This window comes from Coenobita brevimanus, chromosome 18, assembly GCF_032717465.1.
Source record: "Coenobita brevimanus isolate Jiangsu-jjx chromosome 18, ASM3271746v2, whole genome shotgun sequence".
NCBI classification, from domain to species: domain Eukaryota; kingdom Metazoa; phylum Arthropoda; class Malacostraca; order Decapoda; family Coenobitidae; genus Coenobita; species Coenobita brevimanus.
The window spans coordinates 1,012,919-1,157,097 of NC_136971.1; the positions used below are offsets into that span (position 1 = coordinate 1,012,919).

General features: G+C 40.7%; 1 protein-coding gene across 1 annotated transcript; it reads right to left on the reverse strand.

Annotated features, from left to right (window-relative positions):
• Positions 1–4,935: 4,935 nt before the first annotated feature.
• On the reverse strand, positions 4,936–112,427 carry LOC145391345 (uncharacterized). Its single transcript, XM_080265944.1, has 46 exons — positions 112,238–112,427; positions 110,926–111,164; positions 110,447–110,662; positions 105,963–106,104; positions 105,246–105,493; positions 102,918–103,148; positions 101,843–101,984; positions 101,285–101,433; positions 100,060–100,287; positions 96,320–96,869; positions 92,249–92,395; positions 91,007–91,188; positions 88,315–88,545; positions 87,947–88,120; positions 86,726–86,846; positions 83,598–83,711; positions 78,762–78,980; positions 74,057–74,249; positions 70,958–71,070; positions 69,411–69,419; positions 68,725–68,828; positions 64,376–64,543; positions 63,988–64,170; positions 63,449–63,563; positions 61,381–61,517; positions 57,969–58,158; positions 55,590–55,793; positions 52,911–53,011; positions 50,221–50,376; positions 47,816–48,019; positions 43,533–43,655; positions 40,219–40,340; positions 39,205–39,370; positions 36,355–36,570; positions 32,429–32,624; positions 27,349–27,491; positions 26,946–27,140; positions 24,853–24,985; positions 23,653–23,815; positions 22,061–22,163; positions 19,212–19,386; positions 17,564–17,717; positions 14,103–14,244; positions 12,300–13,279; positions 9,775–9,832; positions 4,936–5,007 (listed from the first exon to the last, which is right to left on the reverse strand). Exons 1-46 carry the CDS (start codon positions 112,419–112,421, stop codon positions 4,936–4,938), a joined length of 8,535 nt encoding a protein of 2,844 aa, XP_080122070.1. The 5' UTR covers positions 112,422–112,427.
• Between the last annotated feature and the right edge of the window lie 31,752 nt (positions 112,428–144,179).

The following is a 144,179-nucleotide window of genomic DNA, read 5'->3' on the forward strand; positions in this document are numbered from 1 at the left end:
TACTATTTTCTTACATCGTTTTACTTCGTATCCAATGCATTAGGGGCAGAACATGGTTCATGACTTACACACACTAGGTGGCGCTGCATGTCTCCTAAAACCACTGTTAGCTCAGCATTTTGTTGGGGATTTGAACAGGATCTCATAAGACCCCAATGCTGAATTGTGGAGCATAGTTCATGACTTTAATAATAGATGGCGCTGATGGCTCTGTGTTGGCGGGAACCAGCCTGGCTCAGGGAAGGGGTCTTATGTTTTCCTATTGACGAAAAACTCACCTCGGTCGAAAATCTTTCATGCCCTCCCCCCTTCCCCCGGCAGACACCCACTTTTAATTATTTTTGGCGTTTTTATTATAATTTTATGACACTAGAGGATTATTAATAAAATACTAGTTGCTACATTAATTTTATTTCATATACCAAAATACTTGTTACACCCCACCCACACCCATGTACACTTCTTCCTTCCCATACCTAATGACACTCACACCCACCTACACCCATATACACTTATGTACACCCCCTGCTACACACAAACGTACGTACACCCCACCTACACCAATATACACTTATGTACCCCTCGTACACACAAACTCACGCACACCCTTTACACCCACATCCACTCACATACACCCATCTACATTTCCTACGTGATCAGATTCAAGGAGGTTTCAGAAACAAATTACGATTTGATACACAGCTTAAGTGTAAGGGAATTTATGAATACTTCTGTTACACCTACCCACCACACCCACTTCCTCCCGCACCCACTTACATCCACATACACCCACCTACTCCTACCCACACATACCTGCATCTACTTACATCCACCCACACCCACTTCTGCCCAAACACCTGCATCCACCCATACATCCACCCACATCCACCTACACGTCAGGTAATTAACATATCCAGTTATTTTTTCATGTGATAAATAACACCTGTCTTGTTGATGAGCCAGAGATGTATGGGTTAGCACAGTCAGCTAAAAAATAAAAGACTCAAGTTCGATTCTTTGGCAGGTCAGACTGTTGGACATGATTGGTTCCTTTCTTGTCCTTGTTCACCCATCGGTATAATTGGGGACCTGGTTGGAACATCACCTATTATGAGTTTAGTCTAAGGGAAAACACCTGGTGAAAAATGATTGGCTTAACCCTTTCACTCCCAAGACGTAACTCTATTTCAGTCTTGCCACTTCAGCATGATTTTATTCAATTAGGGAAATATATTTTTTTGTCAGATATTGTATAAGTGTGCGAGGGTGTGGGAGTGTTCGAGTGGGTGTGGGAGTGTTTGAGTGTGCTTGAGTAGGTGTAGTTGTGCTTGAGTTGGTATGGTGTGTCTGAGTGTGTGTAGGAGTGTTTGAGTGTGTGTAGGAGTGTTTGAGTGTGTGTGGATGTGTCTGAGTGCGTGTGGATGTGTTTGAGAGGCTGTTGGAGTGTTTGAATGGGTGTGGGAATGTTTGAGTGCGTGTGGGACTGTTTGAGTAGGTGTGGGAGTCTCTGTGTGCGTGTGGGTGTGTTTGAATGTGTGTCAGTGTGTATGAGTGCGTGTGGATGTGTCTGAGTGTGTGTGGGTGTATCTGAGTGGGTGTGGGTGTATCTGAGTGGGTGTGGGTGTACTTGTGTGTGTCAGTATGTTTGACTAGGTGTGGGTGTCTGGGGGAGTGTGGGAGTGAGTGCATGTGGGAGAGTTTGAGTGTGAGTGGTTTTGGGTGTGTGTCTGAGTAGATGTCAGTGTACATAGCTGTGTGTGTGTGTGTATGTGTGTGTGTGTGTGTGTGGATGTAGGTAGATGTGGGTAGGTGTAGGTGAATGTGAAAGGGTGTGGGTGAGTGTACAGTACATGGGTGTGAGTAGGTTTAGTGGGTGTGGGTATGTGTGAGTGGGTGGAGGTCGGTGTAGCTTGGTGTGGGCAGGTATACATAAATATGGGTAGGTATAAGTGGGTGCAGAAGGGTTTGGGTACGTGTAGGTGGGTGTAGGCAGGTGTGGGTTGGTGTGGATGGGTGCTGGAGGATGTGGTGGGTGTGGGTGGGTATAGGAGGGTGTAGGTGAGTGTGGGAGGGTATTAGTGGGTGTGGGTGAATGTAGGAGGGTATGGGTGGATGTAAGTGGGTGTGTGGATGGGTGTAGGTGCTTATAAATGGGTGTGGTTGGGTGCAAGTGCTTATAAATGGTTGTGGGTGGGTGCAGGTGCTTATAAATGGGTGTGGGTGGGTGCAGGTGCTTGTAAGTGGGTGTTGGTGATTGTAAATGGGTGAAGGTGGGTGCATTTGAGTGCAGGTGACTGTAGGTAGCTGTCAATATGTCTGGGTGGGTGTGGAAGGGTGTAGGTGGATCTCAGTGGGTGTGGGTAGGAGCAGTTGGGCATAAGTAGGTGTAGGCCCACCGATCCAGCTCAAAAAGGGTGAGTTGAATAAAATCATTGTGGCAGCAAAAAAATTAATAAATAAAAATAATGTCAGTCTGAAGGTGTTAATGTTATCAGATCCTTTACTAGAGCAAATGACCGGATACTTATTACCTCTGTCTCCTATAACTCACTTTCTGCTGAAAAAAATCATCTGCTGTTGGCCAGAACAAAAATACTGGATGTGCTATTCAGTAATTACATGATCTCATGGTACTATAGAGATGTAGTTGGTGTGTTTTCATCTGATGATATTACAACACTCCAACAAGTCAAATACTAAGTCATGGATGTGTGGAACCTGATGAGCAATAGTCATGGGACAGAAATTTGCCTCTTTGGTTACTGCCGTAAATGATGTTCCCTCTAATTTGACTACATCTGTTCATTAACTACGCTGAAACAGAGCTAGGAATATTCATCAGTTGCAAATAACTATTCTACAGTATTAACAGTCTCATGTTCCCAAGACACACAGCTGAATATAATCATCTGGTGTTAGCTGGAATGAAATACTAGTTGTGTCCATTATGAAAGGATTAAAGCTGACAGAGAGAACACTTTCAGGTTCCAATACATACTCTCAGCTGCATACAATCACCTGGCTTTTCATCCATCCATCCATCCATTATCCAATCCTACTTTGCCCCATGAGGAGCGTAGGAGCCCGGGGCTAGGCATGTTCGTCCTGACATTTAAGATGAGAGTGAACCTGGCTTTTGCAGGATATAAATTACACGAGTTGTCCCAGTCATAAACTAACCCCCTCAATCATGGGATGTCTTATGCTCAATTCATGCTACTTTCTGTCAATAACAGAATTCATTAACCCATTCACTACAAAGACAGATACTGGAGCGTGACACCCTCATGTGGTGCCACTGATACAGCCTGGCATCAAAGTCCATTCCTTCTCCTACAACAATACAGAGTAATGAAGCCAAGTAATTCTTCCTACTAAAACCTTTATGAAATTCAAGATCTTCTTAGTAACGTTACTGCAAACTTCATTTAGGAAAATACATACAAGCTGAGAAATAATGAGTATGAAAAGAATGAGAATCTTTAAAAATTTTGGGAACCTACAGTATGTTCTAACCTCTACGGTATTGGTAGTAGGTAGTGGCTACCATCATCCACTCACCTAATGGAGTGCTGCCTCTTTCTTCATTAGGTGGCTACACTGATTGACAAGACAAATTTCTCCTAACCAGGTAATTCAATTACATTGCTGGATTGTAATCATACTCATACAGCCAAATAATGGTGATGTGGAGCCTACTGTAGTTCCCATGTTAATTAAGTGGTGAGATGCAAATGTGGCATCCATCTAGGAACCAAACTTGCACACAATGCCCCACAACTCACTATGGAGAGGTGCCGTCCTGCACAAGAGAACACTAGGTCACAGCATGAGACTGCTCTACAGAGTTGACTGCTGTCCTGTGTTTGACGGGTCTGCTTGACAAGACACACCAGGGTTGTTCTGCTACTACTTCGCCTAGACTATGGTGACACCTTTTATATCTTATTTGTGATACCTTCTGATAAATATTCAGCTCAAAGGACATTTTTCAAACTGGATGGGTTACATAGCCTTCATTAACCACTTCATTACTAGAGATTACACCTAAGCTGAATGACCTGTCTGGAGATACCATGAGCAAATAATATAAATCATACTCAAGAGGTTAAATACCTGGCTATGATGACCTTTTTATTTTATCCTTGCTAACTTAAGATAATTATATCCAGTTTACTGGTGACTTTTCAATATGGTAAAGTTAGAGACTGCCTTCATCAAGGTTGTGTTGTTTGAGATGGCCTTCATCTATGCTGTGTTATCCCCAGATTTTTGTCAAGTGAGTGGAGATTATTCCAAATGAAGGGATAAAATTAAGCCTTCATTAACCATTTCACTACTAAAGTATGTTTTTTTCTAATCTGACAGTAATCTCTCATCCCCTTCAGCTCAGTTAACAGCCAAGTGTAGTCACAGTGGAGGTTGATTTGACAAGTACCGGTAACCAAAGAGGCTCATTCCTTTGTGATGCTTCACTCACCTGCGAATAATCAAAGCTGGCAAAATCTGAACTGCAAAAAACAAGTGATGACATCTGCCTAGCTACAACAAGAGGATCATTATGGCAGACAGTCAGTTTTTCCTGTATCTCAGTCTTCCCCTGGACTATGACATACTACCATAAAATTTACATCCAGGTCACCAATTTTACTGCCATGAGGATCAATAAGGCAGACAATCAGATTTTGTCACATCTCAAATATCTCCTACCATAAAGTATACAACAATCAAATTTACATCCAGGGCCATTTAGGTTAAACCAATTTTTCCTAAGTCTCACTCTTCCCTAAGTATACCATATGAACTATCAGAATGACAACCAGGTCCCCAACTGTACTGCCGGGGGTAGCAAAATGTCAATGATGTCCTTCTGATGTCTAAGATCACAACTTTAGTCATCACTCTACTTGATCTTCTTATCATTCTTCATGTTGATCAAAGTCTTAACTTCTGTTCATTTTCTTTCATCTTGTCTTTTCCTAGTTCATCTGTCACCATCTGCAGCTCCTGTGTGGGAAACAAATAATTAATGTAAATACACAAGGATCCTCATCATACCATCACCATCATCTGGAATACATCCCTGATTTACCAACAGAACTGCCTGTGCAACTGGCCTGGCTTCACAAACACTTACCCTACAATAAATTGTCTGTTCTATCTATCTATCTATTGTCAGACGCCATAATCCCTTACGGGGTGGCCATTTGACTCCGAGTTATTTGTTTTACAGGGAGGGGCACTAACCCTCCACCAACCCACTTGACACATAGGAAGCACGTGTGGTTTGGTTATATGGTTACCACCCAGCGTTGTAAATGGTTTCTTGGCTTACAGGAAACCATTTGGCTTGTCACTCAATGTAAAGCCACCTGTAATGGAAAGAAAAGCAATAAGAAGTGACAGGAAAGATAATTGTCTGTTGTAACTTATTATTTTTTTTTGTAGAGGAAAAAGGAAAGAAGCAAACAGAATCTTCTCAAATTTCTCTTTCCTCCTGCAAAAACCAATATGGGTTACAAAACAATGGAACTTACTACAGTAAAACCAAGGGATGTGAACTATCGGTACCTAAGAAGTCTTTCCTCACACCCTCTTATGGTAAGGGAAGTTGTGATGAAAATGATGATGATGATAATGACTGCAGTACAGAACAATGTTTTAACAAAGCCCGACTGCAAAATAGAGAAAAGTTTCAGCTTGCAGTCCACTAAGTTCACATTTCAGACGAACCTGGGGCCACAACACCACCACCAAACTTTGCTCCCTCCTTACTATCAACAATCAATACATCAGCATATACAGTACTGTATTTTGTTTTGTTACTTGTAATTTTCCCTTTAATATTTTGCAGTACAGTATCCTAGTCTCAGGCCTCTACAAGTAATACTGGAATAGAATTTAGCATTACCATTTAACTGTTTAATTACATACTGGGCCATAATTTATGAGGCAATGGAGATTTCATAACACCTCATCCTTAGCCTGCTTTTTAAATTACACAGTAACATTTTGCTGTATGTATTTATATCTCTTGAATACTGAAACAGTATACGTCAAAAACATTCAAGAGGATACTGGGGTGTAATGAGCGTAAGACCCACTATGGAAGAAGCATTAAAAAATCTCCAAATCATCTATAAATATGACCCGAAGACTGTAACTCAAACTCACCCAGAGCATGCAGTAGAAAGTAAGTGGCAAACCTCTTTATAAGCAGTGAAAGGCAGCTTGCTGAGATCACCCAGGCCCTGCAGACTGCTATTTCCACCCAGATTTATCACAACAATCTTGCAAAATGTTTGGAGTAGTAAACAAAGACAGTTCAGTCATGGAAGAGAATGAAGAGTGAAAAAGTGAATAGGAAAGTGTATGTGAGTGAGGTGAGGCTCTGGACTGATGGACTGGGAATCTGACGATGAGAACATGGAGAGGTACTGGAATGCGGGATATGAAAGATGGCTATAGATATACAGACAAATTGATCGACAGACGGACATATAGATAGATATGTAGACAGGTGGACCAACATAGGCTATACACAGAGGAGGTGCCATAAGGCTTCCTTAACTAACAAGAAAATGGGTTATTTTCTACAATATGGTAGTCATTTTCTCTCACTACATCATTCAACAGTCTGTATGTTAAATCTGAATAAAAAATTCTCATAATCATTCAGTATTATGATTACTGTAAGCTAACTGTGAATCATAAAGTCCTGTTATAAACATTCAATATTATAATCACTGCATGGTTAACTATAAATGAAAAGGTGCCCTGTTACTGATCACACTAAGGGCAAAGTATGGCACTGGCAACTATAAAGTACACACACACTCAAATCCTGTACCACCCCCTTTGAGAGGTACCCATCCAAGGCTAGACTACCATGGTCCAGTACATTTAAGGGTGCATGACAAGCCTACTTCCCCTGATGGTATTATATGATCAAAAAACCTCCAGTCACCTCTTGGGGACTCAACCTATGCAAGGTCATCACTTTGACAAGGGAATTCTCACCACCAGACAACTAGGCAATGAGAGAGAGAAAGAAGTGTGGATGCTTATGCTCGTGAGGTGTGGTCAGGATTTGTGGGCTTACGAAACACTGTAGGTTTGGGAATCCAGACCTTGTACTCCTAATGCTAGCTGTATTAAGAGAGAGAGAGAGAGAGAGAGAGAGAGAGAGAGAGAGAGAGAGATCAAGCATGTTGGAACCTTTGTAAATGATACGATTATCATCATCCCAACCCTTAACGCTCCTAAATAATCGGGTGAGGTAGGAGCCATAAACTAAGAAAAAGACAGCAACATGGAAGAACAATTAATATCACACTCAGTGATATGGGTCACATAATTTAATCATTCACACATCAGCCAAACCTTCTGAAACCTGACTCCACCTCATGCATAATTATCTGCCATATTTTTTGTTTCTTTACTAATGCACCAGTCAGACAGTCATTCTGTTAATGAACACAAGACAAAACCTTTGCAATAATTACATGATGTGCTCAATCATAAACACAGCCACTCCAACACAAATTTCCACATGCAGTCTCTCATGCTATACTCCGTAGCCATATATGGGATACAGTATTGGTTCTCCAAAGCTGAATATAACAAGTCTGGTGGTAAAGGTAAAGAAAAAGATGGGGGATGAGGCTATGAGTTGCTTCCCAAAGTGCTAATCTCTGTAACTTTGGTCTCTGAACCTGTGGCTAGTACTGTTATCCATCCATTTTCCTGGGATACAAGGCCACTGTACTGTATCATTCATGTTACCACAGTCACCTCCCTTGGGGTTACCAGATATATTCATTTTACCTACCAAGCAACACAGCACAGACGAACAACTGTGTCAAGTGGTACAGTATCAGCTGCACACACCAGTACTCAAGCCCTGGCACCAATTGGCTGGCAATTTCATGACAGTAACACTAACCCCACTTGACGTAGGGATGCCAACAGCATCTGGTGTTCCCAGGCGGTCACCCATCCAAGTACTAACCAGACCCAAGCAACGTTGGGTCTGGTTAGTACTTGGATGGGTGACCGCCTGGGAACACCAGATGCTGTTGGCATCCCTACGTCAAGTGGGGTTGGTGGAGGATTGGTGCCCCTCCCTGTAAAACAATTAACTCCGGGCCCTTGGCCGCCCCGTCTGGGATGCGTGGCGTCTAGCAGTGAATGAATGAATGAACACTAACCACTCAGTTTCTGTGGCATCTGCTGACAGCTGGAATAAAATATAATAGTGTTATCCCAAAGAAGGAAAATATAATGTTGCTTTCAAAGTTAGGTCTAATCATGATTATTTTTTGTAATATCTAGAAATAAAGGTGTACAACTAAATTTAAATCACCATGCTATTTTTCCCTGCCTCTATTTCAATTATAATATATGATGAACACAGAGGTTCGTAAACTCCATAAGACTGTATGCTATAGCAGCTCCAATAAATGTTATGTTTACCTATACCACTCAATGCTGTACGGTTTGTCTTATTACAAACATACTTTCACTTGATGTTTAGACTCTGAATTATTACAACTGAATGAAAGTTTTGACAGAGTGAACCTTAACCTAAACCATAAAATTATTTTATGACACTTTTGCTGAACACAGTTCTACCCTAATTATTACTGTATCATTCAATATCAAAACATGAAATGTAATTACAGTACATTGCAGTACAAGATAAACAGTATAAACAATGGACAAAATAAAGAAAATAGTACATGTATGACAACCTAACCAAAAATTCACAACACAGTTTCATTTGCACAGTATGTTTCTACCAATCCAACAGCAAATAATCATTTTCTCAAGTGCAAAACATATAAACACCAAACCTAACAAATACCCCAAAACTGTAGCCTTACCCAAACATAACGATGTCTAATTCAGTTTTCTGGCTAAGAAAATATAGATAGATAGATAGTATTCACGTTCTTTTCGATGCTGACACACAAATGATCATTTAAACCCCTCTCATGCATGCTCATAATACTGTCAATCTTCATTACCTGCTAAAATATATTCTGAAGGACCTGATTTAAAAATTTTTTCCGTATAAAGGTGCCCTGTGAGTGTGTCTTGCCCCATTACCCTACACCATTTCTTTACAGTCTATTTTCCTCCCTGCAGGGTCACTGTCCCTTCCCTTAGCCATGAAATTAATACCAGTTTTCCTTACCTGGTGTGTAAAGGTGCTGTTTGGCCGTCATGATGCTAGAAACAGGAAGCTTGATGCCTCATCCAAGCGGCTTGTTGTGCATCTATTTTACACCTGTATTTCCTTCCTCCTCGTTCATAGTTCCTTCACTTGACCTTGAAAACACTACCCTAGCATAGAAATACCAGAATTTCATACCTGGTGTGCGTTAGGTACTATCTTACGGTTACGGCTATATTTATAAGAACTCGTGCTTCCCGCCGCTGCGTCCCTACCCAATATCCTCACTCCCCGACCCACCGTCCTAAACTGCACTCTTATGATACACTAAAATTCACCCGCACAGGCTCAGTAAAGCACCAAGAAGCTCATTCACTTATCACATTTGCGCTAAATACATCCAGCGCCCTGAGGCAATACAAATAGTCCAGGTATTTCCCGGTGAATATATGAGAAGGCGGCCTCTGGTGATTTCCTGAGCCTCAGATCAAAGGAGCCGCCAGCCTCCCAACTTCCCAAGTCAATTGCACCCTCATATTACGCTTATTTTCACTACCACAGCCACATTAGTACATTAGAAGGGTCAAACCACGTACCTTATCGGCGTCAGGCACCTCAAACAGCATCATAAAACAGCCACAGTTCATAAATCTGCTGTTGAAATTGTGAGAATGTCATCTTATCATCAATATCTCACACACATTGCCCCCCTTGGCAAGTCCCTAATGATATGGTCATGTGAGAACTGTCTCCAGGCCACCTGTCCACACACATATGTTTGTAAGATCTTCCACTGACTGAGTCAGTAGCTTGTACACATACCAGTCCTCTTGACCTGGATGCAATCTCACTGGGGGTAGACATTTAAGAGGATGCAGTAGTATTTACTTGTGTTCTCACGTCAAATCACGTCCCAGTGACTGAGTCAGTAGCTTGTACACATACCAGTCCTCTTGACCTGGATGCAATCTCACTGGGGGTAGACATTTAAGAGGATGCAGTAGTATTTACTTGTGTTCTCACGTCAAATCACGTCCCAGTACACCCAGCAGCATAATTAGGGACCTGGTTGTAACATCAGCAATTACAAGTTGTATTATTCAAAGGTGGATATGATGCTTGGTGAAAACTGACTGTCCTGAAACCTATTATTTTATTCTTGCTGCCTCAGGACGATTTTATTGTGCTCTACGAATACTTTAGCAACTAGGAGGGATGAGATGTATTGTGTAGGTGTGTTTGCCTGGGTGTGGGAGGGTGTGTGTGTGTTTGAGTAGGTGTGGGGGTGGATACAGGTGTGTGTGGGAGGGTGTACATGTGTTTGAGTGGGTGTGGGTGTATGTATGTGGATGTGAGAGGGTGTAGATGTCTATGAGTAGGTGTGGGTGGATATAGATGGATATGGGAGGGTGTAGATGTGTTTGAGTAGGTGTGGGTGCATGTAGGTGGGTGTGGGAGGGTGTAGATGTGTTTGAGTAGGTGTGGGTGGATATAGGTGGGTGTGGGAGGATATTGATGTGTTTGAGTAGGTGTAGGTGCATGTAGGTGGGTGTGGGAGCGGGGAGCATGTACTATTCATATGTTTGAGTAGGTGTGGGTGCATGTAGGTGGGTGTGGGAGGGTGTGGATGTGTTTGAGCAGGTGTGGGTGGATATAGGTGGGTGTGGGAGGGTATAGATGTGTTTGAATAGGTGTAGGTGCATGTAGGTGGGTGTGGGAGGGTGTAGATGTGCTTGAGTAGGTGTGGGTGGATATAGGTGGGTGTGGGAGGGTGTAGATGTGTTTGAGTAGGTGCACGTGCATGTAGGTGAGTGTGGGAGCGTGTACTATAGATGTGTTTGAGTAGGTGTGGGTGCATGTCGGTAGGTGTGGGAAAAGTTTCTAGAGAAGGAAAAGAAGTTGTATGCGGCCTTCATGGATTTGGAGAAAGCATATGACAGTGTGGATAGACAAGGATTGTGGAAAGTATTAAGAATATATGGAGTAAATGGGAAGTTGTTGAATACCATGAAGAGTATGTATGAGGGTGCTAAGGCTGCAGTGCGTGTGGATAGTGAACTGAGTGAATTTTTCTATTTGAGGATTGGATTGAAACAGGGATGTGTCATGTCTCCATGGTCCTTCCCTTCTATTTCTTCATTTCATTTGAACCTTGACTTTCTCCACCATCAAGTGGCAGTCAGAAAGTCCATTCCCCCAAGCTCTATATGCTCTTACATCCATTACACACCTTCTCATCCTATCATCCACACACTCATACTCAAGCATTGCTTTCCATTCATTCAGTTCACTACTCATCCTTCTCATCACTCGCTACATACAGTACACATGTAGAGGGTATTGGCTATCACCAACCCCCTCCCACCACAAATGTCCACTTACATGTGTAATTACAGAAGTACATATTTTTAGAGGTACAGTACTTCCCAAAGATTCTGCATATTCAATGGTTCAGCATGACCTCAGCCCCTAGAATACTGGACTACAAGATTTCTACTGATTCTAACATTAGTATAGGTATCAGTTCATAATGTATGCATCATAATGTGATGCATACTGACGTATACTTTGTCAAAACTACTGTAACAAGACTTAAGATGCAGAATTTACTAGCAAAACACTGAGCATTACCAATACTGTACATTCAGACATTCATAACAAGTACAATTTTGAACATAATAAGTCAAAGCATTCCAAAGAGATAACCTAAACTGGCCTGTTCAGTTGGACACATCACAGAAAAAAAATGCCTTGACAGAAGCATGTTAGGTTTAAAAGAAATAGATGGGTTGGAAGTATTAAAGAGCTTTATATGAGTTGCCTTCATTACAATTCAAGTAATGCTCACTACAAGGTGCGGTGAGGGGTGATGTACTCTGACTCAGGCACAAGTGGGAGAGGTTGTGTTAAATGTGAAATATTTTTACATTTTTCACAATTACAATCCACATTATGAAGAGTTCATCATACTTTCAGTTAAAATCAGGATAATATGGTTCCTCTGCACTAAAGAAAATCTGCCCTTTGTATGGCCAAATAGAATACCCACTTCCTTCTAAACAGGTAGCTTATCCTGTCTACCCTCCTTCATCCACACACACAAAAATATTCCTACCTCTACTTTTTATGAGGGACATACTTATCTAGGGCTTTCAAGATATGAGACAAAGCAATATTAATACTTCTGATCTGAGCATCAATATCTGGCTGCTTAGGTGGTGGGATACTAACTTGTTGTACAGCATTGGGCCGCAGACCTGATAAGTATGTGGAAAGTTTATTTATCATGTACTCCACAACCTCATAGTCATTTGGTTGCTTGGAAATGTCCCTGTTCACCTTTTCAAAGGCATGACAAATTATGGCAATAAGAAGCTGAAAAACAATCCAGTTGAGAATAAAAGAAAAAATGAAATAGAACAGAGGGCCAAGAATGGGTGATCCACTTGAGATTTCTTCAAATTTTTTACTAATTAGAAAGAAACTTGACTCACAGGCTTTAATGAAAGTGGAAAATTCCTCAACATAGGTAAAAGTGTTGAGGTAAAACACTGAAACAAAGCTGATCAATGTAACAATAAATATAAGACCAAAGCCCACAATGTCTCTAGAAGCATATTTCAGTGTCGCTGAAAGCATTCCAATTCGTTTATTGAATTTCAGTAGTTTAAGTAATTTGAGAGTTCCGATGAACACTTGGAATGCAATAACATATGCCAAAACACTATCCAAAAATGCTAATGGTTGGATCCTGATGTACTTTTTTCCCTTGGTAGCAATAAAACTGTCTAAAAGATAATATGTCAATGAAGTCTTCAAAAGATAAAAAACAATTGCTGTGTATGATAAAGCGATAACCCAAAGCTCTAAAACATTCCACACTGACTTGAAGTACAAACACTTTAACCTTTTCAATGTCTTGTACTCCCTTCTGGTGTAAAATAAGGTAAATAATATATACAATATTTCTGAGGCCAAGACATAACCTCCCCCTGGGGTGTGGTAGCGGAGGAGTTTTAGTGCCTGGAAATCAAATTTTGGAAGTAATCCACCTCCAGGGAAGAACTCAAAGATCAAGAGAGTGACAGCAAACAGGTTTACCTGAGGGAGAAAACATGAGTATTACATGTTGTGAATCAGGCTTGATAATATAAGTCATTTATAATCTGCAATAACAACACATCCCTAAAGTGGCAGCAAATGCACAACTGTAACCCATCTTTACTTTTCCTTTCTTTCTTTCATGCAAAGGGTACTGTAAATGAAACTGATCAAAACACTCAGAAACTATAATTCTTTCATCTGGAAGGAGATACTAATACCTTGGTATTATTGGGCAGTCAGTTTTGCAGTCAGCAGCACTAACCACTAGGTCAATATGGCAGTGCTGGATGGACTTAAATTATAAAATGAATCACCAGCATGAAAATTTTACCTCCAGTGCTTATGATTTGATGTCAATGCTGGCTTTAGTGCACAAAAGGTGGGCAGATGCAGAGATCCCCTTGTATTGTAATTCTCTCAGTATTGTAGGCTCTATGGACAGATCAAGCATTTAGTAAAAGAGAGCTTTAGTATTTTTTACTCAGTGATGACAGAGCTTTATCAACAGGGTTACACTTCTACATTATGAGAGTGCTGGAAAACATGTTACTTATTATTCTTTCAATAATTCTAAGTACTAACTGGGTTATGTATTACCTGTCTGTTCTAACAAAAGGAAATATATATTTTTTTCTTCAGGTGGCCTGGAAAAGTGAAAGAATACATCACACCCCTCCTCCCCCCAAAAGAAGAGTGGGGGGGGGCAGTGAGTCAGGACCTTAAAATCCCCTCTGGATCCACCACCGTCAGGTATAAAATCACTCATATTTCCTCACATACAGTAATCATCACACTCAGTACAATCATGTAAGGATCTCACCTGTGGGTTGTACACAGCAAATTCAATAAAGAGTGCTTGTGTGTGTTCATCCACCCATTTTTCCTCCTCGAGGGACCTTAGGGTATGCACTACCTTTGGTTGTGTCCCTCTTAGTTCTACTACATACCCACCACCGCCATATCTGAGAAGGAAAAATATTAACAAGTTGTCTTTTATAAAAATGCACATTTTCCTCTACATTTGATCATTTTCTGAATTATCTGGCACTACATTTAAGAACATGTGAAATAATCTTGTCAAGAGACAACAAATCATCACAGGTTGTTACTGCTTACAGCATTTACAGTGCAGGTATACCCCGGTTTAATGATGCAATTGGTTAGGTAAAAACCCATTGTTAGGAGGGGTATTGTAGACTGGGGTAGATTTAACATGTAAAATACTGTAATGGGATGTGTTTTTCAGCCTTGGGTTTCCCCACCAACCAAATCCAAAACCCAACCAAATGAGCCCCAAAGCAAGTTTAAAGCCAATTGAAATGGCCTAACAGCTGTAAAAGAAGCTAACCTAAACCTAACACCTGTAAATAACTCACCAAAACCAATAAAGAAAATCTGAAAATTGTCATAGATAAGTCTGGATATAGGGGTGAGGTTAGTCACTGACTTGATAAATATGATTATTTGTGAGTGTGTTGCCCCAGATGATTGGCTGAAGAGTGTAATTGCAAATGTGTAAAACGGGAAGGGTGATGCCCTGGAAAGAGGATATTATGGAGGTATAAAGCTTTTAGATCAGATAATGAAGGTAATGGAGAGAGTTTTAGAAGGCATGATTAGAGAAAGTGTGAATATTGATGAGATGCAGTTTGGGTTTATGCCAGGTAGGGGGATCACTGATGCCATATTCATTGTTCGACAGCTTCAGGAAAAATATATTGGTAAAAAAAGGGATCTGTATTTTGTTTTTGTTGATCTAGATAAGGCCTTTGACAGAGTCCCTAGAGAGGTGGTGAAGTGGGCAATGAGAGAGCTTGGCTTGGAGGAGTGGTTATGGCTACGTATGTGGGTGCTCGCACCAAGATAAGAGTGAAAGGAGATTTGAATGATGAGTTTTCCGTGAAAGTTGGTGTGCAACAGGGGTCAGTTTTGAGTCCCATGTTATCATGGTACTTGAAGCCCTCTCACGTGACTTCAGAAACAGACTCCCGTGGGAGATGCTGTATGCTGATGATTTGGTGTTGATTGCAGAGAACGAAAGGGAGACAGAGGAAAGGTTCAGGAAGTCGAGAGATGGTATGGGGCACAAGGGCTTAAGGGTAAAAACATCTTGAATCCAACAACTTAATTAGTGATAGAAAATATGGTTTTTGCCACGAGAGATCCACTATTGACATGCTCAATCTCATAACTCATATCATCCATCAGTCAACTGATCTACATGGAGAAACTCATGCAGTAGCCCTTGATATTTCTAAAGCTTTCATTTGAGTATGGCATCATTCCCTGTTGTCCAAACTCCCTTGCTATGGACTAACGTCTTTTGTTCCTTTGATCACATATCTCAGTGACAGGAAAATAAGAGTAAATGTAAATGATGTATATTTCAATTTCCACTCAGTTAACACCGGCGTGCCGCAGGGATCAATTCTGGCCCCAACCCTGTTCCTGGTTCATATTAATGATCTCTTATATCACCCACAATCCCATTCACTCATATGTAGATGACTCAACACTACATAGTTCATTCACACTCAGATACCCATTTACAAAGTCTAATATCTCTACCTCTCAATTCAGTACAGCCATCTCCATAAATCAAGACCTATCTATGATCAGTGAATGGGGACAAAACAACCTTGTCTCATTTAATGCTAGTAAAACTAAATATATACAATTTACTAATTGACAGATATTGCCAGATTCGTATATTACCTTCAGTACTACTAATACTGTATACATATCCAGGGATACCTGATAAAGCTATTATCCCAGATAACAATGCATATATTCAAGGGTATCTGTGTAAAAACAATGGCTTATCTGTAGTTAATAATTAAAAAACCCAATCATGGCAATTTAAAAGCAGCTTGACTGATAAAACAAGAAGTGTATGGGTGTCAGAGACAGATTCCTGTGTAGCATCTGTCTGTCTTCTTGATCATCAAGATAATTTTACTGTTCACCAGGCCCCCCATCTACCTCAGATCATGCTCCTATAAACTGTATGCTGAACCTTATATTCCCCCTGATGTAAACCTGCTTGTCTCGAGGGCCATGATGCTGGAAGAATGTTTTGATTGTATTTGTACCAGGAAGTGTTTTAGCATTGTATTTGTACCAAGAAGTGTTTTAGCATTGTATTTGTACCAGGCAGTGTTTTTTGCAAGTCCCCAGCAATGACAGAGTTAGGTGTCTGTGTTACGAGGAGGAACTGATGGTTGTATTACACTGGCAAAGTGTGGAAATTGTCAGATGGAATACAAAAGTAAAAAACGTTGATTTCTCGTCTGTAACCAATTTTGACACTCACTGACATTATTTCTAGTGTCATGTTATTCTGGAAAAGTGACTATATTGTTTGTGTTGTGTCTCCGTAGAGGAATGATGGGTGAATGTATGTAATGAGGCATCTCCATTGCCCTCGGTTCATCTGAGTGAATGTGTGAGTAGTGTCTGAATTTTGGTATCTGTTGCGTGTGGGTGTCAATTTTGTTTCTTGTTGGAGTTCTATTGTATGTTGTGATCAGAAAGGAATTGTTCTATTGCTGATGTTTTTTTATGAAGGCCATCAATATTTAGCAGTCGTATGTTTATGTGTGTGTGTGTGTGTGTATTTACCTATTTGTAGTATACAGGAATTGAGCAATGTTCGTATTGTCCTGTCTCCATATCCACATTTATCAAGTCTACCTTTACACACATGAATGTTTTTCTCATGCACCACCTCTTTGTCTAAGTCGTTCCAAATATTTAAGAATATACCTAATTGTGATATACACGGAATGTACTATGCTCGTGGGTTTCCGTCGCTGTTTCTCAATAAGTCGAATTTAACTTTAAACTCGTTTAAGTTTTTAGACTGGACGATCTCTTTGTCCAGGCTATTCCATAAGTCTATACATACTTCTGTAAGGAAAGCTATATTTCTTGATATCCTTCAAGCAGCTTGACTTTTTCAATTTCATTCCATGTCCTCTTGTTGCTCTCTTATCCCATACAAACAGATCTTCTTTGTCAATTTTATCTACTTCCACCATGGTCCTGAACACCGCAATCATGTCTCCCCTCTTTCTCCTTTCCTCTAACGAAGGCAAATCCAGTTTTTCCAGCCTCTCTCTGTATGACAGATCTGTCAGACTGGGGACCATCTTGGTTGCTGTTCTTTGTATTCTCTCAATCTTGTTTATATCTTTCTTTTTGTTTTTGTGTGTGTGTGTGTGTGACATGGTTTGCCTTCAGGGAAGCCATTGAGGTCAAGAATATACAAACTACACTCACGTATCAATGGTGCCTTCATGAGGGAAGCCATGAAGGTCTAGGGCTGAGGAGTAACTGTAGTAAGGATGAACTGGCAGGGAAATGTTCCAAGACAGACCAAAGTCACGGTCATCTTCTGTGTTCCCTTGAGTGGCTGGATGATTATTAGGGGCACCTGAGATAGGAAGTTAGAGAAAGAAAAAAGAAAGTTACTAATACTGCTGCTGAGTGAGAAGGAATGTTGATCATAGTTATATCTACCAGAAATTGAACTAGGAATCTTTTGGTGTCCAACTAAGGTTTATCCAACTTTACCAACTTGGCTTAAAGTTCCAGGACTTTTGCAACTAACTTACACAAGGGTTATCCAAAGTCCCACTGCTGACTTCAGAAGAATAGTGCTAATTTTTATTTAAAATAGTTGAGTACACCGCTTCCCGTCCGATCAGCTAAGTTAAGCAATGTTGGGTCTGGTTAGTACTTGGATGGGTGACCGCCTGGGAACACCAGATGCTGTTGGCATAACGTTCTCCCTACGTGTCAAGTGGGGTTGGTGGAGGATTAGTGCCCCTCCCTGTAAAACAATTAACTCTAAGCCCTTGGCCACCCCGTTTGGGATACATGGCGTCTGGCAATGAATGAATGATGAATGAATCTATATACCAAAAGTCAGCATCCAAGCAACCCTACTGCAACTGAAGTTGCAGATTCTTGGATCTATTATACCCTTCAGTCAACTGATATGTTTGTAACGGATTTCTGCTAATACTAGATGTATTTTTTTTAGCTTAATGACAGACTCATTTTTGTAAAAAGTTTGCAAACTATCTCAAATAGCAGCCTTAGTATGATGATGTCTTCTATACACAGTATTTTCTTTTTGCTGTCTCCTGACAGTTTTACTGACCTTAGGAAAGACCCCTCAAAGTGAAGGTGTTGACAATGTCAGGTTTGTCACAGCATAGCTAAATCAGCTTGCTCAGGTTTTGCAACCACTGGTTTCTCAGCCAAACACTCCCAAAATATTTATGTAGCACACTACTTTCAGCTACTGAACCCACAGTAACTGTGAAACAGTATCACGATACTTCTTCCTTTTCATGATCAGGAATGGAATCTTCCTAATATAAAGGATGTCCATATGAAACCTTTTTCTTTTCTTTTTTTTTAAACCGGTTCCTGGGTTAATGCCACACGTATTTCTTTTCACTCAGTTAACAGGAGCACCACAGTAGGCTCCAATACACCTCATGATCTGGTTATATGGATACCAACCCATGATGTAACTGGTTTCCTGGACTATAGGAGACAATTTGACTTGTCACTCAATCATGAGCTGCAATAAAGGACATAATTATGATTTACAAGTGAAAAAGTGGATGCTTCTATCTTGTTCCCTGGCCTGTCACATAAGAGTTTCCTAGAATCTTGGACACAATGTGGGTTACAATAAAACTTAACTTTAAATTAGCTGTTACAAGCACATTTTTTCTGCACTGACAAGAGCGGTTTTGTATATTTAAAAAAAAAATCAAGCTGCTTAAATTTTTTGAAAGAATGAGATTGCAGTTCAGTATTTTTATACAGGGTACAGTATTTTGTAAGGACGTGGGGATAAAGAGCTCAGTCCTGGACAGACAACTGTTATGCAGTAGCCTACAGCTCCCACCTGTTTTGAGTCTGATCTGCCGAAGGACTGAGTGGCCCAGAAGGAAACTGACACGGTCTACGGTAGTGCCACACATGTTGTGAGGCCGAGGGTCACCATTGTAAAGGGTGGTATCCAACAGGTTGCCTGCCAGCGTCTCACGCATCCAACACCACATCTCACTGGTATCCTTCACCTGTTGTTTAAGGCCCATATTGCTGTAATCTTAGGAAGCATTCTAGAACACTTTCTTTAGCAATATACTGTATGTTGCAGATTATGCCCTAGTATTCTCTTTCTTGGTACTGTATTGAAATTTCTCTAATACTCTCTCAATGAATTTAATATCTTCACTGACCACCACAACCTTTCCTTCATCATTCTTCACACACTTTTCACTTATTCTCTCCCTGTTTTTCCTCTTCATCTGATTTACCAACTTAAATACCAAATTCTTCCTTTCAGTGATATTTAATTTATTCCATAAAAGACTCTGAGACTCAAACTTTGCCCTGTATATCACCTTTCCAGCCCTATATTTGGCAGTTAAGTATTCCTTTTTGTTATCACCCCTGTTCCATTCCCAGAGAAGACTTTTTTTCTCCTTAATTGCAGTTCCATACTCTCAACCCACTACCATGTTACCTGATGTCTTGGTGGGCCCCTTGTCCATCCACACACTGAATCAGTAACTCTCAAGAGATTGTTCTTGAGAGCCCTGTACTGTTTGTTAACATTTCTGTCAACAGTTTCATGCTGAGTCATGCCTCTACTCACCTTGTAACAGAAGGCATCCCTTGGTGCTTGGTTTTCAACTTCCTTCTACGTGCAAAGGACCTCTTCTTCACCACCTGCTCCATAAGCACCATGTTACATATCAGTAATTGTGTTGGTGTACACACTCTTTGCTCCCTATATCTTTAACATCCCTCAACAACCTCGTATCAGCCCTGCTGACCAGGAAAAAGTCGATGTAACTACTACCCCCCCCCCACTCATATGTGATCAGCTTACTCTCTCTTTTCCTAAAATATATGTTGCACACAATCATGTTCACAGCCTCCCCAAATTCAAGTATCCTTTAACCTTCCACATTCCCCATACTCTATGTGCATCCCCCATGTACCCCTTCATATCCTTGTGCTGCTTCATCCACATAACCATTCAAGTCCTCTCCCAAAACTACAATCTCACCATCCCCAGTACCATTTACCACATGTATCAAGCCATCCAAGATCTAGCTTTCTGAATATCACCTAAGCCAGTCTGGAGCATATGCCAGCATAAATGAAACCATGAAGTTTACCAAACATTTTCACAGCTATAATCCTGTCATTCACTCTCATTACATTCATGATGCATTCCATCCATTTTCCTTCAACCAGCACACCCACACCATCATATCCACCTACATTTCCTTGTCAAAATAGCTTTTACCTACAGTCCCTGCTGGCAATCATGCTGGCTGATCCTCTTCTGTATGTATGCAACCAACATTCACCTGCCTCCAACTCAGTGTCTCTGCCACTTCCCCCATTCTACCCTTCAAACTACCCACATTCCATGATGCCAGTCTGAACCCCTTGGGTGATTTAACTTTCTCAGGCTTGTTTGTATTGTTTTTTCTTCCTTTTTTCATAAATTGGTAAAATAAAACAAGAGACAGACCACTGTCCCCATCCGCCTGCACAGTTTCAAGTCCAGGGATGGGACCTGAGACCCATAGCCTACCAGCCATGGCCAGTGGCTGTTCATATCTCTGACTGGAGTAAAAATAATCTTGTTGTTTTTAATGAATCTAAGACTCAGTTCTTACACCTATGAACCCATCAAAATCTTCCACAGGTATACCCACTAATGTTTAATAATATTCAGCTTAATCCTGCATCATCCTTGAACATGCTTGGGGTTTCATTTACTTGGGACTTATCTTGGAAAGATCATATTACATCTCTTGTAAAATCTGCTTCCAAGAGATTGGGGGTGCTAAGCCGACTCCGTTCTTTCTTTACCCCTGCACAATTGTTGACTCTATACAGGGGTTTTATCTGCCCCTGACTGGAGTACAACTCTCATCTATGGGGAGGCTCCCCACATACAGCTCTTCTCAATAGGGTGGAGTCAAAGGCTTTTCGTCTCATTAACTCTCCTCCTCTTACTGGCTCCCTTTAACCTCTGTCTCTTCGCCGCACTGTTGCATCTTTATCTCTTTTCTATCGCTAATTCAGTGGCCACTGCTCCTCTGAACTGTCTGCTTGCATCCCTCCACCTCTACGATGGGTGCATGGCATCCGTCTAGCAACGAACTCTCATCCCTTTTCTATCCAACTCTATAATGCAAGAGATAAATGTTACTCCCAGTCCTTCATTTATGCAACAGGTCAACTCTGGAACTGTCTCCCTCTGTCTGTATTTTCTACTTCCTATGATCCAGTCTTTCAACCGCAGTGTGTCCAGGCATCTTGAAATGAACGGATCTTGAGTTTGGGTCTCTTTCATATTGTTTTTGTTTTTTCTTGGAAGGAACGGTTTGCAGGCTCCTGGCCTTTGGTTCCTTCTTCCTTGCCTTAAAAAAAAAAAAAAAAGCTCAGGCACATTGAGTATCTTTCATTCTTGCTCACGTCATATGATTTTATTCAGCTCAGCAAAATGTCTCTGGACTTTAAGGGTTAAAGTGGCCAGAAATTTTTTCTACAGTTACGTCATACCAAGTGTTTTGAGGTGGGGGGAAAGTATCAGTAATGATAAGGTGCAAAACTTAAGACAGATCATGCAAACAAAAACTCTTCAGCAGTATTTAGCAATACAGGTACATTACAAAGTACAATATTATAAATCTTCTATAATGTCTCATAATAAAACAGTCATACCTTAGCAAATGATTGACAGCTTGACTTTGAATGTGCATTTAGCACAAAAGTATTCTTCATGTTCTCTCTCATGAGGAAGACATTTGGGTCCCTGGTCCCATGGCTGACAAAGAAAATGAGAAGTAAACAAATTAAAATTACTTAACAAAAAGCAGCAGCCACAGAGTGCAACATCTGTGCCCACCAACTAGTCTGAGGGCCAAATATTTGACTTTATCCTGTGACCTTGACTTTCATCAGATTATTGGTACTCAAAAATAAACTTATTTCATTCCTGCCTAACCCTTAACCTTTCCACTGACTTTGTTTCAAACAAGATAAAAACTATATGAGCTAACTTAGCCCTTTGACCTTGCCTTTGAACCTTCCCTGTGACCTTGACCTTTGACTGTCCTCAAAATCAAATCTCTCTATACTTGTATTAACCTGAACCTTTCCACAAAGTTTAGTATACAATGAATAAAAACTGTGTATGCTGAACTTGGTATATGTGATCTAGAGCTTTGACCTATTGTTCTAAAAAAAAAACAGATCAACCTCTTGGATGATCTTCAACTCATTCATCAAGTTTGATTCATATCAGATAAAAACTGTTTGTTATTTTGTTAACACAGACACATGGGTCAAACTCTGACGTTGCTCTGTGACCCTGACTGATTGTTATGAAAATTAAATCCCTTTGTTCTTGCCTGATCCTTAATACCTTCTCCATGTTTGGTTCAAATTATATCAAAACTGTTTGACGTGAATTTTCCCTTTGACTTCAACCTTTGACTGCGTGTTCTCAAAATCATGTCCTTTAATTCCTGAATTATACTTAACCCTTCCACAAAGCTTAGTCTAAATTGGAAAAACTTATTTAAGCTGACCTTGTTCTATGACTGTGACCTTTAACTTAATGCTCTAAAAAACAGTACTAGTATGTTTACTCCCTGCCTGACCAGAAACACCTCCACCAATATGAGAAAAACAAGTCAAGGCCTCAAGAAGTAACTTTCCAAAGTGTGAACACTATTGAAAAGATATTAAAAAATGCTAACAAACTTAAGGAATCAGAAAAATACAAAGAAGTATGGATAAAAAGGTGCCTAACTCAAAGAGGAATGAAGATTTCTAAAGGAAAAGAGGGAAGATGCAAAAAAGATAAAATGATGCAAGGTCAGATGAAGAGAGAATTTTTTTTTTTTTAATAAAGTAGTAGGATTGCAAATAAGAAAATGGCACATAAACAGCAGGTCTACTGACATACGGAACTGCCTATCAGACAAGACTGTGTGCTGAAAATATTCATAAGTTCAATGAAATATGTAATAACATAAGGAAAGAAGGTAGGACATTACAAACTTGACTCAATCTGTTGAAACACAAATAGGCAAGAAGAGTACAAACAGGTGCAAATAGATGAGTACATTCCCCTCAAAACATAACCCACTCTTGCTCTGCAAGCACAGGTGCAATTATTTATTCCATGGCTGTCAAAGAGAATGACAAATAAGCAAAGTAAAACTAGTTCCAGTAGAACACCTGTAATCACGCAAAAATGTTAAATGTACTATAATATAATATTTTAATGTCATGATGAGATAACAAACCTGACTGACAGTATTATTGTGAGGAAGATGAAGTACACCAGAATTTCCACCAGAAGATCCTGCATAGCTATCTCATTTAGCCGTTTGTCTTTGGCCACAGCAATCTCTTCCTCTGAAAGAGTTGTGCCTATCTGCAAGGTGCTCCGTCGGCTAATTCCACTGCCTGTTCAAAAAATATATGTATATATATATATGACCTCGTCCCATGTCTTTCTTGGTCTACCCCTCATAACCCCACCCCTAATATTAACACTTCTCAGCATCACAGGAAATGAGAAAATAGACGTAAATGAGTATTTAACTTATTGGGAAGCAACATTAAGAGGACATGGCAGAAAATTGTACAAAAAGAGAGGTGATAAAGATGTAAGGAAATTCAGTTTTCCAAACAGAGCAGGTGAAATGCACTACCAAATGAAATAATGTTGCCAAAACAATTCATAAATATACGGTACAGCACGAGCTTGACTCATTCCTGTGAAGATACAATTAGTTACTAACAATTAGGTAAAAACACACACACACACACACACTCACACACACACACACACACACACACACACACACACACACAGAAATGTTACAAGGATGATTTAGGGGATGAAGGAATAGAACAAAGGGATAATAGGTGAGGACTGGAGAGAGGAGAAAGAGGTTCTTGAAGGAGGGAAAAGAAAAATGACTGTGAAAACATACAATGAGGAAAGGAAGAAACTGAAGTGATAACTGGAAAAGGGAAGGAAAATAGAGGACTATGAGGAAGAGCAGGAGAAATCAAGATGAAGGCAAGAGAGACAAAAGGTGTGTTGGGAGGGAAGTTGTTTATCAGATCAATAATGCTCAGACTTGGAACCCCGACACAACTCTTGTAACTAATAGCAATGACCTTTTCAAAATGATGACATTATTTGTTGTGTTTTTGCCACTACCTGACATCTGTATTCAGATTTGAAGACTTTTTGAATTGAAGGAGTTATACTGTATATGGTCTTCATTAACTCTCTTAACAACTAAAGGTCTGACCTATGTTGAATAAAAAAATATTTGGTGGTATCAGGAATAATATTTCAAAATATGTACAGTACTAGTGAAGGGGACATGACTCCCAAAGCTGCTCCATCACCAATGTGTAACCTTTTGATATACCACTGAGAATAGAGACTGTACTGTAAATATTTTAAGAGAACAAAAGGCCTGTACCTGGAGCTGGTGGGCCATAAACAGGTTCCTCATCAATGGCTGGGTAAAACTGTTCTTCATCATCATCATAATCCTCAAATTCATCCAGCGGTCGCTTCAGCACCCATGCCAGAAGAAGTGACATAAGGTAGATCTGGTGAAAATCCTAAAGTATAAGTACTCCATGTCCTCAACCAGTCTCATGATCATGCAGGTCAAGTTTAAGATGCTCTAAGCATCATTATATACAATTCCTCTCCAAAAGGCACAGGTCCTGTCTCTCTCCGCACTATACTCAGACAGGTTTTCATAACTGACAGAGAGTACTCTTTTTAACTCTGCATAAAACACTGTGATTACATTAGAATACATCAATATTCCATTAAAATAATAACAATACAAAAATAATTGACACTATATTATGGGAGTCCTGCTACATTTTTATACTGGCAGCTGGCAAGGATGAGTACCTAAAAGATTTAGGTGTTCTGTTGTGCAATAAAGGTTCAATATACCCTAGGGGCATCAAAGGCCCATGTCACCAATCCATGAGGGTTACCATGTCAAAGATCCTTGTCATCAATCTACAAGGGTTACCATGTCAAAGGCCTTTGTCAACCATCCATGAGAGTTACCATGTCAAAGGCCCTTGTCAATGATCCACAAGGGTTTTATGGTTATGAAAGCAAATGGAAGGAGGAAATAGCATGAATAAGGAATGTAACCTTACCTATAAAGAAGTACAAGCACTGTCTGGCTTAGCCCCCCGGCTTGCATGCACACCACTTAACACCTTCACCCGCAGCAACACACATCATGTTTAGCCTTACACTTGCACCACAAGCTGTGTGTCTTTTCTTGCACAAGACTCTTTGATGGTGCAATATGGGCTGCATTCTGGTTCTATAGCCACATCACTAGCAACTGCTCCATTTTCTCCATCACATCATCACAGGAGTAAGTTTCCTGCACCCATGCAGTGCCTACTGCCATGTCCCACACTTTTGCTTGCAATTTAAGTATGGCACAAATGGTGGAGAATGAGAAGTTAAAGGCATGGCACAGGCTGGACATGTGCCTATCATACTCATGACAGTTCACAATTTCCAGTTTCAAGGTTAAAGTAATAGGCACACGAACACACTTGGCAGGCACTACAATTGCAGAGGTAAGAATTTGCTTGGGAGGCATTATGTAAATTTTCTGAGCTCATAGCACAACACCATGGAACAATAAAAACTCTCAGTAACAGGCACATGCGTCGTACTTCTGGCGTTTGTCGTGGCTGCTGTTGTAAGAGGGAGGGAGGGAGGGAGGGAGGGAGGGAGAGAGAGAGAGACAGAGAGAGTGCAAGGTAGACAATGGAAGGAGAGGGTGGGAGCTGGGGGGGGGGGGTGCACAGGGATTGTACAGTAAGCTCGTCCCACACACCTCTACATCATAGCCCTGCTGAGTCTCTTGTGGGAAACATTAAGCTTCTCAGTTTTTTCACTTGTGCTGAATCACCTCAAAACATCGAATTTTCATGCTCGCATCACCAAATTTGGGTCTAAATTGCCCATTCTTGTAATATCGGTTTCCTGTGTAGCAGATGTTCATATAACAGGACTCAACCGAAGATGGAGCAGGCGTAGGTGCTGATACTAACTCAGTAGGCAGTTTCTTGATTTACTGAGCTGAATTATACAAGTGTGTGTGTCTTATATGGTCTTGTCTGCTACTGTCCATGAGAGTGGGAGCAGCTCAGAATAGCTCAGTGCTGGTCTGATTTTGCTGTGTTTGCAAATATTCTGATACAGCCACAACACAATTCCTAACACCTACATTGTGCATTTCTACAACTACATCATACAGCTAAATATACACTAAGGCATATACAGTACATTACAGTTGGCCCCCATTTGTGAAGGCCTGACTATGCAACTGCCTACAGCTAGGTTCAGGGTAGATGACTCACTGGTGTTTTAACACCAGTGGGTTGTCTACCCTGAATTGATAATACGGTTTTACCTGGTCAATTCATTTGATTATGCTTATTTCCTGTGCTGTACAGTGTGCATAAAAACAAGAAACCAAACATAATAGCAACACAATAGGAATTTGGAGGTACTCACCTTGACAGGCTGAGTGAAAAGCACTGAGGAAAATATAGATGAAAGTAAAGCAGTCAGCCACTTGGTAGTTTTCTCATTACCAAACTGAATGCCATATGCCCACAGAAAGAAGACAGCCACAATGATGCTCAGGGCACAGAAACCCCAGGCCACATACACACACCACCATGGCAGTGAAAATTTCTTGCGCCGGCCCTGGTCACAGCAAATAAATTGTAATGATTACTGTAAGTATGCACTAGATGACAATCATGATAACAGTAAGTTTAATGTAATAGTAAAAATATAATACAACCATTAAGTGCACCTATCCACCTCCTTCTCTTCCATCTAAGGTTGAGTGAGAGAAAGAGAGAGAGAGAGAGAGAGAGAGAGAGAGAGAGAGAGAGAGAGAGAGACTTACAACTTCTATTTTCTCCTTGTTTTCTTGGTCTTTCTCCATGGTGTTGCTAGGCATCTTTGGATGAGGGGTAGTCTGTGATGGAGGGAAGAATCCACAGGGGAGCCAGGATGAAGTAGGTTTAGCTGCCTCTGAATCTACATCATCTGGAAATATGACAAGTTTCTTAATGTCTGGCAAATTAACATAGTGTTTATGTAAGAAACTTATCCATTTACTGTATCTGTTTTGCAAACATGTTGATCTTCCTTGGGAACTGCAACATACTGGTCATAAAAAGAGGATTTTCAAGATGAACCATCAATTAATATTTTAAGAATGTTATTCTGTGCAGTCTGAAAAATAACCCTTCATTACATCTCTTTCTTAAGAAGCCCTTTAAGAAGCCCTTCTTAAAACTGAAAATGTCAAATCATCTACGCTGTATTCTTTACTTCTTATTAAAGATATTAAGGCCAGTTATGTCATAAGAGGAATGGCTGGGGTGGCATTGGTCACCCCTGAAATATACTTAGTCACCCCAGTGGCCACCCCATATTTCAGGCAATACCCCTGGATTCCCCTGAAGAATTTCCTTGGGCCATCCCATAAACAGGCTTACCATCCTGTATCTAAAATCCTAGCTATGCTCCTGCATAAAGCATGCTTTGGTAGATCAGATACCACCACTGTTGGAGAAATGAGGATATCTTTCTTGTCCAATCTCCTTATAGGAAGCACCACTTAACTACATCAGCTATGTGAATGATTAATAATGATTTGGTATTGAACACTTGCAAAGTTAAGTCCTCTCTCCTACTCTTGTTAGATTTTCCTGCAGTCAAGTTACTTGACAATTTTTGGTCTTCTGGTGATGGTGATGATGCACCTCCACTTTTGGCATCCCATTTGTTGAACTGTTCTCAGTGTGCAGTGGTTGACTTCAGACCCAGTCCCTCTGCAGTTTGCAGTACCTCAGTGTTCAGCTTTGGGTCTACAGTACCTCTTTTCACAATCTACACCAGCAGGTTTGCATCTCTAAAGGCTGATAGTGTAATCTGCCATTTCTATGCTCACGATACACAGCTTTATGTGAAAAATAACAAATGTTATGATGCAGATTACAGTAGCTTTGATATTTAATAGTTAGAATTGGATGGTTAGGAAAAAAATTATGTTGACTGATGGTAAAACTGAAATTACCATTATCCAGTGAAGGAGTGATTGCAAAGATGATACCAAGTCTCAGAAATTGGAGAGATACAGTTCTGTCCTACCATTTCTGTTCAAAGTTTTTCAGTTAATTTTATCTCAAATCTGCATTTCAAAAAGGATAAAGATTCAGTAGTTTACAGTTATACCTTTCACATCTGCAATGTATATGCTTTAAATTAGTACCTTAAATAGTCAGTGTCTTTTGACACTGATGTTGACTATTGTAGCTCTTTGTGATTCTGACAGGCCAAGTATTTGCTGCAGAAAATTCAGAGCTGCTAGGTCTGTTATTTTTATTATTATTTTTTTTATGAACTCTTACACCTCCATTCCTAACTGAATAACACTGGTTTTCAATAAGGCTGGGACCAAGTTCAAAACTCTGTTGCTGGACCCTGAAAGCTCTTACACTGGGTGAACCAAAACATATGACTGAACTGGTAAATCCCCTGACTGAACATTCCAGAATGACTTTACATAGCAGTGATCCCTTTTCTTGTCTTGAGTAGCCTTAAGCAATGCAGGAATATCTTTGAGCTGCCTGATCCTTTACCTAATGGCACCAAAAATATAATATCAGCTGCCTATATCCACAAAGCAGTTGAAGTTATGTGGAATCTTCTAAGCAATGACACAAGATCTATCTTCTTGGAAAATTTTATGATCCTGTTGGTGGTATGGTGAGGGAAGACTGCAAGCCCAGTAACTAAGGGTTACTTCTGTGATGCAAGTGCTAGTGAATTCATGAAAAACTGGCACTTCTGTGAAAAAATATCAGCCATTGTTATTAATATATCATTAACCTATCCTCTCTTAACCCATAAATGATGACTGATGGCTTACGTATTTTACTCTAGCAAACAGCAAAAGATTTACTCATTACCAGTCATCCAAAGGTTAAAAACCAACTTGAGCACATAGTTAGTTTTACTGACATTCATTTAGGAGTGAACACATATTACAATACTGTACTGTACTCCCATACCCCCACTCTTCCTCACAACTACCTGTCATCATTATATCACTTTGTCCATCATTATATAATCTTCAACCACCTTTAGAATTTCCTCGTCTTTTGCAACGTCATTCATTCCTATAACATTCCAATTTGTAATTTTGAACCAGTTTCTTTCTGGCACTGGTCATCATTATTGGGTTTGTCCCTTTCAAAAGATTAGTTTTGTTCTTTCAAGTATTCTATTCTGGGTGGGCTGCTGTTTTCAATTCTAAAACCAGTCAAAGACAATCTTTCTCAGTAGCTTGACAGTAGAAAAGAAGGATCCCAAGTTCTGATAGCAGAGTCCGTGTGTACTGAGTTACAGCTTAGCATTCACTAGGTTCACTCATGTTTAGGAAGTACAAGTGTGACCATACCCCAGCTTGACTCACTGTTCATAGACAAACTGGAGTAAGAAACACCGATGTGGAACTTTGTGTTTACAGTATTGACGTTTTTCCTCACAGCTTCCTCAGAATACAATTACTTTGAGGATTTGCAGTGAAGATCATTTGAAAGAGGAATTCCAGTACACAGACAACACATTTTCTACACACAGTTATCCAAAACATATTTTATCTACTGCCAAACAACATTCCAGGGCTATCTAAGAACAGGCAATGGCCGAGAAATCCAGTGATGTGACAATCATAATTCTGCCAAATAACAATATGAGCAACAACACTGAATGATTTTTAAAAAATTCAGGAACTGAGGTAGTTTTTAAGACCTCTCAGACAGTGGGTGATCTGGTCAGAAACAAGGCATGAACCATCAACAAAGCCGAGAGAGGTGTTTACTCCATTCCATGTGCAGTATTTGATAAGGTCTCCATAGGTGCAACATGGCATGGTTCAGAAGAGAGAATAAAAGAACACAGATGAGCCAGTACAACACCAACAATGCATGTGCAGCTTTCAGATTTAATATAGGTCATGTTATGGAATGAGAAAATGCAAAAATTTTGGACAAGAAAGCATTTTTAAAAAGACACAAGTGTCTTGTGACAGCTGTAATAGGATGTTCCAATACCACTAAACAGAATAGTGGATCGTATCACCTACCAAATTTTGTGGCCAAATATATTGTCAACAGGAAATCTTCCTCACACCACCCCTCTAAACTAAAAACATCACCCTACCTTCCTTCCAGCCCCCTCCCCATCCATCTCCATCCCCTCTTTTCACCCAGCTTCTTACCCACGTATACAACATGTGCGCACACACACACACACACACACACACACACACACTAATGTGGAAACTAGAGCATATAGGAGGACTGAAGTGGAACTTCCTGGAATGGATGAGAGACTTTTTGAGAGACAGACAAATGAGGACAGTAATAAAGGATAGGATGTCTGGATGGAGGAAATTAACAAGTGGAGTCCCACAGGGCTCGGTGTTGGCGCCAGTAATGTTCCTGATTTATGTAAATGATATGGTAGATGGAGTGAACAGTTATGCAAGTCTGTTTGCTGATGATGCAAAGATCTTGAGGAAGGTAGAGGTTGTGGAGGATTGTAAAATGTTGCAGGAGGATCTGGATAGGATACACGATCGGAGCCGGATGTGGGAAATGAAATTTAATGCAAAGAAATGTAAAATATTGGAAATGGGTAAAAGTACCAAGAGACCATCATTGAATTATTTGATGGGTAATGAACCAATCACAAGAGAGAGAGAAGAGAAAGATTTGGGAGTGCTGGTCCAGGACAGTTTGTCACCTGAAAAACACATTAACAAGGCAGTTAGAGAGACGTATAAACTCCTGACTAATATAAGAGTAGCCTTTCATTATATGGATGAGGAGATGATGAAAAAATTGATAGTGGCCATGATTCGCCCCAGGTTACAATATGCAGCAGTAGTGTGGTCTCCACACAAAATGAAAGATATAAACAAGATTGGGAGAATACAAAGAACAGCAACCAAAATGGTCCCCAGTCTGGCAGATCTGTCGTAGAAAGAGAGACTGGAAAAATAGGATTTGCCTTCCTTAGAAGAAAGGAGAAAGAGAGGAAACATGATTGCAGTGTTCAGGACCATGGTGGGAGTAGATAAAATTGACAAAGAAGATCGTTTTTTATGGGATAAGAGAGTAACAAGAGGACACGAAACAAAACTGAAGAAACCAAGCTGCTTGAAGGATATCAAGAAATATAGCTTTCCTTATAGATGTATAGACCCGTGGAATAGCCTGGACAAAGTGATTGTCCAGTCTGAAAACTTAAATGAGTTTAAAGCTAAATTTGACTTATTGAGAAACAGAGATGGACCCCACGAGCGTAGCTCATTTCCTGTACATCACAATTAGGTAAATACAATTAGGCAAATACACACTCGTGCTGTGATCGGCAATCCCTTTCCTCTGTGACCTCAATTTCCTTACATGAACCATTCCTTCCCTCTTCCAAAGGACTTCCTACTTCACCTGTCCCTTGTTTCTTTCCTTTCTTTTTGTCTTTGTGCCATGATCAGTAATCCTTTTCTCCCCAGGACCTCACCTTTCTTACCCCACCTACCCCCTACCACCTGCCTACCAGTACCTCTACCTCCCTTATACCCCCACTGCCTTCTGGTATATATGCAGGTGATATGGTGTATATTCATCAATTGTATTCTGGGAAGTCATAAGGTGAAATGTCAATATATACTAAGTCCCACATTGGTGTTTCTTACCCCAGCATATGACCATCATCAGCTCTCAGGGTAGTACCTCACAAGAATAATGGTTATCAACTTTCTCTCTAATATGAATTTTTTAAAATTAACCCCTTCAGCCTGAATCTGTCTATTTTACTTTATTCTGAGTAACACCAGAAATTTTACTTTGCTGACAAAAGACATCTTCCAGGTGAGAAGGTTTAACATTTTCTTTTCTTATTCAAACCTTTTTGCCTTGAGAGAGCAATGCGGAGCCTGGACTCTTTGAGGTTGCGAGGCCGAGCCTTGCGAAAGAAGAATACGATGGTGAATGAGGGCGGAAAAACAATTAGGTTGCTGATGAAGCCGACTCCCAGTGCCTGTGGAGAGACACTCACTGGACCAAGTTTCAAGCCGCCACTACTGCCTGAGTCATCTGGTACCTAGGGAATGAAGTAATTGTGTAATGGATGCCCCTATACTGGATAGGTCAGCTAAAATTAAATAAAATGACAGAAACTCTTCACCAGTTATGTGTATGTGACACACATGGATCCCTCATTCACAGCAGCCACAATCATGACCAAATTCCACAGTACATAGTGCTGATCCAGCTTGAAGAAGCCAATTTCTGTCTTATTTCTTTAACCTTTGTGACAAATTAATACTTGGATTAAGGCAATAAAACTGTAACTAGCAAATAAAAAAGCACTTTTCTGAAACCATAAAGAGAAAGAGAGAGAGAGAAAAGAATACAATCAATCCAGCTTGGGCTGATTGTTATTGCTTGGTTGATCATGTTTCCTGCATATCAAATGTTAATTTTACACAGTTCACTTGCATGGCTAACATGAAAATTAGCATAAAAGGTATAGTCTTGATGTTTTATGATTGGCTTGAATATGGAAAACTGTGGAAATTGAGCACATGGTTAATATGACCCTACTGTATTAACCTTCTTTTATAACTGTCTTCAGGTGTTCTCTGAAGTCAACTAATGCTTCTCTGTCATCAATTATGGTCCCATCAAATCACTTTAGACTGTGATAAGTAATTGGTTCTTATTTCCAATTAGCCATAAATATTTCTTGGGAACTTTCATCATTTTTCAAGTGTTCATACAGATTCCTTGCTTCAATTTAATAACAGTCAAATTTACTGGAACAAGCTTTTGTTTCTATATCTCAGTCCACATGCTGCTAGCTGTTCTGTTACATAATATTACCAATACTTCTGCTAACACAGATCTATTTTGTTTCAAGGAATGTTACACTCTGAACACTTTTCTGGATTTTTTTCTACATTGTTATAAACAGTATTACATTGATTAAAGGAAGTTCAAGACAACAATAATGTCCAGTGCAAGCCCTCCTTCCTCAGACCATCTAACATGCTGAATTTATTTATTTATTTTTTTATTCTTCTGGAAACTGTGATCATAGCCCTCAGCTGCAGGTGCTTCTTACTCACACTGACAACGAAATAATCACAGACAAACTGTTGGAGTTTGTGTTTGCACGGGAACTTTTCCCACCAAGCAGAGTTCCTGCACCGCCGGCCAGCACCTGGGGTTTGTCATGTAGTCTGACTCGGGCTGCACTAGCGATAGGACATGCCCATGCCTGGAACTCTCAGAATAAATCTCAAGCTGGCCTCACTGTTTCTATCCCCCTCCTGGTCCTCACCCCAACATGGCGCAGTGGAGTTCTACAGGTGACCCAGGAGCAGCGCTGCCAGTGCCTGAGTAGGCGTACCCAGAGTCAAAGGACTGGTTCTGCCTCATGGCGCCGGGAGACCAAGTGCACAGCAACATATACTGTACAGTACATTGTGCCACCATCCCAGCCATGACCTCCAGGGATGGGAGCAGCCTACCAACCGGTGTACCGAGACATGCACAGGGAGGCTCTGGTCCAGTGGTGAGTGCCGACACCACCTGCGACTCCCGGGAAGGCTACCCTGGGAATGTCGCCATCCCAGTTCAAGGCGTGGGCCCACAGTGCTGGGTACTACAGCAGTGGTTGCAGGTGGGCCCCACCTTTGGCGGCAGGTTACATGAGATTGTCGTGTGATCCTGAAGTGCAGCAATGCATGGACGCGCAGGTGGCCAAGCATAGATTCGAGGCAATGCGCACGGAGGAGGCTATCACTGTGGTAAGGAGAGTGGTGGTGAGCCCCAGATGCACTGTGGGAGAATGGTTGGACTTCTTCACAGACACACAGGAGCCCAATGATCTATCTGTCTATCTATTGCCAGATCCCTTAATCCCGTAAGGGGTGGCCACAAACTAATCGCCTCCGTGTCGCTCTGTCCCCCGCCATTCCATTGCCCTGCTCCCAGCTCACATCCCCCTCTCTCATATACCTCTCCACTCCATCCCTCCATCTCATCCTCAAGTATAAGTGGCTAGGGAATGGCTGGTAGAAGAAGGGAGGTGAGAAGACAGGAAGAAATCAGTAGGATGGAAGTTGTGGAAGTCAAAATGGGGAAAGCCCCAGGAATTGATGGGGTGTGTGGTGAAATGCTGAAGCGTGGGGGAGAGATAGTAGTAGAATAGATGTGGAAGATGTGCAGATTGGCCTGGGAGGAAGGTAAAGTTCCGGATGATTGGAAGTCAGGTATAATTACTCCCTTGTACAAAGGGAAAAGGGAAAAAGAAGTGTGTGGTAATCATAGGGCATTTGTCTTCTTAGTGTAATAGGAAAAGTATATGGTAGGATACTTATTGACAGAGTTAGGGAAATAACAGAGGAATTAGTTGGAGAAGAACAGAGAGGTTTTAGGAAGGGAAGAGACTGTGTAGATCGGATATTCATTCTTAGATCTTTAGTGGAAAAGTGTCTAGAGAAGGGAAAGAAGTTGCATACAGCATTCATGGATTTGGAGAAAACATATGACAGGGTGGATAGACAAGAATTGGGGAAAGTATTAAGGATATATGGAGTAGGTGGGAAGTTGTTGAATGCTGTGAAGAGTATGTATGAGGGTGCTAAGGCTGCAGTGCATGTGGATAATGAATTGAGTGAGTTTTTCTACTTGAAGGTTGGGTTGAAACAGGGATGTGTCATGTCTCCATGGTTGTTCAATCTGTATATGGATGGGGTTATAATAGAGATACAAGGTAGGGCAGTGGATGTTGGAGCAGCCTTAATGAGAGAGGGCAGTGTGTGGCAACTCCCTGTACTGCTGTTTGCAGATGATATTGTATTGTTAAGTGAAGACGAAGGGGAGATGCAAGGCTTGGTGCATGAGTTTGGGAGAGTGTGTAAGAAATGGAATCTAAAGGTGAATGTTGAGAAGAGTAAAGTTATGGTCTTTGAGAGAAATGAAGTCACTGAATGTATAGTGAGGCTGGATGAGGAGGAAATGGAAAATGTGAGTGCATTTAAGTACTTGGGTAGTGTGATGAGTGAGGATGGATGTTTAGAGGATGAAGTGCTTGAAAGGGTACAACAGAGAAGAAAGGTTGCTGGTTCTCTGAAAGCAGTGATAAGGAACAGAGAAATGAGCATGGAAGTAAAAAAGTTGCTGCATGATAGTACTGTGATACCAACCCTAACATATGGAAGTGAAGCTTCGACCTTGTTGGAAGAACATAAATCAAGAGTGAGAGCAATGGAAATGAGTTATCTGAGAGGAGCATGTGGTGTTATGTGGCGAGACACTCTGAGAAATGAAAAAGTGAAGGAGCATTGTGGTGTTTATGTGGATGTGGCAGAAAGCATTAGGAGAAATACTGTACAATGAGGTGGTTTTGTAATGTAGTGAGGATAGAGAGCAAGAGACTAATGAGGAGAGTGTATGCGAGTGAGGTGGAGGGGGGGAGTGGGAGGGGGAGGCTGAGGATGAGATGGAGGGATGGAATGGAGAGGTATATAAGAGAGGATGTGTGTGTGCTGTGAGCAAGGCAGTGCAACGGCATTGGACAGGACAACATGAGGTAATTTGTTTGTACCCACCTCTTACAGGATTGAAGCATCTAGCAATAGACAGACAGACAGAATACCACATTTTAAATTGAACTACACAAATGTTGATGCAGTTATTACAAAACAGCAAATATTTATGCATATCCCTTATACAATACCATATAAATAATGATGGAGTTCATCATAAATAGTGGTCTTATACAAAGCATTAACAAATATTAAAAACTCACAAAAGTCACCAACCTGTTGATAAAACATAGCATTGACGAGCATGGAGAGATACAGGAGTGCCATACAAGAGGACAGGCGCTGGACCCGGGTAAAACGAGAACGAGGTGACCGCAAGAAGACACTCAGCCAAAGATGGTCTTCACCAAGACTCTTGTCAACAGAGTGAGTGAACAGATGTGACACTTCTCTCAGTTGTTTTTCACCTGCTACTGCTATTAGCCTATCAATCTGTTGGACAGAAGTGAGCAGTATAAATACAGTAATACCTCGATATAAGAGACCCCTAGATGCGATACCCCGGCTTAACAATGGGGGTAGAAATACTACCATACCCCGCCTAACGATGGCCAAATCCCCATTTAACGATGGGATTTGACTTTTTTTACCAATTTTGATGATATTTTCAACTAAAATTGTGTGTTTAGGTTGATTTATAAACTGTTTTTAGACTTGGATTAATATGTTTTAGCCATAGGTGGGGTAAACATTCATTTTGGGGTACAGTTTACTAAGCTTGATTGTTTCCAGACTTATATCTGACAATTTTCATACTTTATTTGTTGGTTTTAGTGAGTTATTTATAGATGTTAGGCTTAGGTTAGCTTCCTTGACAGCTGTTAGACCATTTAGATTGGCTTTAAACTTGTTTTGGGGCTCATTTGGGTGGGTTTTGAGCTTGTGTTGGGGGGAAACCCAAGGCTGGTAAATGCTCCACATTACTTTCTGTGTTAAAAGTACCCCGATATACAATATCCCGCCTAACGATGGGGTTTTACCTAACCAGTTACATCATTCAACCTGGGTAGGCCTGTAGTAACCAAAACAAACACTTACAGTGCACCAACATATCCAGCACTCATGTCATCCAGTACAAAAATGAAAGAAGAAGAAGAAGAAGAAAAGTTAGCACCACAGACCTATTTGTTGTCACAATCATTATCATCATCATCATCATCATCATCATCATCATCATCATCATCATCATCATCTAACCCCAGTTTGTCCAATATAAACAGGAGAGTGGGGGCTCGGGGATAGGCTACTCATTCCTTACATTTAAGGCAAGGGTGACCAACCTCACTTGCCCCCAATGTGGTATTAAATGAACAAGAAACTCCAACCATCACTCAGATGGAAACCTTGCAGGCTTCATCTTGTTGGAGTGCTATACCACCAGGCATCACTGATCACATGGCTATCACCCAGCAGGGTAATGGATTAAAGGAAACCATGAGGTTTGTTACTCAGTGCAGAATCACCTGAAAACAGAAAGAGAGAGAGGTTACGATGCACACATAGGTCACAGACATGAACAAACATGAGGAGCATATAAGAAATTTAGGACAGGCCCATGTAATTTGCTCTGCTACCAAACTTGAGACACTCCACTTAACTCATTTGATATGATGATGAGTTCTTCGTATTATTCTTCCTACCGTACCTTCAGACAATATTATTCAGCTGAGAGCAAGAAATAATGTGGCAATGAGGTTGAAGGAAACAATACATCACTGAATTCAAGAATTTAAAATCCTATAAGATCTTGGTGGAAAAGAATGACTCTGGGGCCAAACTGACACCTTGAACTGAATTCTCCATTATTTCTCAGCTGTGTGCTGTAGTCCTATGTGGAGACTGGAGCGAAGGAGTATGCTAGCGCTTCTCCAAATGTCCAACTATCATTAACTCCATCTGACCCTGACTGAAACATGTGCAATCAGTAATTATAAATTGATGATAACATAATAATATTTATTAATAATGCTAGTAGTGAATAAATAATTCATGATGATGAAGCTACCATCAAATTGTGGTAATGAAAGTTTTAGAGAAAATCTATCTATCTATCTATTGCCAGACGCCTCAATCCCGTTTGGGGTGGCCACAAACAAATCGCCTCCAAGTCGCCCTGTCCCCCGCCATTTCACTCCCCTGCTCCCAACTCACACCCCCCTCTCTCATATACCTCTCCACCCCATCTCTCCATCTCATCCTCGGCCTCCCCCTCCCTCTTTCCCCCTCCACCTCACTCACATACACTCTCTTCGTCAGTCTTTGAAAATTATAGTGGAAAATATTATGCCATATGGTATAGCAATAGTGGTTGGAAATGTGTGTGGCAGCCAAAGAAGTGAATGGTTAGCATCACTTGAACTCATAAGTGACACTGGTCTCCATTTACAGCCTTTCTGCACTCAAACTCATTATGTATTTGAGTTATCAGTAGGTGAGTGTTATTATCAGAGAAGAGAGTTATGGGCAAAGCTGTTAGTTGCATCACTGGTGGGGTAAGTGTTGATCTACTGTATCTGCTTAACTGTGCTGATGGTGATATGTTGCTAAAGATGTTGTGATACTTTGTTTGGGTAGCTTTTGTCTGGGTATGAATGCATCATTGTGTATTTGGTGGTGTGAATGTTGCGTGTTATTGTGCGATGATGTAACTACATTTTTTTTCTTTCATTGTTTTTCCTTCCTCTGCTCTGTTATGAAAAAAAAAGAAAAAAATGTGCATTTGCTACAACCTAACTGTGTATACTGGATTATTGTTCCTGCACATAGTATCTGCTTAAAACTGACACATCAGTGGGCCTCTCCAACACGCTGAGTGTAACAGTACGTATTCTCAAAACAACTTAAAACCTAGAATTAATATAAGAAATTTTTCCTGTCATATCATATGGCCCCTCCACCAGCCTGTGTGTAACGGTACTCCCAAAACAGCTTAAAAATCTAGAATTACCAGTAGATAGAGAAGTTTTCAGTCTATTAATCAGTTAATAAATCATATCAACAGTTTTTATTTACTCTAGCAATTCCTTTGACTTTTTTTCTCTTTCATTAGTTATTTTCATTACTCACCTTGCCATCACCTTCTTCCACAGCGAGCCACTGATTGCATATGAACTGGAACTGTTCTCCATTTTGGACATCACGCACTACAATATATCCAAGAAACCAAGAGCTGTTCCTCCCACCTCCTCCATTATCATGCCAAATTCTTAAGTAGTGTAGTGGTCCTAGAGGCCTGCCAAGAAATATTGTGAATACTGAATTAGGGCATAAATGATTGTAATCTTCTTGGTTTGAGATTTTACCAAGCTAAATAAATGTCTGGAAGTACCCTGAACAACAACAATAACTGTAATAATAATAATAATATTGTTAGTGGTAGGTGGGGGCACTCACCATCCACTCACTCGATGTAGTGCTGCTGTCGGGTGTCTGCTGTTTCCTCTCCTCCATCCTTCTTTCCTTCCATCCTCTTCTGTCTTTCCTTCATTCTTTACTTGCCCTTCTGCCTACGGGTGACTTTACACTCCCTCTTTTGTCTTTCTTTCCTTCATTCTTTCCTCTTCCTTCTGCCTATGGGTGACTCTACACTGAGTGACAAGCCAAATGGTTTCCTGTACACCAGGAAACCATTTACTATGCTGGGTGGTAACCATATAACCAAATATTGGCACCTGATGGTTTAGTGGGTAATTACAGCACTCCAATCGGATTGAGCTGGTGAAGGTTTATATCCAAGGGGTGGTTGGGGTTATTGCTCATGTAATGCCACTCAGGGATGAGTGAGGCTGGTCACTCATCTTGTTGGAGTGCTATGATTGACACTGCTCATAGTAGCAGTGTCAATCAAAAGCCAAGGCCAAACACAGGATCCATTGACTCCAAACCTTCCCTGTTCCTGTCAAACCCCTCATTCGGCAACCAGTTATCATGCCCTCTCCAGACATCCTTAATATGCTTACGGTTCACAACTACCCTTCCTTCATCATTTTTCGCACACTGTTCACTTATTCTATCCCTGTTTTCCCCCTTCATTTGATCTATATATAAACAAAATTTCTTACCCTCCTCATCCTTCCTTACCTTTGTGTGGCCATCACAAAGTGATCAACGGCACCTCTTTTCAGTAGTGTGAAGGGATGATCACCATCATTTAGTGTCCGAACATCTGTTTCCTCCCAATCACCAGCTATGAGGAACTGAACCTGAAAATATCATGGACCATTTAAAGTCTAACACTACAAATAACATTCTCTAATTACCCCATCCATAATACAAAATGAAAACTTGTGTGAAGATTACAATCAACTGATAAGGTCCTATTTTATGGCATGGCAACATTGAAATATTCTTGATCCATGACTTAAAGTTAACACGTGCATAAGTGAGTTACAGTATCCTCGCGTCCAGTACAGTATTTTTGTCAGATAGTACTACTTTGTATATGGATGGGGTTATAAAAGAGATTCAAGGTAGGGCAGTGGATGTTGAAGCAGCCCTAATGAGAGAGGGCAGTGTGTAGAAACTCCCTGTACTGTCATTTGCAGATGATACTGTGTTGTTAAGTGAAGATGAAGGGGAGCTGCAAGGGCTGGTGAATGAGTCTGGGAGAGTGTGTATGAAATGGAATCTGAAGGTGAGTGTTGGGAAGAGTAAAGATATGGTCTTCAAGAGAAATGAAGTCACTGAATGTACAATGAGGTTGGATGAGGAGGAAATGGAAAATGTGAGTGCATTTAAGTACAGTACTTGGAGTGTGATGAGTAAGGATGGAAGTTTAGAGGGTGAAGTGCTTGAAAAGGTACAACAAGGAAGAAAGGTAGATGGTTCTTTGAAAGCAGTGATAAGAAACAGGGAAGTGAACATGGATGTAAAAATTTTACTGCATGACAGTCTTGTGATACCAACTCTACCATATGGAAGTGAAGCTTGGACCTGTTGGAGGGACACAAGTCATGAGTGAGACCAGTAGAAATGAGTTATTTGAGAGGAGCATATGGAGTCACATGGAGAGACAAATTGACAAATGAGAAAGTGAAGGAGCTTTGTGGTGTGGATGTGGATGTGATAGGTGTTAGGAGAAGCAACCTGAGTTGGTTTGGCCATGTGTAGAGGATGGAGAGCGAGAGACTGACGAGGAGAATGTATATGAGTGAGGCAAAGAGGGGGAGTGGGAGGGGGAAGCCAAGGATGAGATGGAGGGATGGAGTGGAGAGGTATATGGGAGAGGGGGGTGTGACCTGGAAGTGGAGCAGCGAAATGGTGGGAGACAGGGCAACATGGAGGCCATTTGTTTGCGGTCACCCCTTGCAGGATTGGGGCATCTGGCAATAAACAGATAGACAGATAGATTGGTTGATAGAAGTGTAGCTAGATAACATGCTTGTAGCCACACATACACTTTGTGAGCAAACAGTACCATATTTTATCTTATAAACTAGGGTACGTATATTACAAATCTGGGTCTATAAATTAAGCTGAATATTGTTAGCATCCAGTCTTATCAACTTTCAGATTTAACCCTTTCACGCCTTGGACGTATGTGTTTACGTTCACAAAGTGCTGAGCAATGCTGCCCATAACGTAGCCTTTTACATTCCATAGCATCTGTATGTATTGGGACGTACTTTATTGGCCTATATGCATTCTCTAAGCCTGGTATACCTCACTGGGAAAGAAAAATAAGCTCCACCCACCAACCAATGACAGCTGAGACAAATGACATCATCTGAAATGTCACTGCTCACCACAGAGTTTTATTGGCTCCTACTTTGTACGTGGCTCTCAGTTTGTGTTTGGCACTCAAGGAGGTAGGATTACATTGATAGTCGTATCTGTGCATTGCCATAATGGGAATTTATTGATTTTTTCTGTGATAGTTTTTATGAATACACAGCCATGGCAGACAGTAGTGACGAATATTCTGATGCATCGTATGTGCCAGGGGAGTCCAGTGAGGATGATCGTACTGACCGTGAGTTATCACTAAGTGATAATGAAATAATGAGGGAAGATGACCCGATTGAAGAGAGTGGGAGGAGGTTTCTGGTGGAGATTTTTGCAGACCAACGGCCAGATGCCGATCTTGCCGTCAGTGACGTTGCTGCCCAGGATATGATTTCCCCTACTTCTGCATCCCCTGGGGCTGCTTTTAGTCATTTTCTTGATGATGAAGTGATGTCAAAATTGTGTTCATGGGTGAATGAGAGGGCCGATGTGTACTGGGCTGTGAATCCTAGTAAAGGTAAAGTACATGGCCTAAAATGGAGACAAGTTACAACTGATGTAATGCATGTGTACAGTAGGTAAGATGTGTGTATGTAATGAATATGTATATATGTTATATACATTGCATTTATAAAGAAAGGGAACATATGACACTTTACTGAAGATAAAATAAATAATTTCTACTAAGTATTCTTTATGAATGTTTATGGCTAGGAGGGAGGGATGGGCAGGCTGCGTGATGCCCTGTGGCATGGGTGTGAAGGGGTTAATTGCTTGGTGTTCCTTTCAGTCTGTACTTATGTAAAAGGCGTCCTGTACAATACAATATGCAATGCGGAGAAAATGGTGCGCATATCAATAATGAGAGTTTATTAGCATGAAAATTAACAACTTTGGTCCCTTCAGTCTAATATCTTTTATACTTCACCCTGACTAATGCATAATTTACCATACTCAACAATGGACAGACATCATCCTTCTGAAGGAGTCAGAAACAATCTCCATCTACCCCATCAACCTGAGGACATCTTTTAATTACTAATTTTTTAATTTACAGTACATCCTCTCTCTCTACTAGACCAACTGGGGGGATGCCCGATCTGATAAAAACGATAATCCGTTAAGTAGGATGGTCCACCCCTGAAGTGGGATCTTAAGTGCATAATGGAAAATAAGTGAGTAAAATAGCCTATTCTAGCAATGAAAATGAGAAATATACTAATTTTACATTAACCTGGCCCATAATTTCACACCCTTGTCACAGCACTTCTTCATGACTAGCCCAAGTGGGTGGGAAAAACTGTCTCTAGTTTTGGTAACTGCATTCTGAGTCACTCTGCACATAGGAAGCAATCTGGTAAGCCTGCATCATACACCCCATGCAATGGATATCAAAAGTTAAATGTAAAAAATTGTCCAGTGGCCCTAGAGTTGTTCGGTAGGTCCATGTGGTTTTTACCCATTTACCAGATGGTATCTGATATGTATGTCCAAGGGCCCTCAACGTGTTGATTAAATCCAATATCCGATCTAGTAGGGTATGGTAAAGTGAGGGTTTACTGTATTCATTTTCATTCTGGCTAAAGCAATATGATTTACTCAGCTTAGAAGAGACATCCTTGGGCAGGAAGGGCTAAGGAATCCAGTCTTACAAATTTAATTCAGCAAACCTTGGATTTGGTGCCACTGTTTGGAATATGTCCAGTGTGCACAATGATGATGTAGAGGTAGTGGTCATTTGGGTCATTATCTGCAAGTGGAACAACACCAACCTTCATCACATCTCGACGGTCCTGATGGAAAAAGAAAAATTATTACACTACCAGGTACACCAACGACTCTGAAGGGGTACATTACAGCTTCATACTGTGTTGAGATGCATAGGTGATATGCGATCTCCCACATGCAAAAAGGGGAAAGCTATCTAACCCCTTGGCTACCACAGCTAATTTAACAGCCTTTCCCACAATGTGCTATTTTTCCAAAGTCACTGGCTTCCTCATACCACCACTTAGTATCCCAACTCTTTTTCTTTCCAATCATATTCCTCATACCACACATTTCCCTTGCATTCCTAAGCATTGCCTCCTTAAATTTTTCATTGTTCTTCCACCCCTCTTGGTAAAATACAGCATGTCTCACTCAAAGTCACCCTAATTTCATTCTTTCCTAATATCTAACCATATACACCTTATTTGCAAGTCCTCTCACTCTGACCAATTCTTTCTGAATCACTTTCATCCTACTTCTGTCAAAACTATAGCACATTTTCACAACTGCCATGACCAAGAAGTGTTCAATATCCCCCTTGCTGCTACAATCACATTAAGCAACCTTTCCCACACAAGCTTATCCAACAACACAGTTCATCAGTGCTGACTGTCTATCCACTTCATTCGCCCATGTGCACTTAGATATATTTTTAACTAGGTGTTCCCAATTACCAACCTCTTTCTGCACATAGCTCTGTAAGAAATTTCCCACTCTCATTTTTATTTCAGGTACCTCATACTATCCAACTACATCTTCTACTGCTGCACCATCCCCCACCCCATGCATTCACATTCCTCACTCCCAGTACAGTATTTGCTGCCTCTCCTCAAACCTCCCATACACTTCTCAGCTTTTCCTAAAATAATTCCCTTTCCTCAACACTCATCTCATTGCTTGATCTATATGCCCCACATCAATCTTACATTCACCTCTTTGCACTCACAAAGTTCCACAAGCCCTATCAACAGTATTGCAACATCTTCCTTTGTTCTTAATCTTTCATTCACCCATGACTTTCTTGTTACATCCCAAACACCTCTTTTGTTCCTTTCAACTTTACTTGACTTAGAGCCATTACATCCAGTTTCCATTCATTGAACACATCATCTACCTCACACCTCTTCCCATCATCATTACATCCATGCATATTCAAGCACCTCAACATGAGCCTTAGAATACTTCTCCAGCTCACTCTCATACCTTCTATCTTTTGGAAAAGTCATATTATGAGGAAAGGAGGGTTTCTGGCCCACACTGCCACCTCCTTTAAGTTACATGTACAACACATAAGAAATACTTGGGCAGTATTTTTCCCTAAATGCAGAGAACAAACTGCAGCTGTTTTGAAGAGTTATGTATGAGCAGTAGTCTCGGTCTGGACCTGAATGTGTAGATGTGGTTGAGTCCTCCACCTAGGAGTGTTGTACAAGGCCAGTTACCAGACTCTGGGTCATACACCACTCCAGTGGTAGTATCTACGAAGGTCAGTGGTGACCATCCACCACCAACTGCACTTGTAAATATGAAAACAGTGAAGGTGCCAGACAGCAAAAAAGCTAAAATTACATATGTGTATAAAAGAAAATTGGCAGCCTACACCTTAAGTATAGAATATGTCAAGTTGTGTGGGAGAGTGAGGACTGTATATGATGACTGGAAAGATGTCATTATAATACTGAATAAGTGGAAAAGTGGCAATAAATGACACAAGAATCTAAGTGGAATTAGTCTCTTGATCATAAATGTAAATGGTAAAGTATGTACTTAGAAAGTGCAAGAAGAGCACAGGCAAAGAAAGGGTGAGGAAAGAGGAAAATGTTGCACAGGTTCTGATATGAGGTGCTATCCAAAGATTTCCAGATTAATGCTATATAAAGCCGAAAACTCACCATAGCTCCTATTGGCCACCATCACCCTTAAGTAGTTCCCTTGCACAGATCGATCCCAGAGCTTCCTCCACTGCTAAAATGCTCCCTGGAGGAAGTCTTTTTTCTTGAGTGTCAAGCACTGCCTGCTGTTCCTTCTGGATGTCCTCAGTGGTATTAAAATGACTCCCTTTCAGCTTGATCTTCAGTTTTAGGAACAGAAAGAAGTCACATGGGGCCTGAACAAGAAGGTTTAATCATCTGAGGTACAGTAAGTCCAAGAAGCTCAGTGCAGACATCAATACGTTGTTGTATCTGGTCAGCCGTCAGGAGCCTGGTGACAAATTTGGTGCAATGTGGTGCATGCCCAATTCTTCTGTGAGAATCTTCTGACATGTCCCATAACCAATTCCCACCTCCTCATAAACATCGTGAATGCTCTGACGTCGAACCTCACAGATGAGCTGCTGAATTTTTGCAATATTTTGAGGAGCTGTGCTGGTTGAGGGCCTCTCTGTGTGGTCATCGTTGTTAACCGATGTTCGATCGGCCTTGAACCGTGCATGCCACTGAAACACTTGTGTCTGACCAACAGATTCCTCCCCAAACACTTGCTGAATCCTTGCCAGGGTCACTGTTGCATTTTTTCTGAGATTTGCACAAAATCTGATACAAATTCGCTATTCCTTTTTTATATCCACCTAAAAAATTGCCAGACGACACGTGCATGACAATAAAGAAACGAACGTCACTAATCCTCACGTCTGTCTAGCTTCACGCTGTGTGACACACTGACTCACAATGCATGTTAGTACTTCCATCTAGAGGTTCTTCGCACTACTCCAACCCATTTAGGTGTCACAATACCAGTCCAGAAAATTTTGGATAGTACCTCTTAATTATCTTGAAAGTGCTACTGTATGAAGTAATTATATGCAACAGAAGAAAGATGTATACCGTCACTTGGATTATAGAAAGCATGTGACAAGGATACCCTTTATGCCTTATGGCAAGTACTGAGAATACGTGGAGTAAGAGAAACATTACTGAAGGCAATAAATGTTTTTGATGTAGGAAGCAATGCTTGTAAGGTTATGAATACGTTTTGGAGATGCAGCAAACTAAAACAGGATTCATGTCACAATAGCTAAACAATATCTACACTGATATGAAGATACAAAATAAGTTCTGGAGAGGCAGCAAGAATAAAAAAAAAAAGTGTCATGTCATAATAGGTAATTAATATCTTTATTGATATAAAGATTAGTGGTAGGTGGGGGCACTCACCATCCACTCACTCAATGTAGTGCTGCTGTCGGGTGCCTGCCCTTTCCTCTCCTCCATCCTTTTCCTTCCATCCTCTTCTGTCTTTCCTTTCTTCATTCATTCCTTGTCCTTCTGCCTAAGGGTGACTTTACACTCCCTCTTCAGTCTCTCTTTCCTTCATTCTTTCCTCTTCCTTCTGCCTGTGGGTGACTCTACACTGAGTGACAAGCCAAATGGTTTCCTGTACACCAGGAAACCATTTACTAAGCTGGGTGGTAACCATATAACCGAATTTTGGCACCTAGTGGTTTAGTGGGTAATTATTGTGCTCCAATCGGATTGAGCCCGTGAAGGTTTATATCCAAGGGATGGTCGGGGTTGACTGCTCATATATTGCCATTCAGGGATGAGTGAGGCTGGTCACTCTCATCTTAAATGTCGGGACCAACTGCCTAGCCCAGGGCTCCTATGCTCCTCATGGGGCAATGTAGAATTGGATGATGGATGATGGATATAAAGATTATCAAGGTGACCAATTAATGCAGGAGAAAGAATGAATCAGGCAATGGGACAGCTACAAGGGGGCCAGGGCTCCCAAAGTCAGACCTTTCCCCCCCACCCCATTGGTCCCCCCTTTTGAAATTTCAGTTAATTTAATCCGTGCACATTATGTAGCAGTGGATCCCCTCAGCTGAGGGCTTGGTCTCATTTTTGCTCCCTCATTTGTCAAGAGTTGGTTATGCCATCAGAATCAGGATAACTATGAGTGGGAAATCTTAGCCTGCTTATTTGCTGATGGTAGCGTATTAAAGGCAAAATGTGAGGCAGCTTAAGAAGTTGGTTCATTAATATGATCATGCATGTAGTTGGTGCAAAATGAAGGTATTGGTGGAAAGCATTAAGTTATGGTAAATTAGAGGAGTGTGTATGAAGGTATTGCTCCTTTAAAAAGACATTATGATAAAGCACTTGTGACCTTAGGATATTATAAGACAGAAATGAAATAAAAAGAAAAATACAAGAGGTCTGAAAATGGTTGAGAGACTTACCATGATCCTGGCATATATCAGTCCCACGAAGTAAAGACCAAGAGAAATGATGAGGGTGAGGTATATGGTCAGGTTGTCAACAAAACCAGCATTGGCAAACACATAACTGAAGTCAATGGCATTGGGAGCCACAAAGAAGCCAGATCCAAATGATGTAAGATGGTTACAAGCACAAGTAGTGACACTCCAGTTAGCTCCCACAACCTGTGACGGACACTGCAGTCAATTATAGAAATGTAACAGGCAATCTAAGGTTACAGAAGTTGTACATTGCGTTAGTATATTGCCGCCTTTTTTTTTTCTCTCTTTCTCTTTCACTGGGGTGGTAGGTGACTAATACTATACTGTAAAATGGAACAGGCACCATAGTAAAGTTATACTATACCACAACTATAATTTGCTGACCTTAAACTGATTGTGCTGCATTTTCTATTTTACCCTCCTCATGGTAGCTGTACTTTCTCATTACATTTCCTCTTCATTATGAAAAAAGCATATATCCATCCATCCATCCATCCATCCATCATCCAATCTTATGTTGCCCCATGAGGATATTAGAAGCCCAGGGCTAGGCAAGTTGGTCCTGATATTTAAGATGAGAGTGACCTGCCTCACTCATCCCTAAGTGGCATTACGTGAGCAATAAACTCCAACCACCCCATGGATATAAACCTGCACCGGTTCAATCCAATAGGAGTGCCGTAATTACCCCCTAAATCATCAGGTGTCATAATTTGGTTATATGGTTACCACCCAGCATAGTAAATGGTTTCCTGATCAATAAACCATTTGGCTTGTCACTCAGTGTAGAGTCACCCATAGACAGAAAGAAGAGGAAAGAATGAAGGAAAGTAAGACAGAAAAGGAAGTGCAAAGTCATCCATAGGCAGAAGCATGAGGAAAGAATGAAGGAAATAAAGACACAAGAGGAAAGAAGGAAGGAAGAGAGGAAAGGGTGGTCACCCGAGAGCAGCACTACATTGAATGAGTGGATGGTAAGTGCCCCCACATTTATCGTCATTACAAGAATGAATAGAAATACTACTACAATTTATTGTCATACTAGCACAGTTTTCACTTGGAAAACCATCATGTACTGCCTAAAGTCAAGGAGAATGTACTGAGACTCTACACTGCTTGAACAACATGGAAAAAAACGTTGTGGGGGAATTGTGCCTGGCAGACTTCACCCTGACTTGATCAGGGCTAAACTGTCACCCACCACATGCCAACAAGTCATAACTATAGCACAGTGAAAATTTACTAATAAAGACTATCACTTTACCCCAAAATTCTTTATTCACAAAGTTAAAAGCCCTTGTGGTGGAAAACAAAAATAGAAGCAATTCTTGCACCTTCTGTACAATGTCTGAACCCTCAGGAGATGACTAAATGTTCTCAACACGTAAAATGCTGCAAAGGAAGTAAGTCAGTTTCCAACCCTCAGGAACAGGAGTTTGGACGAACACTTGAAGTACCATAATCTGTAAAGTTTACAATGTTATCACTCTACAGAAGAAGGTGCTAGCTTTTGCGAGGCAAGACTTTATGAGTGACAGCACTTCACAGTGAGAACCACTGTTATAAGCCAATCTCAGGTACAGGATTCCAGAAAAAAATTTTGAGCCTGACATGTCTGTTTATATGATCTGATACAGCATACTACTTAAATCTGCAAGAGAAAAGTTATGCAGCATGCAATCAAGATAGGGCTTCAACATGAAAAACACAGGACAGAAAAAAGAAAAATCATGTAATATTTACCAGTACTTTACAAGGACAAAACATTCACATAATGTGAGTATGTTTAGATTTAGTACTGAGATTACTACAGTGCACTGTATAGCTTAGTGCATAATTTATGTAGACACTGCATTATTATGAGGGATCTTAGAACCTAGTTCCCAGAAAATAAAAGGACATAATATTAACCATCATCATCATCATCATCATTATCATCAGCATCACCACCATCACCATCATCATCATCAATCATTCTCCCACATAATGATATAACATGAGGAAGGACCCAGAAACAAGGAAAAGGAACGCATGAAAGTAAAACTATCAAAGGCATGCCAAGTGAAGTGAATCACACACTTAGCCATACATCTTTCAAGTCCTCAGAATCCTTGCTCCACATCACAGGTCTATCCAACATATAACAATATGAATAGCAATAAAAAATTATCCATTCTTATTAAAGCTTACTGCAAATCACAGACAAAGCTCAGTCTCCAGGAACTCTGTTTGGCAATACAATTCAAAACCAGAGGTGGTAATTTCTGCCCCAAGCAGATTCACTACCTTTTCCTTCCATTCTGCACAACTTAATCTTCTTTGCATCTTTGACTACTAACTGTCCTATGCCTGTTGTTACTTCTCTCACCTATTATTCATCTTACCTTGCATCCTTCACTGCTCCAGCTTAGCTTCTCTTTATTGAAGAAGAGACAAGATGACACAAATGAGGAAAAATTGTAGCTCTCAGTAAAATTCCCAGCAAAGCTGTAGAGCATGGTGCCAATAGGAGGGTCATCAAAGCAAGGATGTTCCTCAGGCTGGGTGGAAGAAAATATAATACTGTAGAGTGATGAAAAAGATGGAAGTAGTGTACATCATCACCATCATCATCCCAACTTCCTTTCTTATCTATGGCTGAGGTATGGTAAGATTAAGAGAAACAGAAAAACCTGATTATGGGAGAACTATCAAATGCATGCTGAGTTAAAAAGGGTAAGTTTTCTTTCATTTACCATTAAAGCCCCTGAATCCTGATACCACATCACAGGAATAAAGCCCTCTTCATATTATCCATCAGCTATAATTAAACTGACAACTATCATATCACTGGGTAAAAACAGGGGTGTGAAACCCATCTCATACGCTACTCCATACAAAAATCTTCTAACCAGCCTCATTAAGTCCAATAACTTGCTTTCTGTCAGGCTCATTTAGCTATCTGCATGGCTTAGTACACCTCCCAGCACTTTCATATACATATTATGTGCCATTTTCTCCACCTTATTTATATTTATTCTCTCCATATGATCATACCACCTAAGCACACTCTCTTTGACTCTAGTGTCCACCGACCTCATTACACCACATCTTTTATGAATCACATTAATCCTTATCCTATCCACTCTCTGCGCTCCACACACATCCTTCAATAACCCTATTTCCACTGCACTTACTCGTTTCAGTTGTTTCGTTTATTACGACTCCAACATGCTTGTATGCGTCAGCCTTGGTCACCCAGTGGTGGCTCTCCATGTTGCTCAGTCTCTGGCAGCCTCACTATTCAGTTCCTTATCCATGAGATCACACTCTATGACCTTGCCCCAGGTCCTTTGCGGTCTGCCTCTCACAACCCTACTCCCTGTGTTGATACTTCTCACTTTCTGCATTCAATTGTTATCCTCCAACATCTTCACATGCTCAAACCATCTCAGTCTACCCTTACCCATCATAACACTGATACATTCCAGTCCCATCCTTCCTTTCAACTCTTCAGTTGTAAACCTTGTTCCCCCCCCCCCCAGGCCTCACATTCAGGGATGCACTACCAATTCATCTAATTATTGCCCTTTCTGTACGTTTGAGTCTACTGTACGAATATCCTCTTCCTATACTGCCCAAGTCTCACTGCCATACAGCACTACATTCCTAACGTATGTCACAAAGATCCCTTAGCACTGAGAGAGCCCTCACACTGTCAGGCAAGGCAACAGCTCTCTGAGCTTCCTCCAATCACTCCATACTTTAGCCATAAAGCCAGCTCTAGCCTCACCTCCAGCACGTAACACATCCTCCCAAATAAAAAAACTTCTCCACACACTCAAGTGATTCATCAACAAGATCAATCCTTTCACATCTAAAAATCTCTATATGCTCTTCTCAACACACTACAAACACAAAATCAGCATTATCTCCCAGTCTACCTCTAATTCCACTGCACCTCTTATGCACCCATTTATCACAAATGCTGCACAAGATGGAGTTCCTTCCCACACCCTTGTGGCAAACAGCACATGGCCACTCTCCCATTGCTTTAACAGTACTGCCATCAGCCCAAGATATCATCACTTTCCTTTTACCTGCACCTACTCTCAAACCCTCATGACCCATTCTGCCTCTCCATGTCTAAGTCTTTCTTCTACCTCCCTTTCATTTTTTGCATTTTCTATAATCAACACCAAGTCATTAGCATACAACATCTGACATGGGAGTTCATTTCTGAAGTCACAGAGCTTCAAGGACAATGACAAACAATAAGAGGCTCAAGACTGACCCCTAATGTATGCCAACATTCGCAGCAAAATCATCACACAAATCTCCATTCACTCTTACCTGGGCACAAGCACCCACATACACAGTCATAACTACTCTAACCAGCCACACCTTGATCCCAAGCTTTCTCAATATCCACTACACAACCTCCCTGGGGACTATGTCAAAAGCCTTCTCCAAATCAACAACAAAAAAGTGCAGCTCCCTTTTCTTTCCTTTATATTTTTCCTGAAGCTCTAGGACAATGACTATAGGACTGGTGATTCATTTGCCTGGCATAAACACAAACTGCATCTCATCAATTTCACTCTTTCCCTAATCATATCTTATACGACTTTCTCCAGTATCTTAATTATTTGATCCAAAAGTTTTATGCCTCAATAGTTTCTTCTTTCCAGGGCATTGTCCTCCACTTTGTACACACTTACAATCAGACCCTTCAGCTATTCATCTGGGACAATGCACTCATATATAATCATACTTATCAAATCAGTATAAACCCATCCCAGTATCTCCTGAGGCCATCAGCATTTCAGCAGTCAACCCAAACATAAATGCCGCCTTCCCAAATGCATCCTGCTTATTGCCCTGCTCAAAGCAGCTACATCAATCAAAGGACAAGGGCCAAACACTAGATCTGCTGATTCCAAACCTTCCTGTTTCATTCAAACTCCTTATTCAGTGTTTCACTTGGAGCTTTTGTATAAAATAAAAGTAAAGTACTGTATATCAACTGATAAATTACAGGGGTCTACACTAAGTCTTCCATGCCAACAATATGAAAAATGATCAAGTGTCTTACCACAGCAAGGGTTGCATTGTACCGTCCAATGCCAAAAGAGTAAGTTCCAGGAGCATCTCCAATTATCTCTGAATCCAAGAAAAGTTCATAGAATCCTGTATCTGAAAATGTGAAAAACATGTAGCATCTGTACTAGAGTGTTGAGAGAGAGAGAGAGAGAGTCTTTCATTAGTAGTTAATAGAATGCAAACTTTAACTCTTCTATTCAAATCCGATATCACACTATATTTGGTTGGTATCTGTACCATCACACTAGCCAGTTGATTTCAAAACCTTTCCATCTTGCTCATGGTTCCATCATCACAATGTGCAGATGCAATAACCAGTGCCGCTTTCATTATCTAAACTTTCTGTATTCATATTTCTTGGGGGAAAAAAATATAGCGATTAATTCCTTGCACCATTAATTATTCATTACTAAACTGACTCCCTCTTTATTCTACCTATGAATGCTCATACCTGTTCTTAAGCATTTAATACCTTCCCAGCCATCTATATGAGTCCCACTTATCTTCACCTCTCACAATGTCAGCACATCATACCTTCCTCCTTTAATCACTTTTACTACTTATATTTTTTAAAATTACCGGTAATAAAATTTTTACATCTCTCACACTTCACATAACCACAAGAGCCCTCCTCAGTTTACTGGGCTCTGTGTCTGCATGGTACCCAAGTCAGAGAACATCTTCAATATTAAGGTTTTCCTAGTCCACACCACTCCCTCCCATTTTGTTGCCCCTAACTCTAACAATATCTGCTGTATGCATGGATAGAGCTCAGATATATTTATGGAGAAGTGTATGCAAGTATTACCTTGGGTTTATTCTCTGCAGTTGTGGTAGAATTTTATGCCTAGAAGTACATGATTATGTAGAAATATACCATGCTTCTAGCCACACTTTTCCCACTCATGTTAGTACTTTCAAGGTGATATCTCAACACTAACTATCGTACTTCAAGGTTAAGGACATAGGAGGGCGGAATAGGATTGTATGACCTGGAGAATAGTTAGGCTCTCAGTTCAGCTCCCCCTCACCTATTCCCACAGCAATAAAATTACATGCAGTGCAAGCCATATGGCATACTGTTAACATGTTAAGTAATCTTTGAACAAAGATTGATGACAAAATACAACATAACTTATCACTGCCGGCATTTCTTAGACAATAAATACAGTATACAGAATTACTGCTGAGAAGTAGAAAACATGATGACATCTAACCTTTTTATCAATTCCTTGTAATACACCAAAGAAAAAGGTGCTGACAAGGAGACTAAATGAGGTGATGCTGTGCACCCAGAGTGGCATGAAGCAGATGCGATGTCCACCTGGGAGCCACACCTCCTCATGTTTCTTTGTACCTTAGCATGGAAAGGATCCTACTCTGACCTTTGTGAAATGTTCTCTACCACAAGAGGATGCCAGATCCCTACAAATTGTATGTACTGTACTGGACTGTACACAAGATAAAAAAAAAATTATTTTTACAGTTTCTTGTTGTTTCATGTTGAAACCATAGATGAGCCATTTGAAGATGTTCTTCGGTCACCATTCAAGTATGTGTAAGCTATTACTACCAACACCTAGTACAGTAAAGCATGAAGTTTATAAAGCATGCATTGTAAACTATCATTCTAAACTAAAGTACTCCCTCGATTATCCGACAAAACAGAACCATTGGCATGTCTGGATACAGACGAAATCCGGATACAGAGCCATAGCCTCTATTGTACTTAAACCCAACTTATATGTACAGTACCCCTCCTATATGTGGCAGTGTTCTTCAGTCTTTCAGCTATTTAGACATCAAAACACACATGGGATTATCCAATATGTTTCTAGACACTACGAAAACAATGTATAAACATCAAAAATCTACAAATACCCTACCTACATGTACAGTACCGCTCCTAATTGTGGCAGTGAAAATAGCTTCAAATAATTTCCCACATCCTAGTGCAAAATTTTGCCCGCATGATGCAAGAGCTAAGCATGTTAAGATGTAGAATTTCACGAGCTTTCTCATGGAGTTTTCAGAAATTCGATACAACCTATGGTATTTGATTAAATCGCCAAAAACTTAAAAAATTGCCCATGGTGATGCAGGAAGGTAAGGTGGTGGGGGGCCAGGCAGAGAAGGGGTGGAGGAGGGAGACACACTTGGCAGCGCTGAGGGTGAAGGAGGATGGAGGAGGGACGGAGGGAGAAGTGAGGGCAGGGGGTACTCTGACCGTTCAGCGAGGAGGCAGATGGGTGTTTTCGCATGTGGGTTAGGGTCTATTTCTTGCAATTGGCCAGAGAGGCTGGCCGGCTGCTCAACCAATTTTTTGTATTCATAGGCCGCCCAACTGGTGATGTGGGAAATTTCTTGTCCAGATACAAAAATAATACAGCCAAGGCCCAACCTCCAGATACGAAGTGTCCAGATAATTGTGTGATTACTGTATTTGCCTTCGGAATATGCCAACAGCACCAATGTTCATTGTGAAACTATCGATCACCTGTGTAAAGATACTTTTTTGATTGTGTGTACCTGTAAGATGGCCTCACAGAAGTAGTTGCTTACCTGTGGTTGATGGATTTGCTCAGCAAGACAGACTGGGGTTAAGTAGCAACCACCAACATCTAAAAAACTTTTACTTTAATAAATAAATTCAGTCTACAAAATAATTTACCTTCATGGTACTTCATGTCTGAGAAGTAAACCAGATTTTCGTTAAACTCTAGGGTTCCATTCAGCTCTGTTGGAGACCAGGCTAGAACCCAATCATCCGAGGAAGTTTCATTAACAGGTCGAACCATGATGGACACACCCATTCGAGGCAGCGGAATGTCCACTTTATGCACACTCAGAGGCATGCTGGCTGACACACGTGGATCTATATGTTGATGTTGTATATGAAAGAAAAGCACAACAACTGTAATATACAAGAGAGATGTACAAAATTAAAACATGAAATAGGAGGGATAAACACACAAAAATGGCTTGAGAAAACATAATGCAAATTTACCTGTCATCAACACGAAGTGCTCAGAGAATGTAAAACATGCACCCTGCATGTTTGATACTGAAAGCTGGTACACCTTTGCTTTTCCCATGATCCTGACTTCTGACCTTTTTCTACCAAAATTTAACAACTTGTTCCTCTTTTTGTCCTCACTCATTATTCCAAATTTGGCACAAATCCACCCATAAGTTCTTACCTTTTTATAACCCTGACCTTGGCCTTTGTTTCCCCCAATTTAATCACCTGTTCCCCTGATGGTCCTCCATCAAACTTCCAAATACAGTACAGGCTGTCCCCAACTTAAGAAAATAATTGGTTCTTAAAGGTCTTCCGTAAGTCTTTTTTTTTCGTAAGTCCATCTCCCATTCTTATATTCTCTGTCTCTGTCTGTCTGTCTGTCTGTCTGTCTGTCTGACTGTCTGTCTGTCTAATTGTCTGTCTGTCTGTCTGACTGTCTGTCTGTCTGTCTGTCTGTCTGTCTGTCTGTCTGACTGTCTGTCTGTCTGTCTGCCTCTCTCCCTCTCTCTCTCCTTTCCTCTTTTCTCTTCTCTTCTCATCGCTTCTCCTCTCCTCTCCTTTCCTCTGCTCTCCCTTCCTCTCCTCTCCCCTCCTTTCCTCTCCTCTCTTCTCCTCTCCTCTTCTCTGTTCTGCTCTCCAACCCAACCCTCATCCCATAATTACTAAGGACATAAAGTTCTTTCTCTTTACCCCATCTCCTTTATACTCCATACCAACTTCTGTGCTATCCTCTCTCTCTCTCTCTCTCTCTCTCTTTCTCTAACCCAACCCTAATCCCATAATTACTAAGGACACAAAGTTCTTTCCCTCTACCCCATATCCTAAATACTCCACACCTACTTCTGTGCTATCCTCTCTCTCTCTCTCTCTCCCAGATTAAAGCCCATTACTGTCTCCACTCCACTTATCTCCTACCCTTCCCTGAACTGCAGTTATCACCTCACCTCTTTGTCGGTTTCTTCACCTGACCCCATCCTTCCTTGCTATGACTGACCTGCCACACACACACACACAATTATTTTTCATATCTGCGGATTTTTCGTACGTCGATCACTCGTAAGCAGGGGTCTGACTGTACCTGTATGGTGCAATTCCATTCAATAGATTTTTCCATACTGTTGTAAACAGACAGACTAAGCCGAAAAAAAAACTAATCTCCTAAGTGAAGGTAAAAATGGTCAATGGCATACTACAGGTACAGTAGTCATGTCACGCCAATTCAGTCTGAAGCAACCTATTCTTCAGCATCCCATCTTCCAGTGTATCGACATATTTTACTATTACAGGTATTATGATGTGTTGTTCACACTACAGCAGACTCTTACTATACAAACCAGTTTTCAATGAATCACTTATACGATGATGAAAAAGTTACCTTTTTTTTAGGTAATATAGAAATTTCACATATGCAATGATTATGATCCTATATGAAACCTCACTGGTTGATATATGATCACTATTTTTGCTTATACTGTATGATCACCTTCCCACAAATCTACAGTCATTTATGGTATTTGAACTTGTCACCATCAGGTGTGTTAGTGTCAGTGACGAACAATAGTAGAGAGTTGGAGTTCAAGCAGGAAGTGCAGTGAAGTGAAATAACTACCACTTTAGGTGAGTTGGAAACTTGCTTTGAAATTTGGCTTTGGTGGTAAGCAGTAAGTGAAGTCCAATGAAGTGAGATAAAAGCCAGTTTAGGTCAGCTGGAAACTTGCTACTTTGTTGGGTAGGTAACTCTCGATCAAAAACATATTCTCATTGAACCTTTGTTATAACTGAATCAGTATACTATAAATCATTCTGCAATTTTTAAAAATACATCTTCATCATAAAATGAGGGTGTGCTGTATCATACAAGCAACAGCATTTCCCTCATACATTCTGTGGCTATGTCAAGATGGTTCTGTCATTAACAATATGATGGCTAATGGTGACTGAAGATCCATGATTTAGGTGACAAACCTAAACAATATATACCACAATAAAATAAATACCACATCACATCAGCATGTTGTTTTGACTGACCTACAACTGTGGGTTCCACAACAGACTCTTTAGAGCGTGGGATAAGGATAATGAAGTCCCTGGAAGAATTATATACAGGCAGAGGGCGAGCGGCAGCATCTACTAGACTCAACTGTACTGTGGCAGAATCCTCATTCAGGCCATCACGACCACCACCATACTCATGAATTTGGTCTGTCCATTTGGTTATCTGCAATATGAGAATACAATGATCATGTTTTAGACTAAGGTCTGCAGATACTCTAGCCATATTGCTTTTCCTTGTTGGTCACAATGAAAGTAATCCTGGCAACAAAAACATATACATGTACTTGCCTAATATGGAAAGCTCAAATTACAGTAAAAGTCCTGTAAGCAAAATGGCAGGGGACCGAGGGTCTTTTGGACTATAGGGAGGGACCTCTGAAAACATTAGAAATATGTACACACACAATCACTTATTTCTTCCCAAAGGTGCCCCCTTCCTACCCCTATAAACCCTGGGAAGAAGGGAGGGGGAGACAAAACTAGCTCCACCTGCCTCTACCCCAGCTCCTAACTGTCCCCCATACCCCTACCCAACCCCCCCACCTGTCATTCTTAATTGGCAGTTACATCTGAAGCTGATTTCATACTTAACACATTTGGTCCCACTACTAATACAAATATAGAACACTAGGAGATGTAAAAAGTATATAAAATACCTATCAACATGTTCTACCTATCTATCTATTGCCAGACGCCATAATCCCGTAAGGGGTGACCATTTGACTTTGAATTACTTGTTTTACGGGGAGGGGCACTAACCCTCCACCAATCCACTTGCTGACACGCAGGGAGCACGTATGATTTGGTTAGATGGTCAACACCCAGCATTGTAAATGGTTTCTTGGCTTACTATGGCATCACAATTTCAGCTTCCCTGCAACCTTCTGTGCCATGCAGTAAAAAAGGACTATCTATCTATCTATCTATCTATCTATCTACTGTCAAGCACCTCAATCCCGTAAGGGGTGGCCACAAACAAATTGCCTCCATGTTGCCCTGTCAAATGCCACTTCCCTGCCTTGCTCCTAACTCAAAACCCCCTCTCTCATAGACTCTCCACTCCATCCCTCTATCTCATCCTTGGCCTTCCCCTCCCTCTCTTTCCTTCCACCTCACTCGCATACATTCTCCTCGTTAGTCTCTCCCTCTCCATCCTCTCCATTTTGCCAAATCACCTCAATGTACACCTCCTAACGTTTTCTATCACATCCATATCCACACCACAACACAACACACATTCACTTCCACATTTGTCAGTTTGTCTCTCCATGTAACTCCACATGCTCCTCTCAAAAAACTCATTGCCACTGCCCTCATTCTTGACTTATGTCCTTCCAACAAGGTCCAGGCTTCACTTCCATATGTTAGAGATGGTATCACAATACCGTCATGTAGTAACTTTTCACTTCCATCCTCACTTCCCTGTTTCTTATCACTGCTTTCAAAGAACCGGCAACTTTTCTTTCTTGTTACACCCTTCCAAGCCCTTCACCCCCTAAACTTCCATCCTTACTCATCACACTACCCAAGTAATTAAACACACACACATTTTCCATTTCCTCCTCATTGAACCTCACTGTACATTCGCTGACTTCATTTTTTTCGAACACCATAACTTTACTCTTCCCTACATTCACCTTTAGATTCCGTTTCTTACACACTCTCCCAAACTCATCCACCAAACCTTGCAGCTCTCCATCGTCTTCACTTAACAACACAGTATCATCTGCAAAAAACAGTACAGGGAGTTTCCAAACACTGCCATCTCTCACTAGGGTCGCTCCAACATCCACTACCCTACCTTGTATCTGTTTTATAACCCCATCCATATACAGACTGAACAACCATGGAGACATGACATATCCTTGCTTCAATTCAACCTTCAAACAGAAAAATTCACTCAGTTCACTATCCACACACACTGCAGCCTTAGCACCTTCATACATACTCTTCACGGCCTTCAACAACTTCCCATCTACTCCATATATTCGTAATACTTTCCATAATCCTTGTCTATCCACCCTGTCATATGTTTTCTCCAAATCTATGAAGGCTGCACACAACTTCATTCCCTTCTCTAGAAACTTTTCCACTAAAGATCTAAGAATGAATATCTGATCTTCACGACCTCTTTCCTTCCTAACACCTCTTTGTTCTTCTCCAACTAATTCCTCTGTTATTTCCCTAACTCTATCATTAAGTATCCTACCATTTGCTATTCCTATTATGCTAAGAAGACAAATGTCCCAGTGATTACCACACACCTCTTTTTCCCTTTTTCCCTTGTACAGAGGAATAATTATACCTGACTTCCAATCCTCCGGGACTCTACCTTCCTCCCAGGCCAATCTGCACATCTTCCACATCCATTCTACTTCTACCTCTCCCCCATGCTTCAGCATTTCACCACACACTCCATTAATTCCTGGCGCTTTCTCCATTTTAACTTTCTTCATTGCTCCTACAACCTCCATCCTACTGATTTCTTCCTCTCTTCTCACACCCCTTCTTCTCCCAGTCATTCCCCAGCTACTTACACTTGCATAACTTTCATTCTCTATGTTCAACAATTTCTTAAAGTGTTCTCTCCATCTGCTCACTTTTTCTCCCTTCTCCACAAGTAATCTACCATTTTTATATTTCACTCCCCAACTAACTTCTTTGCCCCCCCTGTCTAACTCTCTTTACCTCTTTCCAGAACTTTTTCTTACATTCCTTCCACTTTACACTCAAATTCCTTCCAAATTCCTCATCACTTTCTTCTTACTCTCTCTTACTAATCTTTTCACCTCTCTCTTCCTCTCCACATATAACTCTCTCTTCTGTCTTTCAACTTTTTCTACACCCCTGTTTCTCAGCCACTCACTATATGCTCTCTTCTTTTGTGCCACAGTTTCTCTCACCTCTTCATTCCACCATGCTGTTCCCTGCACCCCCTTTCACCTTCTCTTCATCCCACACACCACCTCTCAGGCTGCAGAGATTTCTTCTGTGAATACCATGCACACACCTTCCACATCCCCCATCTACTCCAGTCCATATTTACCCAATTGCTCCTCCTTTTCCCTCTTATATTCTGCCTTTTCTCCATCCTCTTGTAACCTTCCCACCCTCCTTGTATAAAATACTTCTTCCTGTCCTTCCCTTCTTCTATTTCTCCATTCCATTTTTATTTTGACACCACCACCAAGTGGTGGTCAGAAAGTCAACTCCCCCAACTTCTATATACTCTTGCATCCATTACACACCTCTCATCCTTCCATCCACACACACATAACCATTCATATATATACTGTATACATGTATTTAGAGAGAGAGAGAGAGAGAGAGAGAGAGAGAGAGAGAGCATCTTAAAATAACTACTATATACTGTAATCAGTATGACCTGTATGCCAATGGTGATAGTCTTGTTACTGAGGCAGTTACTGGGTTGGCCCAAGATGGCACAGTAGCTAGGGAAGACATAGGTTGCTCCACCTACATTCTCCACATGCCCTTCAAGGTCCTCAGCATTGATGAAACCTGGTTGGTGATAATCTGTTTTAGAGAAAACTGGAGAGCAACTGTGCTTAAGCTGAAGGAAAACGAAAAATGAAAGAAATTAGTAAAGAAACTAGGAGGGAAAGCACACCTGGATGAGGGAAAAGTAGTGAAGGTGGAAGGACTGCATGGAAAGTAGTAACACAGTTTTAGCAATTGCAACAGGGAGGCTAACAGGGCTGCAGCTCCCTTGACATCATTTACATTGCTATGTCCTGTGAAGGGGTGGTCATAATGATCCTAAGTCTTAGGCCCAGAAAACACATGCACCAAAAGTAAACTTTACATTGGAGAGCTCACTTTAAAAAAAATAAACATTTCATAATTAACAAAAACCATGCAGGTCTTTCACCACAGTTGTCCTTGAGGTACAACTGAATGGGGAAAGCCCACCTCCTCCACATAGCACATACCCAAGAGCAGGGTCGCTCTAATATAAATCATTCTGACTCATGATTGAGCACCACATGAACAACATAACCATGTGAGAAGCAGTAAGACAGAAGAGTAATATGCTATGCTATGGAGGTATCTGCGAGTAAGGGCAAAGCCCTCGTGAGTCTCTTGTCAAGTAGTAGCATTTTGTCACATATGAGCAGCCCACGCTGGCCCAGAACAACTGTAAAGCTATTGAGAAGCTTATATCTCGGCAACCACAGGGCCAATCACTGCATGGTTTACACAATACGATAGCCTCATTCTTTAGGACTTGCTTTTGACAGGTTTCATCACATCCTGGCGGTGCACATGGCATGTGACACGCGTGAAGTGCAGCATGTTGAAAATCTTCAAAAGAGGGCCACAGGCTAGACAGTTCATCATAAAGGCATGAAACTTGGAAGGTAGATAGCCATCAATATACTCTAGGCATCCTCAGGGTGTAAGGTGACATTTCAATGCTTTTGGATTTAAATGGCCTCACTTGTACCTCACCAACAAAGGTGCTTTGCTGGTCAATATTGCAACACAGTACATGAGAAGTAATGAAAGGCAGCCCATGAATGGACACATTTTGTTATTTGTAGGATGATGATTTTAATAAATAATTCTTTGCACAGTACAGTAATATATCATGTAATACTGTACGTCACAGGAAATGTGTACATTATCATGTACAGTAAAACCTCAATATAATGGATTTCAATAGACCGGAATTCGCTTTTATCAGAACTGAGGAGCTACCCGACTAAATTCCTAAATATCGGAAAAAGTCCGATAAAGCCAGAATCAGTCTGGACTGCCTGACCACTTCAGCTATGTTCACCACAATAAAGTAAATAAAGACATGTTTTTCAGTGTAGAGTACAGTATTATTATACATATTATACCATTTGATTAATGTAGTGAAGTTATAACACAGTACAGTACAGCAATGGTAGTAAAAACAGTTTAATAACATTCGTCTGATATATCGGAAAATGTCCAGGTTAGTAGGGGGAGGTCAGGATGTCGCTTTTATCGGAATTTCGTATTTTTTGGAATGGCTTGGGCCCTAATTAGTCCATTATAGTGAGGTCATACTGTATTTTTCTCCAAAACACTAAGTATTTATCATACTGTATACAGTATGGTAAAGTACTATGTATGTGAAACTGTTTATTTCCAACTTATTGTCATACAAACATATCTCAGTGCACTGTAAATCATCCACAGTCTTGGAACTTCATTATCGAGAATGCCATTCCCAACATTCCCCTGTCTGACTTTCAGCATGGATTTTGACCACAAGACACGGGGATCACCGTGTATGTTTAAATGGTGACAGTTTAGATGTGTACAAAATATGTAAATCCTTATTAAGAACAATCCCAACAGAAATGGGCACAGAAGAAACATTCAGCACAGTGCAATACCAACTGATAACCCCATCGACAAAATCCTGAAGGGACCAATTAATATCTTAACAGACATACCGACAGCCATGTTGACTTGCCCTTTTGCATCCACTCTAGCAAGCTCCTCCCCTGCCACTGCTGCTTTCAAAAGTGATGTCTGTGTTCCTCCAACCACTCCCAAAAGTGACTCCACCTGTACAAAATATATCATCATCATTATTATTATCCTGATCTTTCTTCCTCACGTAAGGATAGGGTGAGGTAGGGTTCAGAAAGAATGAGAAAGCATGATACAGAAAAAAATATCAACAGTGTGCCCAGTAAAACAGGCCAGGTGGTCATTCACTTACCATTAACCCCTCACAATCCTAGTTCTACCTCACAGGCCACACTATTTGTACATGATTTTTAAACAGTTTTTTTATTCAGATGCATTTCAAACTGCCTGCCAGGCACAGTCCACAGGTTAATGGACTTGACCTTTGATAAATAAAACCCTATGATGAATAAAACAATCTGATGGTAGCAACAATACAGTAAAAACACTCACCAAGGAAATGAAAAGGTAAAAGACATAACAAGCCATAAATAATAATTACCATTCCCTTTTTTCTCACCTTTCTATTGGCATCTTGGTCTTCTTCTGATGGCTGATATTCTTTTCTCACTTCTCCCATTTCTTGCATAGTTTCCTCACTCTCAGTCTGATTCAAAGCTTCTCGCTTTATTCTGCTTGGCATCTCCTTTACCTCCTCACTCCCACAAGTACAGCTGTGTTTCTTTACACTTTTATTCACCCCCTAAAGTTGAGAGGATTAAGATGATATTTCACATCAAGGAGTAATTCAGTTCTAGAAGAATCTTTCCATATGTTGGTTTAGAATTCATCAGAGAATAACACAAACTGATAACTGTTTTCTAGTTTAAATCAAATGAGTTTAATGTGCTGAGGTGATTTATATAATTCACACAGATTACATAAAAAGAGAATGGAAGACATAATACCTTTAAAAGACTGGCAGAAGTAGATAGTGCCCCAACAGTAAAGTCCTTTTGTTTAGATAGTGGTGCTTGGCTGTCTGCTGCCCCAGAAAGTGCTTCTAGTGCTGCCACAGCACCAGCTTGGCTCTCTGATGGCAAAGGGTCTGAGATGGCACCAAGGATATTGTTGACCTGCAAGGTAATTTATGTCATTCATCACTGAAGTACTATCTTCAAACATGCATGCATGGGTGTCATCATCATCATCATCATCATATCCATCCTACCTTTTCTCCCACTTGCAGGTGAGTCAGGTGTATACTCAGCAGATGTCAGTTACATAAACCAATCAAAGCTATGTCGAACATGATACAGTATAAAATAACAAATACATAGCACAGCTAAATGATTTTAAAAATTATGCAGTAGATAACAAAGGAAGGATTTTGTAATAAAGGTGAGAGAACAGTTGTGTGACTGTGAATCAATGCAAATGAAAAGTACTGCATTGCTGATGTCAGTTACAGTGAAAGTAAACAATGAGATGTGTTAATAGTCAGAGCCCTTGGATCAGGCAGTGAGAGGAGTAAATTGCAATGGGAAGGATTTGGGGAGAAGGTAAAGGGGTAAAAGGGAGGTTGTGAATTGTTGTTGTTGTTCTTGTTCCTGCTATGACCCCCATCTCATTGTGAACCCTGTGAATGGCAGGCTGAGACTGTCCTCCTCCTGCAGTCCAGCATCCTTCTTTTGGGGGACAGGGAGGGAGCTGAGGACAGCCTATACATGTAGGCAATCGAAATGATGTTATATTGATGCTGCTGCATGAAGGACTCCCTCTCCAGCACCAAGACTGTGAGTAGAGGGAACAAGTACTGCCAGAGAGGGGTTTCAATACAGAGGTAAGGAATGACACATCAAAGGGAATGATAAGGGAGCACAGGGCATGTAAAGTAAATGAGAATAGAGAACTACTTGCATTGCTGTGTTTGGAAAGGGAGTTGGTGATCAGATATGAGTGGCTTAGGAAAAGACACATGCATAAGTATAAATGAATGTATGGAGTGAATGAAAGGTGAGCCCTGATGAACCTGATAACCACCATAATTACAATCTGTATTATCAAAAGTGAAGGTAAAAGACATCATTACAATCACAAGTACAAGACACACACACACACACACACACATGTGGATATGGAGACAGGACAACACGAGCATTGCTCAATTCCTGTATACTACAAATAGGCAAATACAAATAGGCAAATACACACACATACAGTACATACATACATACACACACAAACACCTGAGGCAAGAAGAACCTGGTGCAATTGAATCTAAAATATCTGTGTCCTATAGGAAAAAGTGATCATGCAGTTATAGAGTTCCAAATGACAGAAGGAAATGGGGAGATTAGAGATGAGCTATGCAGGCATGGAAGATACAACTTTGAGAAAGCAAACTTTACAAGACTGAGAAAATTTGTTGAAGAAGCAGATTGGTGAGAATTCAGGGAAACAAGAGAGATACAGAAGGAGGATATCTTTCTAGACTTCTATAATATGGCTGTGGAAAAGTATGTGCCAAAAGTTAGTGGGAAAGAGAACTGAAGAAAGTGTAACCAAATGTCATAAAAGACTTTGTAGTTACTTGTGGTGGAGTTTTATATATATTAGACTTGTGGACGAGCGGTTATTATATTTGAGTAGCTTTGTAAGTAGCTAATCTTCTTTCCCATTTGTCATGTAGTGACAGGAGAGGTAAAGAATAGTATGGGACTATTTTTATTTGTCTTGGAAATATTAACAAGTCTCTCACTCACGAGTGAGTTGAGCAGAGTCCCTGTCTCCCTGTCTCGCTCTCTCAGTCTCTCTCTCAAGTTGCTCAGCCCTTTCTCCTTCTGATCTGCCTGTTCTAAGGCCTGTCTCCTTCTGAGCTCTCTTTCCTAAATTCTGGTGTAGCAGGGGTTGTATCACGTGCGTTCCTTGTGAGTGGAAAGTTCTAGAAGCCTGTGTGTGAGTATGTGTGTGTGTGTGTGTGTGTGTATGGTCACTAGGCGCTGTCGTGTGCCTATAAAGCATTCCTTGAGTTAAGAGTGTGTAAGCATGTTTAGCATTGCTCGATTCTCGCAGACACAGTACCTTCTCATCATCTGACTTCCTGCTTCTATCTGTCTCTCTATCTATCTATTTATCTATCTATCTATTATGATTTGTAATTATAATATGGAGTCCTGATAACCTGACTGTTGAGGAATTTTGGTGTCTTTTTACAGTGAAGGACGCAGTTGACTTTCTCCTACAAGCATGGCATGAGATTACACCTGCAGTGGTGAACCATGCGTTGTGACTGCTCGTGCCTCACTTATGCATGACCCACGAGACGGCCATTCAACCAGTGGCCGAGGCTGAGGCAGCAACACTGACAGCAGCACAAGCTGTATCAGGTTTTGAGGATGTTACGTTGGCAGACATACGGGAAGTGCACGCTGCTACTGAGGAACAGCCTCCTGAGGAAGTCTTGCAAAGGATAGACGAGGCTGACGCAGAGACCAATGCCAGTCAGTCAAGTTGAGCAGCCTAGTGTGATGGAGGGGAATACAGGGCTGTGCATGTAAAGAATATGCAAGATCCTTGCTGCCATGGATAAACTCAAGGAAGAGGTGAAGGAACAGGAAGTCAGGAACCTAAGAATGGAGGAGGTTCTGGTTGGTATCGACAAACTCTTCCGTTTCTACACAGACAGGCACAGGCATGAAATAAACAGGAGATGACAGACGCTCATAACAAGTTACACACAGTGGGCTCAAGTTAGTGAAATTGAGGAACCAGCTACATCGTCTGATCCTGTTCCTGTTGAGGATGAAAAGATGCAATGTCAGATGTGTCAGCATTGGACTTCAAGGGGTTTATGGCTGAAGTGAGTGACTTTGAGGCTCCTGGGGAAGGTGCTCAAGAGGAGTCTGTGGAAGGAAGTGTTGGTGCGGCAAGAGGTGCAGTGGGGGGTGTGGCACTGTAAGTGTTGCCGCACCTCAGCACCCCCGTTATTTAAGTCCATCAGGCCTGTTGTCTACTGTTGTTAAGGTGACTACCCATATTTTTGTTATTGTAGCTATATCTGTAGTACAATGTCTGAAATTTGATAAATGCTAAATGATAATAGTAAATGCAGTTAGGGTGTCTACAACATGTAAACTATGATAGTCACTCGTACTGTCGGCCACTGATCTAATCTGAACAAAAGGTGATTTCCTCGCAGCATTTATATATGACTGCCACACAATACTACTGGTTATGTAATTTTTTGACTGAAATGAGTGGATGTTATGATACTTTGTTGTATGAACACCTCAGCATATTACACATTGGAACACCAATGAACTATCACAATTGATAAAATGTCCCAAAACTCTGACATCTCCATCAACACAATGACATCATAAACTTTTGAATCTGGGGATGGACTGGCTCATCAAAGCTGAACTTTGAAGTTGTCTGGGTCTGTCTCAGATATATATTATATTAATGCACTTCACAAACTGATAATTACTTCCCAGATTGGGTTAATATTTGAGACTAACACTCAGCTGTTAATTTCCCTTGCAGCTAATGAGCTTATATATGGGTAGAAATAAATACATTACAACTTTCTGTTACTTGAACTCTCCTGTTACTGAAGGCCTCTCAGCAGCAAGGACTGATATTCAGGTAGGCTTCAGTTGCAATGTTCTGATAAAAGGACTACAGTTGGGGTTACAGAGGGTATTTTGTAGGCAAGTTGTAGTCTGGCCGGAGAATGGTTCAACACATTAGCTTTATTAAAATGAGTTCAAGGGGATCTGATACACAGATTTCATGTATGCTGAAGTCATCATTAACACACTAGTTTTGGACTGTTAAGGGCTACTGTACCAAAAGACTTGTTGTTGTTGTTGTTGCTCAACCCCAGTCCTTGAAGGTGAGTCCATTGCCAATAAAACGTAAATTAGTTCAGCAGGAAAGATACTACATCAATAAAAAGTGAAACAGTACGGTAGGAATAATATATCAGAGAGGTGGATGGCTGCATGATGAAGTCAGGGACAACTCAATACATTTCCATGTCCAAGATTGGTGTACCGGTAATTAGGCAAGAGTAAGTTACAGTAACCTGGGAAGATAATTGTGAATTAAAGATGAACCCATCTGTGATCAGTATGACACCATGACAAATGAACACAGAAGGGATCCCCAGATTCCTCCCAGATACCTTCAGATACACTTAGTCTCTCTAGCAAGTTTCCTTGTTTAAAAACCGAGTTGAAAACCATCACCACCAAAAAGGCACATGCCAATGGGTACATTATTTGCAAGGGCTGATGTTAGTTACACTCACCTGAATTACCTCATCCATGGAAGTAGTTGAGAACATAGTCAAGCTACTCAGCATGTTCTTGTTGTTCTGCTGATCAGCACTTTCATCCTCCACTGCACCCTCATCTAGGATCAAAGATATGGTATTTTTTAAAAATTTAACAACCTAATCACATCATTCCAAAAGGTTTCTACTAAGCTACAAAAACATTATATGTACTCTTAAGTATATTATTTCCTGGTATACACTATGATGCTGAAATGATTTTCAACTTTGGTACCCTTTTTTGGCAAACAATTGCCCAGCTTTCAGTTTAATAATCACTGGAGACAAGAAACATTACAAATGGTGGGAATACTGTAGTTCAACAATCATCACTACACAGCAAAGTATGCTATAAATTCTCCTCAACATGGCCCACCCCTCTCCTGGTGACAATCCAGTGAGATGCCTGGAACCACTGTCTGACCCACTTCTCCATTTCTGCAATATTCGCAGCCTTTCCTCGAATTTTCTCTCTGTTGAGCACCACCTCTCCTCCTCTAAGCCTCACCTTCTCTTCCTAACTGAGACTCAGCTGGCTGAGATGACTGATACCAAACCATTCTCTGTATCTTCCTAACACTTTATCTATATTCGTTTCAAAGCCAAAAGCAGTTGTTGTGTATATGTACGCAACAACATATCTTGCTCTCATGTTCCTGAACTTGAATCTTCTGAATTCTCTACCTTCTGGCTCTGGCTTTCCTGTCGTTCTCTGACTAAATATATCTGTGCTGTTTACTTATCCTCTTATTCTACTTACTATGAAAAATTCTTCGATCATCTGCATAGAGAACAACTCTCATGTGTGGGGAGGCTCACCACATACAGCTCTTCTCAACATGGTGGAATCAAAGGCTTTTTGTCTCTTTAGCTCTCCTCCCCTTACTGGATCTCTTCAACCTCTGTCTCTTCACCGCACTGTTGCATCTTTATCTCATTTCTATCACTACTTCAATGGTCACTGCTCCTCTGAACTGTCTGCTTGTATCTCTCAACCACTATGATGGGTGCATCACACACTTCCAGCAACAAACTCTCATCCCTTCTCTGTCCAACTCTCTAAAGCAAGAATTAACTGTTATTCCTAGTTCTTCATATATGCAGCAGGTTAACTCTGGAACTGTCTTCCTCTGTCTATATTTCCTACTGCCTATGATTTCCAGTCTCTCAAATGCAGTGTGTCCAGGCATCCTGAAATGTACGGATCTTGAATTTGGCTCTGTTATCTTGTTTTTGTTTTTCCTTGGAGGGAACAATCTGTGGACTCCTGGCCTTTGGTTCCTTCTTTGCATAAAAAAAAAGAAAAAAAAACATGGAGGTGATTTGTTTGTGGCCACCCCGTATGGGAATACAGCATCTGGTAACAGACAGATGGATGGATAGATAGACAGATAGGTAGATAGACAGATAGATAGATAGATTGACAGACAGATAGACAGACAAACAAACAGACAGATAGATAGATAGATAGATAGATAGATAGATAGACAGATAGATAGATAGATAGATAGACAGATAGTACAGTAAATTTCATTACAGCCAGCTCACCAACAAAGTGGTTGACCTGGCAACCTATCCTTCTAGATTATTATCTATCTATCTATCTATCAATAGCCCGACGCCCTAATCCCGCAAAGGGTGGCCGCAGACAAAATGCCTCTAAGTCGCTCTGTCACCCACCATTTGACTACTCTCCCCCCAACTCACTCCTTCCTCCCTCATATACCTCTCAACTCCATCCCATCACCTCATCCTCAGTCTTCCCCTCCCTCTCCCTCCCTCCACCTCACCTACATACCCCCTCTTAGTTTGTCTATCATCCTCCATTCTCTCCAAAAAGTCCAAACCACCTCAGTGTATTTCTCCTAATCATCTCAATCACAACCAACTCCACCCCACAACATTCTTTCACTTCTTCATTCATCAACCTGTCCCTCCATGTCACTCCACATGCTCCTCTCAAGTAACTCATTTCCACTGCTCTCACTCTTGACTTGTTCTCCTCTTGCAAGGTCCATGCCTTGCTTCATACTTCAGGGTGGGGATCACAGTACTATCATGCAGGGACTTCTTAACTTCCATACTCACCTCCCTATTTCTCATCACTGCTTTCAGTGAACCAACAACCTTCCTTTCCTTCTGTACCCTTTCACGCACTTTATAGATTATTATAAAAATGTCAATTTAATCATCACTGGGGAAATCCTACCTTCATAAGAATCTTCTGTTGGAAGAGTGAGGCCTTTGAGTGATTTCTCTGCTTTCAACAGCATGTCCACCATGGACTGATCTCGAGCACTCACTGCCTTGGTTAGCACATTTCTGGAGAAAAGAGTATAAATGGATTATTATTATTATTATTATTATTATTTTATTTATTTATTTTTTTTTTACAGAAGATGAACATAGAAAAAACAAATTAAAAAAAAATCCATACACAAGATTACAGTTGTACTCCATTAATAAAAAATCTATAACAGTTGGACTTAAACTGCTGTAGGTTGACATTTGGCGGAAACTATTCTGGGAGAATGAGTTCCAAAGAGAAGCAGTCAGAAAATAATAGAATTCTGATAGGCAGAAGTCTGCAATATAGCAGCATGACAATCCAGTCATGTGTTACCAGATGTCTGTGTAGCACAAGGGAAGGCATGGAGAGGTGGCACAATGGATCCAACTTCATCTGAGCACTAATCAGAAAAGTATCCGTAAAATAATGAAAGGAAGGCAACACTCCATCCTACTTGTAGAGGAAGTAGTTCACTTGTAACTGCTGAGATATTAATAATTCTTATACGTTTGCTCTGCATCTTGTCCAGTTATTTTAGAGATATCAAACTGTGTGAATGGGTGTTTAAATGTGAAGGAACTGTGAAGCGCTGAGTCATCTGCAATAAATGAATAGGATAATGGGTGACAGACAACAGATCATTAATATGAATCTGGAATAGGGTTGGAGTTGGAGCCAAGCCTTATCCCTGTGGCATGCCAGCATTAACTGAGTGGAAAATGAAATAAACATCATCTACTTTTACATTTATCTTTCTGCTGCTGAGATACAAGGAAATCAGTGTAACAAAAGATGACAGGCCGTAACAAGGGAGTTTGGACAGAAGGGAACAAAGCACACTCTGTCAAAGGCTTTAGAAATATCAGGAGCTACTGCATGGGTTTCTCCATGCTGGTCAACTGATTGATGGATGCTATGAGTCAAGAGATTAAGTATATCAACAGTGGATCATTCATGGCAAAAACCATACAGTACTTAAGATGTTTAACAATGTGCTTATTAATAACAATCTCAAATACTTTACCAAAAGAAGATGTGCAAGCTATTGGTCTGTAATCAGAGGGGTCTGAGGAACTTCCTTCCTTTGGAACTGGGTGGGTATTTGCCTCTTTCCAAGAATTCGGAAATGAAAATGTATGTATGGACAGTCTGAATAATTTTGCTAGAAGAGGAGCAAGTTCAGGGGAACACTTCTTCAAAATGACTGGAGGATTTCCATTTGGACCTAGAGCCTTGTTGCTTGGTAAACTGTCTAGTCTGTATCTTTAGTGGAGCAGTTTCTGGAGAGTCAGTTTCTAGTACAGGAACATTCTGACTGACTCCCTCTTAGGCAGAATTTCTGGCAAACAGATGACTTGTTAAAGTTATTATTGAAAGAACTGAGAGCTGACCGGAATACTTTATTGTCATTAGGATTATTTAATACTGTAGTTTGGACGCTTGGTTGTGAAGAAAGCTCAGTTTGATGACATTTACTACTGCTTTTGCATGTTTTCCAGCAATTTAAATTGAACGAAGGATTTTTTTTTCAAGTAGACTGATATACATATAAAAAGATATTGAAAATTACTGTTTATTTTGGAACATCAGCATAACTGATAAGACACTTTACAATAGAGTACTGTAGACCCTCCAGATATGCAGGCTCTGCATGCAGGGAATCCCATTGTGTGGTTGAAAACAGGTGGCACCAAGGATGTGTCTTGTGAGGAAGAAACATCCCTGTTAGGTAGCACTGCTTGAGAGAGGGGTCCCTGAAAGTTGAAGCTGCCCATGTGGATAGTTTTTTCAATAATTTTATTCCTTTAAACCTCTTATTAGTGTTTTATGTCTGCTTTATCTCTATACAGAAGTATATGCCCTTTGGTAGCATCTTTGTAGAATAAATGGGATCATGGGGGATTATAGTATGCAAGTTGGATTTATTATTGTGAGGTTTTTCCAATGTTTTATTCATTTAAACCTCTTTAATGTCACAGTTTTATGTCTGCTTTACCCATATCTTATATATATATATATATATATATATATATATATATATATATATATATATATATATATATATATATATATATATATATATATATATATATATATATATATATATATGCAGTTACTGCTCGCACAACGTGTGATCCCAGTGCACGAAACTCACATAACATGGGAGGAAAAATCTGAGGCCAAAAAATGGACACAATGCGAAAATGATAGACGTAATGCGGGTGGAGGAAGCTGGCCGTTTTTTTGAAAACTGAACTACTCTACGACGATAGAGATAATGGGGCTGGAGGCCCCAAATTATGGTTCAAACAGTCATAATGTGGAAAAACAGAGTTATAACACAGTGGGAACAGACATAAAGTGGCCAGTGATAGTCATAGCGTGGGTTCCACCAGCCAATGAGATATGGCTATCACGTGTCTGTGCAGGGTGTTGTCACGGTCCACTGAGCATTCGTGTCCCAGCTGAGCCTATCCTCTCCCCTCGATCTGGCTGCACATATGCTCTGTGTGATCTCTGCTCTCATTTTTTTTAGCCAGGGAACTCCACTCCACCTCCCCCCTGGCAAACCCACCACCTCTTCCATTCAAGGTGGGGAATACTCTAGTCTCTCTCCATCCAGTTAACAGGGGCACAATAGTAGGCTTTGCATCACCCACTCATTTGATTATATGGCTACCACCCAGTGTAACAGATGGTTTCTTGAGTTATAGAAAACATTAGACTTGTCATTCACTGCAGATTCACCCAAAGATGAAGTAGGCTGCAATATGTCAAGCAAGTGGATGATGGTTGCCAGCACCTGCCACTACATTGAAATAAGAGGAACACTTCAACCATTTTATGAAGAAAAAAAAAAAGGTAAAACCTCCCTTTACTCACATGCACTGTAAAAGGAACAAAACTATAGGATGATCAAGGGTTTATTATCTGTTAATTATTTTGAAAGAAATTATCTATGCAACTTAATATATGTAGCAACTGCTCCTGGTAGGCATGAATTACAGTAAGTCATACCTGGATTTGTAATCCTTGAAGATGGATTGTGTGGGAAGGCGAGGAGAGATGCTGGCTACTGGGTACAAAGTTTCAGCATCCAGTTGATCAGAGACTCCCACCCAAAGTGTTAGTTGTCTGTAGGGTAGTATCACCTTTGCAGAGCTTTTGGTACTGAATGTCAGGGACAGTTTCTCACCATCACTTGTAATGGCTGGCAAGGAGAACCAATATGAACAATTAGTAATTTCTGAAAATACAACTGCAATGGGCACACTGTATAGGCATTTGTTATTTGCACTATGCACCATATATGCAGTAACCCCAAGTACTGCATGTTCAGTGTTTACACAGCAAGTTTTCACAGTTTCTGTGGTTCCAAAGGCCATGATCAACATTTCAAATACCTGTGCAAAGACCTAGTGGTCACAGACCTTGGGATACTGACATCACGACCTGGGAACACGTGCACACCACTCTTGGCGTCCTTCCCCAACCCACACCCCAACCTTTCCCTTCCACCCCCCAGATGCTGACCTGTAAGCATGCTAGAATCATGTGTAATCACCTACTGGTGCTACCAATGCAGTGTACTATGTGAACTACAATGCTGCCCAAGGAACAGAAAGCCATCAGTGTGAGAAAAAGGGCAAAAAGATGCAATTAAGTCTTGGGGGTGGGGGGAAGGATATACTGAAGCAATTAGACAATGGTAAATGTGTGGTGGACACAGCCAGTGTGTACTGAATGAAGGAGTCAACTATTAGAACTGTGTGCTTAAATAAAGATAAAGTGGAGCAGGCTATTTGACTGAGTTGTGAGCAAGACATGGGTAAGTGGCTTTATGTGGCATATCCAGTGCTACTAAAAATTGAGAAGCTTGTGATGAAATACATGTGTGTTTAAAGAGAGGCAGGAATGCCCATTGACACTGCTGCTATAAGAGCCAAGGTGAGAGAAACTTACTTCACAGTTGTGTGTGTGTGATGAACATAGACAGACCACCATCTTTCAACGCAAGGAAGGGTTGGTGTTGGAACTTTTGTCCACAGATACAGTTGAGGCATGCTAGTACATGAGGTGAGGAAGAGGGCACAGACTGTGAAGCAGCAGAGGCATACCTAGCAGACTTTAAGAAACTTGTGGACGAGGGTGGCTATAGCATGTCACAAATATTTAACAAGGACAAGACAGGCCTGTACTGGAAATGGCCTCCCCTCTACAACCTTCCAAATGAAGGACAAGATCAGCCTGAGGATACAAGGCACCCAAGGATTGGCTTACATTTGTTGTGTGTCAGTGCCACTGGGGACTGCCTTGTGAAACCACTTGTGATCCACAGAGCAGGATGTCCCTGAGCACTAAAAGATGAGAATGTGGAGTGGTTGGGAGTTCATTCATACTTGGAGCAGTTGAGAGTTCACTGGGAGGTCTGTTATAAGGAGTGGGCACCTTCCTCCATCATAACAAACTGGTCTGACAATATCTTTGTGAAGACAACTGAAAAATACTGTCAAGAATATATATATATATATATATATATACAGTAATCACTCCAATATCCGACGTAACAGAGCCATAGGTAGGTCCGGATATTGGTTCTGTCCGGATATTGGGCCCCAGCTTATGGACTTGTACTTATGGACCCTAACTCAGAGAAACACCTATACAACTCCCTCTGGACATGCATAGCACCGATTTAAGACCCAAATCACACCAATAAGGCACATAAATGACTGAAATAAATGAAAAGAAACATAAAATGAGGGTTTAGAAGTAGGTTCATACAATAATAAACATTCTGGTGACTGGCTCCTGGACTGGTACTTATGGACCCTAACCTAGCCTAACTCAGAAAAACACCTTCCTACTGCACATGCATAGCTCCTAACACCCTATTCACACCAATAAAGGACATTAAAGAGTGAAATGAGGTAAGTATAGTATGGAAAAAAGTACAGTATGAAACATTCTTATGTCCGGATGGTGGGGATGTTCGGATATTGGGCGTCCGGATATTAGAGTGATTACTGTATATGGCATTCAAAGTGATTTTAGCATTCAACAATTGCCCAGACCACCCAGAGTATCTCAAGAACTGCCACCCTGCAGTTCAAATGGCCTTCTTACAACCTAACACCACAAGTGTGATACAATCACTGGACCAGAAAGAGATAAGCAGTTTTAAAAGAATTTTATTATGGTGCTGCATATGAGGCCATGAGTGTGGATACAGACTGTGGGGTGCATTGGAATGAAGAGGACTTCTGTGGCATAAGTGTAAGTGATATGTCAGAGGAAGTTGTTAACACAAACACTAAAACACTAAAGGATGTTTTGAAAGGGATACAGCTTGAAAGACTATGTTGTAAATTCTGTTTCAGCCTGATGGAAAGTGACAGATGTTACACCCACACATCTACCCAGTTGTCTCGCCATGCACGCTTTCAGGCACACTGCAAGAGATGGATGAGATGGCAATGCATATCCCAGGAAAAGTTTCAGCGACAGCATGAGAGACAGTATCCTACATTTTGCTGGCTCTGAGGTATTGTATCAATGATGTTGGACAACATGCAGGAGGTAGAGAAAAAAAAAAAGCAGCTGCAGGAGGATGTATCAGAAAACATCTTGATGGAGGGTTCCACAGGAAGCATCTTATCCTCATACTTGGGTCAGCTGACAAGTTTAAGGATTCCATTCTCAACCTAGATGTCCCACTGAGAAGCTGTATGAAATCTACACCAAAATCAACAAGCTTGTGGTCGGTTGGATGGAACTGTTAATTAAAATAAATGATGCACCTCAGCAGAAAATCACTCGCTACATGATTCAAAGGCACCAGTGCAGCTCCCTCTTTTTTCATATGTATTTTTCCTGAAGCTGTCAGACACTGAATATTGAATCAGTGGTTGCTTTGTCTAACATAAACCCAAACTCCAACTTATCAGTATTCACTGTTTCCCTTATTATACCTTCCATGACTCTTTCCATTACATTCACTGTCTGTTTCAAAAGTTTTATGTCTTTATAATTTCCATATCAGGGCATCATCCTTCCCTTTTTATACATTTACAATCACATTTTTCAGCCAGTCAGCCTGGACAACACATTCACATACAATCAAGTTTATCAAATCAGCAGCTAAACCCACTCCTATATCTCCTGAGGCCTACAACATCTCAGGAGCCAATCCAGACACACTCATCGCCTTCTCCAGCTGTATTCTGATGACTGCCCTGCTCGCAGTAGCAGCATCAATCAAAGGCCAAGGGGCAAACATTGGATTTGCTGACTCCAAACCTTCCCTATTCCAGTCAAACTCCTCATTCAGGAACCAGTTACGTGTACATTGCTCTCTACAAGCATCTTTAATATGGAAGAGTTGAGAGGAAGGATGGGACTGGAGTGTATAGGTGTTGTGATGAGGTGAGGTAATGAAGACAGATGGTTTGGGCATGTGGAGAGGATAGGGGATGAAAACTGGGTGCAGAAAGTAAGAATTGTCAATATTAGGAGTAGGGTTGCAAGCGGCTGACTGAAAAAGACCTGGTAGGAGGTCACTGAGTGTGACCTCAGGGATAAGGGACTGAATAGGGAAGCTGCCAGAGATTAAGCAACATGGAAAGCCACCATTAGGTAACCAAGGCTGACACATGCAGGCATAATGAAGCCTTTAAGAATGAAACTAAAGGAACACTACCTTTCCTTCATCAATCTTCACACACTGCTCACAAAGAAGAAACACAGAAATGTTGTGCAAATGCTAGTGCATTATATAACAGTTCTTCATATTTAAATGGGTAGAATGGAAGAGAGAACAATCTAAAATAATAAACACAAACACATACAATACAGCAGGTACTTGTTTTATTGGAACCCACGAGACCGGATATCAGATTTAATGGACACTTTGAGGGCCCGCCAGACAAAACATCAGATGCTCTGGATACCATCGTTAAATGGGAAAAAAACACACAGACTTTCCGGACAACTCTGGGTCCATTGGACACTTTTTTTGCATTTAACATATACTATCCATTACATGGGACATACGATGCAGGCCTACTGGATTGTTCCCAACGTGTGGGGTGACTCAGAACGCAGTTACGAATGCTGGCAGCTGCTTTTCCCACCCATTTAGGCTAGGCTGGGAAGGAGCAGGTGCAAAGTGGTGGCACATCAGGCAATACAAAGAACAGCAACCAAGAGGGTCCCTAGTCTGACAGATCTGTCATACAAGGAGGCTGGAAAAACCTGCCTCCCTTAGAAGAGAGGAGAGAGAGGAGCAACACGATTGCAGTGTTCAGACCATGGATGGGAGTAGAAAAAATTGACAGAGAAGACCTGTTTATACGGGATGGGATAGTACAGAAGTATAGACTTATGGAATAGCCTGGACAAAGAGATCGTCCAGTCTAAAAACTTAAACGAGTTTAAAGCTAAATTTGACTTATTGAGGAACAGCGACGGAAACCCACGAGCATAGTACATTCCGCGTATATCACAATTAGGTATATTAGGTAAATACTTAAATATTTGGAATGACTTAGACAAAGAGGTGGTGCATGAGAAAAACATTCATGTGTGTAAAGGTAGACTCGATAAATGTGGATATGGAGACAGGACAACACGAGCATTGCTCAATTCCTGTATACTACAAATAGGTAAATACACACACACACACACACACACACAATGTAAATTTTTTTATGTTTCATCTCACCAAAGTAGCTGTATCTGGCAACTGAAAAGTTTTCAGGGTCTTGCCACCCAGAACACTTGATAAACACTGAATCTGTAAGTGCAGTAACAGTAAGTATGGGAAGTGTTCCTTTACTTTCTGCCACCTCTACCAATTCTTTATCCTCTTCTTCTACAAGTTCAGTCCAGCAATTTCCTCCAGTAGGAGACTTATTGATTTTGATTCGTTGAAGAGCCAAACCTGAAAGGAAAAAGAAAAGTTCTAATATCACCCAAAAGAAGTTCTTCTGCAAAGAGATGGTGGCACCTAAGGGAGATAGTCACCTAACACTGAATGCTTTTACAATCATTATCATCATTATTTAAGTAACTCTTAACTCAGATATGTTCTGACCTAGTCTGAGCATTTCAGGCTCATTTCTGTCAGCTGAGGTCCACTAAGGACAGTTTTTTTCCCCTATGAGAGTTTCAGGTTCATTAAACCTTTTTGGAGATAGGAGTCTGCCTAAGTAGTAGTAGTCAAAATAGAAGCATTACCCTTTATCAACGATGGGTCTCTTGTAGCTAAATCAGAGTGCTCTAAAGGTAGCCAATTATGAAATTTATGTGATGTTCTTACAAGCACATTTCAGATGAGTAAAATTACTTTGTAAGACAACCTAGGACCGGACAAAGGACTTGGTAACGGGTACATGGAATGTAAGAGGAGCAAATGATGAGGTGAAAGAGAGAGAGATTGTCCAGGTGCTTGAGGGTGTGAAAGTGGATGTATGTGGAATAACTGAAACAAAATGGGGAGGAGAAAGTGTGAGAGAATGGGAGTATGGATGGGGTATATGTGCAGGAGTAGGTGAGAATGAGAGGGCAAAGGAAGGAGTATGTATAGTTGTGAGTAAAAGATGGAAGAAGAGCATAAGACAGTATGGATCAGTTGGGTCAAGGATTGTGTGGGTAAAGTTGAAAGATGGAATACAAATGTGGGCGATTGTGTGTGAGTATGCGCCAACGCAAGATCGTGCTAGAAGAGTGAGAGAAGAGTTCTGGACAAATGTAGAAGTGTGCAAGGAAAAGTTTGGAAGGAATGAGAGTGTTTTTGATCGGTGATATGAATGGTAAAGTTGGGAGTGTGAAGGTGGATGGAATAGTTGATGAGTGGGGTGTGCCTGCTGAGACAGATGAGAATGGGAGTGCTTTAGTGGACATTTGTGCTGGGAGGGGGTTGGTGATAGCCAATACCCTCTTCAGGCATAAAATGATCCACAGGTATACATGGCGGGTGATGAGAAAGGTGGGTTGTGAACTGAATGAAAGGAAGGCAATGACTGATTATGTGTGTGTGGATGAAAGGATGCGAAGATGTGTAATGGATGCAAGAGCTTATAGAGGTTGGGGGAGTGGACTTTCTGACCACTACTTGGTGGTGGCAAGAATTAGGATTCAAATAAGATGGAGGAATAGATGAAGGGAAAGATGTGAGGAAGGAGTAGTTGCAAGGAGAGTGGAAAGGTTACAAGAGGATGAGAAAAAGGCAGAGTATAAGAGAGAAGTGGAGGAACGATTGGGCAAATATGAATTGGAGCAGATGGGAGACGTGGAAGGTGTGTGTAGGATATTTACAGAAGAAATATGTGCAGCATGTGATGTGGTGTGTGGAAGGAAGAGAAGACGGAGGGGGATGCAAGGAACAGCATGGTGGACTGAAGAGGTGAGACAGGCTGTGGCACAAAAGAAGAAAGCATATAATGAATGGATGAGAAATAGGGGTGGGGAAGAAGTTGAGAGGTGGAAGAGAGAGTTATATGTAGAAAGAAAGAGAGAGGTGAAAAGATTAGTAAGAGAGAGTAAGAAGAGAGTGGATGAGGAATTTGAAAGGAATTTGAGTGTAAAGTGGAGGGACTGTAAGAAAATGTTCTGGAAAGAGGTGAAAACAGTAAGACAGGGTGGAAGTGAAGTTAGCAGGGGAATGAAAGATAAAAATGGTTGATTACTAGTGGAGAAGGGAGAAAAAGTGAGCAGATGGAAAGAACACTTTAAGGAATTGTTGAACATAGAGGATGGAAGTAATGCGAGTATAAGTGGCTGGGGAATGGCTGGGAGAAGGAGGGAGGTGAGAAGACAGGAAGAAATCAGTAGGATAGAAGCTGTGGAAGCAATGAAGAAAGTTAAACCGGGGAAAGCTCCAGGAATTGATGGAGTGTGTGGTGAAATGCTGAAGCATGGGGGAGAGATAGTAGTAGAATGGATGTGGAAGATGTGCAGATCGGCCTGGGAGGAAGGTAGAGTCCCGGAGGATTGGAAGTCAGGTATAATTATTCCTTTGTACAAAGGAAAAGGGGAAAAAGAAGTGTGTGGTAATTATAGGGGCATTTGTCTTCTTAGTATAATAGGAAAAGTGTATGGTAGGATACTTATTGACAGACTTAGAGAAAGAACAGAGAAATTAGTTGGAGAAGAACAAGGAGGCTTTAGGATGGGAAGAGGTTGTGTAGATCAGATATTCATTTTTAGATCTTTAGTGGAAAAGTTTCTAGAGAAGGGAAAGAAGTTGTATGCGGCTTTCATGGATTTGGAGAAAGCATATGACGAGGTGGATAGACAAGGATTGTGGAAAGTATTAAGAATATATGGAGTAGATGAGAAGTTGTTGAATGCTGTGAAGAGTATGTATGATGGTGCGAAGGCTGCAGTGCGTGTGGATGGTGAACTAAGTGAATTTTTCTCTTTGAAAGTTGGGTTGAAACAGGGATGTGTCATGTCTCCATGGTTGTTCAATCTGTACATGGATGGGGTAATAAAAGAGGTACAAGGTAGGGTAGTGGATGTTGGAGTGGCCCTGGTGAGAGAGGATAGTGTTTGGAAACTCCCTGTACTGTTGTTTGCAGATGATACTGTGTTGTTGAGTGAAGACGAAGGGGAGCTGCAAGGCTTGGTGAATGAGTTTGGGAGAGTGTGTAAGAAACGGAATCTAAAGGTGAATGTAGGTAAGAGTAAAGTGATGGTCTTTGAGAGAGGTGAAGTCAGTGAATGTACAGCGAGGTTGGATGGTGAGGAATTGGAAAATATGAGTATGTTTAAGCACTTGGGTAGTGTGATGAGTAAGGATGGAGGTTTGGAGGGTGAAGTGCTTGAAAGGGTACAGCAAGGGAAGAAAGGTTGCTGGTTCTTTGAATGCAGTGATAAGAAACAGGGAAGTGAGCATGGAAGTGAAAAAGTTACTACATGACAGTATTGTGATACCAACTCTAACGTACGGAAGTGAAGCTTGGACGTTGTTGGACGGACACAAGTCAAGAGTGAGAGCAGTGGAAATGAGTTATTTAAGAGGAACCTGTGGAGTCATGGAGAGACAGGCTGACGAATGAGGATATAAAGGAGCGTTGTGGTGTGGATGTGGATGTGATGGGAAGCGTTATGAGGAACACACTGAGGTGGTTTGGCCATGTGGAGAGGATGGAGGGTGAAAGACTGACGAAGAGAGTGTATGTGAGTGAGGTGGAGGGGAGAAGAGGGAGGGGGAGGCCGAGGATGAGATGGAGGGATCGGGTGGAGAAGTATATGAGAGAGGGGTGTGTGATTTGGGAGCAGGGCAGTGAAATGGCAGGGGACAGGGCGACTTGGAGGCGATTTGTTTGTGGCCACCCCAAACGGGAATGAGGCGTCTGGCAATAGATAGATAGATAGATAGAAGTCTCTGGTAGCTTTTATCCACCATAGTTATTACTTCACTGTCAACCACAAACCTCTTGTTTTCAAATCAGACTCTGTTCAGAGATAATCTTTCCATAAATTATAATTTGCTATTGATCTTAACTTCCTACATTTACATGGTGTGGAGGCCAAGAACACAGGCCACTGACCTCACTGATGGCACAAATCAGAGAGAAAAAGGAAGATATAGCCAATAGGAAAAAAGATGATACAGTAAAACTATTAACTCCTCAATAATGTTAACCCTTTTAGTCCAGTGACCTGTTTTACTGATTCAGCTTTGCTACCTCCAGATGATTATATTCAGCCTCTAGGAGCCATCTTATGGTAATGAAGGGTATAGCTAACCTTTCCATTTCAAGAAGTTTCTCTATCACTAAATAAAACAGTCTGGGGATAGCAAGAATAAAATTTTTAAAATATTACATCATCAGATTTTAGCAGCTAAAAGTATGAGAATGTTTGCATTGCAAATGCTCTGCTATTGGGCTGTCACATTATTAGACAATTATAAAGTGGGGGCTTTCCACCATCTGTGCTTTTCTCTTTTTATGTATCTAAAGCAGTAGAACAGGTACTACAAACTGCAAGCAAAGATTCATCTTAGCATGAGCCCAGTGGACTGCAGTCCAAAGCTATCCTTCTATGCCAGTCAACCATTCTCTTTTCAGGGATTGGAAAGAGATGGAAATGTCTGTATAATTGGACAGCTCCATCACTTGGTTATATAAGTGCCAACACGTAAAGATGTCCCTCTCCAGCACCTGCCATACAGAGCACAAGGGAAATACGTGGGTGGTATCCAGAGTAATTTCTCCCAAATCCCACAAATTTTTAAAGCTTGCACAGTACTGTATTAGAGTTTTAACAGCACTCACTTATATTTACATCAGCGTAACGCTTATTCCTCTTGCTGCTTTCTCTTCACTTTTTTTTTTTAACTATTCCTTTTCTCCATGTTTATTACCATTTCCACTCAAAATCTGCACATAAATTATTTTGTCTGCCCTATCAAATTTCTGTTATTTCTCCTTTTCAAGTTCATTATGCTTATGGCATATAATTTAGCTTTGTTTCATTTACATATCCTTCTTGATTTTGTATTTATATTCCATTAGTCTGGTATTCCTATTCTCTCCTGTCCACTTACCCTGGGCCACTTCACCTGGTCGCTTAGCTGTCACTTGAACATCAAACAGCTGGAACTGAGATCCATACTTCTGCCAAAAACCATCCAGGAGAGCTAGCTTTCGTTGATTAATACCTTGAAGGGGAAATCAATTTTTTTTAGGCTAGCATCGTACAGAAACAATTACCACATCACAATGTAAAAACAAAGTATTCAGCTGATGTGTGCATACCATATATAATAAAGTTCTACAGCATACTGTATTACAAAAATGCCAGATTCTTCTGTGTTTTGAGGAAAACTTATAATAATAGGTTTTAGAATAAAACTCTCCATTTGCAAGCCCAAGAAGGTGGTGGTCTATAGCTACTAAAGTACTCTTTCTGAGCCATTGCCATGGCATAGTGTAACATGTTTCACTTGGAATGGAAAAACACTGACTAACTGACATCAATATGGACACCTACATCCTCTGGACCTTCTCCTGGTAACCAGCTGTGCTCAGACAGACCCAGACATTGATTAGTAATCTAGTGCATGTCAACTGTCAGCTGTTTGTTTTCATTTACAGCATTCAACTGCATAGGTTGGCATGAGAAGATGAGGAAGCATGAAGTCTGAGGGAAAGGCCTCCTCATCTGGGAGGACTATTTGAGGGCATTACATTCCTAGGGTTTGCAAAAAAGGGTTCACTTATTCTAAAGTCTGCTGATTTAGAAGAAACATTTGGATGCAGGAGAAGGTTCATGCAGATTCAGAACCAAGTCAAGGTGCCTATCCAAAGAGAATACCTTCAATAATCTCATAATCTGTGAAACAGTTCTCTGGGAGGGGCACCAGTGACAAGTTTTAAAGAGCAAGTTGGGTGGGAACAATGAGGACACACATTTAAATGGCTTAGTAATGGTGCTAAAAAGGAAGGCTTACAAATGTAGATAGCACTCATAGTGTGAAGCTTACAATCAAATAGGTATTATACAATAAATTTCATGAAGATAAAGTCACAGAGGGCCCCATGGAGTCTCTTGACAAGAACCTGGATACTGTAAATAAGGGTTATTATCATACTATTAAATCAGTCACTAAAGAAAGCTCACCTCACAAATCATTTTGCTTTTTTTTATAATAGTCTGAACATGCTTGCATTTATTGGCCTTGGTCACCTAATGGTGGCTCTCTGTGCTGCTCAGTATCTAGCAGTTTCCCTATTCAGTAATTTATCCCTGAGGTCATACTGTGATCCATTCCCAGGTCTTTTTTGGTCTGAATTTTGTAACCATCCATACCTGCAGCCTTCCCTGTTTTCATCTCCTTTACTGCCTCCTGTGCTTCCTGCATCATGATCAAAGAATCATTCAACTCTCCCAATACATTTATTCCTTGCACCCTTCCATCTGTCACAATCTCACCTCCCTTTCCTCCTCTACATTTAACAATCTTTCAAAATACTTTGCCCACCTCTTCCTTACTGCATCCATCTCAATTAACATCCTTCCATTCTCTGCTTTTACTTGCTCTTCCATCCCAGACTCTCCCTTTCCCACCCTTTCATTTCCTTCCAAAACATTTCCTTATTCTGCCAACCCTACATCCACTGCCCTACCTTGCACCTCCTTTAAAACCCCATCCATGTATGTATTAAACAGCCACAGAGACATCACACAACCTTGTTTCGGTCCCACATTGATATCAAAGAACTCTCTCAGCTCACCATCCACTCACACCGTAGCCCTAGCTCCTTCGTACAAACTCTTCGCAGCACTCAACAATTTCCCCTCCACTCCATATATTCTTAATACGTTCCATATACCTTGTCTATCAAGTTTTTACTTGCATAAATGGTTACAGAATTCCAGTACTAATGAGAAAATTAAGTAAAGAGTGTGTCTTATTTCATATTGTTAAATTTACACATCAGTATTCTCAAAGTAAAATCCCTTCCCAAAATAAAGCACCCCTTACCCCACAGAATATTCTGAAACAGGCAATGTACTCTGATTTATGAGGGCCACAACAATACAAGTGCTGATATTAACCATGGCATTTTTTAATGTGTGGCAGGTGCAAGCGCTCACTAGTCACTCACTCCATACAATGCTGCCCTTTCTGGTTCACTCTACACTGAGTGACAAAGCCAAATGGTTTCTATTCAGGAAACAATGGTTTCCTGTAATTCAGGAAACAATTTATTGTACTACCTTGGATGGCCTCCATATAACCAACTGATGCCTGATGATGTAGTGAGTCAAACAGTTCCAAGCAGGATTGGCCACTGAGAGCTTAAATCCAGGGGGTAATTGGAGTTTACTGGTCACACAATGCATTTAGGGGTGAGCGGTTTGTCAGTTTTGCCTTAAATGTCTGGACTAAAGAGTCTAACCCAAACCCCCTACACTCCTAATGGGGCATTAAAGGATTGGATGATGAATGGAAAGGTATTATTCAGTACTGCATTCCATATGAAATAAAATGGCGCATGATAGGGTGTTCCTAAAATGATGTACCACCTAAGTCTTTCTGCTACAATAACATCCTTTTTGTCATTATTCTTGCATCTATTATACAATTTTATGTAGCTTAGAAAAACCAGCTGATTTATAAAAGCTCTACAGTAAACTCTCAATTATCCACTGTAATTCAGTCAAGCCCAGCGCCGAATAACATGAAATGCTAGATATTGCATAGTACCCCCTATCAGCTCAACATCTGATGATGAGCCAGATACTGAGTTACTATCCTTCTCAATCCTCTATCCTAAAAACTTTCTCATTAGTAAAAGATGAAAACTAAGCATAATATACAATAAATTATTGATACAGTACAGTAACACAGTGCAGGTTGGCTAATGACTATTAGTCTGCTGATACACCTCATGCCGGATACTGCACAGAACTGCCAGTCATCCCGTTTTGGTGCCAGATATTGCACTGGGACAGATATTGTGATGATAGATAATTAAGAGTTTACTGTAGTTTTTAAAAGTCTAGTCTAAAGCTGAATGAAATCATAAGGAGACACCAACAATAAAATATAAAATATGTCCTCAGGCTAACAGTATTGACAGATCCATATGTGTCTAAGGAAAATACAGGTACAGGTTGTCACCGTTTTTATCAGAATTCATATGATGTAAACTCAATTTTACACACCTACTGCCACATTTGTTATGTTGAGTGATTGTGCCTGGCTGGCTTTCACACCTGCTACATTCCAGGTGTACTGAAGTGGTACCTCCCCACAACCATCCTCTCCAACACTCTCCTCTCCAGCCTGCACAAAAAAATAAGGGTTACAGCTTTGCAGATGTGAAGCAGTGAGTAGTTACTTTTTGTAATCCCTGAAACTCAATTATATACTTTTTAGTACACAGCATCCATGCTACTTCCAAACAACTTAATACAGCATAATAGAGTGCCATGGTACAGGATGAGTTCATGCAGACCTACCATATCTAACTCCTCCACTCTGGAAATATTCTCCTATAAACTAACTATTGTCACTAGATTCAAGAATAAAGCTGATATAATGCATGCTATTTTATCGATACAATTCACTGTACATTTTATTCTCCTCTTACACAATTTCTTAGACCAGCAATACCCATGTATTGACACAATTTGCATTAAAAAAATTAACTTCACTAGGGAAAAATTAATCTGGGATAACACTCCTTCAATACTTGATTTTCATACCTCTCTAGATCAAATTCTCACACATTTTCAGACAAAAGTTATACCACTGGATGCAACACATATTTAGCTGTAGTTTAAGTATGCTGGAAACAAAAAGAAATCTTGATAATTCTCATCTTTCTTACCTTTCCAATTCATTTTATCTTTCCAGTGTGTCTGACCTAGAAACCCCATATCCTAAGACCTGTGTCCCTTTTGCCATAAATAAGTACATTTATGTCTTTCTCACTAATGGGCTGAAGACCATTAATACAAAAAGAAAGTTATTGCCAATTCTTGTATTTCAACTGGCATTCCTACTTGAAACTCTGAAACATCAGTAAATGCTGTTTCTTGATCTGATACATACATTCATAAGTATGTCCTAAATCATAATACAGTATTCTGATCTGAGATGGTATGAACCTGAAATGACCTAAAGGGTTTAAAATGAACCTAAATTAACTGGAATATGCCTGAAATAATTTACCTGAGTCTGAATATGGGCAGAATGATGTAGAATGAAAAGACTACAACTGACCTGAATGGCTGTGAATGGGCTTGACGTATTTCTGCTCTTCAACTCGTCTCAGAAAAATTAGCGAAAGTAATGTCATACTTAAAAAACAGCTGTCAAATACAACAGAAGCTATGAAGGCTATTCAGAAAGCAAAACCTAGTAACTTATCACTTACATACCTCTACTTGGCAACCACTCTGCAAGATGAGCTTTTGTGGGTTGACCAACTGAGCTCCTTCCACTTGTCGGCACATCCAGGCGGGGGCACAAGCTGATACTAAGGATGGAGGAGCACCTTCCACCACCTCTACCTCTACACTTGCTGAACCCTTTCGACCATCCTTGCTTACAACCTATGGATATGAATAATGAAAGAAAGACTAAATGTTTGGCCTATAATTGGAAGAGATGGAGAATTATTACAATTGAACCACCCAAGAAAATGACTAATTATCTGCATTATTTTTAATGTGCATCACATACACCAGGCAAACAGAACTAATAAGTGACATTTACTCATCCACAAAATTAATACTGGGATACTTACAATAATCTCAATCCTATATGTTGTATAAGGAGTTCTGAATAAATCAACACTGACAGTAAAATCTGGCATGGAGTTTGTCATCCAGGCTGGACCTTCCCCCCAGCATCCTCCCTCTGTCCGTCCTTGTCCTGTTTCATATTCCTCCCTGCTGTGTGGAGGGTCTGAAGTTCCTTTACCAAGTTCTGGCAGCTCTTCCCCAACTTCATGACATGACCACATGAAAGAACTAAGCTGTGGGGATGCAAAAAGATGATCCAATTAAACATATCAAGTAAAGTAAGGTTAATAATGACACAGTTACTGAAACAGATATGTAAATCCATCTAAGTACAGGGATTCCTATGTATCCCAGGGTAAAGATTTAACTTTGGGTTCCACTCATCCAGAATATGTACAATTGGTGTAATGGGGTGTATAAAAGCCTGCGTGGCCCAGAGGAAAAGCGGGGATCCTCTCTTTGGCTAAGCGGTAACGTGCGCACGTGTGAAGCGTGGGGGCCTGAGATCGAATCTCGGCCAGGACAGTGATTATTTTGTTAAGTTTCATTTTGGCTATTACACTGGTGATTTAAAACATTCATTCATCATCAAAACCCAGTCTATCCTCTATCAACAGGTGCACAGGGGCCCAGGGCTAGGCTGCTTCATCCCAACATTTAAGGCAATGATGACCAGCCTTATTTGCTCCTGGGTGGCAATATTTGAGCAAGAAACCCACCTCTCAGGCAGAAAACTCTACAGGTTCCATCCAGCTGGAGTGCATTAATTCAAAAGACGACCAGGTGTCACTTAGCTATATTGTTACAATCCAGAGTAGTAAATTAATGCCCACATTACAGGAAACCGATAGGCTTATCATGGAAAGAGAGAGAGAGAGAGAGATGCCTGGACACACTGCATTTGCATTTGAAAGACTGGAGATCATAGGAAGTAGGAAATACAGACAGAGGGAGACAGCTCCAGAGTTGACCTGTTGCATTAATGAAGGACTGGAAATAACGGTTAACTCTTGCATTAGAGAGTTGGACAGAAAAGGAATGAGAGTTTGTTGCTAGATGGGTGCTGCGCGCCCGTCGTAGAGGTGGAGGGATGCAAGCAGACAGTTCAGAGGAGCAGCAACCACTGAAGTAGCAATAGAAACGAGATAAAGATGCAACAGTGCAGCAAAGAGACAGAGGTTGAAGGGAGCCAGTAAGAGAAGGGAAATTCTATCTATCTATCTATTGCCAGATGCCCCAATCCCGTACGGGGTGGTCACAAACAAATCGCCTCCACGTCGCCCTGTCCCCCGCCATTTCACTGCCCTGCTCCCAACTCACCCCCCCCTCTCTCATGTACCTCTCCATTCCATCCCTCCATCTCATCCTCGGCCTCCTCCTCCCCCTCCCCCCCTCCATGTCACTCACATACACTCTCCTTGTCAGTCTCTCACCCTCCATCCTCTCCACATGGCCAAACCACCTCAATATGTTCCTCCTAACACTTCCTATCACATCCACAGCCATACCACAACGATCCTTTATATCCTCATTTGTCAGCCTGTCTCTCCATGTGACTCCACAGGCTCCAATTAACTAACTCATTTCCACTGCTCTCACTCTTGACTTATGTCCTTCCAACAACGTTCAAGCTTCACTTCCATACGTTAGAGCTGGTATCACAATACTGTCCTGTAGTAACTTTATCACTTCCATGCTCACTTCCCTGTATCTTATCACTGCTTTCAAGAAACCAGCAACCTTTCTTCCTTGTTGTACACTTTCAAGCACTTCACCCTCTAAACTTCCATCCTTACTCATCACACTTAAGTACTTAAACGTACTCACATTTTCCATTTCCTCACCATCCAACCTCATTGTACATTCACTGACTTCACCTCCCTCAAAGATGAAGAGAAGAAGAGTAAAAAATCTTTGACTCCACCCTATTGAGAAGAGCTGTATGTGGGGAGCCTCCCCTCACATGAGAGTAGTACTCTACACAGGGGTGATTCCCAGGCATTCCTCTCAGCCACTTTCTCCACACCTGCTACTCTTGTTTGGGTCAGTTTAATGATCCCATTTCTCTCGTCTTCATAGGAGAATCCTGTGAATTTGCTCTCACTGGATGTAAAGACTAGAGTATTTCCTTTCGCCATGATGCATAATGGAATGTACGAAAAATTTAAACCTCCACTGTGTTGTACTCCTATCTGATTGATTCCTTTGATTGTGATATCCACTAGTGCAACATACAGGTCCCATCCCAGTAAGGTGACCAACTTGGCCAATGATCTATCAAATCTCAGTATTCCTGGGTGGGGGAGGGACACTCAGAAGTAGCAATGGTCCCCCGTTAGCCACCAACTGAACATGCCGCTGTTCATAGGGTTAGAAAGTTTAATGATGAAATAGGAAGATCAGCACTAAAGGCAGAAGGGTTAACAAATGTTTTGTGTCATTTTGGAAAGCACAGTGAAGTTTCGTTCACTTTTCACTTTGACTGACCATGTTGTGGTCCCCTAGACACCACTGCGCGTGGTTGTTACAAAAAAAAAAAAAAAAAAACGAGCAAAATATGTTCATAGGTGCTATAACTATCCAAACAGAGGTCAGAAAAGTAAGGGTTGCTTTCAAAACAATGCATAAAAGGATTCCTGAAATCAGAGAGCCTTTCAACTTCATTACATACAATAAAAACATCTTCAGACTTACTGGATACTCAGGGTAATCTGGGTCAAATGAAAGATCACCAGGGTTGAAGATAATAGTCTGCAAGGTTCCACGACGTAGCCTTGGGGATCCACCTTCCACTAATGCCACAACTAGAGAGCTTTTACCCACATGAACCACAGATGATTCACTTATCTCAGTCCATACAAACTGGTTCTCTTCATCTGCAGAATAACAAAGAAAATTTATCAGGAGAGAAAAAGGGCAAAAATGAACAATACACAGGTACTTTATTACACAAGCTTGTCATTAATTTAACCTTGCAAATCTGTTGTCTAATGCAGGGAGTTAAAAAGTGGTAGAACACATTCTCATGATGGCATAAAAAAAAATTGTTGGACAGGAGTAAAAGTAAATGACAACCTGTACACCACCTCTTAATGCACTAGCAGGTATCCATGCACATTCTGTGTTCCAGTGGGCATATACATACATACATACATACATACTGTAATAAATGAAATGAAACTTAACAAATTAATCACTGTCCTGGACGATGTTTTGATCTCAGGTCCCCGCGCTTTATATGCAAGCATGTTACCACTGAGCCAAAGAGAGGATCCCCACATTGCCTCTAAGCAATGCAGGCTTTTATACATCCTGTTACATCCCTGTTTTCTCCCATTGGTGATTAACTTGGTCAGTTTCGAACACACAATGTAGCGTAAGCATTGGAGGCCACCATGAGGAGGCTGCGGACCACAGCAAAACAGCCCATCCCAGGGATGTAAGGACAGGGATGCTGTCAGCTAACCAAGGACCAACATCAAATTGCCAAACAAGCCCCCCCTCACATCCCACACCGCTGCCAACCAATGAAATAACTGAAATGACTCTTAACAAATTAATCACTGGTATGGTCAGGATTCGATCTCAAGCTCCCGCGCTTTATAGGCCACACGTTACCACTGAGCCAAAGAGAGGATCCCCGCTTTGCCTCTAAGCAACGCAGCCTTTTATACACCCCGTTACAATATATATATACTGTAAGCAATAAATTCATCGCATACCCGGTCATCGTATAACAAGGGTCTGCAGTATAACTGTGACTGAGAGATGCCAAAAAGCTTGAAGAATTCTAGGATATCTTACTAAAAAAATAGATGCTGTAGATGACAAGAGCTCTGTAGAGGCCATGGTGCAGACAGTGTTGTAGCAATATTGTATATATATAGGTGTGAATAAAAGATGCCAAAAAGTTTAAAGAATTCCAAGATATCTCACTGAACAAGGAGATGTTGTAGATAACAAGAGCTCTGTAGAGGCCATAGTGCAGAGAGTGTTGTGGAAGGTATAATGTTCCCTTGGTGGTGTCCACGCCAGCTGGCAGCTCCATCTCATCACTGTCATTAACACGCACCACTCGCCAATCTATGCAGAAATCACATTCTTTGTTACACATAACCATAATTTACCTAGCTGATGTAGAGGTCAGGAATATTTATATAGTAAATGAAATGCATCATCAGCCAACCTGTGTAACAGGACTCAGTCCTAGCAACAAGCAGACATAGGGTACTTTGCTAATTTCATGCCAAAGATATAATAGTCACCATCATCATCCAGACCTCCTTTTCCACCCTAGGGCAGGGTGAGGAGCAGCAACGTCCAGACAGCCCAACCTTGCCCAATTCAATGGGTCACACTTTCATTCACTCATCATTCAAGCCCATGGATTCCAGACTCCATCAGATAGGCCAAAAAAAATTCCACTACATTCTGTAGCTTCACATATATTTATCTGATATTAACGATGATGATGATAATAATAATAATAATAATAATAACAATAAATTGTGGTAGGTGGGGGCACTCACCATCCACTCACTTGATGTAGTGCTGCTCTCGGGTGTCTACCCTTTTAATGTCTAAAACCACCCAAGCCGTAATCCTTATAAAAGTTTGATGGCCTTTTATGTTGTTTATTTATTCATTATACTGTTATTATTAATATAATAATGCTTTATTTCATGTTAGAGAAGAGATTGGCAGGAAATCGTAGGCATAAAGTGGTTAAAAGTTAGAAAAATGGGCCACCGAAAAACCAATTAGAAATTTTCCCATTGATTGTTCAGTTCAGCTATCGCGTATTCAGCTATCACGCACGTTTCCTGTGACCAATTAGGCGCGATAGCAGGGGGTTGAGTGTAATTTGATGTGGAGAATCCAAATCTGCCATCAGTTGACATCTAAGGTGATGCCATCTAGTGACGCCTTTAGTAAAAGTGCTTAATTTTTTGTTTCAAAACTGCACCTTGAACTTCTCCATTTATGGGTTTTTGGTGGATTCTCATGGTGAAACATCAAGCCAGCTATCATGTTGACATCACCTTCGTATCTTCTCTCCATCTCCTTTATATCCTGATGAAATCTTTCATCTTGTTCGTCATTCACAGCTTCAAAATTTTCCAGGCAGCAATCTAAGTAAGCATTCAGAAAATGTACTCTGAGACTTATGTTACATCAAGGAGCCATAAGCTTTTTCAGCATCCTGCTTACAATGTCTCTATAGCAATTACCTAAAACATTTTTAATTACATCTTTCAAGGCAGTTCATGTTTCTTTTTCAACAGCAAAAAGAGAGTTTTCAAAATTTGCATCCTTGACAAGTTCCCTTGTATCAGGTCTGACAAATATACCCCTCTCTGAGCTTGGCATCCAAGAGTCCCGGAAATCTCTTGCACAAATACAGAACTTGAAACTATCTCTGGCTTATAGCAAAGTTTTAACATACAGTGGAATTTCAAATTTCAACAGATTAGAATTCAACGATTCATATTTCAATGCGTTTTGGAATGGTCCATCTACCTCACTTTTTGATGCAAAATCGCATTTTTCGATGCTCTCAGGGCCAGACTCCAACCAAAACAAGCAAAGATAATATTTTTTATGCGAACCAAAATGCTAGAAATGAAGGAAAATTATAAGAAAAAGTATAAGCCTAACCTAATATGTGACATGTGTCAAGAAGAGAATGAAAATCAACATCATTTAATCATATGTGAAGCATATGAAGATATGGTTCCAAGACAATTCACCATCAAGTAAATTTGCCGTCAGATAATTCCCTGTCAGAACATGGATGCAGCCAAAGGAGAAACGGCAATACAGTAAAGGGCAGAAATACACCAAGTATACACTTGCTGACAAGGTGATATACACCTGGTGACAGTATGGCAATACAGTGCAGAACTGCAGTTACTTAACCACAATTATAGTTCATAAAGTTTACAAAAATCATGATTTTACGTAGTTAGGTTTGGAGGCCCTGGACTCAAACTAATTTTTCCCATAAGAAGTTCAGTTTAAATTTCCATTATTTGAATTTCGCAGTGATTTTTAGGCACCTCTGACAGTTGAAATTTGAAATTCCACCAAATTATGCCTAGTTTTACATGTAGAGGGGTCAAAAGAAATTTTTTGGATCAACCAAACAGTCTCAGACACCTTTCTTCGTCCCTGGTGAAAGCTGTCTCCTACTTGGCTACTGTTTCTGAGACCAGCGGAGATTCTTGGCTCTCATATTCCATTTACATAAGGAACAGAGAAATTTTGTGTAGCCTGACTATTGTTCAAGCAGCATATAAAGGACCTTTAAGCCTACAAAATTATCCAATAGTGGGTGTTTGTAATTAATTTTAGTTAAAACCATCAGTAAGGTTTCATAACTTCCCATGAGGTGCACTGAATGAGCTACTGGAACAGAAGCACATGTGTATCTACTCATTTTGAAGAATCTATGATTAGTTTCCAGACACCAAAATTTTCTATTAACCCAGCAGAATTGCTGAGAGCATAAATGAGAGAACATGAGTGAGCGACAGAGGGAGAATGTGAAAGTAAATGACAGTAAGAAAGAATGGGTGAGAATGAATGAGTGACAGCATGAGAATAGGTTACAAAGTTACGGGCACTGGGGCAGCATGAGAATAGGCTACAATGTTAAGGGCACTGGGGCAGAAAATTGAGAGATCATAGTATATATGGGGTCTATTCTAGGCACAGTGTAGATATATATTTTGATCGGATTAGATTCTTCTGACCCAGTAAATGAAATGCTTTAAGCTAAAACTCATGTTATTTGTCCCTGGCTGTATCAAGAGAAAGAGGGGGTGGGATCTGAGCTGGAGAGGAGGGAGAATGGGTTAAGCCATCAAGGTCATACTAATGGTGCTGGGCAGCAGTACAAAGGGAGAATCATGCTTTATGGCTCACTTGAAATTATACAGTGCCCTCGCACAGTGAGCGTATTCAGAGTAAACGATTGGCCTAGTGAACGAGCAGTGGGTAATCAGATCCACAAAACCATAGTGAACGAGTTGAACCCTGAGTGAACGAAATCGGGGGAAACAGTAAGCCATAACTGCCATCTCCTACACTGAATGACATCCCCCCCCCCTTCCCAGTAGACATTGCACAAGAGGCCAGATCTGAGCAACCTATTGAGCAGAATCCAATGACGGATGAAGATGTGCCTATGTCGAAGATCAGTAAAATTCTAGTGGCAGTGGATGTTCTGAGAGAAGAGGTCAAGGCAAGTGAAACCAGCTATCTTAGGACACAGGAAGTGCTCAGTGAAGTAGACAACACTTTTCGTTATTATGTTGAAAGGCACTATATGGAAGTTAACAAAAAAAATAAACACTCATCACACGCTACCACCAAACTCAAGAACAGGAGGAGCCTGTTGCCTCTACATCATCTGCTACACTTCCTGAGGAAGACGATGATGATATGATGTCAGTGGTGTCATCTTTGGACTTTGAAGGTGTTATGGGGAGGTGAATGAGGTAGAGGCATGTGAGGAAGGGGTTCAATTAAGTGATGCAGGTGAGACTGGTGATGGGAACGAGGTGATGTGGCAAGGACCCCCTAAGTGTATCTCCCTGCCTCAGAACCACCTACAGGACTGCCATCTGCTCCATATAAGGTAAATAACCATGTGTTTTATATTTTATATATCTGTACTGTATGTTTGAAATGTGCCCTTTAGTACATCTCTATGCCTCAAAAAGTGGACTTATAGGGAGCAGTACTACCCATTTGTTATGTTTCCCACGGGATATACTGTTCACAGTGAATGAGCTCGTCTGCTGCCCATAAACTCGTTCACTGTGTGGGGGCACTGTATTCCCCTTACGTTACACACACAGGGCCAATGCACCTGGTATCTATATCATGTCGTTATTCTAATGTGCTGGTACTCTAGACTTAGTAGACAAGGATTTTCCTATCTATTGTAAACAGTACACAAATTTTCTATATGTTCAAAATGTAGCTTAGAAATGTACTCACTTATATCTAAGTTAACCTCTGGAACACTACAGTTGACTTCAGCCATGCTTCTCAACCAGAGTTTGTCTGCTCGGGTGATACTAACTGGAGAATCAATGGAGCCGCTGCGATCTATGCTGACAATTAAGCGGTCACAGGGGAGTTCACCTAATACAGTGACATTAACTTGATCTGTGAGTTCATCCACGGCGGAAAATAACCTGGCAGTTATGGTGTATGCACCAGAGGTGTTGTATTTATAGATGAGTGTTACTGGTGAATGTAATGGAGTTGCCCGCCACTCTTCCTGTCCATTTTCCTGTCCTTCACATTGTCCAGCTACCCTCTTCCATCCCACCACACTACCATCTCCAAGTTTCAGTGTCAAACAGGTGCCTAGATTTACTGATGAGGCAACAGTGAAAGCAACAGGCTGCATGACACGAAAAACTGCCACTGATGTTGAGAGTAAGAGTTTGGTGAGCTGCGACCGCACACGAACCCAGGTAGATTCAGACTCTGAAGTTCCTATTTTGCCATGTCCTTGTATACTTACTTCGAAATCACTTTCCTGTAAAACACATACAGAATTAGCACACTCCTAGAACATATATATTACAGAATTAGCAAAATGTACAGGTCACATTTAAAAATACACCCTGTACATAAATATATTGTGTGTGGAAGATAGAATGAGGTGTGTAGTGGATGCAAGAGCACATATAGGTTGGGGGAGTGGACTGTGGTGAAAGTCAAGGTTGAAATGAAGTAGAGGAATAGAAGAAGGGAAGGACAGGAGGAAGTAGTCCATACAAGGAGGGCAGAAAGGTTGCAAGAGGATGGAAAAAAGGTAGAAAAAAAGAGAGAAGTGGATGAGCGATTGGGTAAATATGATCTGGAACAGATGGGGGACACTGAAGGTGTGTGCAAGAAATTCAAAGAAGAAATCTGTGCAGCATGTGAGGTGGTGTGTGAAGTGAAGGGACGACGAAAGGAGGTGCAAGGAACAGCATGGTGGAATGAACAAGTGAGATAGGCTGTGGCACAAAAGAAGAAAGCATATAATGAGTGGATGAGAAACAGGGGTGTGGAGGAAGTTGAGAGACGGAAGAGAGAGTTATATGCTGAGAGGAAGAGAGGTGAAAAGATTAGTTAGAGAGAATAAGAAGAGAATTGATGAGGCATTTGGAAGGAATCTGAGTGTAATGTGAAGGGAATGTAAGAAAATGTTCTTGAAAGAGGGAAAGAGAGTTAGACAGGGTGATAAAGAAGTAAGTTGGGGAGTGAAAGATAAAAATGGTACTGGAGATTGCTAGTGCAGAAGGGAGAAAAAGTGAGCAGATAGGGAGAACACTTTAAGGAACTGCTGAACACAGAGAATGAAAGTAATGTGTGCACAAGTGGCTGGAGAATGGCTGGAAACAGGAGGGAGGTGAGAAGAGAGGAAGATATCAGTAGGATGGAAGAAATGGAAGCAATGAGGAAAGTCAAAATGTTGAAAGCCCCAGGAATTGATGGAGTGTGTGGCAAAATGCTGAAGCACTGGGGAAAGATAGTAGTAGAATGGATATGGAAGGCATGCAGATTGGCCTAGGAGAAGGCAGAGTCCCAGAGGATTGGAAGTCAGGTATGATTATTCCCCTGTACAATGGGAAGGGAGAAAAAGAAGCGTGTGGTAATCATAAGGGCATTTGTCTTCTTAGTGTAATAGGAAAAGTATATGGCAGGATACTTACTGACAAAATTAGGAAAATAACAGAGGAATTAGTTGGAGAAGAACAGAGAGGTTTTAGAAAGGGAATAGGTCGTGTAGATCAGATATTCATTCTTACATCTATAGTGGAAAAGTTTCTAGAGAAGGGAAAGAAGTTGTATGCAGCATTCATGGATTTGAAGAAAGCATATGACAGGGTAGATAGACAAGGAATGTGGAAAATATTAAGAATATATGGAGTAAATGGAAAGTTGTTGAAAACAGAGGAGAGTACATATGAGGGGGCAAGGCTGCAGTGCATGTGGATAGTGAACTGATTGAATTTTTCTATTTGCATGTTGGATTGAAACAGGGATGTGTCATGTCTTCATGGTTATTCAGTCTGAATATGGACGGGGATATAAATGAGATAAAAGGTAGGGCAGTGGATGTTGGAACTCCCTAATGAGTGAGGGCAGTATTTGGAAACTTACTGCTCTGTTGTTTGGAGATGATACTGTACTGTTCAGTGAATATGAAGGCAAACTGCAAGGCTTAGTGAATGAGTTTGGGAGAGTGTGTAAGAAATGAAATCTAAAGGTGAATGTTGGGAAGAGTAAAGTTATGGTCTTCAAGAGAAATGAAGACACTGAATGAAAATAGAGGCTGGGTAAGGAGGAAATGGAAAATGTGAGTGCATTTATGTACTTGAGCAGTGTGATGAGTAAGGATGGAAGTTTAGAGGATGAAGTGCTTGAAAGGGTACGACAGGAAAGATAGGTTGCTGGTGCCCTGAAAGCAGTGATAAGGAACAGGGAAGTGAGCATGGAAGTAAAAAAAAAGTCACTGCACAACAGTATTGTGATACCAACCCTTATGTATGGAAGTGAAGCTTGGACCTTGTTGGAAGGACACAAGTCAAGAGTGATAGCTGAGGAAATGAGTTATTTGAGAGAAGCATGTGGAGTTACGTGGAGAGACAGACTGACAAATGAGGAAGTGACGGACAGTTGTGGTGTGGATGTGAATATGATACAAAGCGTTAGGAGAAATACATGGTTTGGCCATGTGGAGAGGATGGTGCTGCAGTAAGTGATGTAGAATATGTGTTTATATTCAGGTGTTTGGGGAGGATGAAATAAATAATGTGAGGTATATAGAGCAATTATATGACAATAATCCACTCACCTGATGTAGTGCTGCCTACTTCTTCCTTCACCTTTATCATTCTTTTTCTGTGTCTACCCTCCCCACTTCCTATTTCTCTCATCTTTCCTGTCACTTTTTATTCTTCTTCTTTCATTTTCAAGTGGCTTTACATTGAGTGACGAGCCTAATGGATGCCTGTAAGCCAAGAAACCATTTACAACGCTGGGTGGTAAACATTTAACCAACCGATACGTGTTCCCTACGTTTCAACAAGTGGGTTGATGGAGGGTTAGTGCTCCTCCCAGCAAAATAACTAACTCAAAATCAATTGGCCACCTGTTGAGGGATTATGGTGTCTGGTCACAGAGAAATAATAAATAGGAATGCCGATATAGGAGTAAATAAAGCATTATACAATAATATGCTGATATGAGCATAAACAAATAATAATAATAATTAATACTGAACTAATAATGATAATACAGTAATTTCGTAAAAAGTCATACTGTCTGTATCATTTATAAAGGCTCTAACATGCTTGCATGCATCGGCCTTGGTCACCTAACGGCAGCTCTCCACACTGCTCAATCTCTGACAGCCTCCCTATTTAGTCCCTTATCCCAGAGGTCACACTCTATGGCCTCGTCCCAGGTCATTTTTGGTCTGCCTCTTGCATTCCTAACCCCCACGTTCACACTTCTCACTTCCGCATCCAACTATCATCCTCCTTCCTCTCCAAATGCCCAAACCATCTCAGTCTGCCCCTCCTCATCACAGCACCAATGCGTTCCAGTCCCATCCTTCCTCTCAACTCTTCAACTGTAAACCCATGTACTCATAACGTTTTTCTTCCTTACATCTTCAAGTAACTGTGCAAAAACAGAAAAAGGAGAAATGCAGTGTACTTTCACAAACATACCTTGTCAAAAGTATACACAAATGAGGGAATATCTTGTTCTGCCACCTCCTTTTTGTTGATCAGCAGTACAAAATGATCGGCAGTTCCACCTTCCATAATGGCAGTTAAATTCAGTGCAGCACCAGTTTTGAATACTTGATCATTCCACTGAGAGGTGAGGAGCACATTCTGGGGGTCTGCATATCCCACTACTATCATTCCAAGATTGAGTCTGTCGTGCACTTCCAGCTGTACAAGGCAAAATCAGGTTAAGCCTAACATCATACAGCTAATACAGTCTAATAATATCATAAATAGTACTGAAACATAACTTACGAATGCAAAAGGTTGGTAAACTATGGGTATTCATTCCCTCATGCACTGAACATAGTGTGACTTCTGAAAACAAATTTGTTATGATAACAGATGGTATTCTATACATCATAAAGAAAAATGATACCTTTGCAGTAATTGTGTAGCAATAATAAAGAAAAATGATATCTTTGCAGTACTTGTGTAGCAATAACAACATTTTCATGTAAATTTGCACTTGGCATTGTATGAAGGTCATTGATATCAGTGCTCCAGTACTATTGTACATAAAGGCATCTTCTCCAAACAGAACAACAACAAAAGAAATATTAGTTAAGTAAGAAGGTGCCATTCTCACATACCTGGTTTTGCACTGATACACGTAAAAAGAACAAAAGAAAAAAGATCAGCATAATTAATCCTTGGGCAATGAATGGTAAACAAAAATGGGGATGGGGTTGAGTGGGTTCAAAGGGGTGCACAGGATAGAATAAGACAGTAGTGGTCCATGAGAACATCCTGTGAAGCCAAGCAGTGAACTAGGGACAGTAATGATAGCGAGAAGATGTATGTCAGAGAGCTCTAGAAATCTAATCTAGGAGAGTGTTAGAGGGCAAAAAAATGGATGGAGTGGGTAGAATGAGTGAGGATGATGGGCTGTGGGCAGGATGGGCTGGGCATAACCTAGGTAAGCTACACAATCTACTGTAGATCTAAAACTCTAAAAGCTCAAACAAACTGCTGGTGAACTGTTCTCAGTTGGATGCTATATCTACACCCATAATTGTACATTGCCCACCTACAAAGTAGGACAAAAAAACAAGCCTTCACTCACTACTTCAGTAAGATTGGCGCACGATATGAAATTACACAAATGAAGTTCAATCTGATAACTGCCTGATTGTTCAAAGGTGTGATTCAAATTCAGACTGACAGGCCCTTCAGCTCCTGGCATCGTCTGGGAAGTTAGATCAATATCATCTTTAACTTGACCATCCCCCCATATCAGATGTCCAGTCAGGTTAGTGGGCAATTCCACACTGTTGGCAGATCTTGTCACGGTCACCATTACACTGGCTTCTCCTGAGAGACAATATACTAATTACTTCAAATATTTGTCATTTTTAGTATTCCTGTGTATTATACAAGGAACTACATAATATGCTTAATATCATGTTTGTGCCTGCTTCAAGCTTGGGAGGCTTGCTAATTGGATAGTATTATGCCTCTATTTAAAAATGCACTTTAGGTGTAATCTTTGGGCTGGAACAGCTAGGATGATGTTTCAAGCTTCCCTTGTGGTTCTACAAAGAAAAAAAATGGCACCCATAAATTATCTATGACTTACTGAAACTGTAAATTTCAAACGGTAACTTCTTTAGTGTGACAGTACTTCCTAGCAATGATAGCAACCATCAATCACAGTACTAAAAACAGGAATATTAAAAAATTTATATATCTTTGCTGAAAAACATAACTGTAGTAAACAAACCTGGAGGTGCAACAATGGGGTTAGAGTATGTGAGGGTGAGGAGAGAGGCTTTAACTGGACTCTGCACAAGAAATCTTGTTGACACTGGTGTTGATACTCCAGCTTCACCAGACATTGTCATGCTCACCTCGTACTCTCCAGCCTTGGGGAAATAAAGTAAAAAAATATCATATATCAATTTTATGGGTATGAGATGGACAAGAGCATATTCAAACATGGGTAAGTATTTTTCTAGGTCAGTATCTATTATGAGCTAGCTTTAATAAGCATTGGAAAATGTGTGGGAAATTCAATTTTAATTGGCCTCTACTGAAGTACATCACAGCAAGAGCCAGGTCCTCTGCAGAGATGAGTCATAGTCTATTGCTTAATATAGTAAAGAAACCTCATAAATATTAAGATCGGGTTTAGAGGGCAATTAGTGGTATTGCTTACATAATTTCATACAGTTTATCTATCTATCTATTGTCAGATGCCTCAATCCTGTACGGGATGACCACAAACAAATCGCCTCCATGTCGCCCGTCCCTCACCATATCACTGCCCTGCTCCCAACTCAAACCCCTCTCTCTCATATACCTCTCCACTCCATCAGTTTAATGTTTCAAAAAAAAAATTGACAGGCAATAAAACAATTCTGAGTTTCAATAACTAGCATATAACTGAGAGTATACTAAGCACTGACTGAAATTATATAGAAAACTAACTTACAAAGCAAATGAGAGCCATCATGAACAGAAATTTGGGGCAATTAGAATTGAATTTCTGATTTCTTTTCTGTGTAAGCTCAAATCATTGGGATTTTTTTTCTCTCTATCTGAACATGGTCATCAGTTGCAAAATGTTTAGAAGGGAGTCTCTTGGATCTCATCTCTATATATAAAACAAAAATCCAGTGCCATTCCTATCAGCAAATGGTTTTCATACGTTCAGTTTTGTTTGGAAGGAACAACTTTTGAAGTCTTACAGCATTTAACTTCAATTTTTTTGTGTAAATGAGCAAAATGAACTATGGATATACAGTTATCCAAGAGAATATAAAATAGTAAGAAAACCAGCACTACAAGACACACACCAACTTAAAAGTGTAAGTGATGAAATTCTGCCAATTCTGGAAGGACAGTCCATCCACAAAGAAGGTGAATAATTCTGGCTTGCCACTATGCACCACTGCTGTCAAGTTGCTGGGTTGACCAGTGCTTAGAGCAACAGGCAAAGAAGGCAATGCAGAGGACAGTAACTCATCAGTTGGGTCAATGTGTGTCACCACCACTGCCAAGCCTTTCAGCTGGTCCAGCACAAGCACCTGTGGTAAAGAAGGCATAAACTGCATTCTGATATAAGCGGTGACAGCACTGTGTATGGAAAGTGCAGTCTCATGAGGAATGGGGAACACCAGAGTAATGCATAACCACATCTTATTTCTATCTTTCCATGGGTAAACTCTCATTTATCTGTCATTGCAATATCCAGCCCGAAATAACATCTGGAGCTGTTGGCTTGGCTCTATTAAAGCTATATCTGGTTAAATTATGCAACATCCAGTGCTGAAGCGGGAAGCAACCGGCAGTTCTATGCAATATCCACCTGTAAGACATATCAGTCGGCTCATACACGGTAGCCAGCCAGTGCTGTATTACAGTACTGTACTTTATTACTGTACAGTATCATTATTGCACTGTACTTTATGCGTAGTTTTCATCTTTTACTCATGGGAAAATTTTTAGGATAGAGGGTCAAAACAAATAGTAACACAATATCTGGCTCGACGCTAACTGTTGAGCCAATGGGGGGTACTATGCAATATTCAGCATTTCACTTTATACTTTATTTAGCGTAAGGGTTGGCTGAATTATGCTGGATAATTCAGAGTTCACTGTACTTACTTTTCATCATCAGAACCAGTACAAAAATAATTACAGCAGAGTACAGTACTTCTGCACAATGATACAGTCACAGTCTTCTTTAATTTACTACAACATTAAACATCTACACTTTTTAGCATACTTCCAACAAACAATCCACTGCAATCTCTCCACCACATATTACAGTTTTTTAATAGCTTATACTTCTGCAACTCTTGTTCCCCACCTCCTCCTCCTCATCATCATTATGATCATGCTCATCACTGTCATGATCATCATCATCAACATCACCATCATCCCACCCTTTAACACATTTCCATATAAGGCACTCCTTTCACAACCATATAACATCCATTCTCTTTACATGACAAGACCATCTCAGCACTCTTCTACTCATTAATAAAGGGAGTTTCATAAATTCTAGATAACATTCCCTAGCCAACCTATGCAACCTAACTACATTTCTTGCCCTCCTCAACCCAGTTTCATTTTGTACCCATTACCTTCAGATGGCTTTATCCAGTTTGGGGAGAGATGTCTGACTGTGTTGTACAGGGGTCAGTGGAAACTGTTTCTAACTCCAGCACAACAAATGGCCTCTATATCTTAAAATTATCTGGAGGTGGCAACAGTACAATAATAAATAGTGACCCCTCCTCCTATGCTGAACCAGCTTGCAAAGATTCTGCTGACAAAGTGCACAAAGCTGTGGCAAAATTCGGGATGCCCATAATTGGTCCCAAAAATCAGCAAGGTGCTTAAAAAAATCTGTGCAATGGCATCTGGACTGTCATCTTTGCCACCATTTTAACTTTAGTCTAGACTCTGAAGACTTTTGTAAAGAAACTGTGAGGTTTCAGGCTGGCACCTAGCACCTTACATAGGAGCTGGGGTCATACTGAGTTTTTTGTCAGCAAGTTGGACCCTATCATGGTGAAAAACTTCCCACTTTTTTATTCCTTGCAGCCATTTTACCATAACCATTCTATGTCTGCTTTAACTCTGTTCAAAAAACTATACCCTTATGAAACATATCTGTGGTTGAGTTGAGGTCAAAGAGGGCTTTTAGTGAGGAAGCTGGAGTCTGGTCAGGGACTCTGCTTCATCATAATGGATTCAAAGGTTCCCCTTACATGGTCTCTGCTTACACAGAAAGCTAGGTTAACGTTTGACCAGTGCGAGTAGTGGGGTCACTGCATCTTACTCTGCTGAAGGTGCTTACAGTCTAATTTCCACTATTTTCACTCCTGACTATTCTTATTCTTGCCATAATGGTAGTAAAGTGTTGTACATATATGCGATGGCAATAGTACCTTGATGCAGTCCTCCTGTTTCCTCTACACTAAGCCCTTTATTTAAGTATGCAGGACCTTTTGCACATGACCCCTCTTATTACATACTGTATATAATTGATTTTTAAAAAAGTACACTCAACTCAGTAAGCACATTCTCTCAAAAATGTACCAATTCATTAATGTCAGTGCTCTCATCTTTTCTTTTCCCTACTTTTACATGATACAAAACATGCATTCACTCACTGTTTTTGTAAGACTGGCACAGGATATGAGATTATACAGATGAAGTTCAACCTGATAATTGCCTGACTCTTCAAAGGTGTGATTCAAATTCAGACTGATAGGCCCTTCAGCTCCTGGCATCGTCTGGGAAGTTAAATCAATATCATCTTTAGCCTGACCATTGCCCCATACCAGGTGTCCAGTCAGGTTTGTGGGCAATTCCACACTGTTGACAGATCTTGTCACAGTCACTGTTACATTGGCTTCACCTGAGAAACAATATATTCATTAATTCAAATGTTTATTTTATATATTAATTATATATACACAGAACTATTAATTAAGCTCAATATGAAATTTGGTCATCTTGGTGCATGGCAGGCTTGCTAAAGGGATGGGACTGTGCCTGGATATACATATGTATTAGTAATCTTGTGGTTGGAATTGCTAATTGTTGCTCCGAGATTCCCTTGTGGTTCTACTAAGAAAAAATGGCTGGAATTGCTAACCGTTGCTCCAAGATTCCCTTGTGGTTCTACAAAGAAAAAAATGGCATCCATAAATTATGTATGATTTACTGAAATGGTAATTTCAAATGGCACTTCAGCGTGACTGTACTTCCTTGAAATGACAGTGACCATCAGTCAAAATAAGAGGGTATCTCCTAATATTACTAAAAACAGGCTTATAAGAAAATTTTATACCACTGCTGCAGAAAATAAACTGTTGTGAACAAACCAGGAGGTGTAACGATGGGACGAGAGAATGTGAGGGTGAGATGGGAGGTTTCAACTGGATTCTGCACAAGAAGTCTTGTTGACATTGGTGCTGATACTCCAGCTTCACCAGACATTGTCATGCTCACTTCATACTCTCCAGCCTTGGCAAGAATAATAGATCTTATTAAAAAAAAAAAGGCAAAAATCTGTTTTTTTTTTTTTTTTTTTTTTTTTTTTCAAAGAAGAAAGATACAAGGGCTGACAGCCAATGAAACTTGTCCCTAAAAAAAAAAAAAAGTAAACTGTATAATTAAATGTTCATTTTCAGACACCAGATCACAATGCATTTAAAAAGAGTGGAGGTCATAGGCACTGAGAAAGACAGAATGAGGAAAGCAGTTCCCAACTTGACCAGCAGTGTATATGAATACTGTACTTATAACAAAGTCCTAGCCTTGATATCTGACAGAGGTTTGAGTATGGAGGCTGAAAGAGTATTGCATGAAGATGTATTAATGTCTTGATCAACATATAGGTGTCAGAACAATGTCAAGAGCAGTGGAAAGAGGGTTACAGGTATTTTGGAATGTGTATGGAGTGCACAGAGTGCATAGGAGGAGGAATACTGTAATGTGATTCATGAAAGATGTGAAATGAGAAAGTCTGTTGAAAAATGGTGTGAAGAAAGTCTGCAATGATGGTATTGGCTATGGACAGAACTGATGTTAATTGGGTAGTGAAAACAATATATGTGAAAAAGATTCAAGGTTGGAAAAGTCATGGTGGGTCACAATACACTGCATAAGTAAAAAGATATGGTACAAGGTGCTATCCAAAATTTTCCGGACTAGTGCTATATAAAACTGAAAACTCACCATAGCTCCCACTGGCTGCCATTACTCTCAAAGTAGTTTCTTTGCACATTGATACACCAGTTCCAGTGCTTCCTCCATTGCCAGAAAGCTCCCTGGAGGTTCTTTTCCAATGAGAGTACCGAGCACTGCCTGCTATTCCTTCTGGATGTTCGCAATGGTATCAAAATGATGCCCTTTCAGATTGATCTTCATTTCTGGGAACAGAAAGATGTCACAGGGAGCATGGAAAAGAAGGTTTCATTTTCCGAGGCAAGTCCAAGAAGCTCCATGCAGGCACAGATGCAATGCTGCATCAGATGCCTCGAGACAATTTTGGCTGTGATGTGGTGCATGCCCATTTCTTCAGTAAGAATCTTCTGACATGTCCTGTAAACAATTCCCACCTCCTCACAAACATCATGAATGCTCCTATGTCGATCCTCATGGACAAGCTGCTGAATTTTTGTGACATTCTGAGGAGTTGTGTTGGTTGAGAGCCCCTCTGTGTGGTTGCTGTTGTCAACCGATGTTCAACCGGCCTTGAACTGCACATACCACTGAAACATCTGTGTTCGACCAAGAGTTTGCTCACAAAACTCTTGTTGAATCATTGCCAGGGTCTCTGTTGCATTTTTCCCGAGATTTGCACAAAATATGAAGCAAATTTGCTGTTCCTTTTTTATATCCATCTCAAAACTCTCCTGAAGACACATACGTGACAGCAAGCAAAGGAACATCACTAGTCCCCACATCCGCCTAGCTCTGCACCACATGGCACACTGACTCACAATGCATGTCTGTACTGCAACCTGATTAGGTGTCATGATCCCAGTCCGGAAAATTTTGGATAGCACCTCATAAAGAAGTGTAGAAAAGGAAGCTTTGGTATATCCTCCTTTTTAGCATTTAGTGTATCTTGCAAGGGGCACTTGTAAAACTGAGTCAAGTTTGGCACAGAACATCTCTTTCTCTTCAAGATCACTTATCTTAGTCAGAGCAAACACTGCAATAAGAGAGATGAAGCCCAAGGAGTGCTTCAACCTCAACAGCATTATACGGTCATCAGCTCGAGTAACCCTGTTGATACAAAAGACAAAGCAAGCAGCAACTGCCACAGCAAAACACTTATAGGCTTGGTACCATCATCACAGCCAGACCAGTGGTATGTGTAATCATCATTACTGATCTTGCTATGCCTGGGTCACCTCACTCCTGACACTGCAACTATACCAACCCCCAGTTGCCTCACTCTCATGACAACATGGGCAGTCGATCATCAGAAAAGCTTAGAGCATTCCAAGCCCCCACTTGGAATGACTTCCAAAGTTGAACCCACATGTGGTTCTATGGGTTCATGTGCCTTCTGTTCCCATGTGATGAGCGTTAAAAACTGTCATTCATAACTGGCAACAGATATCCTCCCTCCTGCCTCTCTCTCTCTCTCTCTCTCTCTCCTACTCCCTCCCTCATGTCACTTTTGCTCTCTATTAACATCCAGTTCCTCACTTCCTCTCCCTCATCTTGTACCATCGGTAAAAAAAGTATTGGCACCCTGGGGTCAGACAAGATATGAAATACTTTGTCTCTGGTTCAATCTGTAGTGTTGGCATGCCTGTTTAATTCACAAAAATGATTGAGTTACCATGTAATACAATGTTTCTCTGACTAATCCAGCTATATATCTGTTAAATATATGATAACAACACAAATGAAGCATACAAAGCGACATAATCGTGTCATTTCCCTTAAATCATAGTCCGTGTATCATAATGTCTCACACTGAAAGGGTGCCGATACTTTATTTACCTATGGTACTTCACTCATCATTCGTTTCATTACTTCTTCTTTTCCTTTATCTCGTCTCATTATTATTCACATCCTACAAATGCTAACCTTCCACCACTTTTCTTTTACTCTGCCTGTCATCCCATACTGTCTTCCTTCATCTTCTCTCTGGTCTTACCGTCTTACCTCATTCCTCCTCCTTTTACCTTCTATTCCTCCTCTCACTGAATTCCTCCTCTCATATCTTCACAAATTTCCTCACCTCCCTCTCCTCTCCTCTTTTCCTCCTCTTATCCTTACAATCCTTTGCTCTTCACCTCTTCCTTTCTTCCACTTCCCTTCCCCCATTCTTCCATTTATTTCTTTAATTTTTCCTACCCTTACCCATTCCATCGTTCCCTGTCCTCATCTCCTTCCTTCCTTCCTCCCGCTAGTTTCTCACTACCTCTTCTCTCAGCTTCATGCCCACATTACCACCACACTTCCCCCATCCTCCTCTTTATGACGTTTTCTCTATATTTTCCTCAATGCCTCTCATGAAAGATATGCCTCATTTTACCTCCCACTCTTTCCTTCCCCACACACCTTTCTCTCTTCCACTCTCTCAATCACTCTTCCTCTTTCTTCACTTCCTCCACCCTACTAAAACTTGCCAATACAGCTTTATCCACCACCCTACCTTCATTCTTCGCTCAGACCCCTTACTCTTTCCATACTCACTCTATCCACTCAGATTCTCCACATCACTCCTCCTCCACTTATCCCTTCCCCCACCACTCTGTATATCCCTTCCTCTTCTCTCACCTGCCATGCACTCCACTCATTCTACTCCCACTTGGCTTGTTCTTCCTCCCCACTTATTTCACTCACTTATTCACTCCCCACCCACACACTTACTTCCAAATCACATACATACACTCACTCTTACTCATACTCAGTTGCTCCCCACTCACACTCAGTTGTTTCCCACTCACATTCAATTGCTCTCCACTCACAATCAGTAGCTCCCCATTCACATTCAATAGCACCTTAATCCCTCAATCAAATACCCCCTACTCACTCACTTATTCACTCACTCACTCACTCCCCTCTCAATCACTCACTCCCTACAAACCATTCATTCATTTCCCACTCATTCGCTCACCACCTTAACTCACTCACTCACTCTCTCCCCACTCTCTCACTCACTCCCCAGTCACTCATTCACTCACTAGCTTTCTCACCACTCATTAACTCACTTGCTTCTCACTCATCCATTCACTCACATACTCAGTTATTTCATCAACCTCTTACTCCCTACTCACTCATTCATTCACTCACTCACTCAATCCCCAATCACTCATTCACTCACTCCCCACACACTCACTCAGCCACTCTCCAATCACTCACTCACTTACTCCTGACTCACTCATTTACATATTCAGTCCCCACTCTCTCATTTACTCACTCACTCACCCATTCATTTCCCATTCATTCATGCACTCCTCCCTCACTGTCACTCATTCCCCATTCACTCACTATCACTTACTTACTCATCTTGCACCATCTGAAAATGTGGTTTGATCTGACTGAAAAATGCCCAAGCCTGTTTAGTGACTCAGTCTGCTACTGTCTTACATTGCTATGGATCCAACTCTATATCTTGATCAGGCCAACAATAAATTATTCCTTCACTTGATAAATCCAAGAATATAAAGTGTTAATAACAGCCACAACTTCCACTTCTGCTGTTAAAATAGCAGTAGACAATTTTGTTCAACTGAGAAAAATCCTTGCAGTTAAGAGGATATACAAGTATTTAAATTATCCAATGAACCAAGAATTTATTTCAAAATGAAATTAAAACGGAACATGAGTGGCTGACCTTCGGAAAATTATACACCAGGTATGGAGTGCTGCTTGTGACTGTGTTGCCTCTCACATTCAGCTCATAAAATTCTGGATTGCCAGTTGCAACTACAGCATAGAATACTATGTTGACACCAGTCTTGAAGATGGATGAAGGCACTGATGGGGAGTCCTCTGAGGATTCATAGTCCACTGTGATACGGTCAAGTGTAATCTTCTCCAGAACTCTTACCTGCCATAAAGTAGGTGACATCAAATAAACCATTTTTGTACTGTAACATTATGATGCTGAAATAATCCCTAAACTTTACCTACATAGTACTCCTTTATGACATCACTGACACTCCTCAAAAGGATGGAGAGAGAGAGAGAGAGAGAGAGAGAGAGAGAGAGAGAGAGAGAGAGACAGACAGACAGACAGACAGACAGAAACATGCAAAATGGAATTAATAATGCCAGTGGGGCTAATTTATAAATCAGTGTTTACATACTCACCTTAGCAACCAAATGCGCACTAGACACAGGATTCCTTAATGTGACTCCTATGGCATAATCTCCAGACTGGGTATAATTGTGATTATAAGTTTGCCTTATTGATCCTTGCGCTCCAGGGAAAGTGAGGGTTTCCATGGAAAGAGCAGTTGGGGGATCAGAGTTGCCCCAGGTCACCATGCCAGTGACCAATGTTGGGAGTTCATCATATGATTCTAAACTGATAGTTAAGGACACAGTCCCTGAAAAAGAAAATTATATTTTCAGTTAATTTGTACAAATAAGTATTTCAGAAAATGACTGCAAACTGTGTTATGCTTTTCAAAATATAAGTGTTTGATAAAAGTAAAAGTTCTCAGTAGGATACTAACTTTTCTCCTTTCATTCTCACTTCATCTTCCTTACAAAACAAAGCAGCCATCTGAGCTACTGACATGAACATGTTTTCTCTTACCTTTTACTTCTGCTACTCTCATTTCCAGGTCAAAGTGGCTGCTGCATATATGTGAAATAAACTTTGGTCTTATGAAATGTTCTTTATTCAAGCTGCAGCTATCATGCTACAACCATCATTATCTGTTATGCCTTACCCAATCCTGGCAACTCTCTGCCTCTTCACCCTTATATTATGGGCCACCCAAAACAGAATTACCACCAAAGTACTTTATCTATATAGGTCATACTTCTGTCACTCGCAGTTCAAAATCATGTTAAAGTTGTTCTTCAGGTTACTGAAAAGAACTTCATTTGCTTTATTATGCAAATGCCCTCTCAAATTCAAGTTTTTCCCACTTATGTCAATCAGGGAAAAAAATATCAATTTATTCCATCTTTTCATCCTCCAAGTTTTCAACAGAAGGCCTTTTGCTGTTAAAATTTTTGCATAGAAAATCCATCATTGGAAAGTTTTCTTTTCACTCATTCATCTGCTTCCCAGTCGTAACATTTTCATGCCTTACATAAAGCAGTTTCACAGATTTCTACATTATATTATCTCCATCTGTCAACACTGTTCAGGCATATGGACCTGATGGCAATAGCTTGTACTGTACAAACTTTAAGGAATTTAAATTATTATTATACAAACAAAACAGAGTTCCAATACCTCCCCTCAACTGCTGACTGTCAAGAAGAATTCCCCACCCTCACTGCATTTGTGAGATGTGATCAGTGCAGAAGACTGCAACTTCCTACCAAAAGTGACAAAAACCTTCAAGGACTGAAAAACTTCTTAGCAAATTTAAAACCTCTGTTGATTTGTCGGGAAAAGGAACTTTTAATATTATCTGAAACATCACAGGAAAACATAACATACCTGGAGGAGTGACTGACACAAGTGGGGTAAGGTTGACAAATGCAAGCTCTGAAGTTACTGGATGGTAAGCCCACACACTACCACTGCGTGTTGCTTTTTGTTTGTCTCCAGACATCTCTTCCCACATGGTAAGAGAAAATTCCACATGGTGTTCCCCTGAAGTGTCTACTCGCACCATAGTCATCCCATGCATGGGAAGCTCTGTAGATACATTTTAGACAGGATTATATAAGAGTGTAACTCAATGGTTTTCAATCATTTTTATAATACAGAAAAAAATCATCTAATACTTTTATCGCACACCTACCCTTTATTTTTTATCAGAGTGATATGAGATTTTCACATAATTGGGCCATATGTTTACATGTTAAAGGCTGTTCATGGTACCTAAGCCAGCCCCAAGTTCACCATTTGGGGCAATTTTCATTTTTTTTTCTTTTTCAAAAACATTTACTTATCTAATAAAGACTTCATTACATACAAACACTGGAGGATTCTTCAGCTTGAATGAAAGAGGGTGTGGGCTTGCTGGGGGGAAGTCGAGAGGGGTTCCGAGGCGGGGCAGGACTCCTACTGGTCACAGCAATCACACAGAGCACGTGTGCAACCACAGTATGGGGAGAGGATAGGCTCAACTGAGGCAGGAATGCTCAGTCTGCTGTGATGACACCTCCCGTGGAAACGTGACAGCCATACATCATAGGCTAATGCACCTGCGCTATGACTATCACTGGCCACATTGTGTCTGTTCCCACATCATTATGACCCTACTGTGCTGTGTTATGACTGTTTGAACCATAATTCGGGGCCTCTGGCCGCATTATGTCTATCGTCAAAGCGTAGTATGGTGTTTAAAAAAATTAGCAGCTTCCTCCACCCACATAATGTCTATCATTTATGGATTGTGACTAAATTTGGACATAAAATTTTGCCCCACAAGTTATATGAATTATTGCACATTACACACAGTCACTGCTCGCACAAAGTGCGATCCTAGTGCATGAAACTCACATAACACAAAAGGCAAAATCTGAGGCCCTAAATATGGCACAAAGGGAAAATGATAGACATAATGCAGGTGGAGGAAGCTGACCATTTTTTGAAAACTGTACTATGCTGTGAGAATAGAGATAACATGGCCAGAGGCCTCAAATTATGGTTCAAACAGTCATAACGTGGAAAAACAGGGTCATAAAGTGGTAGGAACAGACATAATGCTGCCAGTGAAGTTCATAGCGGGGGTTGCATCAGCCAATGGCGTATGCCTTTCATGTGTCTGCGCGGGGTGTCGTCATGGTCCACTGAGCATTCCTGCTCCAGCTGAGTCTATCCTTTCCCCTTGGTCTGGCTGCACACATGCTCCATGTGATCTCTGATCTATTTTTTTGGCCACAGAACTCCACTCCACCTCCCCCCAGCAAGCCCACAACCTCTTCCATTCAAGGTGGGGAATCCTCTAGTTTTTGTATGTACAGTAATGAAGTCTTTATAAGGTAGGTAAATATCCTAGAAAAAATCCCTGAAAATTGGCCCAAAAGGTGAACTTGAGGCTGGCATGGGTACCATGAAACACTTTAACATATAAACGTATGGCCCTACAATGCGGAATTTTCACATAGCGGGGAGATTCAGCATACAATATTCCTGCGTTATGCGAGCAGTAACTGTATATATATATATACTGTATATAGATAGATAGATAGATTGCTCTCCACACTGCTCAATCTCTGGCAACTTCCCTATTCAGTCTCTTATCCCTGAGCTCACATTTTATGATCTCATCCCAGATTTTTTTTTTTTTTTTTTTTTTTTCCAGCCCTAACCCCAACATTTACATTTTTCACCTTCCCAACCAAACTGTCATCCTCCATCCTCTCAACATGCCAAACATCTCAATCTATCCCTCCTCATCACAACACCAAGAAAACAAAAAATAGAAAGTAAAAAGACGATAGAGGGTCCACAAAATGATTCCCTCCTAAACTCATCCTTTTTGTATCACATTCAGGGGCAGTGCTATGATTTTAGCAGGAGGGATGTGAGTTGCTCCAGGAAGGTAAAATTTATGCTTATGTTTAGAGGCAATTGAGCATGCTTGTATATCCTGTCACCTGATGGTAGCTCTCCATGTGTTGGTATCTTTAGCCACTTCTCTGTTTAATTCCATGATTCAAAGGTCTCATGCAGAATATCACTCCACATATTCCTTAGTCTGCCTCTAGGCACTCTTCTACCCGTATTCACATCTGTGACCCTGTTCAGTCAGTTAAACTTCTCTCTCCTTTTAACACGTCAAAACAGTCAGAGAGTATTTGCCTGCAACATCCCTCAGACATTTCTTATGCCAAGTTTCTCTCACAGTATATTAATATCAGTTTTGTCACTTGATGAGACCCTATTCATCCACTGCATCATTCCCATTAGTGTGTTCTAATCTGCATGTATGCTTTTTTCTTATGGGTCTTACACTGTCATAAAACATAACACTTCCTACACTAGGGATCCAAGTTAAGAGGAGAAGTGTGCCCTGCTGATTTTTTTTTAATGCAAAATTTTGGCAAAATATTTTGGTGGCATCTTGAGAAAGGGCAGTTAACCACTGTAGCTATCTGTACCTACAGGACTCAATGCAGGTTTGTCAGATTGACAGAAATGCAGGAGTTATAATATGACTATATTTTCCTTCACATATTATTCTTGGGGCTGATATATGATTACAATATACTGTATGAATGATGGTTGATATATGATAATGGCATTTAATGCATATACTACGCATTCTTTCAAGCCATTAATTACTTAAATGGTATTTACAGTATACTTGCCTATACTTACCCCTATGATGGAGTGCCTCCACTATGCGGCCATCAAATGTGACAGTGATGTTGATAAGTGAGGACCCAGAGTCTGGTACCCGGTATCTTACAGCCACACTTTCACCCACTTTTACCTGTATATATCAGCACTTACTATCAAATAGAAAAGTGTAATCATAGAGATCAACTATGATTTCAAGATTTCATAGTGACGAGCAAAGTGTTATGGTTAACATTTCCAGGGAGTACAAAACATTATGGGTTGGGTCTGGGTTTCAGTTACATATTCCCCCCTAATACTATGGCCCATTACATTAAGACAGCAAAGATTTTACTATCGCCATCAGGGCTACAACAAGTAGGTTATAGCAGTAAAGGCAGAAAGGATCATTTGTTATTTAACTAAAATGTTAACCTAGGGTGCAGCATAACTTAAATCCATGTAGGCCACTAAGACAATCAAAATTCATTACATAAACGCTAATGTGTTAACTTCTTTCCAGCCTGATTCCCACATCCCCCCTAAGATCCTTCTATGTCCAAACATGCGTCTTAATATACTTTTAATGGACATGTGGAGAGAATGGAGAATGAAAGACTGAATAAGAGGGTGTATGTAGGTGAGGTGGAGGGAGGGAGAGGGAGGGGTAGACCGAGGATGAGGTGGAGGGATGGAGTTGAGAGGTATATGAGGGAGGGGGGATGAGTTGGGGGGAGGGTAGTCAAATGGTGGGTGACAGAGTGACTTCGAGGCGTTTTGTCTGCGGCCACCCTTTGCGGGATTAGGGCGTCGGGCTATAGATAGATAGATAGACCTTACTATTCATGGTCAAAACAGACAAAAAACAATGACATTACAAAGGCATACAATAAGAAATGGATGGGGTATCCATCATCCACTCACTCGATATAAGGTTACTCTTAGGTGACTGAACGATGAGTGATGAGCCAAATGGTTTCCTGCATGCCAGGGTATACTGGGTAATAACATATAACCAAACCTACATGTTCCCTATATGTCAGACTGAAAAATGTATTGGTGGAGTTCTAGTACCCTGCCCTGTAAAATCGTTAACAAAGAACGCAAACACAAGGCCTGGAACCTGGAGGGACCTACAGTTGACCTTGGACCTGACGAGGGACATGCGCAAGATGGCAAGGTGGATTATAAGAGGTGCAAATGATGAAGTGAAAAGAAAAGTAGAATGTACAAGTGCTTGAAGATGCAAGAGTTGACATGTGTGAGCTGACTGAGACCAAATGGGGAGAAAAATGAGTGATACAGCCGGAGTATGGGTTATATGTGGTGAAACAGATGAGACCGGGAGGGCAAAGGAGAGTGTATGCATTGCTGTATCCAAGAGATGGAAGGAGAGTATGAGGGAGTATGGATCAATGGGATATCAGATTGTGTGGATATGAATGAAAGTGGAAATGCTAGTGTGGGTGATTGTTTGTGTGGATGCTCCACCAGAGGAGGTAGAGTAAAAGATGAGTTCTGGGCAAATATGGAAGCATCCATGGAGAAGTTCAGAGAAGCAAGAGTTTCTCTTTTCTTTTCTCTCTCTCTCTCTCTCTTTTTTTTTTTTTTTTTTTGAGATATGAATGAAAAAATGGGGAACGTTAAGAGCAGGTGCAGTTGTTGGTCAGTGGGGTATATCCACTAAGTGAATGGGAATGGTAGTGCCCTGGTGGACATTTGTGCAAGGAAAGGCTTGATAACAGCCAATACCTTCTTTTGACACAAACTGATTAACATGGATAATTGGCGATCAATATGGAGGATTACTGGAGACAGGAGTGCACAGAAGTTGGGGAAGCAGACTATCTCATCACTGCATAGTATTTGAGAGGTGCAAAAGTGGTGGGTGAACAGAGGAAAAGACAGAAGGGAACAGTTCCTGCAAAGAGAGTAGAAACGTTACAAACGAAACAAAAAAAGGAGGAATACAAGAGAGAAATGGAAGAGTGACTGAGTAAATATGATTTACAGCAGATAGGAAAAAAAAAATCTGTGCAGTAGCATGTGAATAAAACATGTAAGGGTGTGAAAAGAAAAGCATATTGGAAGAGAAAAAGAAAACACGAAGTGACTGGATGGGAAGTACAAGAATGGTGGATGGGAGAGATGGAAAAGAAAGCTATATGTAGAGAAGAGGAGAGAGGTGAAAAGACTAGTAAGAGAAAGAAAAGACTGGATGAGGAGCTTGGATGAAATTTGAGTGTAATATGGAGGGAATGAAAGAATTCGTTTTGGAAGAAGGTTAAGAAAGTAAGACAGTTGGGTGATAATGGAAGTAGTAGAGGGGTAAAAGATAAAAATATCAGAATGTTTGTGGACAAGGGAGAGAAAGTGATAAGATGGAGAGAACTTTCTATGGAAATGTATTAGTATACAGAACAACAAGTATAAGTGGATGGGAAATGGCTAGGAGAAGAGAAGTGAAAGAGGAGAAAGAGATCAGTAGGATGGAAGTACCTGAAGAAATGAAGAAGTCAAAATGAGGAAAGCCCTAGGAAATGATAACATGTGTGGCAAAATATTTAAATACAGTACACAGGAAATATATTGCAGTGGCAGAATGGATACAGAAGATGTGCAGATTGGCTTAGAAGGAAGATAGGGGAGGACTGGAAGTCAGGTATTATAGTTCCCCTACAGTAAAGGAAAAGGGATGACAAGTGTCTGTCTTCTCAGTGTAACAGGAAAAATATACAGTAGGATACTTGTCCACAGAGTTAGGGAAAATAACCGAGAAATTACTTAGAGAGGAACAAGGGGACTTTAGGAAGAAAAGAAGTTACACAGATCAGGTATTCATTCACTACGTTTAGGGAAGTGAAAGAAGTTGTATACAGATGTCCTGGGTGTGGAGAAAGCATATGACAGAATACACAAACAAGGCATGTGAAAGATAAAGAAAATACAAGGAGTAAAATGGACATTGTCGAATGCTGTCAAGAGTACTTATAAGGGTGCTAGGACCGCTGTGTGTGTGTGTGTGTGTGTGTGTGTGTGTGTGTGTGTGTGTGTGTGCGTGCGTGCGTGTGTGTGCGTGTGTGCGTGTGTGTGTGTGTGTAATGCAGCTAAAACTAGAAAAAAGATTTTGACAAAACTTGGCAGGATGATTGGAATAGTCCCAAATGGGTCAGTTTTAGTTCCATGCCGATTGATATATTTTGAAGGAGTGTTTTAGCCCCTAATAATTCTCCCCATTGGTTGCACTGTATACAGCGTATTATGCACATGTGGAAGAGGTGGCGGGGCATTTCCGTGGAGTTTTCCATACACCTTTGGAGAGAGAGAGAGAGAGAGAGAGAGAGAGAGGACTGGACATCTACACTCTGATGACTATTACATCACTGACGCTATGAACAGACGATTTTATTCAGCAGAAAATGGTGATGGCTGTGGTACGTGGTACATGTGGTGATGATGGTGTAGCTGTGATGATGGTGGTGGTGGTGGAAGCTGTTAATGGGGCAAGTGCTCTGCGGCCTATCGGACCACAAAACACTTGCTAAAAAGCCAAGCGTGGTTCAGAGATGGCTCTCATTTGAACATGTGCTGAATGGCCTGACAGGGCTGCAAATCTCTTGTGTAACCGTGAACAGGCGATTTCATGTAACAGACTGAAGAACATACGATTTCTGCACACAAATTATCCTTGTATCTATCAAAGAAGTAAAAAAATAGTAGTATTCCTCTAAAGACTTGGATGTGGTACAGATTTCTCTGTGCATTAGGTATTTTGTCTTGCACGAACCTGCATGTAACTACGAACACAATATCCTATACCATATCCTCATGAGGTATCAAGAAACTCTGTGCATGCGTGAACTTGGCTTGCACCAGCCTGACGTAGGGGGGTTCTACAATTTGAAACAATGGGAAAATTATGCCAACACTGCTAGCTGAAGATAATCGTTTCCTACAGATACATTCTGTTAAGAGCTCCCACAGAAGTATTGTGCAGCCTACATCCCAAAACACTACTGCTAAATTTCCACCCGTCATCATCATCAGTCTCATTAAATCCACTGCATGACGAAGGCCTATTCCATCTTTCTCCACTCTGACCCACTGAATGTTAGCCTGGTCCATCCAGTCGTAGCAAAGCTCCGAATTTCGACTGAGATGTCGAAGGCTTAAGTGAGCTCACAATATTCTGACAAATTTTTGGAACAACAGTCATTGGTAGATGTGATTAGCTCTGCATTCAGCAAAACAGAGCGTAGTCAGCAATGATACGAAATGATCAGACATCATCATTATTTTGTTCACAAGTTACTTATTAATTTGGGGAGTCTTCACACCTTCGCACTTAGTTTTAGCAGTGCCCTCCTTATTCATGGTTATTAGCCTGCTATCCTTTCAGAACGTACCTGAGTGGGGTAGAGTTCCCAGTCGAGGGCACTGGATAGGGATACTCCAACAGCAACACCTGTAAGTAAAAATAAAAGAAAAGTAAGTTGACATAAAGCAAAATTTGTAACGGTTGCAAGCATTATCCTCACATTTGGAAAAACTGTTTCTTGGGAAGGCAACAGTTCTGACGCGATTTGAACGTTCTACACCATGCTTCTACTTGTCTTATTGATATCAAGACACTCTTACCGTTCTTTTGCAAACAAAACACAATGAAACAAGCACAAAGACATAAACATGAATAAGTTCTTAGCTATACCTCCAAAACACAAGAAAACATGTAGGCTACTGTATTGCAAAAAGGTTTACGATTACTGCTAACCAAGAGCACGATAGTCATTACGACACATACTCAGTTTTTACCGTCTCAATCTTCCTCTAGATTCTTAGAATACAACCTGAAGTTGTTGATGCTACATCCACGTCCCTCTTTGTGCTGTAGGGTGAAAAAGTACCGTACAAGGAGGAAACAAACCTTGGTCCAAGCCAACCTGCCCGAAATTCGAACTCGGTTCTTCCATTTGCGGGAAGGATGTGTTAACCCATACACCACCAGTTCCCCAGAACAGTAAAACTCACAAAACACACTTGAGTGTGTATTCTTCTAGGTTAGGAAAGCTCTGTTCCCTAATACCTTTTTCTTGACGATTTATTTTGCATATTACACCTTACTATTCTTTTGCTATATTCATGTTGACTGCAATTATGTAACCTGCTGGTTGATACAAAAATAAGCAGACAAAGAACAAAAGCTAGGGAGTCTTCTCAACCAACAAATATACAAGCCCAGGACCAATAAAGATGAATAACCAGTTAGGTACACCACCAAAACACATTAACCCATCACGTGACCTCTCCCTTTAACCCCGCCGCACGATACACGCCACCACATACTTACACGAACGCTAGAACAACTGGATATATTGATAATATAAACTAACTGACCCGGGTTAGACTTAAGAACTGGAGTGCAATGGCGAGATTTGAAATGCTGGGGCTCTGAGAAAATTGACTACCTATATAATTGTCAATCAGTCTATCTGTCAGTCTGTCTGTCTGTCTGTCCATCCATCCATTCATCCATTCATTCACTCATTCAACCATCCATCCATCCATCCATTCACCTATCTATCCATCTACTTAAATTCATACCCTTCATCCCGGATGCGGCGGGCCTTTCCTAGATGAATAAAGTCGTCTGATGTAAGAATAGTAAGAATAAAATACAATTACATGTATCTTTAATTCTTGACAGAAAAGTTATCTGAGACCCCCAGACACTGCCCCGGAACGAGTGTCTCATACGTAATTACCACTTCCGACATTTCAGAGCAATTAACGACTTTGAACAACAAAAAAGATACTTGGTGATACTGTGGGAGGGTTCCCATGCAAAAAATTTACAATTGTATATATATATTTTTTCAATAAACTCTAAAGTACAGTATGGGGTCTTCGCCAACGTCAACAAGCCTAATAGTCCAGCAGATAAGCAAGAGAATCGTTAACTTTTACACAGAAGCATGAAACTTAGCAAGTGAATACATCTTATGGACCTTAATAAATTCTGTTATAGTGCCAATTTGGCAGTGCCCCCTAATGCCCTGTAACCCCCTCATACACTATAAAAACTGACGTATTTTCAATAAACATTGGTTTCCTAGTCCCAGGTTTCAATCAAATAATTATCTTTCATATGGAATGACTACCAGAGTTCATCAACGTGCAATACGCATGAGAAAATTACATTATTAACTAAAAAATGGTGACTTTCTAATGATGATCTAATTCAAATACTTGACATCTTTTTCTCCAGAAGGTCCACAGATTATGGATTTAAAGGATTTACTGCAATCATCAAGATATATATATATATATATATATATATATATATATATATATATATATATATATATATATATATATAAGTGTGCATTAATCCTATTATAAACTAGAAAGCGCAAACCTCCGCCAATGTCATTAAAAAGGATCCGGATCCGCCCCAAAATCTAATTAATTCTTTCTTGGTCCATGGCCTACTTTTCGAAAAAAATTCATTGAAATTCGTTGAGAACTTTTGGAGATATTGTGTAACATACTCCGGATCCGGATCCAAATTTAGTAATTTGTTCGTTGGCCCTTAGTCCACCCTTCCACAAAATTTCATCAAAATCCGTTCATAACTTTTTGAGTTACCCTGCTAACAGAGACAGACAGACAAACAGATAATCAAACCAACGCGGGGTAAAACATAACCTCCTTGGAGGAGGTAACTAGTCAAAGACACTCTAGTTTAACTTAAGGTAAAGGTACCGTACGCCTTTCTTGAAGCAGTAGAAGGACCTTACCAACTCATTTCATATTCCTCCAGTTCGTTTTCTGTAAGTTTCTACTTTCAGGGTGGTAAATTACCTTTTCCTGCTGAAAAATTTCCCACCGTTTTTATCATCACGTTCCTTAATTCTTCACTACGTTGTTTGTGGACGGCGTAAAGGAAGAATCATACTAAACATACTGAAAGGTGGATATTGTTTCCCAATTTTCTAACTGGATGCTAGGTTAGAGTAGGTTAAGTTGAATTAGGTTAGGTTAGATTAACTTACTAGGTGTAGTTAAACTAGGTTAGGTTAGGTTGAGATAAACACTTAGGTTAGGACAGTCCCTTCCACACCTTCCGCCATTACGCTTGACAAGTCAAACAAGTTGACACAGTGGAACATAGCTAAAAACAAAGGGGGAAATAAATTTCGCAAGAAACGTTTATTTACCACCCCAGAAGTAATACGAAAAATATAAGACTACCAGGAACAAGAACTGATTTCTTAAGGCGCTTCTACTGCTTCAAAAAAAGCGTGCCTTTACCTAATCTAATAATATTACATCAAAGGTATAATTGCAAATACTGTATAATGAAACAAAATGTCATGCTCAATCAGGTTAGCTATAGGCGTTAAATTGTATTCAGTTTACCTCCTATTCCTATCTTCCATGCCTTCTGTAAGATTTCTGACTGTGGGAATGGCATCTTCTCTTCTCGAGATGGAACACTGAATTCTCATTTGATATGAAGTTTTAAATTAATACTGTCATTTAGCTACTGAGGTAGATCGTTTTTTGTTAAAAACTTTCTTGATATAGGCTATTATGATAGGTAAGCGTATTTTTAACTGCCCCTCTCCAAATGGCTGCAAAATGTATATTCTGAAAGAAAAGATTAAATGAAAAGAAATGTTGTCGAGTTCAAATAAAAAGACCAATAGCAAAACAAACGAGCACATAACCGGTAACAAGAGGCTACAACTGTAATGAAAATGTCCGGGATGACTTTCCTGAGCTGAATATAATCGTCTGGTTGCAGTCATGTTATTTAAAAAATTTTCATCGAAATAAAGAGGTAAATATAAGTTAAAACATACCTGACAAGAGCAAAAGAGCCATTAATGTTGAAATGGTACACGGTGGAGATGGCAGCCTTCTTAGTCTCGCCAGGAGGGGCATGGTGAGACTACCTGAGGGTGTTCCCTCTCCACGCGCTGCCTCCACACTGACTATTAGACACCACTTTCAGTCTTTCACCATCTTGCCATAACACTGTATGGCGCGTGCGTGCCTCCTTCAAACTATATCTACTTCTCTCTTGTACTTTGCTGTGCTTTCTTAGTTTCCCATTAACCAGTGTTTAACATCATCGCTGTTATTTAGGTCATTCTCTTTTCTGTGTGCCACTCCTTGCTGCAGGTGTGCATAAGTTCAGCAGCAGCAGTTTCCCTCGTTTGTCAAGTGCATCCCAAGGTAAAAAGTCAGGTTCCTATTGTTTTGTGTATCGATCAGTTTTAATTCAGGTCATCCTTTGCTGTGTGTGTAGTGCATAAAAGACCTCTACCCTTTACGTTTCTGTATCACTATGAAGATGGATGCAATATACGAAAGTACTCACTGTCGTTCCCTTCATTTCTCCTATGGTTATTTTGCATACATGTCTTCACAGTGAAGTGAAATTTCTGCATATCTATCTATCTATATCTATCTATCTATCTATCTGTCTATATATATATATCCTTCTGTCTATCTATTTGTCTATCTATATCTCTCCAGCCAACCAGTCATGAACGTATGCATGTATATATGAACATCTATGTGTCTCTGTATCTCTATTTATTTATCTACCTATATCTATAAACTTATCTATATCAGTAATTCTCCTCCTGGGGGAGCAAAAATTCAAGAGAAAAATAGTGCCCACAACAAGTGTGTGTGTGTGTGTGTGTGTGTGTGTGTGTGTGTGTGTGTGTGTCACGATTAACTGTTGATTTATATTTAGGATTCATATCCAATCTTTGTTCCTGACTTCTAAGCACATTCTTCTTCGTACACGTGTATTTTTTTTTTCTTTTCTGTTTATCACCATATATATATATATATATATATATATATATATATATATATATATATACTTTCTTCATTGCTATCCTCACATAACTCTCATTGTTTTGTTGTACTCTTAAATGGCACTTACTTAAGGTCAGCTGGCCTAACACATTTGTCATCGTTTGTTAAGTTCTCCAGATCCAAGCTTTCCTTTTTCAGTAGGGTACTTCTCCAATCCATATTTCAAATTCGATTTCCTCTTTTCATGTTCTCATAAGTCTCGTTGCTGCAAACCCTTTATCAGTCTTTTCCTCTGCTTGATTTTTATCACGTCCACTTTCATTGTTCTTTGTCCAAACCAACTCACTTCACATGCTCCCCTCGGGTATCTCATCTCCACCATCTTCCGTCGCAATTTCTGTTCCTGTAACCCTGTCCACGACTCAGTCTCTTAAGTCACAGTTGACACAAACTCACACTCCGACCCCTTATCGTTTTCAGAGTCGCTGGTACTTTCCTGCCTTGCAGGACACTCCACACCTACTTCCTCTTAAATTTTGTTATTCGCACTTCCTGTTCTCCCCTACTCACATCATCAGAGCCCCATTCAACCATACAAAACACTTAGCCAATAACGATATCTTGCACAGTATACTGCCTTGCAGTTTTCCTTTTACAACAGTGTGGACATTAACCACCGTATCCAACCGAAGAAAAAAACAGAAATAAATGCATGATCATTATTTACATCTATAGACCAACTTATAACCTACGTGAGGTTCTAAAAGGGAAAGCTACATAAAACAGAGCCTCAGGTGGCTTCGTTAGTGTCATATTTCTCGTTACTTCCGCCAGTTAGTTACTTGCGTGATACAACAGGGTATCTCTAATCTACCTGTTTCTTTCTTTGCTGTTGACTGTGGGAGCGTAATGTGCATTCACTAATTGGATAGCCATACTTCGGTCGTTGTGTTGTTTGTTGGAAAGTACTGTACCGTATTTAATCTACTCCTTCACACTTACTGAAGCTACGTACCATCAGGATAATAATTCACTCACAACTCCACTGTGTCTACTTCACATTTTTGGTATGTCCGTCATTTTCCTCTCTGGCACATAGAGAATCATGTATGGACAGAAAAATGTACCAAACCTCTCTCAGCCCGATATTAGTCAGAAAAGGAAACTGAGAAGTCGAAGTGGTGAAATATTAGGCTAACTCATGACCCAGACTCTACCTACACTGCTTCCCAGCCTGTTCAATGTGCAATACTTCTAGGCTAGCTATCAGAACGCTGCGGAGTCTAAAACTAAGAACATATTCCAAAATGGGCTCAGTTAATCAATTCTCCTCAGTTGTTAAGCATGGGTGAACCTCTTCAATCCCACGGAGTATCTTGGTTACTTATCTTCGGAAAGTTTTATTGAGGTTGGGAGATACTTTTCGAAATGAAGATGTTAAATGTAGCCTTCACCTACCCTCTTAATACAAGAGATCTCCCGTACGCAGAATATAATAATCTAAAGGTACCAACCTGAATCGATAAAAGACGTCACCGCATTCAGTGGGTTAAGGACAAGGAGGGTGTCAGCCAGCGGACCTACCAGTACTATCGCACCTTACGGTTTACCCCTGAGGAGATGGAGGCTCGAGAGAAAACACAGGATCATGAATGAAGTGCATTTTCCCCTCAGTAGCCACGAGTACACAAATGCTGGGGCTTGAGAGTCTCCCTGCAGTTAGGTAACTCTTTCACTAAAATTACATATTTAAGTTTCCTCACCAGAGACAAGTACTGTATTCACATTCTTCTTCTTTCCAAACACGTTTTCAGCTTAGCGTCATTCCTTTATTTTTACACCAGTTCTCTTCAAAATAGCGCATTTGTTCTCTGGACCAATAGCTCCTGACCCATTATATATTTATTCATTTATTTATTTAAGTCTTTTAAAAGGATTTACTGGGTCAAACGCCATGCCACACAAAACAGGCCAGTTTCGAGATCCTGTGTTTTTGTGTCATTTATCGCCAGGGCTATTTACACAGAAGCATGTCAGTAGCTGTGTGGGGACCATCTTTTATTCCCTTGGAAATTATGGCAAATATTGTAGTTCAAGCTGATTATTCCAACCTCCAGATTATTTATTTACCTTAAGCGGGGTCTCATGTACTTGTAGTGATGAGGCGGATGGCCGTTATACCTAACACCTCCAGTTCAATTTTTTTTTTTCCCCTAAAGATTTTTGAAACAAGAAGGAGCACTAAGAGAGTGCAACATCCTCCCCCAAGAACAAGTCTAGGGCCGAATATCTGACTTTACTCTGTGACCTTAATCTTCGACAGCTTATTCACAAAATCTAGTTACGTCACTTACCTAACCCTTAACATTTCCACCAACCTTGTTTTAGATAAGATCAAAAGTGTCTGAGTTGACTTTATCCGGTAACACTTGGGCTGTCCCTGTGAGATTAACCTGTGACTGATTGTTCTGAATATGGAATCATTTTACCCTTATATTAACCTAAACCATTCCAAAAAGTTTAGAGTGCATCGAATAAAAACTGATGCTCAAACTGACGTTGACATGTGTTCTTGACTGTCGACCTATTGTTCTGAGAAACAACAGATCGACCTCTTAAGTGAACCTCAGCTTAGCCACTGAGTTTGATCAAAATCGGATAAAAATTGTTTTATTTCGATCACACACACACACACACACACACACACACACACACTGTGAGGGCGTGCACAACTTAAAACATAACACCCACATTCGCTTCGCGAGTGCGGGTGTAATTACCTGAAGATAACTATGGTAACTGTAAAGATAGTCATGACAGTGGGGTGTGGAAGGAGTTAATAAGATACACGAGTAAAAGGGCCGCTGACATATCCGTACCCGTCCGCCAGACATAAAGTTGACACGGAAAGTCTAAAGAAGAAGAAAAATGATCAGATAGGCCTACTTGACAAAGGCGAATAACAAACGACTGAAATTTGGAAAGAAAGATTCTCAGAAGCTGGACGAAATGTACGTTCTGAAAGAAAGAGAAAGGTGGAAAGAATAGAAAATAAGAAACTGGAAAAAAGTCTGAATGATGGAAGGAAAGATAACTAGAAACAGGACAAAAGAGAATAGCAGAAAGACTGAAAGATAGAAGAAAAGGAAATCAGAAATTAGACCAAAGAAAGTAATAACTCTTTCTTAGCTCTTCTTTTTAATCCCATCACCACAAGGGGTCTGACTTAAGCTTAAGAAAAATGTCTGACGGCAGAAAGCTGATTAGCATAAATGGGGTCATTTTACTGAAGGAGTTAGTTAATAAAGGTCTGTGCAGCCGGTGCACTGTAGTTGGTCTCGCCAAGACGAAGGAAATCATCTGGTGGTAGGAAATTTAAAATGTGAGTGGCGTCATGGCACTAAAGGGATTAAATCATCATAACACTGAAAATAATTACAGCCTAAATGAAAAACTTTCAACTATATGCTGCTGAACTGCACTTTATTGCCCTCACCATCCACGTTAGACTCATTGCTATAAACTAGATAAAATTAAAGGACACCCTGTCTTCCCTTTGCCTACCTAAGCTGTTAGACAAATGCTATAATTCCCGTGAATACACCTGGGTCGATTCAGATTCCTCGTCGACAAGTCTACTGATGCACCTCTGATTCCATGATATGCTAGGCTATTTCACAACGAGCAACCAGGTAATCCAGGTTGCACCTTTGTCATGCTGATCCTATATCTAGGTATTTCATTCTGGCTTCTGCCAGACAAGTCTACACAGCTGAGGGAAATCTTTGAATGATTTCGCATCTTCAGTAGGCATGTTCTGACTTGTCCTCCACCAATCGACTTTGTTCAGGTAAATCAAACGCCAAGCAGTCAACAGGTTAATACTGCTAAGTAAGGTGGGCAACAATTGCACAACTTAAAAAAAAAAACACACATTTGCTTTTCGTCCTTGGTTATCTGGTCCCACACGCACACGGGTTTAATGCAAAAATGGGTAGCAGGGGAAGACGGTACGTGACGACATGCAATGGCGGCATTAACGAACAACTAGTGTCAGTCTATGTCGCGTGTTGCTTTGGTCTTGAACTTTAGCACAGGCCCATAAACTTACTTAAGGCTGGCTTCAGCCGTGGATAATCAGTATGAAAAGAAACTGTCTCTGGATTACATTAATTTTTCAAATGAGTGGTTAAATTACCATATACCCTAATCGTTTCTATACTTAACCCCTTCAGTCTGATGACATCTTTATTTCTGCTTCTACCAACAACTTCATCCAACTTAGGACAGTCCTCTGTTAGTGAAGGGGTTAATGGGGACTCTATCAAACCCCTCCAGGCCTAAAAGTCTCTCCAAACCCAAATAAAACTGTCTTATGGCAGCCATAATAGAATATTGCATATTATGTCATGGGGGTAGCTAAAATCTTCAGTAACTTCCTATAATCAATGCTGTCCTTCCAAGTGCTAAACATTTGAGGGGAAAGAGCGGAGTTTTTTTTTGTCTACCTTTTTACTCCAGGGAAAGAATTTATATAGTCGTATATGAGACTGCTTGATTATACTTTTGTCGTCATTCATACAGCTACCAAACAATTTAGGCTTACGATCAAATAAGGGTGAATACTAAGACTGAAAAAGAAAAAAAAAAGTGTCATAACTGACAAATATTATGGAGACTTGTTAAATTTGAAAACTGGATAGGAACCTTGATAATTATGGACTCCGGGTATGTTATTGGTCTATGTTCAAAATCAGCTTGTGTTAGTCCACTGCAGGGCCAACGAATCATCCAACTTTCTTCACTCCGAACTCTGGTGGTTGCTTTCCTGTTTCATCTCAACCTAATTTTGTGCCTCTCTCTGGGAAATTAATACCTCATCACTCCTTCACACTGAAGACGTATTTTTTCATCTGTCCCCGCTACCATTACACGAATTTGTTTAGCTTGGAGGGACTGATGCAGAGAAGGGGTTAATGAATTCTATATCCAACCCTTCCAGTTCAAAAAATCTTTTCTAAAGTGAATAAAAGCGTCTGGAGGTAGCAAAAACGAAATATGAATTACATGGTCTGACTGATGAAGATTCAGCATTGCAATGATTCGGTCTACATCCATCCTCCAAGAAGCCCTCATTTATTCTACACACGTTTTATCAGTGGGTGATCCAGCCTAGGTTTAAGAGGGAGGGGCGAGGTGTCAGTAACAAAAGGGTGTCATACTTCGTTAATAAATTTTTATATTTACCAAGTCACTTTGGTGACGTAATATATATTTCGTAACTGCTACCACCACATCATTTTATTCAGCTCTGGAGGGGCTTTTTCGTCCTGGAGGCGTTAGACAGCGTATAGTCTCCGCTGACCCTATCACTACCATAGGTTCGCCCTAAGCTGAATAGAATCGTCTGGTGGTAGCAACAATAAGCTAAAGATTACGTCATTGGATGGAAAGAGTTAAGTAATTTGGAATGCTTGTAAATAATTGCATGCGCTGTTAAAAACTTAATGAAGGAAATTATGGCTAAGAAAATTAAGAATCCGTAGTTAATCAAAAGAACTCGCATTAATTCTAACAAATTTTCCAGGGCATTTTAAATAAGTAAATCTGGCTACTTTTGTAAACTTCATCAAAACAGTGGGATGGTGAGATGTGAGTGGCAGTTCAAGGAGCAGGAGACAAAAGGCATTTCTCTACATGGCATAGGAGGCTTGGAACACCTCTTCCCTGGGGTTTTTGTTGCATATTACACCTTACTATATATCGTGCTGATATCGACATAGTTTCCATCACTAACCCACTAAAGGATATAGAGAATAAATCGCTATGAAAAAGTGCTACGAAATCTCCTAAGCCACTTGGAATACAACCTTAAGAAATGATGGAATGGTGGATCCAACGGTGGGGCGAATCCGTGAACTCTCTCACGGTCGGGACAGCTTTAGTGCTGTATTTTAGCTAGCGACAGACAACTTTCTTTAGCTGAGAGTACATGAAAGAAGACTGTGTTAATATTGTCACCATTAACCTTCTCATGATCGAGTCAGTTCTACTTACCTGCTGAAGCTAACATCAGACGATTTTATCCACCTTAGAGTGAGTCATAAGAACCTGAAGCTGTTAAAGGGACGCCATGTGTACCATAGTTGTATAAGCACCAGTAAGAAGTATTTGCTTGAGCACTTATAATCCAATAATAGCCTATATTTAAAAAATAAAATACATGGCGTACACTTCCTGCTGTTAAAATTATTCTTGGAACTTTACTGGAAATATAGTATGTGAGAACATGATTTATAATATACTTTGGCATTAAGTAAAACGTTGCGGTCATAACTGTCAAATATTTCTACGGTTGAGTGAATTAAAGCATTAAAGGGATAAACTGTTTTGGGGAGCACTTTACCACGATTTAGGTGGGGCTCCTACCTGCCTCCTCACCCCTTATCCTTTCCATTACTGTATTAATACTCATTCTATGCCAAGGTTTATGTTAGGTATGACACACAACCTGCCTCCTTCCTGATACGAGAACTGAACGATAATAAGATACCTAATATTTTTCACTCGGATTTTCAACAAGCATTTCCTATTATTTTTCAGTTCTTGTATTATTATAGTGAACTCATGATGGTGGTTCTCAATAAATACAGTACACTGGATAAGAGGAAAGTTTATCTGCATTTACACCCAAAACTGTGTAAAATATACCCGAGAACTTTGAGCTGAAGTTTGCATTGCCTGTGACTGGTTGAGACGCAAGTGGCTGGAACTTCTCGCCTCCGAAATGTGAATGAGCAATATACGGCATAATCATAAATTGGTGACTCCACAGACTTCTGTATTATCACTATGCTGTAGTCTAATAATGCTTAAATCAGTTCTAAAACAATTCAGTTCTGCTTGATGAGAGAGAGAGAGAGAGAGAGAGAGAGAGAGAGAGAGATTTATCGCAATATCGCATCAACATGTAGCGTGACAATAATGAGCAACGACGCGAGACAAGATGACCACTCGGACATAAAAGCCTCTATAGGTAATGAGCGCCAGGATAAGGCTATTCCCTCGAGGCCTTGTTACAACAGCTGGTCTTCACACGTCATACGTTATCTAGTACGGGAGCCAGTGCCTTAGTAACCTAAAAAAAATACTATTACTACTACCACCACTACTATCAATAATAATAATAATAATAATAATAATAATAATAATAATAACTAAAATAAGTTATCTCCGTGTCAGCTTTCTCTGTTGATATTATTCGGAATGTACAGTCGCGGAAAAAAATTTCGTTTCAAATTTTAGCCGAACAATATGAAACTCTTACAAGGCATTGTGAAGAGTTTGCTTGGCCTCTACATATCTTCATACTGCGTTTCAAAAGTTATTGTTCATTGTCTCGCTATTTATCGTGATGGCATGGACCAGTATAACGGCACGTTACCTATCCGATGCATATATCGTATACTGTAAGTAAAATAGTGATAGTTTTGAGGAAGTAAGCCAGATATACCTTCCAGCGCTCCACCTCTGCCTTTCTCTTCCCCTACTGTACTCTTTCCTTCTTTCTCGCCTGACGACCATGAAGTTCATTATCTTTTCCAGTTCCAGAATACATAAAGGGCGGTCACGACGTCAGCAGTGGCCATTAAAGTCCGCGGTGGCATTCGCAGTTACAGATAACATACAGTATATTCTTTGTACTCTAATATCTCTCCATCTTCAATGCTCAGTTGTAAACAATAGATTAACACTAAAATATGATGCTAAAAACGAAGAAGTGCTATGGAAATGTTGCACAGCCGTAGTATTGTCTTTTTATTCTTTTTTTTTTTTTGTTTTTTTGCCACAACCACGTGAAATCTGTATTATAATGATCCGATTTCTGCATGTTTGTTGGTTTGCTTGTTACCATAGCACAAGAAAAACGGCGCAGCATAGCGCTGTTTTTGTATAGAGATGCTCTAACTTGAAGAATAAAATAATTTCCAGTCCAATGGAGTCACCGGTTCCCGAGTTATGGCTCATTTCTGGCCTTTCGACATCGAGAAAGGCCGCCAAAGGCAGCCTTGAAGAGAGTAAATTATAAAGGATCGAAAATCTGGGCCAAGTTTAGATGAAAATGGTATAGTCACAGGTTACGGTTGGTTTTCTCGTCAGTGAAGGAGACTTTCTAACACCTCGTCCATACCAGTCTGTATGTCTGTTTCGTTGATAAATACTCATAGGGTGGCCAGTAAATAGCGCTCCACTAGAAATTCACGTGGCACTATTTTACGTGATCCGGGGACGGCGCATTTGGCTAGTGTGGGCGTGGTTGTGGTGGTGGGAAGAGGAAATGAAAAAATAATGCAAGGTAAATACAGGTAACTGACTGAGCTGTCCCCACAACACACGAGATATCACCTAATAGAGAGGAAGTGGAGCGTTATATATGGATCACCCTGTATTCCTGTATGTTATTTTTGTGATTTACGTCGACATAAATATGAGTAACATCCGAGGGAAGAATAAGTTGTAATGTGCAAAATAAATTGTTCTGGAGAGGTGCTAGAAACTCTCCCAAGCCGACGAGAATATGTGGCGGATCTAGAAGGAGGAGGGGAAAGCTCAGGAAGGCCGAACTTCCTTTTTCTCGTTTCATGTACATATTTTTCCCTGTAGAAAAATATACACATTTCATGTATGTCTGAAACTCCGTAATTACATGAATTTGATCTTGATGAAGCTTTGTAGTATATGGTTGTAGAACAGTGACGCATACCTATTGTCGTAATTATTTGTGGAAACATTAAATGCATGGTTTTCGTCAGTCACTGAAGTGGGAAAAATGTGTTTTGGAGGCCTCCGTCTACAACTGCTGGATCCGTTTGTTGTGTGGTGTGTATGTAGTGGTGGTAGTTAGGATACAGTCACAGTAATAGCGGTAGTAGCAAGTGATGTACTGGTAATACATTAATCATAAAAGCCGTAGCGATCAACTGTTCCACTACTCCACGTGTAGATGTGGTAAAATTAGCGTGGTATGGAGACGCCTGGTGACTAAATGCCGTATTGCAAAAATCGTGTGTAATACTAAACGCAGAGTCGGAAGTGAAATAAAAGTGATCAGAACATTTTCTTCTTGGTTACGTGGATTTCGTGGCACATCATCGTAAGCAGTTTCTTTAGCACACTACGAATTATATCCTCTAATGTACTGCTTGCAACAAACTGCTGATGTTAGGAAGATATAAGACTATCATGGCGTATAATATGAGAAGAAATAATCGGTTAGGAAAAAGTAGTATGAAATCTCTAATGCCAGCGGGAATAATGACGCAGTGTAAAATTAGCAGTATGTGTAGTGTAACATTTAGGCAACGGGTCACAAGGGGAGGTGAAAGCGGCAGTGAACGGCGACCTGTTGCCGGATATGAATGCCTGACACGCTAACTAACACGCTATACACCCGCCTAGGAATGTACACAGAAGGACAAAGAAGCCAGGAGTCATATTAATAAAGAACCCTAACCTATTTTTTACGATAAAGAAGTCTCCATATCACGTTACTGTTATCGGGTAAGGTTACGTATTTCGTGTATTTTTTTTTTTTTTTACGCCGTGTTCCTTTTCGATAAGGACTAAGGCATTGCCCCTGGATAGAGGATTTACTTTTTTTTTTTTTTTTTTTGAGCGTGTATCACTTAATGACCGGATGTCCTTCCTGATGTCTACCAATGACCCTTGGGTGGACTCGAACCTCCGACTCTTCAGCCAGAGCGGAGCACTCCAACCCACTGACACACGGCTGCTACAGAAAATCGCTAGGTGACAGGAGAGCGCCACCCCTCCCAGCAGGGCAGCTACCCAGGCGGGGCTCTAACTCTCGACCCCTCGGTCTCTAGTCAGACGCTCTACCACTGAACCACACTTTTCTCTAATTTGACTGTGAAGTTAATGGCAGCTTTATGAAGACAAATGTATCTACAGTGTTACGAACATTCTCAAACACAAGCTTAGGAGTGTCAGATTCAAGGCAGTGCAGAAAGATGGGTACTAAAACTCATAGTCATATCAGCAGGAGAGGGGAAGATGTAGGTATGCAGTGGAAAAAGGCAGACCGAGAAGGAAAAGAGCTAAAAATGAAGAGAAAAATTGAAATGATAGTAGAAGAGGCAAAAGGTAGTGACGGACGACGACACGACAGAGAGAGAGAGAGAGAGAGAGAGAGAGAGAGAGAGAGAGAGAGAGAGAGAGAGAGAGAGAGAGAGAGAGAGAGAGAGAGAGAGAGAGAGAGAGAGAGAGAGAGAGAGAGAGAGAGAGAGAGAATTAATAAACATAACATCAGACGGATAAACAGAAGTACATAAAATAATACAAACACCAAAGAATAAGAAAAAAAAACAAGAACATGGAGGAAAAAATAAAGTTACCGGTAATGATTAGAATTAACACATACAGAAGAAAGAATGGTAGTAGGATGGAGCCTAAAAGTAAAATAAAAAATATATACAGTACAAGAAGAAAAACCAGTAACTACGACACAGCACAACAAAAAACACAGAGCAAGCAACAAGAGAGAGAAAAAAGAAGAAAAACGAGGGGGCTTAACTGGACCTAAACAAAGACTCGTAAAATCTGAGGCGACGCTAAATTAACAGACGTAATAACAGGTGGTGGAACTGGGACTAAAAGAGATTATCTAGATTACGGGAGGGAGGGGGAAGGGTTGAACCAAAGGACAGCGAGTGAGCGACCATTAGCCATATGAAGCCAAAAGAAAAAAGATAAGAATTTAAATGAGCATGCACAAAGTATCCCAGACAAGATAAGAGAGAAATATGTGAAGGAAAACGTATGCGAGGAAATGCTTTTTTTTTTTTTTTTTTTTTTGGATGGATGTACTTATGAATATTTTGGTTGCCGCTAAATTATTTTCTTTGATAGAGGCAAACCTGCAAGAACTGTAACAAGTTAAACTCTCTCAACTAACGCTTTTTTTATGGACGTACACACAATTTCAGTCTGCCCCCCACCACACAATTACATCCAGCAGAGCCAAATCCCTTAGCAGGCACACGTTAATCCCTTCATTGCATGGGGTCTCACCTAAGCTGACTAAATCGTTTAGCTCAGGAAAGATTAAAATACAAATCTCATCATTGTGCTGAAGGTGCTAATGTGCATGTGTGTGTGTGTGTGTGTGTGTGTGAGAGAGAGAGAGAGAGAGAGAGAGAGAGAGAGAGAGAGAGAGAGAGAGAGAGAGAGAGAGAGAGAGAGAGAGGGAGAGAGAGAGATGGGGGGGGGGGTGGACTCCATCCTGTTAATGGTATGAGACAAGCTGCCACCATGTCATAGAAAGCAACAAACATGGTTGGGAGCAAGGGTCTCGATATCCTCCTCTTATTTGTTGTGTAGAACTTTTACATATATGTTATCACCCGCCAAGTGAGGGCGTTGGTGGCAAAGTTGGGAGAAGGCAGAGTGGCTGAGAATTCCGAGATGACGCGTCTGTTGAGAAAGGAAGTGAGGAGAGGAGAGGAAAGGAGAGAAGAAGAGAGGTTAAGAGAGGAGAGGAGAGGAGAGGAGAGGAGAGAGGAGAGGAGAGATGGGGATAGCGGATGGGAGGAGGGGGGAGGAAGCAAGAACTAAGTAAAAATACATAAGTATTTAAATAAATATAAATAGAGTTAAGACATCAGGCAGTACTATGGGATGGGAGGATAAGCATGGCAGGGTCAACTCGCGCAAGTTTGATCCGATTATGACCAAATTTGGTGCAAGGTTTGCGGGACAGGAAAGGATGAAGTGATTTCCATTTTGAGAACAATCTATCAAAAGTATAGGTCAGAGGGTAAGGTTAATGCTCGGCTCTTTAACTCAAATAGGTTTGATTGGATTTGAATCAAACTTGGTGGTGGTGGAAGGATTTAAGGTTGGTCGATGGTGAAAGTATTCAAGTTTCAGAGCAACATATCAAGATTACAGTGTAAGGTTGACTTAAACACTACTGATCATATCTGATCCAAACTTTAAGGATGGGCTGAGGGGCAAGTAATGACGAAGTAGTTTGATTCTGAGTAATCAGGCAAAGATCAAGGGCAGAGGACAGGGTCAAAGGACTGGAATTAAGACCCACACGATCATTGGGCACTTGTGTCCGAGCACGTTCCTCATGATTTTTGAGTGTATGGTCACGAAACTTTTACTGTAGACATACAGATCGGAAGCATGGAAGGCGCTTGAATTCAACACGACAAGATTATGTGCAACATTTTTTTCTTTTATCATACTCCAAAGCCTGTGCCCATTGATCGTCTGGATGGGTCTTTAGACCGATTGCATGGGGTGGGTGTTGCACTGCCTGAGTGTTTGTTCTTGTTTCTCTGTATTTTCCTTAACGCCTTCCACGAAAGCCAAGCTCCATTATACCTCCCACTCCTTCCTTCCCTCCACTAGCGTTTTTATCTTTTCGTTCGCCCATTCCTCCTCTTCCTCTCCCTCTCCCCTTCACTAAAACTCGCCAAACAGTTTTATTCCCTACTCCACGTCCATTTCCTCCCTCCCTTCCCCCTTAAAAACTCTCCACATCACTCCATCCCCAGTTACCCTTTCCTCCAACACTCTGTATATCCATTTCCTCTCCCTTCAACCCTACATACCATTCAACCTTCATCCTTCACATAAGCCTTTTCTCTCACTCACTCCCCACTCACACAGTCACTCACTCAGTTACTCACTCCCAGTCCCATTCTGAAATACTCTTCACTTACTCCATAGGCACGACTTCACTCGCCACCCACTTTCTCATTCCCCACTCACTTTCTCATTTCCCATTCACTCTCTCCTCTCAATTACTCACTTACATACTCTCCCCTCACTCATTCATTCGTCTGCTTACCATTCACTGGCTCATTCACTAACTCACTCGCTCGCACCTCGCACACCGGCAACTCACTCACTCTCTTTCTTGTTACTCACTCCCCAGTCAATCAGTTATTCATTCCCCACTCGCTTATTCACTCATTCACTCACCCACCAATTCATCTCTCACTTTCACTCACTCCACTCACTCTCTCAACCACTCACTCCCCACCCATGTCTCACTCACTCACTCATTCCCACTCACTTCCACTCACCCACTCGCTCCTTTCTCACTCATTCCCACTCGCTCACTTTCACTTAGTCAGTCAGCCAGTCAGTCACTCCAGTCTTTACCCATTCGCTCACTTTTGTTCACTCATTCACTCCCTACATACTCCCCATTTCTCTTTCACTCACAGTCTTTCACAGTTCGATAATGTTGGCTAACCTGACTGAAAAATGTCCGAACCAAATTAACCACCCAGTCCGCTGCTGCCATCCAGTCTTCCACTCCACACCACTATTCCACATCCCACTCCACACGGCACTATACCCTTTTAATTTTAACCTGGCCTAAAACTGACATCACCTCATCGTCTCTGCTCTACAAGTACATGACACTAATAACGAAGAAATGCTATGGAAAGAACTTAGAGCCGTAGCATTGTCCTTTTCTGCCACTGAACTAGGTGATATTAGCTGCAAAATGATGCATTTCGGGGCCAAGTTAGAGTGAAAATGGTATAATCGAATATACTGAACGCGCACTTAGTCTTTGCATTCTACATAATCCTAAAAGGTTTTGCCCTATTCCACGAAAGGGCGCAAGGAATGAGAATAACTGCGGTAAACCAGATGACCCACGCTAGGCAGATACCACTGGAGTATAATTAGACTGAGAACAAGACAAGGATGGCAAAGAACGCACTCCAGTGTGATTAGCCTATGAGACCAAAACAGAGATAGCAAAGAAACCTCTCCAGTTTGATTAGACTCTGAGAACAAGACAAGGATAATAAAGAAAGATCTCCAATGTGATCTGGCTTTAAAAACAAGACAGGGATAGTAAAGAAGGCTCTCCCTCGCCCACGCAACCTTCCAGTCGAAACCGGCACGGAACAGAAGGAAAAATCACAAAGTATAGGATAACGGTCCTAAAAACTTTACAGGAAAGGACGAAAGGAAAACATATAGACTTACTATAGTGGATCCTATTGAAAAAAAAAAAGAAAAAAAAAGTCCAGAGTGAAAATGGGACTGGAGCAATTTTATGCTCACTTTTTAATCCCTTCCATACTATGATGCCCTATTTTAATTTATTCTTAGCTCCTCCGGAAGATTTTATTCTATTTAGGTAAAGTATCTTGTATTAATGGGCCAAGTGAACGCTAAACTTCTCTTGTGGCAAGGATTTAAGATAAAAGGCGTCATATTAGAGAAAAGGCTAAGCGTTATATGCCTATCTTGCCCATTCTCGAAACCCTCAATGTGTGGATCGCTGACTATATACGGCATTCGTTGCACCACTGGGTAATTTATTCCATTCATCCAAAGCTCTGTTTCTAAAACATACAGCCTTACAAAAAACGACGTGTTTTTGTTAGAATTCACTCCTGGCTGCTCACTTTTAAACCTTTGCTCATATAATGCTCTAGGTCTTTCCAGTAAGTACAAATTTAATCTTTTCAACCGGTTTTCGTATGAAAAGTTCCTCAATACAGTGGAAGTGTGACCTTGCTAAAGCTGTAGTATTAATGTCCTTAAGATGTGCTGTTACTTGCGCTTTCAGAAACTTAGATCCCGAAGACAGTGTGACTGATTAATTTCTGTAGTATTTTATCTGTGTCATACACCGCTGAAGGACATGATCTATGTTGCATGAACCCATGCTAAATTCCGTTTATATGCCTAAAGATTTCCAAAATAATCTCTGATTTCATATTGTAATTGACCGATGCAATTGGTTTATCCCAATTTTTGTGAACGGGTAGCTGGTGCTTTAATTTCCATGCATTGGGAACTCAAGGGTGGGGCTTGTTGCTATATGAAATGTGAATATGCAATTGACACTGTCGTGAACTTCACTTGTACTCATTTTGATTGCTCATTGTACAAACTAAATTATCTTAACATAACCAAGTATATCTGTATAGTTTATCCCTCCACTAATGCCTCATCAAAACCTAGTGTATTTGACTCCATATCCACACAGTTGACCAATCATCCCATACTACTGAAATTACCGTATTGGGTGTTTTTAACGTCTATAATGTAGAACGGTTATTACATTTTGCCAGAACTGACGATATTGGTCTAGCGTGCGAGCTGTTTGCAGAATCGTTTGGTATCACGCAACTGGTAAAACAACCAACCAGAATACCACATAACCCTGAAGACAGTGCCTGTCTCTTGGATCTATACCTGACAAATAACCCAGATCAATACAGGTCAGAGGAACTGTCACCACTTGGATCCTCTAACTACAATATCATCAAAGCTTCATTCGTCAGTTGCCCCAAACATCCCTGTTGTGAACCAGACAGGGTGATCTGATCGCACTTTGATAGGGAAGACTAAGATGGGTTTAGAAATTAGCAAGCTGATATTTCATGGCAGTCTTTATTCTCCACTGACATCAGTTCTACCCAGTCCTACATTAATGACTTATTACAAATCGGTATGGAATTGTCCAAACTCTCTCAACAATTTAATAAAAGATCGGACTCCCCAAAATGGTTCGGCAGCATTTGTGCAAAAGTATCGACCCAGAAGTCTTAAGCATATAACTGTTACTTAAAATACAAAAGGAAAAAAAATACTGAATCTCTAAGTCACATTAAAACTGTTAGCAACCACGCAAAACCAGTTTTAATTCTCGCCAAACAAACCTTTTTCACAACCAAGCATCTATCTATTTGTCTACAGCGAGACACCATAATATCGTAAGGGGTGGCCGTTTCACTTTGTTAGTTGTTTTACGGGAAGGGGCACCAACCTTCCGCCAACCCACTTGTTGACACATAGGGAGCACGTATGGGTTGGTTAAATGGTTATCATCCAGCGTCGTAAATGGTTTCCTGGCTTACAGGAAATTATTAGGCTTGACACAGATAAAGAATGATAAAGCTGAAGGAAGAAGTAGCAGCACTACATCAAGTGAGTGGATGATGATCGCCACCACCTACCACCTTCAAGCATCCAAACTATCAAATAATCCTAATTACAACAGAATATTCTGGTCAACTCTCAGTTCTTTCAATAGTAACTTTAACAAGTCATCACCCATTCCCCCACTAAAATCTTCAGACGAAATGACTGTACAGTAAATGACCCCGCGGAAAAGCTAACATTTTTGCCAGTGCGTTTGCCAGAAACTCTACCTTAGAGGAAGTTAGTCAGAACGTTCCTGTACTAGAACGTGCCTCTCCCGAAATGGCTCCACTAGAGATCCACCCTGAACAATTTACCAGCCAACACAGCTCCAGGTACAGATGGAATTCCACCAATAGGTTTGAAAAAGTGTTCCCCAGAACTTGCTCCTGTTCTAGCTAAATTATTCAGACTATACTCGTACTACTTCTTCATTTCCTAATTCTTGGAAAGAGACTAACATCCACCCAGTTCCAAAGAAAGGAAGTTCCTCTGATCCCTCTAAGTAGAGACCAATACCCATCACATCTTCTCTTGGTAAAATATTTAAGATTGTCATTAATAAGCTCATGTAATGCCATTCAAGGATGAGTGAGGCTGGTCCCTCTCATCTTAAATGTCAGGACCAACTTGCCCAGCCCAGGGCTCCTACACTCCTCGTAGGTCAACACAGGATTAGATGATGATGATGATTAATAAGCACATTGTTAAACATCTTGAGTCCAACAGCTTAATTAATGACAGACAGTATAGTTTTCGCCACGGCAGATCCACTGTTGATATACTCAGCATGATTACCCACACAATGTTTCAGTCAACCAACCAACATGGAGAACCCATGCAGTAGTCCTTGATATTTCTAAAGCTTGAGACAGAGTGTGGCACCGATCCCTGTTATTCAAACTCCTTTGCTACGGCCTATCATCATTTGTCCTTTTGATTTCTTCAGTATCTCAGCAACAGAAAGATAAGAGTAAAGGTAGATGATATATATTCCAATTTCCACTCAATTAATGCTAGGGTGCCACAAGGATCAATCCTGGGTCCAACCCTGTTCCTCATTCATACTGATAATCTCTTGTCTGTCACCCATAATCCCATCCACTCACATGCAGTTAACTCAACGCTTCACAGCACCTTCACATTTAAACGCCCATTCTCAAAGTCTGATGTTTACTCCCAACTTAGTACAGTAATCTCCATAAATCAAGACTTATCTAAGATCACTGAATGGGGACAACATAACACTGTCTCATTTAATACCAAATATATCCAGTTCACTAACAGACAGATTCTGTTTAAATCCTATACTACCTTCAATGAAACCAATATTCTTCTTACTAAAACTATTGAAATTGTCGGTGTTATGCTTAACAATACCTTCAGTTAGACCTCTCACGCTAGATCACTTGATAAGACCTCCTCAAAGAAAATTGGATTGTTGCACAGAATCAGTAAGTTCTTTATTTACGAGCAGTTAGCTATAATTTACAGGAGTCATGTGCGCTCTCAGTTCGAATACTGCTCACCCCTGTGGAGTGGAAGTGGAAAGGTTGCACTAAAACAACTGGACAAAATTCAGAACAAAGCTAAAGGAATAAGTAACAACCCAGCAAATACTAATGAACTATCTCCCGTACAAGTAAGACGGAATGGTGCCTCCCTCGCGTTAAAGATACAACGCTCAGACGAAGTTCCATCCATTATGCCAAGTCTCCCAACTTCCCCCCGTGCTATGCGGGCATCTGATAGCGCCCAGCGATTTGACTGTCACTGACATATTGCAGAAACTGACATATTGCAGAAACTCTATCAATCAGAATTCTTTTATTCCCCGAACTGCTTTTTTTTTTTTTTTTTTTTTTTTTTTAACGCGCTTCCGAAAATTAGGTTTTCCCAAATGTCAACCTACAGCAGTTCAGGTCCAGCTGTTACAGATTTTTAATGAATGGAGAACACATGTAACCTGGTATATGAATTTTTTTTTTCCCCTTTCCTCTGTTCATCTGTAAAAAAAGAAAGAAACTACTCTCAAGCTTACAGATTTCTTGAATAAACTTGTATCTGGCCCCATTCACAAAATTTCAAATGGAAAATTATAATAAGGCATTTACTCGATTTAAGTACAGTACTGTGATGAATAAGGATGGAAGTTTGGAGGGTGAAGTGCTTGAAAGGGTACAACAAGGAAGAAAGGTTGCTGGTTCCTTGAGAACAGTGATAAGAAACAGGGAAGTAAGCATGGAAGTAAAAAAGTCGCTCTATGACAGTTTTGTGATACCAGCTCTAACGTATGGACGTGAAGCTTGGACTTTGTTGGAAGGACACAAGTCAAGAGTGAGAGCGGTGGAAATGAGTTATATGAGAGGTGCATGTAGAACTACAAGGAATGACAGACTGACAAATCAGGAAGTGAAGGAGCGTTGCGGTGTGGATGTGATAGAAAGCGTTAGGAGAAATACACTGAGGTGGTTTGGTCATGTGAAGAGGATGGAGAACGAGAGACTAACGAGTGTGTGTGTTAGGTGGAGGGGGGGAGAGGGAGGGGGAGGCCAAAGATGAGATGGAAGGATGCGGTGGAGAGAGACACATGAGAGAGAGGGGTGTGAGCTGGGAGTAGGGCAGTGAAATGGCGGGGGATCGGGTGACATGGAGGCGATTTGTTTGTGGCCATCCCTTACGGGATTAAGGCGTCTGGCAATTGATAGATAGATAGACATTTGATATTCATGCCGACACAAGAACTGACAATATTATATAAAAGAAACAGCAGTGGTAAAGACCCAAGAAATTATTATTATTATTATTTTTTATAACAAGTGAATAATAAGGGGACATAAATACTTGTAAGTGAAAGAGAAGGACAGTAGCAGCAGCAGGAGTAGTAGTAGTAGTAGTAGTAGTAGTAGTAGTAGTAGTAGCAGCAGTAGTAGTAGTAGCAGCAGTAGTAGTAGTAGCAGCAGTAGTAGTAGTAGCAGCAGTAGTAGTTGTAGTTGTATTTGTTGTTGTAGTTGTAGTTGCAGTTGTTATTGTTGTTGTTGTAATAATAATAATAATAATAATAATAATAATAATAACAACAATAACAATAATAACAATAATAATAATAACAATAAATAATAATAATAATACACCAAAGAGGTAGGTGAGTATTCTTCCATGTGTGTGTATGTGTTTGCGTGAGTGTGTCTGTGTGTGGTGTGTGTGTGTGTGTGTGTGTGTGTGTGTGTGTGTGTGTGTGTGTGTGTGTGTGTGTGTGTGTGTGTGTGTGTGTGTGTGTGTGTGTGTGTGTGTGTGTGTGTGTGTGTCGAATTACAAAGAACTATCAAGTTTTTGGGTCGGCCCTAACAGGTATGTCATAAAGGATATATCTAATGGATCGAGTCACGTTAAGGTAATTTGGTCGACAGGTGTGTGTGTGTGTGTGTGTGTGTGTGTGTGTGTGTGTGTGTGTGTGTGTGTGTGTGTGTGTGTGTGTGTGTGTGTGTGTGTGTGTGTGTGTGTGTGTGTGTGTTTACTTGTTTTAAGTACACAACAAGTTAACATGCTGCGCTGTGAAGGGGAACGATGGATTTGAAAAACGTGAAACAGGAACGGAACTGTCGAAATATGAAATGAGATGTGGACTGGCCGAGTCAGAGTGTAGACTGACTGCTGTAGTGTGATATATTATACTCTTACACTTTAACAAGGTCTAAAGCTACCATATTTCCATTTTGAATTCAGTGCAGTAGCAACAGATTAACACTAGAATTTGATGCTAATCGCGGAGGAGTGCTATGGAAAGGACGTAGCCTGCCACTGAACTACGTGAAATAAGCTGCAAAAACATGAACATCTGGGTTAAGTTCGGATGAAAGAACTGCAGGTGGACTGGTGAAGGGTGGTTGAAATAGATGAATTATTATTGTGCATAGTAAGAGGTATATTTGTGTAATGTGAAGTAGAGGTAGACTAGAGTACTGCGGAGTGGGAGGTAGTGTGGTTTGAGAGGCAGCTGATGTTGAAATGGTGTAGTATGAAGTGGGAGGTAGATTTGAGTGGGACATGCAGACCAACTGCTACAGTATAGAGTGCGAGATAGACTGCTGTAGTGATGAATGATCGACTGATGCAGAGTACTTGGAATATCACATTAAAATGACATTAATCCCGTTTACGCAGAGGTATCCAGGGTCCTTGAAATATAAATTTCTCAAAACCACATCCACACATGAGCCAACACACTCACCTCCCCCAGTCACCCGTATTCATAAAGCTTGACGGCACCTAAACACTCATCCCTATCTCGTTCCCTCCCATCCTTGTTCTT

Excerpts from the sequence above, each read along its gene's own strand:
- LOC145391345 (XM_080265944.1), bottom strand. The coding sequence starts at position 112,421 with ATGACTATGGTGCGAGTAGACACTTCAGGGGAACACCATGTGGAATTT. Across the intron at positions 50,377-52,910 it reads ACAATGCAACCCTTGCTGTG|CCTGAGGAACATCCTTGCTT; the intron begins GTAAGACACTTG and ends TCTTCCACCCAG. Across the intron at positions 36,571-39,204 it reads TGGAAGAAGGTGATGGCAAG|ATTGATAGGCTAATAGCAGT; the intron begins GTGAGTAATGAA and ends TCTGTCCAACAG.